We start from the raw sequence: 116,087 nt of genomic DNA, 5'->3' as shown, positions 1-116,087 counted from the left end.
GAAACCACAAGAGAAATCAGAAAATACAGTTGGGTGTCAGTACCCACAGGGGATTGGTTCCAGGACCCGGTAAGTAGGCCAAAATCCACACAGAGTCAAGTCTTGCAGTTGGCCCTGTAAAACCTGGGCATTAAAAAAGTTAGGCCGCTGTATCCTCAGGGTTTGCGCTCTGTGAAGACTGTATTTTCAATCTGCCTTTGGTTACAGATGCAGAATTAATGAAATCAGAGGACCTACTGTACTTATTGAAAACAATTCCTGTATAAGTGCACCCTTGCAGTTCAAACCCATGTTGTTCAAGGCTCAGCTGTACTCAGAAATGAATGAAAATGAAAACACAGCATAGCCAAACTTTGGGATGCAGTGAAAGCAGTGCTAACAGGGAAATTTATAGTGTGAAATGCTTACATGAAAAAAACCTAAAGAAAGCCAGGCGTCGCGGTTAATGCCTGTAATCCCAGCACTTTGGGAGGCTGAGGTGAGCCAATCACCTGAGGTCAGGAGTTCGAGACTAGCCTGAACAACAGGGAGAAACCCTGTCTCTGCTGAAAATACAAAATTAGCCGGTTGTGGTGGCAGGCGCCTGTAATCCCAGCGACTTGGGAGGCTGAAGCAAGAGAATTGCTTAAACCTGGGAGGCAGAGGTTGCAGTGAGCCGAGATCGCACCATTGCACTCCAGCCTGGGCAACAAGAGCGAGACTCCCTCTCAAAAGAAAACAAAACAAAAAACACCCAAAGGACCTCAAATTAGCAATCTAAATTTACAATTTAGGCACTAGAAAAGAACAAATTAAACCCTAGGAAGGAAAGAAAGAAAGATTAATTCAGAAATAAATAAAACAGAAAATACAAAAATGGAGAAAATCAACAAAACTGAAAGTTGGTTTTTTAAAAGATCAAATTGACAAACTTTATGGAGTGACTAAGAAAAAAAGAGAGAATACTCAAATTACGAAAATCAGAAATGGAAGTGGGGACATTACTATTGGATCCAGTCAAAATGAAAACGATTGGCAGGGTGAAGTGGCTCACACCTATAATCCCAGCACTTTGGGAGGCCGAGGCATGCAGATCACTTGAGGTTAGGAGTTCAAGACTAACCTGGCCAACATGGTGAAACCATCTCTACTAAAAATACAAAAAAAATTAGCCGGGTGTGGTGGTAGGCCCCTGTAATCCCAGCTACTCGGGAGGTTCAGGCAGGTGAATCACTTTAGCTCAGGAGTTCAAGACCAGCCTGGGAGATATGGTCAAACCCGGTCTTTACAAAAAAAAAAAAAAAAAGATAAAAAGGAAAGAAAAAAATAAATTAAAGAAAGAAAGAAAGAAAGAAGAAAATTCAGCCCATCTTGATGGCAAAAGCCTGTTGTCCCAGCTACTGAGGAGGCTGAGGTAGGAGGATCGCTTGAACCTGGGAGGTGGAGGTTGTAATGAGCCTAGATCACACCACTGCACTCTAGCCTAGGTGACAGATGAGATCCTGTCTCAAAGAAATAAATGAATAGGATTGTAAGAGAGTGCTAAGAACAATTGTACACCAACATATTGGATAACTTGGATGAAATGGATAAATTCCTAGGAACATGAACCCTACCAAGACTAAATCACAAAGAAAGTGAAAATCTGAATAGACTAGTAACTAGTAAGGAGACTGAATCAGTAACCCAATATCTCCTGCCAAAAAAAAAAAAAAAAAAAAAAAAAAAAAGCCTTGGACTTGACTTCTCTATCAAATATTTAGAGAACGAATAGTAATCCTTGTTAATCCTGCCAAAACCTTGAAGAGGAGGGAGTATTCCCTAACTCATTCTATGAGGCTACAATTGCCCTGATACCAAAGCAAGACAAAGATTTTACAAGAGAAAACTGTAGAATAATATCCCATATGAAGATCGATGCCTAAAACTCCTCACCATATCCTAAGACTGTGAGGTGAAATTCATCACAGAAAAGGAAAGCCAAGCAGAAGCCTAAAACTATACCCCTAGTCTGACCGGGCGCTGGTGACTCACGCCTGTAATCCTAGCACTTTGGGTATCCTAGCACTTTGGGAAAGTGGGTGGATCGCCTGAAGTTGGGAGTTCCAGACCAAGACCAAGCTAACCAACATGGAGAAGCCCCGTCTCTACTAAAAATACAAAATTAGCCAGGTGTGGTGGTGCATGCCTGTAATCCCAGCTACTCAGGAGGCTGAGGCAGGAGAATGGCGTGAACCCGGGAGGCGGAGCTTGCAGTGGGCCCAGATCTTGCCACTGCACTCCAGGTTGGGTGACAGAGTGAGACTCCGTCTGGAAGAAAAAGGAAAGAAAGAAAGAAACCAAGTAGGAAAGAAAGAAAGAAAGAAAGAAAGAAAGAAAGAAAGAAAGAAAGAAAGAAAGAAAGAAAGAAAGAAAGAAAGAAAGAAAGAGAGAAAGAAAGAGAGAAAGAAAGAAAGAGAGAAAGAGTGAGAGAGAAAGAGAGAGAGAGAGAAAGAAAGAGAGAGAAAGAAACAAGGGAAAGATAGTAAGGGAAGAAAAAGAAAAGAATGAAAGTAAGAAGGAAAGAAAGAAAGGAAGAAAGAGGCAAAGACCGAAGAAAGCATGAAACAAAGAAAGAAAGAAAGAAAGGAAGAGAAAGGAAGAAAGTGAGAAAGAAAGAAAAGCAAGAGAAAAGGAAAGAATGAAATAAAGAAAGAGAAAGAAAGAGACAGAGAGATAGGAGAAAGAAAGAAAGAAGGAAAGAAAAGAAAAGAGAAAGAAAGAAAACAAAGATAGCAAGGGAAGAAAAAGAAAAGAAGGAAAGAAAGAGAGAAAGAGCGAGAAAGAGAGAGAGAGAGAAAGAAGGAAAGAAAGAAAGAAAACAAAGAGAGAAAGAAAGAAGGAAGGAAAGAAAGAAAGAGTGATAGAGAGATAGAGAGGAAGGAAGAAAGGAAGGAAGGAAGGAAGAAAGAGAAAGAGAGAGAGACAAAGAAAGAAAGGAAAGATAGCAAGGGAAGAAACAGAAAAGAATGAAAGTAAGAAGGAAAGCAAAAGAGAGAGAAAGAGCGAGATAGAAAGAGGGAGAGATAGAAAGAAAGAAGGAAAGAAAGAAAGGAAAGAAAGAGAGAAAGAAGGAAAGAAAGAAGGAAAGAAGAGTGAGTGAGAGAAGGGAAGAAAGGAAGGTAGAAAAGAAAGAAAGAAAGAGAAGAAAGCAAGCCAAAAAGCCTACAGCACCCGGTATTCCCAGGCGGTCTCCCATCCAAGTACTAACCAGGCCCGACCCTGCTTAGCTTCACGAGATCAGACGAGATCGGGCGCGTTCAGGGTGGTATGGCCGTAGACGCCGGCAGAGGCGCCTGGCTGCCCCAAGAGCCCGGCCCAGCCATGCCCGCCGGCTTCCAGCCCGCACCGCCAGCCCGGGGTCGCCGGGCTCGGATCGGGACCCCCGAGCCGCTCGCCCGCGGCCTTCCCCCGGCTGCCGAGCTCCCGAGCTTCCACCACGTCGGGCCCGCTCGGAACAGGGAGTGCTCCGAGGCGTCTGGGCCCAGGGCCCACGATCCTGGGACCCCGGCGGGTCCTCCGCCCTGTCGTGGAGGTATTCTTTTGGATCCCTGGCCGCTGGGGAGCTCCTGCGAGGCCCCCTCTTGGCCCACCCCCCCAGAGGCGTCAGGGCTGGCCAAGGGCGAACAGCCGGCCCAGCCGCGCCTGGCCTTTTTCTCACAACGCCCCCACCACGGTCGCTTGTCCCGACCAAGACCCGGCCGGTGGGCAAGAGGGCGTGGGGGCTGGGGTGTTGGGGGATGGCCCTGCTTTGCCCCGGGCTGGCACTAGAGCCGGCAGCCTGATCCCCGGCGAGAGGGGCTGAGAGAAACCCAGAAACACCCCACCACCACCAGCAGCAAATCCACAGCCCCACACACAGACACACCCGGGCGCTCGCGCGCGGGAACCCACACACGCGCGCGCGCTCACACACAGACACACACGCACACACACACACACACACACACACACACACGCACACACACACACGTGCACACAGAAACGGCTTGAAGGAGAGCAAGGAAGAGATAGATGGAGAGATTGAAACCGAGGGAGGGAGAGAGACAGCGATCGAGAGAGACAGGGGAGGTGGAGAGGGAAAGAGACAGAGAGGCAGAGATAGAGAGAGGGACAGAGAGAGCGAGAAAGACAGACAGAGAGGGAGAGACAGAGGAAAGGCGACAGAAATAGCGCGAGGTGCAGGGGCAAACCCAGAAGAGAGAGGGGCAGGGAGCTAGAGAGCGAGAGCGATAGAGCCTTGGAGAGGGAGCGCCCTGCTCCCGTAGGCAGGGCCCTTTTGAGCAGGCCGGGATAGGGTGGAGGGGGCTTGGGCTGGGCCAGAACAGGGTGGCCAGGCCGTCCATGCGAGAGGAGCAACGGAGCGCTGAGACGGGTTTTGTCTTGGATTAATTGCTTGCTTTGGGGGTGGGTTTCGTAGGCTCCTTCCTGTGTTGGCACCTCCCTGTGCTCTTGGTGCGGTGCGGTGGGCCCCTTGATTTGCAGAGTGCGCCCGCCCTTTTGGCGGGAGCCGTGGCACCGGGCGTGCCCACGGGGCCCGAGGCCTGGGTCTCTGGCGTGTCCTCGGGACTGGAGTTTACACGAAGTTGGTGGCAATGGGAATCCGGGTGCACAGGGACTGTTTTCCTGGTTGCTGGCGAAGCAATGTCCTTCCCCCGGATAAAGCAGCCCCTGCGTTCTGGAGCGGAGGTCTCGGCTGGCGTCTGTGGCACCCGCTGGCCCTGCCCGCCCCTTCCCCCGGTTTGGAAGGTTGCGGCGGCGCCCGCCCGGTGAATGGATTGAATCGCCTGTGCGTTCCGGGAGCGGGAAGGCGCCGGGAACGGCAGGGAACCCGCGCCTGCGCCTTTGGGGTCCGGCCTCCTGCCCTCCAGGGCTGGAGCCGGGCTCCTGGCCGGGCGGCGGCGAGGCGGAAGCGGTGGGATGCTGCTGCCCGGTGGTGCTTTGGTGGCGGACCCCCAGGAGGAGGTCCCCGGCTGCGGCGGGGGTGTAGGCGGGCGACAAGGGGGGAGCAGAGTCCGGGGAGGTTGGGAAGCATGGCGATAGTAGGGGCAAGGGAGGGAGAGGGGAAGCCACAAAAGCCTACAGCAGGCCGGGCGCGGTGGATCACGCCTGTAGTCCCAGCACTTTGGGAGGCCGAGGCGGGTGGATCACGACGTCAGGAGATCCAGACCAGCCTGGCTAACACGGTGAAACCCCGTCTCCACTAAAACGACAAAACATGAGCCGGGCGTGGTGGCGGGCGCCTGTAGTCCCAGCTGTTTGGGAGGCTGAGGCAGGAGAATGGCGTGAACCCGGGAGGCGGAGCTTGCAGTGAGCCGAGATCTTGCCACTGCACTCCAGGCTGGGTGACAGCGAGACTCCGTCTGGAAGAAAAAGGAAAGACAGAAAGAAAGAAGGAAAGAAAGAAAGAAGGAAGGAAAGAAAGAAAGAAGGAAGGAAGGAAGGAAGGAAGGAAGGAAGGAAGGAAGGAAGGAAGGAAGGAAAGAAAGAAAGAAAGAAAGGAAGGAAAGAAAGAAAGGAGCAAAGAGAAGAAAGAAAGAAAGAAAGAAAGAGAAAGGAAGAAAAGAAAGTGAGAAAGAAAAGCAAGAAAGAAGGAAAGAACGAAATAAAGAAAGAGAAAGAGAGAGAAAGAAAGAGACAGAGAGATAGGAGAAAGAAAGAAGGAAAGCAAGAAAGAAGAAAGAACGAGAAGAAAGAAAAGGAAGATAGCAAGGGAAGAAAAGAAAAGAATGAAAGAAAGAAGGAAAGAAAGAAAGAGCAAGCAAGAGAGAGGGAGAGAGAAAGAAAGAAGGAAAGAAAGGAGGAAGGATAGAAAGAAAGATAGAGAGGTAGAAAGAAAGAAAGAAGGAAAGACAGCAGAACGAAAGAAAGAAAGAGAGAGAGACAAAGAAAGAAAGGAAAGATAGCAAGGGAAGAAACAGAAAAGAATGAAAGTAAGAAGGAAAGCAAAAGAGAGAGAAAGAGCGAGATAGAAAGAGGGAGAGATAGAAAGAAAGAAGGAAAGAAAGAAAGAAAGGAAAGAAAGAGAGAAAGAAGGAAAGAAAGAAAGAAAGAAAGAAAGAAGAGTGAGTGAGAGAAGGGAAGAAAGGAAGGTAGAAAAGAAAGAAAGAAAGAGAAGAAAGCAAGCCAAAAAGCCTACAGCACCCGGTATTCCCAGGCGGTCTCCCATCCAAGTACTAACCAGGCCCGACCCTGCTTAGCTTCCGAGATCAGACGAGATCGGGCGCGTTCAGGGTGGTATGGCCGTAGACGCCGGCAGAGGCGCCTGGCTGCCCCAAGAGCCCGGCCCAGCCATGCCCGCCGGCTTCCAGCCCGCACCGCCAGCCCGGGGTCGTCGTGCTCGGATCGGGATCCCGGAGCCTCTTCGCCTGCTGCCTCTCCCGGCTGCCGAGCTCCCGAGCTTCCACCACGTCGGGCCCGCTCGGAACAGGGAGTGCTCCGAGGCGTCAGGGCCCACAGCCCACGATCCTGGGACCCCGTCGGGTCCTCCGCCCTGTCGCGCAGGTATTCTTTGGGATCCCTGGCCGCTCAGGAATCCTGCGAGGGCCCCTCTTGCCCCCTCACCCAGAGTCGTCGAGGCTGGCGAAGGGCGAACAGCGTATTATCAAATGTCTTCTCTGACCACAACAAAATCGAGTTAAAAATCAATAACACAAGGAAAACTGATAAACTGACCTGTTTTCTTTTTGGAAAGTACAGAACACACTGCTATGGTCTGAATGTCCCCCAAAATTTATATGCTGAAATTTATTTGCCAATATGATAGTATTAAGAGGTGGGCACTGGCCTGGGGTGGTGGCTAACGCTGTCATCCCAGCACTTTGGAAGGGAAAGGCAGTCAGATTGTTCGAGCCCAGGAGTTCAAGACCAGCCAGGGCAAAATGGCAAAACTTGTCTCTAGAAAAAACACCAAATTCGGTGGGCGTGGTGGTGCAGGCCTGTAGTCCCAGCTACTCAGGAGGCTGAAGCAGGAGGACTGGTTGAGCCTGGGAGGTCAAGGCTGCAGTGAGCCATGATCAGGCTACAGGCTACTGCACTGCCGTAGGGGCAATAGAATGAGACCCTGTCTCAAACAAAAAAAAGAAAAAGAAAAAAAAAAAAAGGGTAAAAAGGTGGATTCTTTAGGAGGCGATTATCTCATGAGGGTAGAAGTCCTTATGGATGAAATTAGAGCCCTTAGAAAAGGACTTGAGTGGGTTCATTCCCTCCGTCTCCTCCGTGTGGGGACACAATGTTCTTCCCCTCTGAAAGATGAAGCAACGTTGTGTCATCTTGGAAGGAGAGACTGGGCCCTCCTTAGACACTGAATGGGCTGATGACTTGACCTTGGACACCCCAGCCTTGAGAACTGAGAGAAATAAATGTCTCTTTTTAATAAATTATCCAGTCTCAGGTATTTGAAGAGATTCAGATATTTGCTTAAACAACCAATGGGTTAAAGAAGAAACCACAAGAGAAATCAGAAAATACAGTTGGGTGTCAGTACCCACAGGGGATTGGTTCCAGGACCCCGTAAGTAGGCCAAAATCCACACAGAGTCAAGTCTTGCAGTTGGCCCTGTAAAACCTGGGCATTAAAAAAGTTAGGCCGCTGTATCCTCAGGGTTTGCGCTCTGTGAAGACTGTATTTTCAATCTGCCTTTGGTTACAGATGCAGAATTAATGAAATCAGAGGACCTACTGTACTTATTGAAAACAATTCCTGTATAAGTGCACCCTTGCAGTTCAAACCCATGTTGTTCAAGGCTCAGCTGTACTCAGAAATGAATGAAAATGAAAACACAGCATAGCCAAACTTTGGGATGCAGTGAAAGCAGTGCTAACAGGGAAATTTATAGTGTGAAATGCTTACATGAAAAAAACCTAAAGAAAGCCAGGCGTCGCGGTTAATGCCTGTAATCCCAGCACTTTGGGAGGCTGAGGTGAGCCAATCACCTGAGGTCAGGAGTTCGAGACTAGCCTGAACAACAGGGAGAAACCCTGTCTCTGCTGAAAATACAAAATTAGCCGGTTGTGGTGGCAGGCGCCTGTAATCCCAGCGACTTGGGAGGCTGAAGCAAGAGAATTGCTTAAACCTGGGAGGCAGAGGTTGCAGTGAGCCGAGATCGCACCATTGCACTCCAGCCTGGGCAACAAGAGCGAGACTCCCTCTCAAAAGAAAACAAAACAAAAAACACCCAAAGGACCTCAAATTAGCAATCTAAATTTACAATTTAGGCACTAGAAAAGAACAAATTAAACCCTAGGAAGGAAAGAAAGAAAGATTAATTCAGAAATAAATAAAACAGAAAATACAAAAATGGAGAAAATCAACAAAACTGAAAGTTGGTTTTTTAAAAGATCAAATTGACAAACTTTATGGAGTGACTAAGAAAAAAAGAGAGAATACTCAAATTACGAAAATCAGAAATGGAAGTGGGGACATTACTATTGGATCCAGTCAAAATGAAAACGATTGGCAGGGTGAAGTGGCTCACACCTATAATCCCAGCACTTTGGGAGGCCGAGGCATGCAGATCACTTGAGGTTAGGAGTTCAAGACTAACCTGGCCAACATGGTGAAACCATCTCTACTAAAAATACAAAAAAAATTAGCCGGGTGTGGTGGTAGGCCCCTGTAATCCCAGCTACTCGGGAGGTTCAGGCAGGTGAATCACTTTAGCTCAGGAGTTCAAGACCAGCCTGGGAGATATGGTCAAACCCGGTCTTTACAAAAAAAAAAAAAAAAAGATAAAAAGGAAAGAAAAAAATAAATTAAAGAAAGAAAGAAAGAAAGAAGAAAATTCAGCCCATCTTGATGGCAAAAGCCTGTTGTCCCAGCTACTGAGGAGGCTGAGGTAGGAGGATCGCTTGAACCTGGGAGGTGGAGGTTGTAATGAGCCTAGATCACACCACTGCACTCTAGCCTAGGTGACAGATGAGATCCTGTCTCAAAGAAATAAATGAATAGGATTGTAAGAGAGTGCTAAGAACAATTGTACACCAACATATTGGATAACTTGGATGAAATGGATAAATTCCTAGGAACATGAACCCTACCAAGACTAAATCACAAAGAAAGTGAAAATCTGAATAGACTAGTAACTAGTAAGGAGACTGAATCAGTAACCCAATATCTCCTGCCAAAAAAAAAAAAAAAAAAAAAGCCTTGGACTTGACTTCTCTATCAAATATTTAGAGAACGAATAGTAATCCTTGTTAATCCTGCCAAAACCTTGAAGAGGAGGGAGTATTCCCTAACTCATTCTATGAGGCTACAATTGCCCTGATACCAAAGCAAGACAAAGATTTTACAAGAGAAAACTGTAGAATAATATCCCATATGAAGATCGATGCCTAAAACTCCTCACCATATCCTAAGACTGTGAGGTGAAATTCATCACAGAAAAGGAAAGCCAAGCAGAAGCCTAAAACTATACCCCTAGTCTGACCGGGCGCTGGTGACTCACGCCTGTAATCCTAGCACTTTGGGTATCCTAGCACTTTGGGAAAGTGGGTGGATCGCCTGAAGTTGGGAGTTCCAGACCAAGACCAAGCTAACCAACATGGAGAAGCCCCGTCTCTACTAAAAATACAAAATTAGCCAGGTGTGGTGGTGCATGCCTGTAATCCCAGCTACTCAGGAGGCTGAGGCAGGAGAATGGCGTGAACCCGGGAGGCGGAGCTTGCAGTGGGCCCAGATCTTGCCACTGCACTCCAGGTTGGGTGACAGAGTGAGACTCCGTCTGGAAGAAAAAGGAAAGAAAGAAAGAAACCAAGTAGGAAAGAAAGAAAGAAAGAAAGAAAGAAAGAAAGAAAGAAAGAAAGAAAGAAAGAAAGAAAGAAAGAAAGAAAGAAAGAAAGAGAGAAAGAAAGAGAGAAAGAAAGAAAGAGAGAAAGAGTGAGAGAGAAAGAGAGAGAGAGAGAAAGAAAGAGAGAGAAAGAAACAAGGGAAAGATAGTAAGGGAAGAAAAAGAAAAGAATGAAAGTAAGAAGGAAAGAAAGAAAGGAAGAAAGAGGCAAAGACCGAAGAAAGCATGAAACAAAGAAAGAAAGAAAGAAAGAAAGAAAGGAAGAGAAAGGAAGAAAGTGAGAAAGAAAGAAAAGCAAGAGAAAAGGAAAGAATGAAATAAAGAAAGAGAAAGAAAGAGACAGAGAGATAGGAGAAAGAAAGAAAGAAGGAAAGAAAAGAAAAGAGAAAGAAAGAAAACAAAGATAGCAAGGGAAGAAAAAGAAAAGAAGGAAAGAAAGAGAGAAAGAGCGAGAAAGAGAGAGAGAGAGAAAGAAGGAAAGAAAGAAAGAAAACAAAGAGAGAAAGAAAGAAGGAAGGAAAGAAAGAAAGAGTGATAGAGAGATAGAGAGGAAGGAAGAAAGGAAGGAAGGAAGGAAGAAAGAGAAAGAGAGAGAGACAAAGAAAGAAAGGAAAGATAGCAAGGGAAGAAACAGAAAAGAATGAAAGTAAGAAGGAAAGCAAAAGAGAGAGAAAGAGCGAGATAGAAAGAGGGAGAGATAGAAAGAAAGAAGGAAAGAAAGAAAGGAAAGAAAGAGAGAAAGAAGGAAAGAAAGAAGGAAAGAAGAGTGAGTGAGAGAAGGGAAGAAAGGAAGGTAGAAAAGAAAGAAAGAAAGAGAAGAAAGCAAGCCAAAAAGCCTACAGCACCCGGTATTCCCAGGCGGTCTCCCATCCAAGTACTAACCAGGCCCGACCCTGCTTAGCTTCACGAGATCAGACGAGATCGGGCGCGTTCAGGGTGGTATGGCCGTAGACGCCGGCAGAGGCGCCTGGCTGCCCCAAGAGCCCGGCCCAGCCATGCCCGCCGGCTTCCAGCCCGCACCGCCAGCCCGGGGTCGCCGGGCTCGGATCGGGACCCCCGAGCCGCTCGCCCGCGGCCTTCCCCCGGCTGCCGAGCTCCCGAGCTTCCACCACGTCGGGCCCGCTCGGAACAGGGAGTGCTCCGAGGCGTCTGGGCCCAGGGCCCACGATCCTGGGACCCCGGCGGGTCCTCCGCCCTGTCGTGGAGGTATTCTTTTGGATCCCTGGCCGCTGGGGAGCTCCTGCGAGGCCCCCTCTTGGCCCACCCCCCCAGAGGCGTCAGGGCTGGCCAAGGGCGAACAGCCGGCCCAGCCGCGCCTGGCCTTTTTCTCACAACGCCCCCACCACGGTCGCTTGTCCCGACCAAGACCCGGCCGGTGGGCAAGAGGGCGTGGGGGCTGGGGTGTTGGGGGATGGCCCTGCTTTGCCCCGGGCTGGCACTAGAGCCGGCAGCCTGATCCCCGGCGAGAGGGGCTGAGAGAAACCCAGAAACACCCCACCACCACCAGCAGCAAATCCACAGCCCCACACACAGACACACCCGGGCGCTCGCGCGCGGGAACCCACACACGCGCGCGCGCTCACACACAGACACACACGCACACACACACACACACACACACACACACACGCACACACACACACGTGCACACAGAAACGGCTTGAAGGAGAGCAAGGAAGAGATAGATGGAGAGATTGAAACCGAGGGAGGGAGAGAGACAGCGATCGAGAGAGACAGGGGAGGTGGAGAGGGAAAGAGACAGAGAGGCAGAGATAGAGAGAGGGACAGAGAGAGCGAGAAAGACAGACAGAGAGGGAGAGACAGAGGAAAGGCGACAGAAATAGCGCGAGGTGCAGGGGCAAACCCAGAAGAGAGAGGGGCAGGGAGCTAGAGAGCGAGAGCGATAGAGCCTTGGAGAGGGAGCGCCCTGCTCCCGTAGGCAGGGCCCTTTTGAGCAGGCCGGGATAGGGTGGAGGGGGCTTGGGCTGGGCCAGAACAGGGTGGCCAGGCCGTCCATGCGAGAGGAGCAACGGAGCGCTGAGACGGGTTTTGTCTTGGATTAATTGCTTGCTTTGGGGGTGGGTTTCGTAGGCTCCTTCCTGTGTTGGCACCTCCCTGTGCTCTTGGTGCGGTGCGGTGGGCCCCTTGATTTGCAGAGTGCGCCCGCCCTTTTGGCGGGAGCCGTGGCACCGGGCGTGCCCACGGGGCCCGAGGCCTGGGTCTCTGGCGTGTCCTCGGGACTGGAGTTTACACGAAGTTGGTGGCAATGGGAATCCGGGTGCACAGGGACTGTTTTCCTGGTTGCTGGCGAAGCAATGTCCTTCCCCCGGATAAAGCAGCCCCTGCGTTCTGGAGCGGAGGTCTCGGCTGGCGTCTGTGGCACCCGCTGGCCCTGCCCGCCCCTTCCCCCGGTTTGGAAGGTTGCGGCGGCGCCCGCCCGGTGAATGGATTGAATCGCCTGTGCGTTCCGGGAGCGGGAAGGCGCCGGGAACGGCAGGGAACCCGCGCCTGCGCCTTTGGGGTCCGGCCTCCTGCCCTCCAGGGCTGGAGCCGGGCTCCTGGCCGGGCGGCGGCGAGGCGGAAGCGGTGGGATGCTGCTGCCCGGTGGTGCTTTGGTGGCGGACCCCCAGGAGGAGGTCCCCGGCTGCGGCGGGGGTGTAGGCGGGCGACAAGGGGGGAGCAGAGTCCGGGGAGGTTGGGAAGCATGGCGATAGTAGGGGCAAGGGAGGGAGAGGGGAAGCCACAAAAGCCTACAGCAGGCCGGGCGCGGTGGATCACGCCTGTAGTCCCAGCACTTTGGGAGGCCGAGGCGGGTGGATCACGACGTCAGGAGATCCAGACCAGCCTGGCTAACACGGTGAAACCCCGTCTCCACTAAAACGACAAAACATGAGCCGGGCGTGGTGGCGGGCGCCTGTAGTCCCAGCTGTTTGGGAGGCTGAGGCAGGAGAATGGCGTGAACCCGGGAGGCGGAGCTTGCAGTGAGCCGAGATCTTGCCACTGCACTCCAGGCTGGGTGACAGCGAGACTCCGTCTGGAAGAAAAAGGAAAGACAGAAAGAAAGAAGGAAAGAAAGAAAGAAGGAAGGAAAGAAAGAAAGAAGGAAGGAAGGAAGGAAGGAAGGAAGGAAGGAAGGAAGGAAGGAAGGAAAGAAAGAAAGAAAGAAAGGAAGGAAAGAAAGAAAGGAGCAAAGAGAAGAAAGAAAGAAAGAAAGAAAGAGAAAGGAAGAAAAGAAAGTGAGAAAGAAAAGCAAGAAAGAAGGAAAGAACGAAATAAAGAAAGAGAAAGAGAGAGAAAGAAAGAGACAGAGAGATAGGAGAAAGAAAGAAGGAAAGCAAGAAAGAAGAAAGAACGAGAAGAAAGAAAAGGAAGATAGCAAGGGAAGAAAAGAAAAGAATGAAAGAAAGAAGGAAAGAAAGAAAGAGCAAGCAAGAGAGAGGGAGAGAGAAAGAAAGAAGGAAAGAAAGGAGGAAGGATAGAAAGAAAGATAGAGAGGTAGAAAGAAAGAAAGAAGGAAAGACAGCAGAACGAAAGAAAGAAAGAGAGAGAGACAAAGAAAGAAAGGAAAGATAGCAAGGGAAGAAACAGAAAAGAATGAAAGTAAGAAGGAAAGCAAAAGAGAGAGAAAGAGCGAGATAGAAAGAGGGAGAGATAGAAAGAAAGAAGGAAAGAAAGAAAGAAAGGAAAGAAAGAGAGAAAGAAGGAAAGAAAGAAAGAAAGAAAGAAAGAAGAGTGAGTGAGAGAAGGGAAGAAAGGAAGGTAGAAAAGAAAGAAAGAAAGAGAAGAAAGCAAGCCAAAAAGCCTACAGCACCCGGTATTCCCAGGCGGTCTCCCATCCAAGTACTAACCAGGCCCGACCCTGCTTAGCTTCCGAGATCAGACGAGATCGGGCGCGTTCAGGGTGGTATGGCCGTAGACGCCGGCAGAGGCGCCTGGCTGCCCCAAGAGCCCGGCCCAGCCATGCCCGCCGGCTTCCAGCCCGCACCGCCAGCCCGGGGTCGTCGTGCTCGGATCGGGATCCCGGAGCCTCTTCGCCTGCTGCCTCTCCCGGCTGCCGAGCTCCCGAGCTTCCACCACGTCGGGCCCGCTCGGAACAGGGAGTGCTCCGAGGCGTCAGGGCCCACAGCCCACGATCCTGGGACCCCGTCGGGTCCTCCGCCCTGTCGCGCAGGTATTCTTTGGGATCCCTGGCCGCTCAGGAATCCTGCGAGGGCCCCTCTTGCCCCCTCACCCAGAGTCGTCGAGGCTGGCGAAGGGCGAACAGCGTATTATCAAATGTCTTCTCTGACCACAACAAAATCGAGTTAAAAATCAATAACACAAGGAAAACTGATAAACTGACCTGTTTTCTTTTTGGAAAGTACAGAACACACTGCTATGGTCTGAATGTCCCCCAAAATTTATATGCTGAAATTTATTTGCCAATATGATAGTATTAAGAGGTGGGCACTGGCCTGGGGTGGTGGCTAACGCTGTCATCCCAGCACTTTGGAAGGGAAAGGCAGTCAGATTGTTCGAGCCCAGGAGTTCAAGACCAGCCAGGGCAAAATGGCAAAACTTGTCTCTAGAAAAAACACCAAATTCGGTGGGCGTGGTGGTGCAGGCCTGTAGTCCCAGCTACTCAGGAGGCTGAAGCAGGAGGACTGGTTGAGCCTGGGAGGTCAAGGCTGCAGTGAGCCATGATCAGGCTACAGGCTACTGCACTGCCGTAGGGGCAATAGAATGAGACCCTGTCTCAAACAAAAAAAAGAAAAAGAAAAAAAAAAAAAGGGTAAAAAGGTGGATTCTTTAGGAGGCGATTATCTCATGAGGGTAGAAGTCCTTATGGATGAAATTAGAGCCCTTAGAAAAGGACTTGAGTGGGTTCATTCCCTCCGTCTCCTCCGTGTGGGGACACAATGTTCTTCCCCTCTGAAAGATGAAGCAACGTTGTGTCATCTTGGAAGGAGAGACTGGGCCCTCCTTAGACACTGAATGGGCTGATGACTTGACCTTGGACACCCCAGCCTTGAGAACTGAGAGAAATAAATGTCTCTTTTTAATAAATTATCCAGTCTCAGGTATTTGAAGAGATTCAGATATTTGCTTAAACAACCAATGGGTTAAAGAAGAAACCACAAGAGAAATCAGAAAATACAGTTGGGTGTCAGTACCCACAGGGGATTGGTTCCAGGACCCCGTAAGTAGGCCAAAATCCACACAGAGTCAAGTCTTGCAGTTGGCCCTGTAAAACCTGGGCATTAAAAAAGTTAGGCCGCTGTATCCTCAGGGTTTGCGCTCTGTGAAGACTGTATTTTCAATCTGCCTTTGGTTACAGATGCAGAATTAATGAAATCAGAGGACCTACTGTACTTATTGAAAACAATTCCTGTATAAGTGCACCCTTGCAGTTCAAACCCATGTTGTTCAAGGCTCAGCTGTACTCAGAAATGAATGAAAATGAAAACACAGCATAGCCAAACTTTGGGATGCAGTGAAAGCAGTGCTAACAGGGAAATTTATAGTGTGAAATGCTTACATGAAAAAAACCTAAAGAAAGCCAGGCGTCGCGGTTAATGCCTGTAATCCCAGCACTTTGGGAGGCTGAGGTGAGCCAATCACCTGAGGTCAGGAGTTCGAGACTAGCCTGAACAACAGGGAGAAACCCTGTCTCTGCTGAAAATACAAAATTAGCCGGTTGTGGTGGCAGGCGCCTGTAATCCCAGCGACTTGGGAGGCTGAAGCAAGAGAATTGCTTAAACCTGGGAGGCAGAGGTTGCAGTGAGCCGAGATCGCACCATTGCACTCCAGCCTGGGCAACAAGAGCGAGACTCCCTCTCAAAAGAAAACAAAACAAAAAACACCCAAAGGACCTCAAATTAGCAATCTAAATTTACAATTTAGGCACTAGAAAAGAACAAATTAAACCCTAGGAAGGAAAGAAAGAAAGATTAATTCAGAAATAAATAAAACAGAAAATACAAAAATGGAGAAAATCAACAAAACTGAAAGTTGGTTTTTTAAAAGATCAAATTGACAAACTTTATGGAGTGACTAAGAAAAAAAGAGAGAATACTCAAATTACGAAAATCAGAAATGGAAGTGGGGACATTACTATTGGATCCAGTCAAAATGAAAACGATTGGCAGGGTGAAGTGGCTCACACCTATAATCCCAGCACTTTGGGAGGCCGAGGCATGCAGATCACTTGAGGTTAGGAGTTCAAGACTAACCTGGCCAACATGGTGAAACCATCTCTACTAAAAATACAAAAAAAATTAGCCGGGTGTGGTGGTAGGCCCCTGTAATCCCAGCTACTCGGGAGGTTCAGGCAGGTGAATCACTTTAGCTCAGGAGTTCAAGACCAGCCTGGGAGATATGGTCAAACCCGGTCTTTACAAAAAAAAAAAAAAAAAGATAAAAAGGAAAGAAAAAAATAAATTAAAGAAAGAAAGAAAGAAAGAAGAAAATTCAGCCCATCTTGATGGCAAAAGCCTGTTGTCCCAGCTACTGAGGAGGCTGAGGTAGGAGGATCGCTTGAACCTGGGAGGTGGAGGTTGTAATGAGCCTAGATCACACCACTGCACTCTAGCCTAGGTGACAGATGAGATCCTGTCTCAAAGAAATAAATGAATAGGATTGTAAGAGAGTGCTAAGAACAATTGTACACCAACATATTGGATAACTTGGATGAAATGGATAAATTCCTAGGAACATGAACCCTACCAAGACTAAATCACAAAGAAAGTGAAAATCTGAATAGACTAGTAACTAGTAAGGAGACTGAATCAGTAACCCAATATCTCCTGCCAAAAAAAAAAAAAAAAAAAAAGCCTTGGACTTGACTTCTCTATCAAATATTTAGAGAACGAATAGTAATCCTTGTTAATCCTGCCAAAACCTTGAAGAGGAGGGAGTATTCCCTAACTCATTCTATGAGGCTACAATTGCCCTGATACCAAAGCAAGACAAAGATTTTACAAGAGAAAACTGTAGAATAATATCCCATATGAAGATCGATGCCTAAAACTCCTCACCATATCCTAAGACTGTGAGGTGAAATTCATCACAGAAAAGGAAAGCCAAGCAGAAGCCTAAAACTATACCCCTAGTCTGACCGGGCGCTGGTGACTCACGCCTGTAATCCTAGCACTTTGGGTATCCTAGCACTTTGGGAAAGTGGGTGGATCGCCTGAAGTTGGGAGTTCCAGACCAAGACCAAGCTAACCAACATGGAGAAGCCCCGTCTCTACTAAAAATACAAAATTAGCCAGGTGTGGTGGTGCATGCCTGTAATCCCAGCTACTCAGGAGGCTGAGGCAGGAGAATGGCGTGAACCCGGGAGGCGGAGCTTGCAGTGGGCCCAGATCTTGCCACTGCACTCCAGGTTGGGTGACAGAGTGAGACTCCGTCTGGAAGAAAAAGGAAAGAAAGAAAGAAACCAAGTAGGAAAGAAAGAAAGAAAGAAAGAAAGAAAGAAAGAAAGAAAGAAAGAAAGAAAGAAAGAAAGAAAGAAAGAGAGAAAGAAAGAGAGAAAGAAAGAAAGAGAGAAAGAGTGAGAGAGAAAGAGAGAGAGAGAGAAAGAAAGAGAGAGAAAGAAACAAGGGAAAGATAGTAAGGGAAGAAAAAGAAAAGAATGAAAGTAAGAAGGAAAGAAAGAAAGGAAGAAAGAGGCAAAGACCGAAGAAAGCATGAAACAAAGAAAGAAAGAAAGAAAGGAAGAGAAAGGAAGAAAGTGAGAAAGAAAGAAAAGCAAGAGAAAAGGAAAGAATGAAATAAAGAAAGAGAAAGAAAGAGACAGAGAGATAGGAGAAAGAAAGAAAGAAGGAAAGAAAAGAAAAGAGAAAGAAAGAAAACAAAGATAGCAAGGGAAGAAAAAGAAAAGAAGGAAAGAAAGAGAGAAAGAGCGAGAAAGAGAGAGAGAGAGAAAGAAGGAAAGAAAGAAAGAAAACAAAGAGAGAAAGAAAGAAGGAAGGAAAGAAAGAAAGAGTGATAGAGAGATAGAGAGGAAGGAAGAAAGGAAGGAAGGAAGGAAGAAAGAGAAAGAGAGAGAGACAAAGAAAGAAAGGAAAGATAGCAAGGGAAGAAACAGAAAAGAATGAAAGTAAGAAGGAAAGCAAAAGAGAGAGAAAGAGCGAGATAGAAAGAGGGAGAGATAGAAAGAAAGAAGGAAAGAAAGAAAGGAAAGAAAGAGAGAAAGAAGGAAAGAAAGAAGGAAAGAAGAGTGAGTGAGAGAAGGGAAGAAAGGAAGGTAGAAAAGAAAGAAAGAAAGAGAAGAAAGCAAGCCAAAAAGCCTACAGCACCCGGTATTCCCAGGCGGTCTCCCATCCAAGTACTAACCAGGCCCGACCCTGCTTAGCTTCACGAGATCAGACGAGATCGGGCGCGTTCAGGGTGGTATGGCCGTAGACGCCGGCAGAGGCGCCTGGCTGCCCCAAGAGCCCGGCCCAGCCATGCCCGCCGGCTTCCAGCCCGCACCGCCAGCCCGGGGTCGCCGGGCTCGGATCGGGACCCCCGAGCCGCTCGCCCGCGGCCTTCCCCCGGCTGCCGAGCTCCCGAGCTTCCACCACGTCGGGCCCGCTCGGAACAGGGAGTGCTCCGAGGCGTCTGGGCCCAGGGCCCACGATCCTGGGACCCCGGCGGGTCCTCCGCCCTGTCGTGGAGGTATTCTTTTGGATCCCTGGCCGCTGGGGAGCTCCTGCGAGGCCCCCTCTTGGCCCACCCCCCCAGAGGCGTCAGGGCTGGCCAAGGGCGAACAGCCGGCCCAGCCGCGCCTGGCCTTTTTCTCACAACGCCCCCACCACGGTCGCTTGTCCCGACCAAGACCCGGCCGGTGGGCAAGAGGGCGTGGGGGCTGGGGTGTTGGGGGATGGCCCTGCTTTGCCCCGGGCTGGCACTAGAGCCGGCAGCCTGATCCCCGGCGAGAGGGGCTGAGAGAAACCCAGAAACACCCCACCACCACCAGCAGCAAATCCACAGCCCCACACACAGACACACCCGGGCGCTCGCGCGCGGGAACCCACACACGCGCGCGCGCTCACACACAGACACACACGCACACACACACACACACACACACACACACACGCACACACACACACGTGCACACAGAAACGGCTTGAAGGAGAGCAAGGAAGAGATAGATGGAGAGATTGAAACCGAGGGAGGGAGAGAGACAGCGATCGAGAGAGACAGGGGAGGTGGAGAGGGAAAGAGACAGAGAGGCAGAGATAGAGAGAGGGACAGAGAGAGCGAGAAAGACAGACAGAGAGGGAGAGACAGAGGAAAGGCGACAGAAATAGCGCGAGGTGCAGGGGCAAACCCAGAAGAGAGAGGGGCAGGGAGCTAGAGAGCGAGAGCGATAGAGCCTTGGAGAGGGAGCGCCCTGCTCCCGTAGGCAGGGCCCTTTTGAGCAGGCCGGGATAGGGTGGAGGGGGCTTGGGCTGGGCCAGAACAGGGTGGCCAGGCCGTCCATGCGAGAGGAGCAACGGAGCGCTGAGACGGGTTTTGTCTTGGATTAATTGCTTGCTTTGGGGGTGGGTTTCGTAGGCTCCTTCCTGTGTTGGCACCTCCCTGTGCTCTTGGTGCGGTGCGGTGGGCCCCTTGATTTGCAGAGTGCGCCCGCCCTTTTGGCGGGAGCCGTGGCACCGGGCGTGCCCACGGGGCCCGAGGCCTGGGTCTCTGGCGTGTCCTCGGGACTGGAGTTTACACGAAGTTGGTGGCAATGGGAATCCGGGTGCACAGGGACTGTTTTCCTGGTTGCTGGCGAAGCAATGTCCTTCCCCCGGATAAAGCAGCCCCTGCGTTCTGGAGCGGAGGTCTCGGCTGGCGTCTGTGGCACCCGCTGGCCCTGCCCGCCCCTTCCCCCGGTTTGGAAGGTTGCGGCGGCGCCCGCCCGGTGAATGGATTGAATCGCCTGTGCGTTCCGGGAGCGGGAAGGCGCCGGGAACGGCAGGGAACCCGCGCCTGCGCCTTTGGGGTCCGGCCTCCTGCCCTCCAGGGCTGGAGCCGGGCTCCTGGCCGGGCGGCGGCGAGGCGGAAGCGGTGGGATGCTGCTGCCCGGTGGTGCTTTGGTGGCGGACCCCCAGGAGGAGGTCCCCGGCTGCGGCGGGGGTGTAGGCGGGCGACAAGGGGGGAGCAGAGTCCGGGGAGGTTGGGAAGCATGGCGATAGTAGGGGCAAGGGAGGGAGAGGGGAAGCCACAAAAGCCTACAGCAGGCCGGGCGCGGTGGATCACGCCTGTAGTCCCAGCACTTTGGGAGGCCGAGGCGGGTGGATCACGACGTCAGGAGATCCAGACCAGCCTGGCTAACACGGTGAAACCCCGTCTCCACTAAAACGACAAAACATGAGCCGGGCGTGGTGGCGGGCGCCTGTAGTCCCAGCTGTTTGGGAGGCTGAGGCAGGAGAATGGCGTGAACCCGGGAGGCGGAGCTTGCAGTGAGCCGAGATCTTGCCACTGCACTCCAGGCTGGGTGACAGCGAGACTCCGTCTGGAAGAAAAAGGAAAGACAGAAAGAAAGAAGGAAAGAAAGAAAGAAGGAAGGAAAGAAAGAAAGAAGGAAGGAAGGAAGGAAGGAAGGAAGGAAGGAAGGAAGGAAGGAAAGAAAGAAAGAAAGAAAGGAAGGAAAGAAAGAAAGGAGCAAAGAGAAGAAAGAAAGAAAGAAAGAAAGAAAGAGAAAGGAAGAAAAGAAAGTGAGAAAGAAAAGCAAGAAAGAAGGAAAGAACGAAATAAAGAAAGAGAAAGAGAGAGAAAGAAAGAGACAGAGAGATAGGAGAAAGAAAGAAGGAAAGCAAGAAAGAAGAAAGAACGAGAAGAAAGAAAAGGAAGATAGCAAGGGAAGAAAAGAAAAGAATGAAAGAAAGAAGGAAAGAAAGAAAGAGCAAGCAAGAGAGAGGGAGAGAGAAAGAAAGAAGGAAAGAAAGGAGGAAGGATAGAAAGAAAGATAGAGAGGTAGAAAGAAAGAAAGAAGGAAAGACAGCAGAACGAAAGAAAGAAAGAGAGAGAGACAAAGAAAGAAAGGAAAGATAGCAAGGGAAGAAACAGAAAAGAATGAAAGTAAGAAGGAAAGCAAAAGAGAGAGAAAGAGCGAGATAGAAAGAGGGAGAGATAGAAAGAAAGAAGGAAAGAAAGAAAGAAAGGAAAGAAAGAGAGAAAGAAGGAAAGAAAGAAAGAAAGAAAGAAGAGTGAGTGAGAGAAGGGAAGAAAGGAAGGTAGAAAAGAAAGAAAGAAAGAGAAGAAAGCAAGCCAAAAAGCCTACAGCACCCGGTATTCCCAGGCGGTCTCCCATCCAAGTACTAACCAGGCCCGACCCTGCTTAGCTTCCGAGATCAGACGAGATCGGGCGCGTTCAGGGTGGTATGGCCGTAGACGCCGGCAGAGGCGCCTGGCTGCCCCAAGAGCCCGGCCCAGCCATGCCCGCCGGCTTCCAGCCCGCACCGCCAGCCCGGGGTCGTCGTGCTCGGATCGGGATCCCGGAGCCTCTTCGCCTGCTGCCTCTCCCGGCTGCCGAGCTCCCGAGCTTCCACCACGTCGGGCCCGCTCGGAACAGGGAGTGCTCCGAGGCGTCAGGGCCCACAGCCCACGATCCTGGGACCCCGTCGGGTCCTCCGCCCTGTCGCGCAGGTATTCTTTGGGATCCCTGGCCGCTCAGGAATCCTGCGAGGGCCCCTCTTGCCCCCTCACCCAGAGTCGTCGAGGCTGGCGAAGGGCGAACAGCGTATTATCAAATGTCTTCTCTGACCACAACAAAATCGAGTTAAAAATCAATAACACAAGGAAAACTGATAAACTGACCTGTTTTCTTTTTGGAAAGTACAGAACACACTGCTATGGTCTGAATGTCCCCCAAAATTTATATGCTGAAATTTATTTGCCAATATGATAGTATTAAGAGGTGGGCACTGGCCTGGGGTGGTGGCTAACGCTGTCATCCCAGCACTTTGGAAGGGAAAGGCAGTCAGATTGTTCGAGCCCAGGAGTTCAAGACCAGCCAGGGCAAAATGGCAAAACTTGTCTCTAGAAAAAACACCAAATTCGGTGGGCGTGGTGGTGCAGGCCTGTAGTCCCAGCTACTCAGGAGGCTGAAGCAGGAGGACTGGTTGAGCCTGGGAGGTCAAGGCTGCAGTGAGCCATGATCAGGCTACAGGCTACTGCACTGCCGTAGGGGCAATAGAATGAGACCCTGTCTCAAACAAAAAAAAGAAAAAGAAAAAAAAAAAAAGGGTAAAAAGGTGGATTCTTTAGGAGGCGATTATCTCATGAGGGTAGAAGTCCTTATGGATGAAATTAGAGCCCTTAGAAAAGGACTTGAGTGGGTTCATTCCCTCCGTCTCCTCCGTGTGGGGACACAATGTTCTTCCCCTCTGAAAGATGAAGCAACGTTGTGTCATCTTGGAAGGAGAGACTGGGCCCTCCTTAGACACTGAATGGGCTGATGACTTGACCTTGGACACCCCAGCCTTGAGAACTGAGAGAAATAAATGTCTCTTTTTAATAAATTATCCAGTCTCAGGTATTTGAAGAGATTCAGATATTTGCTTAAACAACCAATGGGTTAAAGAAGAAACCACAAGAGAAATCAGAAAATACAGTTGGGTGTCAGTACCCACAGGGGATTGGTTCCAGGACCCCGTAAGTAGGCCAAAATCCACACAGAGTCAAGTCTTGCAGTTGGCCCTGTAAAACCTGGGCATTAAAAAAGTTAGGCCGCTGTATCCTCAGGGTTTGCGCTCTGTGAAGACTGTATTTTCAATCTGCCTTTGGTTACAGATGCAGAATTAATGAAATCAGAGGACCTACTGTACTTATTGAAAACAATTCCTGTATAAGTGCACCCTTGCAGTTCAAACCCATGTTGTTCAAGGCTCAGCTGTACTCAGAAATGAATGAAAATGAAAACACAGCATAGCCAAACTTTGGGATGCAGTGAAAGCAGTGCTAACAGGGAAATTTATAGTGTGAAATGCTTACATGAAAAAAACCTAAAGAAAGCCAGGCGTCGCGGTTAATGCCTGTAATCCCAGCACTTTGGGAGGCTGAGGTGAGCCAATCACCTGAGGTCAGGAGTTCGAGACTAGCCTGAACAACAGGGAGAAACCCTGTCTCTGCTGAAAATACAAAATTAGCCGGTTGTGGTGGCAGGCGCCTGTAATCCCAGCGACTTGGGAGGCTGAAGCAAGAGAATTGCTTAAACCTGGGAGGCAGAGGTTGCAGTGAGCCGAGATCGCACCATTGCACTCCAGCCTGGGCAACAAGAGCGAGACTCCCTCTCAAAAGAAAACAAAACAAAAAACACCCAAAGGACCTCAAATTAGCAATCTAAATTTACAATTTAGGCACTAGAAAAGAACAAATTAAACCCTAGGAAGGAAAGAAAGAAAGATTAATTCAGAAATAAATAAAACAGAAAATACAAAAATGGAGAAAATCAACAAAACTGAAAGTTGGTTTTTTAAAAGATCAAATTGACAAACTTTATGGAGTGACTAAGAAAAAAAGAGAGAATACTCAAATTACGAAAATCAGAAATGGAAGTGGGGACATTACTATTGGATCCAGTCAAAATGAAAACGATTGGCAGGGTGAAGTGGCTCACACCTATAATCCCAGCACTTTGGGAGGCCGAGGCATGCAGATCACTTGAGGTTAGGAGTTCAAGACTAACCTGGCCAACATGGTGAAACCATCTCTACTAAAAATACAAAAAAAATTAGCCGGGTGTGGTGGTAGGCCCCTGTAATCCCAGCTACTCGGGAGGTTCAGGCAGGTGAATCACTTTAGCTCAGGAGTTCAAGACCAGCCTGGGAGATATGGTCAAACCCGGTCTTTACAAAAAAAAAAAAAAAAAGATAAAAAGGAAAGAAAAAAATAAATTAAAGAAAGAAAGAAAGAAAGAAGAAAATTCAGCCCATCTTGATGGCAAAAGCCTGTTGTCCCAGCTACTGAGGAGGCTGAGGTAGGAGGATCGCTTGAACCTGGGAGGTGGAGGTTGTAATGAGCCTAGATCACACCACTGCACTCTAGCCTAGGTGACAGATGAGATCCTGTCTCAAAGAAATAAATGAATAGGATTGTAAGAGAGTGCTAAGAACAATTGTACACCAACATATTGGATAACTTGGATGAAATGGATAAATTCCTAGGAACATGAACCCTACCAAGACTAAATCACAAAGAAAGTGAAAATCTGAATAGACTAGTAACTAGTAAGGAGACTGAATCAGTAACCCAATATCTCCTGCCAAAAAAAAAAAAAAAAAAAAAAAAAAAAAGCCTTGGACTTGACTTCTCTATCAAATATTTAGAGAACGAATAGTAATCCTTGTTAATCCTGCCAAAACCTTGAAGAGGAGGGAGTATTCCCTAACTCATTCTATGAGGCTACAATTGCCCTGATACCAAAGCAAGACAAAGATTTTACAAGAGAAAACTGTAGAATAATATCCCATATGAAGATCGATGCCTAAAACTCCTCACCATATCCTAAGACTGTGAGGTGAAATTCATCACAGAAAAGGAAAGCCAAGCAGAAGCCTAAAACTATACCCCTAGTCTGACCGGGCGCTGGTGACTCACGCCTGTAATCCTAGCACTTTGGGTATCCTAGCACTTTGGGAAAGTGGGTGGATCGCCTGAAGTTGGGAGTTCCAGACCAAGACCAAGCTAACCAACATGGAGAAGCCCCGTCTCTACTAAAAATACAAAATTAGCCAGGTGTGGTGGTGCATGCCTGTAATCCCAGCTACTCAGGAGGCTGAGGCAGGAGAATGGCGTGAACCCGGGAGGCGGAGCTTGCAGTGGGCCCAGATCTTGCCACTGCACTCCAGGTTGGGTGACAGAGTGAGACTCCGTCTGGAAGAAAAAGGAAAGAAAGAAAGAAACCAAGTAGGAAAGAAAGAAAGAAAGAAAGAAAGAAAGAAAGAAAGAAAGAAAGAAAGAAAGAAAGAAAGAAAGAAAGAGAGAAAGAAAGAGAGAAAGAAAGAAAGAGAGAAAGAGTGAGAGAGAAAGAGAGAGAGAGAGAAAGAAAGAGAGAGAAAGAAACAAGGGAAAGATAGTAAGGGAAGAAAAAGAAAAGAATGAAAGTAAGAAGGAAAGAAAGAAAGGAAGAAAGAGGCAAAGACCGAAGAAAGCATGAAACAAAGAAAGAAAGAAAGAAAGAAAGGAAGAGAAAGGAAGAAAGTGAGAAAGAAAGAAAAGCAAGAGAAAAGGAAAGAATGAAATAAAGAAAGAGAAAGAAAGAGACAGAGAGATAGGAGAAAGAAAGAAAGAAGGAAAGAAAAGAAAAGAGAAAGAAAGAAAACAAAGATAGCAAGGGAAGAAAAAGAAAAGAAGGAAAGAAAGAGAGAAAGAGCGAGAAAGAGAGAGAGAGAGAAAGAAGGAAAGAAAGAAAGAAAACAAAGAGAGAAAGAAAGAAGGAAGGAAAGAAAGAAAGAGTGATAGAGAGATAGAGAGGAAGGAAGAAAGGAAGGAAGGAAGGAAGAAAGAGAAAGAGAGAGAGACAAAGAAAGAAAGGAAAGATAGCAAGGGAAGAAACAGAAAAGAATGAAAGTAAGAAGGAAAGCAAAAGAGAGAGAAAGAGCGAGATAGAAAGAGGGAGAGATAGAAAGAAAGAAGGAAAGAAAGAAAGGAAAGAAAGAGAGAAAGAAGGAAAGAAAGAAGGAAAGAAGAGTGAGTGAGAGAAGGGAAGAAAGGAAGGTAGAAAAGAAAGAAAGAAAGAGAAGAAAGCAAGCCAAAAAGCCTACAGCACCCGGTATTCCCAGGCGGTCTCCCATCCAAGTACTAACCAGGCCCGACCCTGCTTAGCTTCCGAGATCAGACGAGATCGGGCGCGTTCAGGGTGGTATGGCCGTAGACGCCGGCAGAGGCGCCTGGCTGCCCCAAGAGCCCGGCCCAGCCATGCCCGCCGGCTTCCAGCCCGCACCGCCAGCCCGGGGTCGCCGGGCTCGGATCGGGACCCCCGAGCCGCTCGCCCGCGGCCTTCCCCCGGCTGCCGAGCTCCCGAGCTTCCACCACGTCGGGCCCGCTCGGAACAGGGAGTGCTCCGAGGCGTCTGGGCCCAGGGCCCACGATCCTGGGACCCCGGCGGGTCCTCCGCCCTGTCGTGGAGGTATTCTTTTGGATCCCTGGCCGCTGGGGAGCTCCTGCGAGGCCCCCTCTTGGCCCACCCCCCCAGAGGCGTCAGGGCTGGCCAAGGGCGAACAGCCGGCCCAGCCGCGCCTGGCCTTTTTCTCACAACGCCCCCACCACGGTCGCTTGTCCCGACCAAGACCCGGCCGGTGGGCAAGAGGGCGTGGGGGCTGGGGTGTTGGGGGATGGCCCTGCTTTGCCCCGGGCTGGCACTAGAGCCGGCAGCCTGATCCCCGGCGAGAGGGGCTGAGAGAAACCCAGAAACACCCCACCACCACCAGCAGCAAATCCACAGCCCCACACACAGACACACCCGGGCGCTCGCGCGCGGGAACCCACACACGCGCGCGCGCTCACACACAGACACACACGCACACACACACACACACACACACACACACACGCACACACACACACGTGCACACAGAAACGGCTTGAAGGAGAGCAAGGAAGAGATAGATGGAGAGATTGAAACCGAGGGAGGGAGAGAGACAGCGATCGAGAGAGACAGGGGAGGTGGAGAGGGAAAGAGACAGAGAGGCAGAGATAGAGAGAGGGACAGAGAGAGCGAGAAAGACAGACAGAGAGGGAGAGACAGAGGAAAGGCGACAGAAATAGCGCGAGGTGCAGGGGCAAACCCAGAAGAGAGAGGGGCAGGGAGCTAGAGAGCGAGAGCGATAGAGCCTTGGAGAGGGAGCGCCCTGCTCCCGTAGGCAGGGCCCTTTTGAGCAGGCCGGGATAGGGTGGAGGGGGCTTGGGCTGGGCCAGAACAGGGTGGCCAGGCCGTCCATGCGAGAGGAGCAACGGAGCGCTGAGACGGGTTTTGTCTTGGATTAATTGCTTGCTTTGGGGGTGGGTTTCGTAGGCTCCTTCCTGTGTTGGCACCTCCCTGTGCTCTTGGTGCGGTGCGGTGGGCCCCTTGATTTGCAGAGTGCGCCCGCCCTTTTGGCGGGAGCCGTGGCACCGGGCGTGCCCACGGGGCCCGAGGCCTGGGTCTCTGGCGTGTCCTCGGGACTGGAGTTTACACGAAGTTGGTGGCAATGGGAATCCGGGTGCACAGGGACTGTTTTCCTGGTTGCTGGCGAAGCAATGTCCTTCCCCCGGATAAAGCAGCCCCTGCGTTCTGGAGCGGAGGTCTCGGCTGGCGTCTGTGGCACCCGCTGGCCCTGCCCGCCCCTTCCCCCGGTTTGGAAGGTTGCGGCGGCGCCCGCCCGGTGAATGGATTGAATCGCCTGTGCGTTCCGGGAGCGGGAAGGCGCCGGGAACGGCAGGGAACCCGCGCCTGCGCCTTTGGGGTCCGGCCTCCTGCCCTCCAGGGCTGGAGCCGGGCTCCTGGCCGGGCGGCGGCGAGGCGGAAGCGGTGGGATGCTGCTGCCCGGTGGTGCTTTGGTGGCGGACCCCCAGGAGGAGGTCCCCGGCTGCGGCGGGGGTGTAGGCGGGCGACAAGGGGGGAGCAGAGTCCGGGGAGGTTGGGAAGCATGGCGATAGTAGGGGCAAGGGAGGGAGAGGGGAAGCCACAAAAGCCTACAGCAGGCCGGGCGCGGTGGATCACGCCTGTAGTCCCAGCACTTTGGGAGGCCGAGGCGGGTGGATCACGACGTCAGGAGATCCAGACCAGCCTGGCTAACACGGTGAAACCCCGTCTCCACTAAAACGACAAAACATGAGCCGGGCGTGGTGGCGGGCGCCTGTAGTCCCAGCTGTTTGGGAGGCTGAGGCAGGAGAATGGCGTGAACCCGGGAGGCGGAGCTTGCAGTGAGCCGAGATCTTGCCACTGCACTCCAGGCTGGGTGACAGCGAGACTCCGTCTGGAAGAAAAAGGAAAGACAGAAAGAAAGAAGGAAAGAAAGAAAGAAGGAAGGAAAGAAAGAAAGAAGGAAGGAAGGAAGGAAGGAAGGAAGGAAGGAAGGAAGGAAGGAAAGAAAGAAAGAAAGGAAGGAAGGAAAGAAAGAAAGGAGCAAAGAGAAGAAAGAAAGAAAGAAAGAAAGAAAGAGAAAGGAAGAAAAGAAAGTGAGAAAGAAAAGCAAGAAAGAAGGAAAGAACGAAATAAAGAAAGAGAAAGAGAGAGAAAGAAAGAGACAGAGAGATAGGAGAAAGAAAGAAGGAAAGCAAGAAAGAAGAAAGAACGAGAAGAAAGAAAAGGAAGATAGCAAGGGAAGAAAAGAAAAGAATGAAAGAAAGAAGGAAAGAAAGAAAGAGCAAGCAAGAGAGAGGGAGAGAGAAAGAAAGAAGGAAAGAAAGGAGGAAGGATAGAAAGAAAGATAGAGAGGTAGAAAGAAAGAAAGAAGGAAAGACAGCAGAACGAAAGAAAGAAAGAGAGAGAGACAAAGAAAGAAAGGAAAGATAGCAAGGGAAGAAACAGAAAAGAATGAAAGTAAGAAGGAAAGCAAAAGAGAGAGAAAGAGCGAGATAGAAAGAGGGAGAGATAGAAAGAAAGAAGGAAAGAAAGAAAGAAAGGAAAGAAAGAGAGAAAGAAGGAAAGAAAGAAAGAAAGAAAGAAGAGTGAGTGAGAGAAGGGAAGAAAGGAAGGTAGAAAAGAAAGAAAGAAAGAGAAGAAAGCAAGCCAAAAAGCCTACAGCACCCGGTATTCCCAGGCGGTCTCCCATCCAAGTACTAACCAGGCCCGACCCTGCTTAGCTTCCGAGATCAGACGAGATCGGGCGCGTTCAGGGTGGTATGGCCGTAGACGCCGGCAGAGGCGCCTGGCTGCCCCAAGAGCCCGGCCCAGCCATGCCCGCCGGCTTCCAGCCCGCACCGCCAGCCCGGGGTCGTCGTGCTCGGATCGGGATCCCGGAGCCTCTTCGCCTGCTGCCTCTCCCGGCTGCCGAGCTCCCGAGCTTCCACCACGTCGGGCCCGCTCGGAACAGGGAGTGCTCCGAGGCGTCAGGGCCCACAGCCCACGATCCTGGGACCCCGTCGGGTCCTCCGCCCTGTCGCGCAGGTATTCTTTGGGATCCCTGGCCGCTCAGGAATCCTGCGAGGGCCCCTCTTGCCCCCTCACCCAGAGTCGTCGAGGCTGGCGAAGGGCGAACAGCGTATTATCAAATGTCTTCTCTGACCACAACAAAATCGAGTTAAAAATCAATAACACAAGGAAAACTGATAAACTGACCTGTTTTCTTTTTGGAAAGTACAGAACACACTGCTATGGTCTGAATGTCCCCCAAAATTTATATGCTGAAATTTATTTGCCAATATGATAGTATTAAGAGGTGGGCACTGGCCTGGGGTGGTGGCTAACGCTGTCATCCCAGCACTTTGGAAGGGAAAGGCAGTCAGATTGTTCGAGCCCAGGAGTTCAAGACCAGCCAGGGCAAAATGGCAAAACTTGTCTCTAGAAAAAACACCAAATTCGGTGGGCGTGGTGGTGCAGGCCTGTAGTCCCAGCTACTCAGGAGGCTGAAGCAGGAGGACTGGTTGAGCCTGGGAGGTCAAGGCTGCAGTGAGCCATGATCAGGCTACAGGCTACTGCACTGCCGTAGGGGCAATAGAATGAGACCCTGTCTCAAACAAAAAAAAGAAAAAGAAAAAGAAAAAAAGGGTAAAAAGGTGGATTCTTTAGGAGGCGATTATCTCATGAGGGTAGAAGTCCTTATGGATGAAATTAGAGCCCTTAGAAAAGGACTTGAGTGGGTTCATTCCCTCCGTCTCCTCCGTGTGGGGACACAATGTTCTTCCCCTCTGAAAGATGAAGCAACGTTGTGTCATCTTGGAAGGAGAGACTGGGCCCTCCTTAGACACTGAATGGGCTGATGACTTGACCTTGGACACCCCAGCCTTGAGAACTGAGAGAAATAAATGTCTCTTTTTAATAAATTATCCAGTCTCAGGTATTTGAAGAGATTCAGATATTTGCTTAAACAACCAATGGGTTAAAGAAGAAACCACAAGAGAAATCAGAAAATACAGTTGGGTGTCAGTATCCACAGGGGATTGGTTCCAGGACCCCGTAAGTAGGCCAAAATCCACACAGAGTCAAGTCTTGCAGTTGGCCCTGTAAAACCTGGGCATTAAAAAAGTTAGGCCGCTGTATCCTCAGGGTTTGCGCTCTGTGAAGACTGTATTTTCAATCTGCCTTTGGTTACAGATGCAGAATTAATGAAATCAGAGGACCTACTGTACTTATTGAAAACAATTCCTGTATAAGTGCACCCTTGCAGTTCAAACCCATGTTGTTCAAGGCTCAGCTGTACTCAGAAATGAATGAAAATGAAAACACAGCATAGCCAAACTTTGGGATGCAGTGAAAGCAGTGCTAACAGGGAAATTTATAGTGTGAAATGCTTACATGAAAAAAACCTAAAGAAAGCCAGGCGTCGCGGTTAATGCCTGTAATCCCAGCACTTTGGGAGGCTGAGGTGAGCCAATCACCTGAGGTCAGGAGTTCGAGACTAGCCTGAACAACAGGGAGAAACCCTGTCTCTGCTGAAAATACAAAATTAGCCGGTTGTGGTGGCAGGCGCCTGTAATCCCAGCGACTTGGGAGGCTGAAGCAAGAGAATTGCTTAAACCTGGGAGGCAGAGGTTGCAGTGAGCCGAGATCGCACCATTGCACTCCAGCCTGGGCAACAAGAGCGAGACTCCCTCTCAAAAGAAAACAAAACAAAAAACACCCAAAGGACCTCAAATTAGCAATCTAAATTTACAATTTAGGCACTAGAAAAGAACAAATTAAACCCTAGGAAGGAAAGAAAGAAAGATTAATTCAGAAATAAATAAAACAGAAAATACAAAAATGGAGAAAATCAACAAAACTGAAAGTTGGTTTTTTAAAAGATCAAATTGACAAACTTTATGGAGTGACTAAGAAAAAAAGAGAGAATACTCAAATTACGAAAATCAGAAATGGAAGTGGGGACATTACTATTGGATCCAGTCAAAATGAAAACGATTGGCAGGGTGAAGTGGCTCACACCTATAATCCCAGCACTTTGGGAGGCCGAGGCATGCAGATCACTTGAGGTTAGGAGTTCAAGACTAACCTGGCCAACATGGTGAAACCATCTCTACTAAAAATACAAAAAAAATTAGCCGGGTGTGGTGGTAGGCCCCTGTAATCCCAGCTACTCGGGAGGTTCAGGCAGGTGAATCACTTTAGCTCAGGAGTTCAAGACCAGCCTGGGAGATATGGTCAAACCCGGTCTTTACAAAAAAAAAAAAAAAAAGATAAAAAGGAAAGAAAAAAATAAATTAAAGAAAGAAAGAAAGAAAGAAGAAAATTCAGCCCATCTTGATGGCAAAAGCCTGTTGTCCCAGCTACTGAGGAGGCTGAGGTAGGAGGATCGCTTGAACCTGGGAGGTGGAGGTTGTAATGAGCCTAGATCACACCACTGCACTCTAGCCTAGGTGACAGATGAGATCCTGTCTCAAAGAAATAAATGAATAGGATTGTAAGAGAGTGCTAAGAACAATTGTACACCAACATATTGGATAACTTGGATGAAATGGATAAATTCCTAGGAACATGAACCCTACCAAGACTAAATCACAAAGAAAGTGAAAATCTGAATAGACTAGTAACTAGTAAGGAGACTGAATCAGTAACCCAATATCTCCTGCCAAAAAAAAAAAAAAAAAAAAAAAAAAAAAGCCTTGGACTTGACTTCTCTATCAAATATTTAGAGAACGAATAGTAATCCTTGTTAATCCTGCCAAAACCTTGAAGAGGAGGGAGTATTCCCTAACTCATTCTATGAGGCTACAATTGCCCTGATACCAAAGCAAGACAAAGATTTTACAAGAGAAAACTGTAGAATAATATCCCATATGAAGATCGATGCCTAAAACTCCTCACCATATCCTAAGACTGTGAGGTGAAATTCATCACAGAAAAGGAAAGCCAAGCAGAAGCCTAAAACTATACCCCTAGTCTGACCGGGCGCTGGTGACTCACGCCTGTAATCCTAGCACTTTGGGTATCCTAGCACTTTGGGAAAGTGGGTGGATCGCCTGAAGTTGGGAGTTCCAGACCAAGACCAAGCTAACCAACATGGAGAAGCCCCGTCTCTACTAAAAATACAAAATTAGCCAGGTGTGGTGGTGCATGCCTGTAATCCCAGCTACTCAGGAGGCTGAGGCAGGAGAATGGCGTGAACCCGGGAGGCGGAGCTTGCAGTGGGCCCAGATCTTGCCACTGCACTCCAGGTTGGGTGACAGAGTGAGACTCCGTCTGGAAGAAAAAGGAAAGAAAGAAAGAAACCAAGTAGGAAAGAAAGAAAGAAAGAAAGAAAGAAAGAAAGAAAGAAAGAAAGAAAGAAAGAAAGAAAGAAAGAAAGAAAGAAAGAAAGAAAGAAAGAGAGAAAGAAAGAGAGAAAGAAAGAAAGAGAGAAAGAGTGAGAGAGAAAGAGAGAGAGAGAGAAAGAAAGAGAGAGAAAGAAACAAGGGAAAGATAGTAAGGGAAGAAAAAGAAAAGAATGAAAGTAAGAAGGAAAGAAAGAAAGGAAGAAAGAGGCAAAGACCGAAGAAAGCATGAAACAAAGAAAGAAAGAAAGAAAGAAAGGAAGAGAAAGGAAGAAAGTGAGAAAGAAAGAAAAGCAAGAGAAAAGGAAAGAATGAAATAAAGAAAGAGAAAGAAAGAGACAGAGAGATAGGAGAAAGAAAGAAAGAAGGAAAGAAAAGAAAAGAGAAAGAAAGAAAACAAAGATAGCAAGGGAAGAAAAAGAAAAGAAGGAAAGAAAGAGAGAAAGAGCGAGAAAGAGAGAGAGAGAGAAAGAAGGAAAGAAAGAAAGAAAACAAAGAGAGAAAGAAAGAAGGAAGGAAAGAAAGAAAGAGTGATAGAGAGATAGAGAGGAAGGAAGAAAGGAAGGAAGGAAGGAAGAAAGAGAAAGAGAGAGAGACAAAGAAAGAAAGGAAAGATAGCAAGGGAAGAAACAGAAAAGAATGAAAGTAAGAAGGAAAGCAAAAGAGAGAGAAAGAGCGAGATAGAAAGAGGGAGAGATAGAAAGAAAGAAGGAAAGAAAGAAAGGAAAGAAAGAGAGAAAGAAGGAAAGAAAGAAGGAAAGAAGAGTGAGTGAGAGAAGGGAAGAAAGGAAGGTAGAAAAGAAAGAAAGAAAGAGAAGAAAGCAAGCCAAAAAGCCTACAGCACCCGGTATTCCCAGGCGGTCTCCCATCCAAGTACTAACCAGGCCCGACCCTGCTTAGCTTCCGAGATCAGACGAGATCGGGCGCGTTCAGGGTGGTATGGCCGTAGACGCCGGCAGAGGCGCCTGGCTGCCCCAAGAGCCCGGCCCAGCCATGCCCGCCGGCTTCCAGCCCGCACCGCCAGCCCGGGGTCGCCGGGCTCGGATCGGGACCCCCGAGCCGCTCGCCCGCGGCCTTCCCACGGCTGCCGAGCTCCCGAGCTTCCACCACGTCGGGCCCGCTCGGAACAGGGAGTGCTCCGAGGCGTCTGGGCCCAGGGCCCACGATCCTGGGACCCCGGCGGGTCCTCCGCCCTGTCGTGGAGGTATTCTTTTGGATCCCTGGCCGCTGGGGAGCTCCTGCGAGGCCCCCTCTTGGCCCACCCCCCCAGAGGCGTCAGGGCTGGCCAAGGGCGAACAGCCGGCCCAGCCGCGCCTGGCCTTTTTCTCACAACGCCCCCACCACGGTCGCTTGTCCCGACCAAGACCCGGCCGGTGGGCAAGAGGGCGTGGGGGCTGGGGTGTTGGGGGATGGCCCTGCTTTGCCCCGGGCTGGCACTAGAGCCGGCAGCCTGATCCCCGGCGAGAGGGGCTGAGAGAAACCCAGAAACACCCCACCACCACCAGCAGCAAATCCACAGCCCCACACACAGACACACCCGGGCGCTCGCGCGCGGGAACCCACACACGCGCGCGCGCTCACACACAGACACACACGCACACACACACACACACACACACACACACACGCACACACACACACGTGCACACAGAAACGGCTTGAAGGAGAGCAAGGAAGAGATAGATGGAGAGATTGAAACCGAGGGAGGGAGAGAGACAGCGATCGAGAGAGACAGGGGAGGTGGAGAGGGAAAGAGACAGAGAGGCAGAGATAGAGAGAGGGACAGAGAGAGCGAGAAAGACAGACAGAGAGGGAGAGACAGAGGAAAGGCGACAGAAATAGCGCGAGGTGCAGGGGCAAACCCAGAAGAGAGAGGGGCAGGGAGCTAGAGAGCGAGAGCGATAGAGCCTTGGAGAGGGAGCGCCCTGCTCCCGTAGGCAGGGCCCTTTTGAGCAGGCCGGGATAGGGTGGAGGGGGCTTGGGCTGGGCCAGAACAGGGTGGCCAGGCCGTCCATGCGAGAGGAGCAACGGAGCGCTGAGACGGGTTTTGTCTTGGATTAATTGCTTGCTTTGGGGGTGGGTTTCGTAGGCTCCTTCCTGTGTTGGCACCTCCCTGTGCTCTTGGTGCGGTGCGGTGGGCCCCTTGATTTGCAGAGTGCGCCCGCCCTTTTGGCGGGAGCCGTGGCACCGGGCGTGCCCACGGGGCCCGAGGCCTGGGTCTCTGGCGTGTCCTCGGGACTGGAGTTTACACGAAGTTGGTGGCAATGGGAATCCGGGTGCACAGGGACTGTTTTCCTGGTTGCTGGCGAAGCAATGTCCTTCCCCCGGATAAAGCAGCCCCTGCGTTCTGGAGCGGAGGTCTCGGCTGGCGTCTGTGGCACCCGCTGGCCCTGCCCGCCCCTTCCCCCGGTTTGGAAGGTTGCGGCGGCGCCCGCCCGGTGAATGGATTGAATCGCCTGTGCGTTCCGGGAGCGGGAAGGCGCCGGGAACGGCAGGGAACCCGCGCCTGCGCCTTTGGGGTCCGGCCTCCTGCCCTCCAGGGCTGGAGCCGGGCTCCTGGCCGGGCGGCGGCGAGGCGGAAGCGGTGGGATGCTGCTGCCCGGTGGTGCTTTGGTGGCGGACCCCCAGGAGGAGGTCCCCGGCTGCGGCGGGGGTGTAGGCGGGCGACAAGGGGGGAGCAGAGTCCGGGGAGGTTGGGAAGCATGGCGATAGTAGGGGCAAGGGAGGGAGAGGGGAAGCCACAAAAGCCTACAGCAGGCCGGGCGCGGTGGATCACGCCTGTAGTCCCAGCACTTTGGGAGGCCGAGGCGGGTGGATCACGACGTCAGGAGATCCAGACCAGCCTGGCTAACACGGTGAAACCCCGTCTCCACTAAAACGACAAAACATGAGCCGGGCGTGGTGGCGGGCGCCTGTAGTCCCAGCTGTTTGGGAGGCTGAGGCAGGAGAATGGCGTGAACCCGGGAGGCGGAGCTTGCAGTGAGCCGAGATCTTGCCACTGCACTCCAGGCTGGGTGACAGCGAGACTCCGTCTGGAAGAAAAAGGAAAGACAGAAAGAAAGAAGGAAAGAAAGAAAGAAGGAAGGAAAGAAAGAAAGAAGGAAGGAAGGAAGGAAGGAAGGAAGGAAGGAAGGAAGGAAGGAAGGAAGGAAGGAAGGAAAGAAAGAAAGAAAGAAAGGAAGGAAAGAAAGAAAGGAGCAAAGAGAAGAAAGAAAGAAAGAAAGAAAGAGAAAGGAAGAAAAGAAAGTGAGAAAGAAAAGCAAGAAAGAAGGAAAGAACGAAATAAAGAAAGAGAAAGAGAGAGAAAGAAAGAGACAGAGAGATAGGAGAAAGAAAGAAGGAAAGCAAGAAAGAAGAAAGAACGAGAAGAAAGAAAAGGAAGATAGCAAGGGAAGAAAAGAAAAGAATGAAAGAAAGAAGGAAAGAAAGAAAGAGCAAGCAAGAGAGAGGGAGAGAGAAAGAAAGAAGGAAAGAAAGGAGGAAGGATAGAAAGAAAGATAGAGAGGTAGAAAGAAAGAAAGAAGGAAAGACAGCAGAACGAAAGAAAGAAAGAGAGAGAGACAAAGAAAGAAAGGAAAGATAGCAAGGGAAGAAACAGAAAAGAATGAAAGTAAGAAGGAAAGCAAAAGAGAGAGAAAGAGCGAGATAGAAAGAGGGAGAGATAGAAAGAAAGAAGGAAAGAAAGAAAGAAAGGAAAGAAAGAGAGAAAGAAGGAAAGAAAGAAAGAAAGAAAGAAGAGTGAGTGAGAGAAGGGAAGAAAGGAAGGTAGAAAAGAAAGAAAGAAAGAGAAGAAAGCAAGCCAAAAAGCCTACAGCACCCGGTATTCCCAGGCGGTCTCCCATCCAAGTACTAACCAGGCCCGACCCTGCTTAGCTTCCGAGATCAGACGAGATCGGGCGCGTTCAGGGTGGTATGGCCGTAGACGCCGGCAGAGGCGCCTGGCTGCCCCAAGAGCCCGGCCCAGCCATGCCCGCCGGCTTCCAGCCCGCACCGCCAGCCCGGGGTCGTCGTGCTCGGATCGGGATCCCGGAGCCTCTTCGCCTGCTGCCTCTCCCGGCTGCCGAGCTCCCGAGCTTCCACCACGTCGGGCCCGCTCGGAACAGGGAGTGCTCCGAGGCGTCAGGGCCCACAGCCCACGATCCTGGGACCCCGTCGGGTCCTCCGCCCTGTCGCGCAGGTATTCTTTGGGATCCCTGGCCGCTCAGGAATCCTGCGAGGGCCCCTCTTGCCCCCTCACCCAGAGTCGTCGAGGCTGGCGAAGGGCGAACAGCGTATTATCAAATGTCTTCTCTGACCACAACAAAATCGAGTTAAAAATCAATAACACAAGGAAAACTGATAAACTGACCTGTTTTCTTTTTGGAAAGTACAGAACACACTGCTATGGTCTGAATGTCCCCCAAAATTTATATGCTGAAATTTATTTGCCAATATGATAGTATTAAGAGGTGGGCACTGGCCTGGGGTGGTGGCTAACGCTGTCATCCCAGCACTTTGGAAGGGAAAGGCAGTCAGATTGTTCGAGCCCAGGAGTTCAAGACCAGCCAGGGCAAAATGGCAAAACTTGTCTCTAGAAAAAACACCAAATTCGGTGGGCGTGGTGGTGCAGGCCTGTAGTCCCAGCTACTCAGGAGGCTGAAGCAGGAGGACTGGTTGAGCCTGGGAGGTCAAGGCTGCAGTGAGCCATGATCAGGCTACAGGCTACTGCACTGCCGTAGGGGCAATAGAATGAGACCCTGTCTCAAACAAAAAAAAGAAAAAGAAAAAGAAAAAAAGGGTAAAAAGGTGGATTCTTTAGGAGGCGATTATCTCATGAGGGTAGAAGTCCTTATGGATGAAATTAGAGCCCTTAGAAAAGGACTTGAGTGGGTTCATTCCCTCCGTCTCCTCCGTGTGGGGACACAATGTTCTTCCCCTCTGAAAGATGAAGCAACGTTGTGTCATCTTGGAAGGAGAGACTGGGCCCTCCTTAGACACTGAATGGGCTGATGACTTGACCTTGGACACCCCAGCCTTGAGAACTGAGAGAAATAAATGTCTCTTTTTAATAAATTATCCAGTCTCAGGTATTTGAAGAGATTCAGATATTTGCTTAAACAACCAATGGGTTAAAGAAGAAACCACAAGAGAAATCAGAAAATACAGTTGGGTGTCAGTATCCACAGGGGATTGGTTCCAGGACCCCGTAAGTAGGCCAAAATCCACACAGAGTCAAGTCTTGCAGTTGGCCCTGTAAAACCTGGGCATTAAAAAAGTTAGGCCGCTGTATCCTCAGGGTTTGCGCTCTGTGAAGACTGTATTTTCAATCTGCCTTTGGTTACAGATGCAGAATTAATGAAATCAGAGGACCTACTGTACTTATTGAAAACAATTCCTGTATAAGTGCACCCTTGCAGTTCAAACCCATGTTGTTCAAGGCTCAGCTGTACTCAGAAATGAATGAAAATGAAAACACAGCATAGCCAAACTTTGGGATGCAGTGAAAGCAGTGCTAACAGGGAAATTTATAGTGTGAAATGCTTACATGAAAAAAACCTAAAGAAAGCCAGGCGTCGCGGTTAATGCCTGTAATCCCAGCACTTTGGGAGGCTGAGGTGAGCCAATCACCTGAGGTCAGGAGTTCGAGACTAGCCTGAACAACAGGGAGAAACCCTGTCTCTGCTGAAAATACAAAATTAGCCGGTTGTGGTGGCAGGCGCCTGTAATCCCAGCGACTTGGGAGGCTGAAGCAAGAGAATTGCTTAAACCTGGGAGGCAGAGGTTGCAGTGAGCCGAGATCGCACCATTGCACTCCAGCCTGGGCAACAAGAGCGAGACTCCCTCTCAAAAGAAAACAAAACAAAAAACACCCAAAGGACCTCAAATTAGCAATCTAAATTTACAATTTAGGCACTAGAAAAGAACAAATTAAACCCTAGGAAGGAAAGAAAGAAAGATTAATTCAGAAATAAATAAAACAGAAAATACAAAAATGGAGAAAATCAACAAAACTGAAAGTTGGTTTTTTAAAAGATCAAATTGACAAACTTTATGGAGTGACTAAGAAAAAAAGAGAGAATACTCAAATTACGAAAATCAGAAATGGAAGTGGGGACATTACTATTGGATCCAGTCAAAATGAAAACGATTGGCAGGGTGAAGTGGCTCACACCTATAATCCCAGCACTTTGGGAGGCCGAGGCATGCAGATCACTTGAGGTTAGGAGTTCAAGACTAACCTGGCCAACATGGTGAAACCATCTCTACTAAAAATACAAAAAAAATTAGCCGGGTGTGGTGGTAGGCCCCTGTAATCCCAGCTACTCGGGAGGTTCAGGCAGGTGAATCACTTTAGCTCAGGAGTTCAAGACCAGCCTGGGAGATATGGTCAAACCCGGTCTTTACAAAAAAAAAAAAAAAAAGATAAAAAGGAAAGAAAAAAATAAATTAAAGAAAGAAAGAAAGAAAGAAGAAAATTCAGCCCATCTTGATGGCAAAAGCCTGTTGTCCCAGCTACTGAGGAGGCTGAGGTAGGAGGATCGCTTGAACCTGGGAGGTGGAGGTTGTAATGAGCCTAGATCACACCACTGCACTCTAGCCTAGGTGACAGATGAGATCCTGTCTCAAAGAAATAAATGAATAGGATTGTAAGAGAGTGCTAAGAACAATTGTACACCAACATATTGGATAACTTGGATGAAATGGATAAATTCCTAGGAACATGAACCCTACCAAGACTAAATCACAAAGAAAGTGAAAATCTGAATAGACTAGTAACTAGTAAGGAGACTGAATCAGTAACCCAATATCTCCTGCCAAAAAAAAAAAAAAAAAAAAAAAAAAAAAGCCTTGGACTTGACTTCTCTATCAAATATTTAGAGAACGAATAGTAATCCTTGTTAATCCTGCCAAAACCTTGAAGAGGAGGGAGTATTCCCTAACTCATTCTATGAGGCTACAATTGCCCTGATACCAAAGCAAGACAAAGATTTTACAAGAGAAAACTGTAGAATAATATCCCATATGAAGATCGATGCCTAAAACTCCTCACCATATCCTAAGACTGTGAGGTGAAATTCATCACAGAAAAGGAAAGCCAAGCAGAAGCCTAAAACTATACCCCTAGTCTGACCGGGCGCTGGTGACTCACGCCTGTAATCCTAGCACTTTGGGTATCCTAGCACTTTGGGAAAGTGGGTGGATCGCCTGAAGTTGGGAGTTCCAGACCAAGACCAAGCTAACCAACATGGAGAAGCCCCGTCTCTACTAAAAATACAAAATTAGCCAGGTGTGGTGGTGCATGCCTGTAATCCCAGCTACTCAGGAGGCTGAGGCAGGAGAATGGCGTGAACCCGGGAGGCGGAGCTTGCAGTGGGCCCAGATCTTGCCACTGCACTCCAGGTTGGGTGACAGAGTGAGACTCCGTCTGGAAGAAAAAGGAAAGAAAGAAAGAAACCAAGTAGGAAAGAAAGAAAGAAAGAAAGAAAGAAAGAAAGAAAGAAAGAAAGAAAGAAAGAAAGAAAGAAAGAAAGAAAGAAAGAAAGAAAGAAAGAGAGAAAGAAAGAGAGAAAGAAAGAAAGAGAGAAAGAGTGAGAGAGAAAGAGAGAGAGAGAGAAAGAAAGAGAGAGAAAGAAACAAGGGAAAGATAGTAAGGGAAGAAAAAGAAAAGAATGAAAGTAAGAAGGAAAGAAAGAAAGGAAGAAAGAGGCAAAGACCGAAGAAAGCATGAAACAAAGAAAGAAAGAAAGAAAGAAAGGAAGAGAAAGGAAGAAAGTGAGAAAGAAAGAAAAGCAAGAGAAAAGGAAAGAATGAAATAAAGAAAGAGAAAGAAAGAGACAGAGAGATAGGAGAAAGAAAGAAAGAAGGAAAGAAAAGAAAAGAGAAAGAAAGAAAACAAAGATAGCAAGGGAAGAAAAAGAAAAGAAGGAAAGAAAGAGAGAAAGAGCGAGAAAGAGAGAGAGAGAGAAAGAAGGAAAGAAAGAAAGAAAACAAAGAGAGAAAGAAAGAAGGAAGGAAAGAAAGAAAGAGTGATAGAGAGATAGAGAGGAAGGAAGAAAGGAAGGAAGGAAGGAAGAAAGAGAAAGAGAGAGAGACAAAGAAAGAAAGGAAAGATAGCAAGGGAAGAAACAGAAAAGAATGAAAGTAAGAAGGAAAGCAAAAGAGAGAGAAAGAGCGAGATAGAAAGAGGGAGAGATAGAAAGAAAGAAGGAAAGAAAGAAAGGAAAGAAAGAGAGAAAGAAGGAAAGAAAGAAGGAAAGAAGAGTGAGTGAGAGAAGGGAAGAAAGGAAGGTAGAAAAGAAAGAAAGAAAGAGAAGAAAGCAAGCCAAAAAGCCTACAGCACCCGGTATTCCCAGGCGGTCTCCCATCCAAGTACTAACCAGGCCCGACCCTGCTTAGCTTCCGAGATCAGACGAGATCGGGCGCGTTCAGGGTGGTATGGCCGTAGACGCCGGCAGAGGCGCCTGGCTGCCCCAAGAGCCCGGCCCAGCCATGCCCGCCGGCTTCCAGCCCGCACCGCCAGCCCGGGGTCGCCGGGCTCGGATCGGGACCCCCGAGCCGCTCGCCCGCGGCCTTCCCACGGCTGCCGAGCTCCCGAGCTTCCACCACGTCGGGCCCGCTCGGAACAGGGAGTGCTCCGAGGCGTCTGGGCCCAGGGCCCACGATCCTGGGACCCCGGCGGGTCCTCCGCCCTGTCGTGGAGGTATTCTTTTGGATCCCTGGCCGCTGGGGAGCTCCTGCGAGGCCCCCTCTTGGCCCACCCCCCCAGAGGCGTCAGGGCTGGCCAAGGGCGAACAGCCGGCCCAGCCGCGCCTGGCCTTTTTCTCACAACGCCCCCACCACGGTCGCTTGTCCCGACCAAGACCCGGCCGGTGGGCAAGAGGGCGTGGGGGCTGGGGTGTTGGGGGATGGCCCTGCTTTGCCCCGGGCTGGCACTAGAGCCGGCAGCCTGATCCCCGGCGAGAGGGGCTGAGAGAAACCCAGAAACACCCCACCACCACCAGCAGCAAATCCACAGCCCCACACACAGACACACCCGGGCGCTCGCGCGCGGGAACCCACACACGCGCGCGCGCTCACACACAGACACACACGCACACACACACACACACACACACACACACACGCACACACACACACGTGCACACAGAAACGGCTTGAAGGAGAGCAAGGAAGAGATAGATGGAGAGATTGAAACCGAGGGAGGGAGAGAGACAGCGATCGAGAGAGACAGGGGAGGTGGAGAGGGAAAGAGACAGAGAGGCAGAGATAGAGAGAGGGACAGAGAGAGCGAGAAAGACAGACAGAGAGGGAGAGACAGAGGAAAGGCGACAGAAATAGCGCGAGGTGCAGGGGCAAACCCAGAAGAGAGAGGGGCAGGGAGCTAGAGAGCGAGAGCGATAGAGCCTTGGAGAGGGAGCGCCCTGCTCCCGTAGGCAGGGCCCTTTTGAGCAGGCCGGGATAGGGTGGAGGGGGCTTGGGCTGGGCCAGAACAGGGTGGCCAGGCCGTCCATGCGAGAGGAGCAACGGAGCGCTGAGACGGGTTTTGTCTTGGATTAATTGCTTGCTTTGGGGGTGGGTTTCGTAGGCTCCTTCCTGTGTTGGCACCTCCCTGTGCTCTTGGTGCGGTGCGGTGGGCCCCTTGATTTGCAGAGTGCGCCCGCCCTTTTGGCGGGAGCCGTGGCACCGGGCGTGCCCACGGGGCCCGAGGCCTGGGTCTCTGGCGTGTCCTCGGGACTGGAGTTTACACGAAGTTGGTGGCAATGGGAATCCGGGTGCACAGGGACTGTTTTCCTGGTTGCTGGCGAAGCAATGTCCTTCCCCCGGATAAAGCAGCCCCTGCGTTCTGGAGCGGAGGTCTCGGCTGGCGTCTGTGGCACCCGCTGGCCCTGCCCGCCCCTTCCCCCGGTTTGGAAGGTTGCGGCGGCGCCCGCCCGGTGAATGGATTGAATCGCCTGTGCGTTCCGGGAGCGGGAAGGCGCCGGGAACGGCAGGGAACCCGCGCCTGCGCCTTTGGGGTCCGGCCTCCTGCCCTCCAGGGCTGGAGCCGGGCTCCTGGCCGGGCGGCGGCGAGGCGGAAGCGGTGGGATGCTGCTGCCCGGTGGTGCTTTGGTGGCGGACCCCCAGGAGGAGGTCCCCGGCTGCGGCGGGGGTGTAGGCGGGCGACAAGGGGGGAGCAGAGTCCGGGGAGGTTGGGAAGCATGGCGATAGTAGGGGCAAGGGAGGGAGAGGGGAAGCCACAAAAGCCTACAGCAGGCCGGGCGCGGTGGATCACGCCTGTAGTCCCAGCACTTTGGGAGGCCGAGGCGGGTGGATCACGACGTCAGGAGATCCAGACCAGCCTGGCTAACACGGTGAAACCCCGTCTCCACTAAAACGACAAAACATGAGCCGGGCGTGGTGGCGGGCGCCTGTAGTCCCAGCTGTTTGGGAGGCTGAGGCAGGAGAATGGCGTGAACCCGGGAGGCGGAGCTTGCAGTGAGCCGAGATCTTGCCACTGCACTCCAGGCTGGGTGACAGCGAGACTCCGTCTGGAAGAAAAAGGAAAGACAGAAAGAAAGAAGGAAAGAAAGAAAGAAGGAAGGAAAGAAAGAAAGAAGGAAGGAAGGAAGGAAGGAAGGAAGGAAGGAAGGAAGGAAGGAAGGAAGGAAGGAAGGAAGGAAAGAAAGAAAGAAAGAAAGGAAGGAAAGAAAGAAAGGAGCAAAGAGAAGAAAGAAAGAAAGAAAGAAAGAGAAAGGAAGAAAAGAAAGTGAGAAAGAAAAGCAAGAAAGAAGGAAAGAACGAAATAAAGAAAGAGAAAGAGAGAGAAAGAAAGAGACAGAGAGATAGGAGAAAGAAAGAAGGAAAGCAAGAAAGAAGAAAGAACGAGAAGAAAGAAAAGGAAGATAGCAAGGGAAGAAAAGAAAAGAATGAAAGAAAGAAGGAAAGAAAGAAAGAGCAAGCAAGAGAGAGGGAGAGAGAAAGAAAGAAGGAAAGAAAGGAGGAAGGATAGAAAGAAAGATAGAGAGGTAGAAAGAAAGAAAGAAGGAAAGACAGCAGAACGAAAGAAAGAAAGAGAGAGAGACAAAGAAAGAAAGGAAAGATAGCAAGGGAAGAAACAGAAAAGAATGAAAGTAAGAAGGAAAGCAAAAGAGAGAGAAAGAGCGAGATAGAAAGAGGGAGAGATAGAAAGAAAGAAGGAAAGAAAGAAAGGAAAGAAAGAGAGAAAGAAGGAAAGAGAAAGGAAAGAAGAGTGAGTGAGAGAAGGGAAGAAAGGAAGGTAGAAAAGAAAGAAAGAAAGAGAAGAAAGCAAGCCATAAAGCCTACAGCACCCGGTATTCCCAGGCGGTCTCCCATCCAAGTACTAACCAGGCCCGACCCTGCTTAGCTTCCGAGATCAGACGAGATCGGGCGCGTTCAGGGTGGTATGGCCGTAGACGCCGGCAGAGGCGCCTGGCTGCCCCAAGAGCCCGGCCCAGCCATGCCCGCCGGCTTCCAGCCCGCACCGCCAGCCCGGGGTCGTCGTGCTCGGATCGGGATCCCGGAGCCTCTTCGCCTGCTGCCTCTCCCGGCTGCCGAGCTCCCGAGCTTCCACCACGTCGGGCCCGCTCGGAACAGGGAGTGCTCCGAGGCGTCAGGGCCCACAGCCCACGATCCTGGGACCCCGTCGGGTCCTCCGCCCTGTCGCGCAGGTATTCTTTGGGATCCCTGGCCGCTCAGGAATCCTGCGAGGGCCCCTCTTGCCCCCTCACCCAGAGTCGTCGAGGCTGGCGAAGGGCGAACAGCGTATTATCAAATGTCTTCTCTGACCACAACAAAATCGAGTTAAAAATCAATAACACAAGGAAAACTGATAAACTGACCTGTTTTCTTTTTGGAAAGTACAGAACACACTGCTATGGTCTGAATGTCCCCCAAAATTTATATGCTGAAATTTATTTGCCAATATGATAGTATTAAGAGGTGGGCACTGGCCTGGGGTGGTGGCTAACGCTGTCATCCCAGCACTTTGGAAGGGAAAGGCAGTCAGATTGTTCGAGCCCAGGAGTTCAAGACCAGCCAGGGCAAAATGGCAAAACTTGTCTCTAGAAAAAACACCAAATTCGGTGGGCGTGGTGGTGCAGGCCTGTAGTCCCAGCTACTCAGGAGGCTGAAGCAGGAGGACTGGTTGAGCCTGGGAGGTCAAGGCTGCAGTGAGCCATGATCAGGCTACAGGCTACTGCACTGCCGTAGGGGCAATAGAATGAGACCCTGTCTCAAACAAAAAAAAGAAAAAGAAAAAAAAAAAAAGGGTAAAAAGGTGGATTCTTTAGGAGGCGATTATCTCATGAGGGTAGAAGTCCTTATGGATGAAATTAGAGCCCTTAGAAAAGGACTTGAGTGGGTTCATTCCCTCCGTCTCCTCCGTGTGGGGACACAATGTTCTTCCCCTCTGAAAGATGAAGCAACGTTGTGTCATCTTGGAAGGAGAGACTGGGCCCTCCTTAGACACTGAATGGGCTGATGACTTGACCTTGGACACCCCAGCCTTGAGAACTGAGAGAAATAAATGTCTCTTTTTAATAAATTATCCAGTCTCAGGTATTTGAAGAGATTCAGATATTTGCTTAAACAACCAATGGGTTAAAGAAGAAACCACAAGAGAAATCAGAAAATACAGTTGGGTGTCAGTATCCACAGGGGATTGGTTCCAGGACCCCGTAAGTAGGCCAAAATCCACACAGAGTCAAGTCTTGCAGTTGGCCCTGTAAAACCTGGGCATTAAAAAAGTTAGGCCGCTGTATCCTCAGGGTTTGCGCTCTGTGAAGACTGTATTTTCAGTCTGCCTTTGGTTACAGATGCAGAATTAATGAAATCAGAGGACCTACTGTACTTATTGAAAACAATTCCTGTATAAGTGCACCCTTGCAGTTCAAACCCATGTTGTTCAAGGCTCAGCTGTACTCAGAAATGAATGAAAATGAAAACACAGCATAGCCAAACTTTGGGATGCAGTGAAAGCAGTGCTAACAGGGAAATTTATAGTGTGAAATGCTTACATGAAAAAAACCTAAAGAAAGCCAGGCGTCGCAGTTAATGCCTGTAATCCCAGCACTTTGGGAGGCTGAGGTGAGCCAATCACCTGAGGTCAGGAGTTCGAGACTAGCCTGAACAACAGGGAGAAACCCTGTCTCTGCTGAAAATACAAAATTAGCCGGTTGTGGTGGCAGGCGCCTGTAATCCCAGCGACTTGGGAGGCTGAAGCAAGAGAATTGCTTAAACCTGGGAGGCAGAGGTTGCAGTGAGCCGAGATCGCACCATTGCACTCCAGCCTGGGCAACAAGAGCGAGACTCCCTCTCAAAAGAAAACAAAACAAAAAACACCCAAAGGACCTCAAATTAGCAATCTAAATTTACAATTTAGGCACTAGAAAAGAACAAATTAAACCCTAGGAAGGAAAGAAAGAAAGATTAATTCAGAAATAAATAAAACAGAAAATACAAAAATGGAGAAAATCAACAAAACTGAAAGTTGGTTTTTTAAAAGATCAAATTGACAAACTTTATGGAGTGACTAAGAAAAAAAGAGAGAATACTCAAATTACGAAAATCAGAAATGGAAGTGGGGACATTACTATTGGATCCAGTCAAAATGAAAACGATTGGCAGGGTGAAGTGGCTCACACCTATAATCCCAGCACTTTGGGAGGCCGAGGCATGCAGATCACTTGAGGTTAGGAGTTCAAGACTAACCTGGCCAACATGGTGAAACCATCTCTACTAAAAATACAAAAAAAATTAGCCGGGTGTGGTGGTAGGCCCCTGTAATCCCAGCTACTCGGGAGGTTCAGGCAGGTGAATCACTTTAGCTCAGGAGTTCAAGACCAGCCTGGGAGATATGGTCAAACCCGGTCTTTACAAAAAAAAAAAAAAAAAGATAAAAAGGAAAGAAAAAAATAAATTAAAGAAAGAAAGAAAGAAAGAAGAAAATTCAGCCCATCTTGATGGCAAAAGCCTGTTGTCCCAGCTACTGAGGAGGCTGAGGTAGGAGGATCGCTTGAACCTGGGAGGTGGAGGTTGTAATGAGCCTAGATCACACCACTGCACTCTAGCCTAGGTGACAGATGAGATCCTGTCTCAAAGAAATAAATGAATAGGATTGTAAGAGAGTGCTAAGAACAATTGTACACCAACATATTGGATAACTTGGATGAAATGGATAAATTCCTAGGAACATGAACCCTACCAAGACTAAATCACAAAGAAAGTGAAAATCTGAATAGACTAGTAACTAGTAAGGAGACTGAATCAGTAACCCAATATCTCCTGCCAAAAAAAAAAAAAAAAAAAAAAAAAAAGCCTTGGACTTGACTTCTCTATCAAATATTTAGAGAACGAATAGTAATCCTTGTTAATCCTGCCAAAACCTTGAAGAGGAGGGAGTATTCCCTAACTCATTCTATGAGGCTACAATTGCCCTGATACCAAAGCAAGACAAAGATTTTACAAGAGAAAACTGTAGAATAATATCCCATATGAAGATCGATGCCTAAAACTCCTCACCATATCCTAAGACTGTGAGGTGAAATTCATCACAGAAAAGGAAAGCCAAGCAGAAGCCTAAAACTATACCCCTAGTCTGACCGGGCGCTGGTGACTCACGCCTGTAATCCTAGCACTTTGGGTATCCTAGCACTTTGGGAAAGTGGGTGGATCGCCTGAAGTTGGGAGTTCCAGACCAAGACCAAGCTAACCAACATGGAGAAGCCCCGTCTCTACTAAAAATACAAAATTAGCCAGGTGTGGTGGTGCATGCCTGTAATCCCAGCTACTCAGGAGGCTGAGGCAGGAGAATGGCGTGAACCCGGGAGGCGGAGCTTGCAGTGGGCCCAGATCTTGCTACTGCACTCCAGGTTGGGTGACAGAGTGAGACTCCGTCTGGAAGAAAAAGGAAAGAAAGAAAGAAACCAAGTAGGAAAGAAAGAAAGAAAGAAAGAAAGAAAGAAAGAAAGAAAGAAAGAAAGAAAGAAAGAAAGAAAGAGAGAAAGAAGGAGAGAAAGAAAGAGAGAAAGAAAGAAAGAGAGAAAGAGTGAGAGAGAAAGAGAGAGAGAGAGAAAGAAAGAGAGAGAAAGAAACAAGGGAAAGATAGTAAGGGAAGAAAAAGAAAAGAATGAAAGTAAGAAGGAAAGAAAGAAAGGAAGAAAGAGGCAAAGACCGAAGAAAGCATGAAACAAAGAAAGAAAGAAAGAAAGAAAGAAAGGAAGAGAAAGGAAGAAAGTGAGAAAGAAAGAAAAGCAAGAGAAAAGGAAAGAATGAAATAAAGAAAGAGAAAGAAAGAGACAGAGAGATAGGAGAAAGAAAGAAAGAAGGAAAGAAAAGAAAAGAGAAAGAAAGAAAACAAAGATAGCAAGGGAAGAAAAAGAAAAGAAGGAAAGAAAGAGAGAAAGAGCGAGAAAGAGAGAGAGAGAGAAAGAAGGAAAGAAAGAAAGAAAACAAAGAGAGAAAGAAAGAAGGAAGGAAAGAAAGAAAGAGTGATAGAGAGATAGAGAGGAAGGAAGAAAGGAAGGAAGGAAGGAAGAAAGAGAAAGAGAGAGAGACAAAGAAAGAAAGGAAAGATAGCAAGGGAAGAAACAGAAAAGAATGAAAGTAAGAAGGAAAGCAAAAGAGAGAGAAAGAGCGAGATAGAAAGAGGGAGAGATAGAAAGAAAGAAGGAAAGAAAGAAAGGAAAGAAAGAGAGAAAGAAGGAAAGAAAGAAGGAAAGAAGAGTGAGTGAGAGAAGGGAAGAAAGGAAGGTAGAAAAGAAAGAAAGAAAGAGAAGAAAGCAAGCCAAAAAGCCTACAGCACCCGGTATTCCCAGGCGGTCTCCCATCCAAGTACTAACCAGGCCCGACCCTGCTTAGCTTCCGAGATCAGACGAGATCGGGCGCGTTCAGGGTGGTATGGCCGTAGACGCCGGCAGAGGCGCCTGGCTGCCCCAAGAGCCCGGCCCAGCCATGCCCGCCGGCTTCCAGCCCGCACCGCCAGCCCGGGGTCGCCGGGCTCGGATCGGGACCCCCGAGCCGCTCGCCCGCGGCCTTCCCCCGGCTGCCGAGCTCCCGAGCTTCCACCACGTCGGGCCCGCTCGGAACAGGGAGTGCTCCGAGGCGTCTGGGCCCAGGGCCCACGATCCTGGGACCCCGGCGGGTCCTCCGCCCTGTCGTGGAGGTATTCTTTTGGATCCCTGGCCGCTGGGGAGCTCCTGCGAGGCCCCCTCTTGGCCCACCCCCCCAGAGGCGTCAGGGCTGGCCAAGGGCGAACAGCCGGCCCAGCCGCGCCTGGCCTTTTTCTCACAACGCCCCCACCACGGTCGCTTGTCCCGACCAAGACCCGGCCGGTGGGCAAGAGGGCGTGGGGGCTGGGGTGTTGGGGGATGGCCCTGCTTTGCCCCGGGCTGGCACTAGAGCCGGCAGCCTGATCCCCGGCGAGAGGGGCTGAGAGAAACCCAGAAACACCCCACCACCACCAGCAGCAAATCCACAGCCCCACACACAGACACACCCGGGCGCTCGCGCGCGGGAACCCACACACGCGCGCGCGCTCACACACAGACACACACACACACACACACACACACACACACACGCACACACACACACGTGCACACAGAAACGGCTTGAAGGAGAGCAAGGAAGAGATAGATGGAGAGATTGAAACCGAGGGAGGGAGAGAGACAGCGATCGAGAGAGACAGGGGAGGTGGAGAGGGAAAGAGACAGAGAGGCAGAGATAGAGAGAGGGACAGAGAGAGCGAGAAAGACAGACAGAGAGGGAGAGACAGAGGAAAGGCGACAGAAATAGCGCGAGGTGCAGGGGCAAACCCAGAAGAGAGAGGGGCAGGGAGCTAGAGAGCGAGAGCGATAGAGCCTTGGAGAGGGAGCGCCCTGCTCCCGTAGGCAGGGCCCTTTTGAGCAGGCCGGGATAGGGTGGAGGGGGCTTGGGCTGGGCCAGAACAGGGTGGCCAGGCCGTCCATGCGAGAGGAGCAACGGAGCGCTGAGACGGGTTTTGTCTTGGATTAATTGCTTGCTTTGGGGGTGGGTTTCGTAGGCTCCTTCCTGTGTTGGCACCTCCCTGTGCTCTTGGTGCGGTGCGGTGGGCCCCTTGATTTGCAGAGTGCGCCCGCCCTTTTGGCGGGAGCCGTGGCACCGGGCGTGCCCACGGGGCCCGAGGCCTGGGTCTCTGGCGTGTCCTCGGGACTGGAGTTTACACGAAGTTGGTGGCAATGGGAATCCGGGTGCACAGGGACTGTTTTCCTGGTTGCTGGCGAAGCAATGTCCTTCCCCCGGATAAAGCAGCCCCTGCGTTCTGGAGCGGAGGTCTCGGCTGGCGTCTGTGGCACCCGCTGGCCCTGCCCGCCCCTTCCCCCGGTTTGGAAGGTTGCGGCGGCGCCCGCCCGGTGAATGGATTGAATCGCCTGTGCGTTCCGGGAGCGGGAAGGCGCCGGGAACGGCAGGGAACCCGCGCCTGCGCCTTTGGGGTCCGGCCTCCTGCCCTCCAGGGCTGGAGCCGGGCTCCTGGCCGGGCGGCGGCGAGGCGGAAGCGGTGGGATGCTGCTGCCCGGTGGTGCTTTGGTGGCGGACCCCCAGGAGGAGGTCCCCGGCTGCGGCGGGGGTGTAGGCGGGCGACAAGGGGGGAGCAGAGTCCGGGGAGGTTGGGAAGCATGGCGATAGTAGGGGCAAGGGAGGGAGAGGGGAAGCCACAAAAGCCTACAGCAGGCCGGGCGCGGTGGATCACGCCTGTAGTCCCAGCACTTTGGGAGGCCGAGGCGGGTGGATCACGACGTCAGGAGATCCAGACCAGCCTGGCTAACACGGTGAAACCCCGTCTCCACTAAAACGACAAAACATGAGCCGGGCGTGGTGGCGGGCGCCTGTAGTCCCAGCTGTTTGGGAGGCTGAGGCAGGAGAATGGCGTGAACCCGGGAGGCGGAGCTTGCAGTGAGCCGAGATCTTGCCACTGCACTCCAGGCTGGGTGACAGCGAGACTCCGTCTGGAAGAAAAAGGAAAGACAGAAAGAAAGAAGGAAAGAAAGAAAGAAGGAAGGAAAGAAAGAAAGAAGGAAGGAAGGAAGGAAGGAAGGAAGGAAAGAAAGAAAGAAAGAAAGAAAGAAAGAAAGAAAGAAAGAAAGAAAGAAAGGAAAGAAAGAAAGGAGCAAAGAGAAGAAAGAAAGAAAGAAAGAGAAAGGAAGAAAAGAAAGTGAGAAAGAAAAGCAAGAAAGAAGGAAAGAACGAAATAAAGAAAGAGAAAGAGAGAGAAAGAAAGAGACAGAGAGATAGGAGAAAGAAAGAAAGAAGGAAAGCAAGAAAGAAGAAAGAACGAGAAGAAAGAAAAGGAAGATAGCAAGGGAAGAAAAGAAAAGAATGAAAGAAAGAAGGAAAGAAAGAAAGAGCAAGCAAGAGAGAGGGAGAGAGAAAGAAAGAAGGAAAGAAAGGAGGAAGGATAGAAAGAAAGATAGAGAGGTAGAAAGAAAGAAAGAAGGAAAGACAGCAGAACGAAAGAAAGAAAGAGAGAGAGACAAAGAAAGAAAGGAAAGATAGCAAGGGAAGAAACAGAAAAGAATGAAAGTAAGAAGGAAAGCAAAAGAGAGAGAAAGAGCGAGATAGAAAGAGGGAGAGATAGAAAGAAAGAAGGAAAGAAAGAAAGGAAAGAAAGAGAGAAAGAAGGAAAGAAAGAAGGAAAGAAGAGTGAGTGAGAGAAGGGAAGAAAGGAAGGTAGAAAAGAAAGAAAGAAAGAGAAGAAAGCAAGCCAAAAAGCCTACAGCACCCGGTATTCCCAGGCGGTCTCCCATCCAAGTACTAACCAGGCCCGACCCTGCTTAGCTTCCGAGATCAGACGAGATCGGGCGCGTTCAGGGTGGTATGGCCGTAGACGCCGGCAGAGGCGCCTGGCTGCCCCAAGAGCCCGGCCCAGCCATGCCCGCCGGCTTCCAGCCCGCACCGCCAGCCCGGGGTCGCCGGGCTCGGATCGGGACCCCCGAGCCGCTCGCCCGCGGCCTTCCCCCGGCTGCCGAGCTCCCGAGCTTCCACCACGTCGGGCCCGCTCGGAACAGGGAGTGCTCCGAGGCGTCTGGGCCCAGGGCCCACGATCCTGGGACCCCGGCGGGTCCTCCGCCCTGTCGTGGAGGTATTCTTTTGGATCCCTGGCCGCTGGGGAGCTCCTGCGAGGCCCCCTCTTGGCCCACCCCCCCAGAGGCGTCAGGGCTGGCCAAGGGCGAACAGCCGGCCCAGCCGCGCCTGGCCTTTTTCTCACAACGCCCCCACCACGGTCGCTTGTCCCGACCAAGACCCGGCCGGTGGGCAAGAGGGCGTGGGGGCTGGGGTGTTGGGGGATGGCCCTGCTTTGCCCCGGGCTGGCACTAGAGCCGGCAGCCTGATCCCCGGCGAGAGGGGCTGAGAGAAACCCAGAAACACCCCACCACCACCAGCAGCAAATCCACAGCCCCACACACAGACACACCCGGGCGCTCGCGCGCGGGAACCCACACACGCGCGCGCGCTCACACACAGACACACACGCACACACACACACGTGCACACAGAAACGGCTTGAAGGAGAGCAAGGAAGAGATAGATGGAGAGATTGAAACCGAGGGAGGGAGAGAGACAGCGATCGAGAGAGACAGGGGAGGTGGAGAGGGAAAGAGACAGAGAGGCAGAGATAGAGAGAGGGACAGAGAGAGCGAGAAAGACAGACAGAGAGGGAGAGACAGAGGAAAGGCGACAGAAATAGCGCGAGGTGCAGGGGCAAACCCAGAAGAGAGAGGGGCAGGGAGCTAGAGAGCGAGAGCGATAGAGCCTTGGAGAGGGAGCGCCCTGCTCCCGTAGGCAGGGCCCTTTTGAGCAGGCCGGGATAGGGTGGAGGGGGCTTGGGCTGGGCCAGAACAGGGTGGCCAGGCCGTCCATGCGAGAGGAGCAACGGAGCGCTGAGACGGGTTTTGTCTTGGATTAATTGCTTGCTTTGGGGGTGGGTTTCGTAGGCTCCTTCCTGTGTTGGCACCTCCCTGTGCTCTTGGTGCGGTGCGGTGGGCCCCTTGATTTGCAGAGTGCGCCCGCCCTTTTGGCGGGAGCCGTGGCACCGGGCGTGCCCACGGGGCCCGAGGCCTGGGTCTCTGGCGTGTCCTCGGGACTGGAGTTTACACGAAGTTGGTGGCAATGGGAATCCGGGTGCACAGGGACTGTTTTCCTGGTTGCTGGCGAAGCAATGTCCTTCCCCCGGATAAAGCAGCCCCTGCGTTCTGGAGCGGAGGTCTCGGCTGGCGTCTGTGGCACCCGCTGGCCCTGCCCGCCCCTTCCCCCGGTTTGGAAGGTTGCGGCGGCGCCCGCCCGGTGAATGGATTGAATCGCCTGTGCGTTCCGGGAGCGGGAAGGCGCCGGGAACGGCAGGGAACCCGCGCCTGCGCCTTTGGGGTCCGGCCTCCTGCCCTCCAGGGCTGGAGCCGGGCTCCTGGCCGGGCGGCGGCGAGGCGGAAGCGGTGGGATGCTGCTGCCCGGTGGTGCTTTGGTGGCGGACCCCCAGGAGGAGGTCCCCGGCTGCGGCGGGGGTGTAGGCGGGCGACAAGGGGGGAGCAGAGTCCGGGGAGGTTGGGAAGCATGGCGATAGTAGGGGCAAGGGAGGGAGAGGGGAAGCCACAAAAGCCTACAGCAGGCCGGGCGCGGTGGATCACGCCTGTAGTCCCAGCACTTTGGGAGGCCGAGGCGGGTGGATCACGACGTCAGGAGATCCAGACCAGCCTGGCTAACACGGTGAAACCCCGTCTCCACTAAAACGACAAAACATGAGCCGGGCGTGGTGGCGGGCGCCTGTAGTCCCAGCTGTTTGGGAGGCTGAGGCAGGAGAATGGCGTGAACCCGGGAGGCGGAGCTTGCAGTGAGCCGAGATCTTGCCACTGCACTCCAGGCTGGGTGACAGCGAGACTCCGTCTGGAAGAAAAAGGAAAGACAGAAAGAAAGAAGGAAAGAAAGAAAGAAGGAAGGAAAGAAAGAAAGAAGGAAGGAAGGAAGGAAGGAAGGAAAGAAAGAAAGAAAGAAAGAAAGAAAGGAAGGAAAGAAAGAAAGGAGCAAAGAGAAGAAAGAAAGAAAGAAAGAGAAAGGAAGAAAAGAAAGTGAGAAAGAAAAGCAAGAAAGAAGGAAAGAACGAAATAAAGAAAGAGAAAGAGAGAGAAAGAAAGAGACAGAGAGATAGGAGAAAGAAAGAAGGAAAGCAAGAAAGAAGAAAGAACGAGAAGAAAGAAAAGGAAGATAGCAAGGGAAGAAAAGAAAAGAATGAAAGAAAGAAGGAAAGAAAGAAAGAGCAAGCAAGAGAGAGGGAGAGAGAAAGAAAGAAGGAAAGAAAGGAGGAAGGATAGAAAGAAAGATAGAGAGGTAGAAAGAAAGAAAGAAGGAAAGACAGCAGAACGAAAGAAAGAAAGAGAGAGAGACAAAGAAAGAAAGGAAAGATAGCAAGGGAAGAAACAGAAAAGAATGAAAGTAAGAAGGAAAGCAAAAGAGAGAGAAAGAGCGAGATAGAAAGAGGGAGAGATAGAAAGAAAGAAGGAAAGAAAGAAAGAAAGGAAAGAAAGAGAGAAAGAAGGAAAGAAAGAAAGAAAGAAAGAAGAGTGAGTGAGAGAAGGGAAGAAAGGAAGGTAGAAAAGAAAGAAAGAAAGAGAAGAAAGCAAGCCAAAAAGCCTACAGCACCCGGTATTCCCAGGCGGTCTCCCATCCAAGTACTAACCAGGCCCGACCCTGCTTAGCTTCCGAGATCAGACGAGATCGGGCGCGTTCAGGGTGGTATGGCCGTAGACGCCGGCAGAGGCGCCTGGCTGCCCCAAGAGCCCGGCCCAGCCATGCCCGCCGGCTTCCAGCCCGCACCGCCAGCCCGGGGTCGTCGTGCTCGGATCGGGATCCCGGAGCCTCTTCGCCTGCTGCCTCTCCCGGCTGCCGAGCTCCCGAGCTTCCACCACGTCGGGCCCGCTCGGAACAGGGAGTGCTCCGAGGCGTCAGGGCCCACAGCCCACGATCCTGGGACCCCGTCGGGTCCTCCGCCCTGTCGCGCAGGTATTCTTTGGGATCCCTGGCCGCTCAGGAATCCTGCGAGGGCCCCTCTTGCCCCCTCACCCAGAGTCGTCGAGGCTGGCGAAGGGCGAACAGCGTATTATCAAATGTCTTCTCTGACCACAACAAAATCGAGTTAAAAATCAATAACACAAGGAAAACTGATAAACTGACCTGTTTTCTTTTTGGAAAGTACAGAACACACTGCTATGGTCTGAATGTCCCCCAAAATTTATATGCTGAAATTTATTTGCCAATATGATAGTATTAAGAGGTGGGCACTGGCCTGGGGTGGTGGCTAACGCTGTCATCCCAGCACTTTGGAAGGGAAAGGCAGTCAGATTGTTCGAGCCCAGGAGTTCAAGACCAGCCAGGGCAAAATGGCAAAACTTGTCTCTAGAAAAAACACCAAATTCGGTGGGCGTGGTGGTGCAGGCCTGTAGTCCCAGCTACTCAGGAGGCTGAAGCAGGAGGACTGGTTGAGCCTGGGAGGTCAAGGCTGCAGTGAGCCATGATCAGGCTACAGGCTACTGCACTGCCGTAGGGGCAATAGAATGAGACCCTGTCTCAAACAAAAAAAAGAAAAAGAAAAAAAAAAAAAGGGTAAAAAGGTGGATTCTTTAGGAGGCGATTATCTCATGAGGGTAGAAGTCCTTATGGATGAAATTAGAGCCCTTAGAAAAGGACTTGAGTGGGTTCATTCCCTCCGTCTCCTCCGTGTGGGGACACAATGTTCTTCCCCTCTGAAAGATGAAGCAACGTTGTGTCATCTTGGAAGGAGAGACTGGGCCCTCCTTAGACACTGAATGGGCTGATGACTTGACCTTGGACACCCCAGCCTTGAGAACTGAGAGAAATAAATGTCTCTTTTTAATAAATTATCCAGTCTCAGGTATTTGAAGAGATTCAGATATTTGCTTAAACAACCAATGGGTTAAAGAAGAAACCACAAGAGAAATCAGAAAATACAGTTGGGTGTCAGTATCCACAGGGGATTGGTTCCAGGACCCCGTAAGTAGGCCAAAATCCACACAGAGTCAAGTCTTGCAGTTGGCCCTGTAAAACCTGGGCATTAAAAAAGTTAGGCCGCTGTATCCTCAGGGTTTGCGCTCTGTGAAGACTGTATTTTCAATCTGCCTTTGGTTACAGATGCAGAATTAATGAAATCAGAGGACCTACTGTACTTATTGAAAACAATTCCTGTATAAGTGCACCCTTGCAGTTCAAACCCATGTTGTTCAAGGCTCAGCTGTACTCAGAAATGAATGAAAATGAAAACACAGCATAGCCAAACTTTGGGATGCAGTGAAAGCAGTGCTAACAGGGAAATTTATAGTGTGAAATGCTTACATGAAAAAAACCTAAAGAAAGCCAGGCGTCGCGGTTAATGCCTGTAATCCCAGCACTTTGGGAGGCTGAGGTGAGCCAATCACCTGAGGTCAGGAGTTCGAGACTAGCCTGAACAACAGGGAGAAACCCTGTCTCTGCTGAAAATACAAAATTAGCCGGTTGTGGTGGCAGGCGCCTGTAATCCCAGCGACTTGGGAGGCTGAAGCAAGAGAATTGCTTAAACCTGGGAGGCAGAGGTTGCAGTGAGCCGAGATCGCACCATTGCACTCCAGCCTGGGCAACAAGAGCGAGACTCCCTCTCAAAAGAAAACAAAACAAAAAACACCCAAAGGACCTCAAATTAGCAATCTAAATTTACAATTTAGGCACTAGAAAAGAACAAATTAAACCCTAGGAAGGAAAGAAAGAAAGATTAATTCAGAAATAAATAAAACAGAAAATACAAAAATGGAGAAAATCAACAAAACTGAAAGTTGGTTTTCTAAAAGATCAAATTGACAAACTTTATGGAGTGACTAAGAAAAAAAGAGAGAATACTCAAATTACGAAAATCAGAAATGGAAGTGGGGACATTACTATTGGATCCAGTCAAAATGAAAACGATTGGCAGGGTGAAGTGGCTCACACCTATAATCCCAGCACTTTGGGAGGCCGAGGCATGCAGATCACTTGAGGTTAGGAGTTCAAGACTAACCTGGCCAACATGGTGAAACCATCTCTACTAAAAATACAAAAAAAATTAGCCGGGTGTGGTGGTAGGCCCCTGTAATCCCAGCTACTCGGGAGGTTCAGGCAGGTGAATCACTTTAGCTCAGGAGTTCAAGACCAGCCTGGGAGATATGGTCAAACCCGGTCTTTACAAAAAAAAAAAAAAAAGATAAAAAGGAAAGAAAAAAATAAATTAAAGAAAGAAAGAAAGAAAGAAGAAAATTCAGCCCATCTTGATGGCAAAAGCCTGTTGTCCCAGCTACTGAGGAGGCTGAGGTAGGAGGATCGCTTGAACCTGGGAGGTGGAGGTTGTAATGAGCCTAGATCACACCACTGCACTCTAGCCTAGGTGACAGATGAGATCCTGTCTCAAAGAAATAAATGAATAGGATTGTAAGAGAGTGCTAAGAACAATTGTACACCAACATATTGGATAACTTGGATGAAATGGATAAATTCCTAGGAACATGAACCCTACCAAGACTAAATCACAAAGAAAGTGAAAATCTGAATAGACTAGTAACTAGTAAGGAGACTGAATCAGTAACCCAATATCTCCTGCCAAAAAAAAAAAAAAAAAAAAGCCTTGGACTTGACTTCTCTATCAAATATTTAGAGAACGAATAGTAATCCTTGTTAATCCTGCCAAAACCTTGAAGAGGAGGGAGTATTCCCTAACTCATTCTATGAGGCTACAATTGCCCTGATACCAAAGCAAGACAAAGATTTTACAAGAGAAAACTGTAGAATAATATCCCATATGAAGATCGATGCCTAAAACTCCTCACCATATCCTAAGACTGTGAGGTGAAATTCATCACAGAAAAGGAAAGCCAAGCAGAAGCCTAAAACTATACCCCTAGTCTGACCGGGCGCTGGTGACTCACGCCTGTAATCCTAGCACTTTGGGTATCCTAGCACTTTGGGAAAGTGGGTGGATCGCCTGAAGTTGGGAGTTCCAGACCAAGACCAAGCTAACCAACATGGAGAAGCCCCGTCTCTACTAAAAATACAAAATTAGCCAGGTGTGGTGGTGCATGCCTGTAATCCCAGCTACTCAGGAGGCTGAGGCAGGAGAATGGCGTGAACCCGGGAGGCGGAGCTTGCAGTGGGCCCAGATCTTGCCACTGCACTCCAGGTTGGGTGACAGAGTGAGACTCCGTCTGGAAGAAAAAGGAAAGAAAGAAAGAAACCAAGTAGGAAAGAAAGAAAGAAAGAAAGAAAGAAAGAAAGAAAGAAAGAAAGAAAGAAAGAAAGAGAGAAAGAAAGAGAGAAAGAAAGAAAGAGAGAAAGAGTGAGAGAGAAAGAGAGAGAGAGAGAAAGAAAGAGAGAGAAAGAAACAAGGGAAAGATAGTAAGGGAAGAAAAAGAAAAGAATGAAAGTAAGAAGGAAAGAAAGAAAGGAAGAAAGAGGCAAAGACCGAAGAAAGCATGAAACAAAGAAAGAAAGAAAGAAAGAAAGGAAGAGAAAGGAAGAAAGTGAGAAAGAAAGAAAAGCAAGAGAAAAGGAAAGAATGAAATAAAGAAAGAGAAAGAAAGAGACAGAGAGATAGGAGAAAGAAAGAAAGAAGGAAAGAAAAGAAAAGAGAAAGAAAGAAAACAAAGATAGCAAGGGAAGAAAAAGAAAAGAAGGAAAGAAAGAGAGAAAGAGCGAGAAAGAGAGAGAGAGAGAAAGAAGGAAAGAAAGAAAGAAAACAAAGAGAGAAAGAAAGAAGGAAGGAAAGAAAGAAAGAGTGATAGAGAGATAGAGAGGAAGGAAGAAAGGAAGGAAGGAAGGAAGAAAGAGAAAGAGAGAGAGACAAAGAAAGAAAGGAAAGATAGCAAGGGAAGAAACAGAAAAGAATGAAAGTAAGAAGGAAAGCAAAAGAGAGAGAAAGAGCGAGATAGAAAGAGGGAGAGATAGAAAGAAAGAAGGAAAGAAAGAAAGGAAAGAAAGAGAGAAAGAAGGAAAGAAAGAAGGAAAGAAGAGTGAGTGAGAGAAGGGAAGAAAGGAAGGTAGAAAAGAAAGAAAGAAAGAGAAGAAAGCAAGCCAAAAAGCCTACAGCACCCGGTATTCCCAGGCGGTCTCCCATCCAAGTACTAACCAGGCCCGACCCTGCTTAGCTTCCGAGATCAGACGAGATCGGGCGCGTTCAGGGTGGTATGGCCGTAGACGCCGGCAGAGGCGCCTGGCTGCCCCAAGAGCCCGGCCCAGCCATGCCCGCCGGCTTCCAGCCCGCACCGCCAGCCCGGGGTCGCCGGGCTCGGATCGGGACCCCCGAGCCGCTCGCCCGCGGCCTTCCCCCGGCTGCCGAGCTCCCGAGCTTCCACCACGTCGGGCCCGCTCGGAACAGGGAGTGCTCCGAGGCGTCTGGGCCCAGGGCCCACGATCCTGGGACCCCGGCGGGTCCTCCGCCCTGTCGTGGAGGTATTCTTTTGGATCCCTGGCCGCTGGGGAGCTCCTGCGAGGCCCCCTCTTGGCCCACCCCCCCAGAGGCGTCAGGGCTGGCCAAGGGCGAACAGCCGGCCCAGCCGCGCCTGGCCTTTTTCTCACAAGGCCCCACCACGGTCGCTTGTCCCGACCAAGACCCGGCCGGTGGGCAAGAGGGCGTGGGGGCTGGGGTGTTGGGGGATGGCCCTGCTTTGCCCCGGGCTGGCACTAGAGCCGGCAGCCTGATCCCCGGCGAGAGGGGCTGAGAGAAACCCAGAAACACCCCACCACCACCAGCAGCAAATCCACAGCCCCACACACAGACACACCCGGGCGCTCGCGCGCGGGAACCCACACACGCGCGCGCGCTCACACACAGACACACACACACACACACACACACACACACACACACACACACACACACACGCACACACACACACGTGCACACAGAAACGGCTTGAAGGAGAGCAAGGAAGAGATAGATGGAGAGATTGAAACCGAGGGAGGGAGAGAGACAGCGATCGAGAGAGACAGGGGAGGTGGAGAGGGAAAGAGACAGAGAGGCAGAGATAGAGAGAGGGACAGAGAGAGCGAGAAAGACAGACAGAGAGGGAGAGACAGAGGAAAGGCGACAGAAATAGCGCGAGGTGCAGGGGCAAACCCAGAAGAGAGAGGGGCAGGGAGCTAGAGAGCGAGAGCGATAGAGCCTTGGAGAGGGAGCGCCCTGCTCCCGTAGGCAGGGCCCTTTTGAGCAGGCCGGGATAGGGTGGAGGGGGCTTGGGCTGGGCCAGAACAGGGTGGCCAGGCCGTCCATGCGAGAGGAGCAACGGAGCGCTGAGACGGGTTTTGTCTTGGATTAATTGCTTGCTTTGGGGGTGGGTTTCGTAGGCTCCTTCCTGTGTTGGCACCTCCCTGTGCTCTTGGTGCGGTGCGGTGGGCCCCTTGATTTGCAGAGTGCGCCCGCCCTTTTGGCGGGAGCCGTGGCACCGGGCGTGCCCACGGGGCCCGAGGCCTGGGTCTCTGGCGTGTCCTCGGGACTGGAGTTTACACGAAGTTGGTGGCAATGGGAATCCGGGTGCACAGGGACTGTTTTCCTGGTTGCTGGCGAAGCAATGTCCTTCCCCCGGATAAAGCAGCCCCTGCGTTCTGGAGCGGAGGTCTCGGCTGGCGTCTGTGGCACCCGCTGGCCCTGCCCGCCCCTTCCCCCGGTTTGGAAGGTTGCGGCGGCGCCCGCCCGGTGAATGGATTGAATCGCCTGTGCGTTCCGGGAGCGGGAAGGCGCCGGGAACGGCAGGGAACCCGCGCCTGCGCCTTTGGGGTCCGGCCTCCTGCCCTCCAGGGCTGGAGCCGGGCTCCTGGCCGGGCGGCGGCGAGGCGGAAGCGGTGGGATGCTGCTGCCCGGTGGTGCTTTGGTGGCGGACCCCCAGGAGGAGGTCCCCGGCTGCGGCGGGGGTGTAGGCGGGCGACAAGGGGGGAGCAGAGTCCGGGGAGGTTGGGAAGCATGGCGATAGTAGGGGCAAGGGAGGGAGAGGGGAAGCCACAAAAGCCTACAGCAGGCCGGGCGCGGTGGATCACGCCTGTAGTCCCAGCACTTTGGGAGGCCGAGGCGGGTGGATCACGACGTCAGGAGATCCAGACCAGCCTGGCTAACACGGTGAAACCCCGTCTCCACTAAAACGACAAAACATGAGCCGGGCGTGGTGGCGGGCGCCTGTAGTCCCAGCTGTTTGGGAGGCTGAGGCAGGAGAATGGCGTGAACCCGGGAGGCGGAGCTTGCAGTGAGCCGAGATCTTGCCACTGCACTCCAGGCTGGGTGACAGCGAGACTCCGTCTGGAAGAAAAAGGAAAGACAGAAAGAAAGAAGGAAAGAAAGAAAGAAGGAAGGAAAGAAAGAAAGAAGGAAGGAAGGAAGGAAGGAAGGAAGGAAGGAAAGAAAGAAAGAAAGAAAGAAAGAAAGAAAGGAAGGAAAGAAAGAAAGGAGCAAAGAGAAGAAAGAAAGAAAGAAAGAAAGAGAAAGGAAGAAAAGAAAGTGAGAAAGAAAAGCAAGAAAGAAGGAAAGAACGAAATAAAGAAAGAGAAAGAGAGAGAAAGAAAGAGACAGAGAGATAGGAGAAAGAAAGAAGGAAAGCAAGAAAGAAGAAAGAACGAGAAGAAAGAAAAGGAAGATAGCAAGGGAAGAAAAGAAAAGAATGAAAGAAAGAAGGAAAGAAAGAAAGAGCAAGCAAGAGAGAGGGAGAGAGAAAGAAAGAAGGAAAGAAAGGAGGAAGGATAGAAAGAAAGATAGAGAGGTAGAAAGAAAGAAAGAAGGAAAGACAGCAGAACGAAAGAAAGAAAGAGAGAGAGACAAAGAAAGAAAGGAAAGATAGCAAGGGAAGAAACAGAAAAGAATGAAAGTAAGAAGGAAAGCAAAAGAGAGAGAAAGAGCGAGATAGAAAGAGGGAGAGATAGAAAGAAAGAAGGAAAGAAAGAAAGAAAGGAAAGAAAGAGAGAAAGAAGGAAAGAAAGAAGGAAAGAAGAGTGAGTGAGAGAAGGGAAGAAAGGAAGGTAGAAAAGAAAGAAAGAAAGAGAAGAAAGCAAGCCAAAAAGCCTACAGCACCCGGTATTCCCAGGCGGTCTCCCATCCAAGTACTAACCAGGCCCGACCCTGCTTAGCTTCCGAGATCAGACGAGATCGGGCGCGTTCAGGGTGGTATGGCCGTAGACGCCGGCAGAGGCGCCTGGCTGCCCCAAGAGCCCGGCCCAGCCATGCCCGCCGGCTTCCAGCCCGCACCGCCAGCCCGGGGTCGTCGTGCTCGGATCGGGATCCCGGAGCCTCTTCGCCTGCTGCCTCTCCCGGCTGCCGAGCTCCCGAGCTTCCACCACGTCGGGCCCGCTCGGAACAGGGAGTGCTCCGAGGCGTCAGGGCCCACAGCCCACGATCCTGGGACCCCGTCGGGTCCTCCGCCCTGTCGCGCAGGTATTCTTTGGGATCCCTGGCCGCTCAGGAATCCTGCGAGGGCCCCTCTTGCCCCCTCACCCAGAGTCGTCGAGGCTGGCGAAGGGCGAACAGCGTATTATCAAATGTCTTCTCTGACCACAACAAAATCGAGTTAAAAATCAATAACACAAGGAAAACTGATAAACTGACCTGTTTTCTTTTTGGAAAGTACAGAACACACTGCTATGGTCTGAATGTCCCCCAAAATTTATATGCTGAAATTTATTTGCCAATATGATAGTATTAAGAGGTGGGCACTGGCCTGGGGTGGTGGCTAACGCTGTCATCCCAGCACTTTGGAAGGGAAAGGCAGTCAGATTGTTCGAGCCCAGGAGTTCAAGACCAGCCAGGGCAAAATGGCAAAACTTGTCTCTAGAAAAAACACCAAATTCGGTGGGCGTGGTGGTGCAGGCCTGTAGTCCCAGCTACTCAGGAGGCTGAAGCAGGAGGACTGGTTGAGCCTGGGAGGTCAAGGCTGCAGTGAGCCATGATCAGGCTACAGGCTACTGCACTGCCGTAGGGGCAATAGAATGAGACCCTGTCTCAAACAAAAAAAAGAAAAAGAAAAAAAAAAAAAGGGTAAAAAGGTGGATTCTTTAGGAGGCGATTATCTCATGAGGGTAGAAGTCCTTATGGATGAAATTAGAGCCCTTAGAAAAGGACTTGAGTGGGTTCATTCCCTCCGTCTCCTCCGTGTGGGGACACAATGTTCTTCCCCTCTGAAAGATGAAGCAACGTTGTGTCATCTTGGAAGGAGAGACTGGGCCCTCCTTAGACACTGAATGGGCTGATGACTTGACCTTGGACACCCCAGCCTTGAGAACTGAGAGAAATAAATGTCTCTTTTTAATAAATTATCCAGTCTCAGGTATTTGAAGAGATTCAGATATTTGCTTAAACAACCAATGGGTTAAAGAAGAAACCACAAGAGAAATCAGAAAATACAGTTGGGTGTCAGTATCCACAGGGGATTGGTTCCAGGACCCCGTAAGTAGGCCAAAATCCACACAGAGTCAAGTCTTGCAGTTGGCCCTGTAAAACCTGGGCATTAAAAAAGTTAGGCCGCTGTATCCTCAGGGTTTGCGCTCTGTGAAGACTGTATTTTCAATCTGCCTTTGGTTACAGATGCAGAATTAATGAAATCAGAGGACCTACTGTACTTATTGAAAACAATTCCTGTATAAGTGCACCCTTGCAGTTCAAACCCATGTTGTTCAAGGCTCAGCTGTACTCAGAAATGAATGAAAATGAAAACACAGCATAGCCAAACTTTGGGATGCAGTGAAAGCAGTGCTAACAGGGAAATTTATAGTGTGAAATGCTTACATGAAAAAAACCTAAAGAAAGCCAGGCGTCGCGGTTAATGCCTGTAATCCCAGCACTTTGGGAGGCTGAGGTGAGCCAATCACCTGAGGTCAGGAGTTCGAGACTAGCCTGAACAACAGGGAGAAACCCTGTCTCTGCTGAAAATACAAAATTAGCCGGTTGTGGTGGCAGGCGCCTGTAATCCCAGCGACTTGGGAGGCTGAAGCAAGAGAATTGCTTAAACCTGGGAGGCAGAGGTTGCAGTGAGCCGAGATCGCACCATTGCACTCCAGCCTGGGCAACAAGAGCGAGACTCCCTCTCAAAAGAAAACAAAACAAAAAACACCCAAAGGACCTCAAATTAGCAATCTAAATTTACAATTTAGGCACTAGAAAAGAACAAATTAAACCCTAGGAAGGAAAGAAAGAAAGATTAATTCAGAAATAAATAAAACAGAAAATACAAAAATGGAGAAAATCAACAAAACTGAAAGTTGGTTTTCTAAAAGATCAAATTGACAAACTTTATGGAGTGACTAAGAAAAAAAGAGAGAATACTCAAATTACGAAAATCAGAAATGGAAGTGGGGACATTACTATTGGATCCAGTCAAAATGAAAACGATTGGCAGGGTGAAGTGGCTCACACCTATAATCCCAGCACTTTGGGAGGCCGAGGCATGCAGATCACTTGAGGTTAGGAGTTCAAGACTAACCTGGCCAACATGGTGAAACCATCTCTACTAAAAATACAAAAAAAATTAGCCGGGTGTGGTGGTAGGCCCCTGTAATCCCAGCTACTCGGGAGGTTCAGGCAGGTGAATCACTTTAGCTCAGGAGTTCAAGACCAGCCTGGGAGATATGGTCAAACCCGGTCTTTACAAAAAAAAAAAAAAAAGATAAAAAGGAAAGAAAAAAATAAATTAAAGAAAGAAAGAAAGAAAGAAGAAAATTCAGCCCATCTTGATGGCAAAAGCCTGTTGTCCCAGCTACTGAGGAGGCTGAGGTAGGAGGATCGCTTGAACCTGGGAGGTGGAGGTTGTAATGAGCCTAGATCACACCACTGCACTCTAGCCTAGGTGACAGATGAGATCCTGTCTCAAAGAAATAAATGAATAGGATTGTAAGAGAGTGCTAAGAACAATTGTACACCAACATATTGGATAACTTGGATGAAATGGATAAATTCCTAGGAACATGAACCCTACCAAGACTAAATCACAAAGAAAGTGAAAATCTGAATAGACTAGTAACTAGTAAGGAGACTGAATCAGTAACCCAATATCTCCTGCCAAAAAAAAAAAAAAAAAAAAGCCTTGGACTTGACTTCTCTATCAAATATTTAGAGAACGAATAGTAATCCTTGTTAATCCTGCCAAAACCTTGAAGAGGAGGGAGTATTCCCTAACTCATTCTATGAGGCTACAATTGCCCTGATACCAAAGCAAGACAAAGATTTTACAAGAGAAAACTGTAGAATAATATCCCATATGAAGATCGATGCCTAAAACTCCTCACCATATCCTAAGACTGTGAGGTGAAATTCATCACAGAAAAGGAAAGCCAAGCAGAAGCCTAAAACTATACCCCTAGTCTGACCGGGCGCTGGTGACTCACGCCTGTAATCCTAGCACTTTGGGTATCCTAGCACTTTGGGAAAGTGGGTGGATCGCCTGAAGTTGGGAGTTCCAGACCAAGACCAAGCTAACCAACATGGAGAAGCCCCGTCTCTACTAAAAATACAAAATTAGCCAGGTGTGGTGGTGCATGCCTGTAATCCCAGCTACTCAGGAGGCTGAGGCAGGAGAATGGCGTGAACCCGGGAGGCGGAGCTTGCAGTGGGCCCAGATCTTGCCACTGCACTCCAGGTTGGGTGACAGAGTGAGACTCCGTCTGGAAGAAAAAGGAAAGAAAGAAAGAAACCAAGTAGGAAAGAAAGAAAGAAAGAAAGAAAGAAAGAAAGAAAGAAAGAAAGAAAGAAAGAAAGAGAGAAAGAAAGAGAGAAAGAAAGAAAGAGAGAAAGAGTGAGAGAGAAAGAGAGAGAGAGAGAAAGAAAGAGAGAGAAAGAAACAAGGGAAAGATAGTAAGGGAAGAAAAAGAAAAGAATGAAAGTAAGAAGGAAAGAAAGAAAGGAAGAAAGAGGCAAAGACCGAAGAAAGCATGAAACAAAGAAAGAAAGAAAGAAAGAAAGGAAGAGAAAGGAAGAAAGTGAGAAAGAAAGAAAAGCAAGAGAAAAGGAAAGAATGAAATAAAGAAAGAGAAAGAAAGAGACAGAGAGATAGGAGAAAGAAAGAAAGAAGGAAAGAAAAGAAAAGAGAAAGAAAGAAAACAAAGATAGCAAGGGAAGAAAAAGAAAAGAAGGAAAGAAAGAGAGAAAGAGCGAGAAAGAGAGAGAGAGAGAAAGAAGGAAAGAAAGAAAGAAAACAAAGAGAGAAAGAAAGAAGGAAGGAAAGAAAGAAAGAGTGATAGAGAGATAGAGAGGAAGGAAGAAAGGAAGGAAGGAAGGAAGAAAGAGAAAGAGAGAGAGACAAAGAAAGAAAGGAAAGATAGCAAGGGAAGAAACAGAAAAGAATGAAAGTAAGAAGGAAAGCAAAAGAGAGAGAAAGAGCGAGATAGAAAGAGGGAGAGATAGAAAGAAAGAAGGAAAGAAAGAAAGGAAAGAAAGAGAGAAAGAAGGAAAGAAAGAAGGAAAGAAGAGTGAGTGAGAGAAGGGAAGAAAGGAAGGTAGAAAAGAAAGAAAGAAAGAGAAGAAAGCAAGCCAAAAAGCCTACAGCACCCGGTATTCCCAGGCGGTCTCCCATCCAAGTACTAACCAGGCCCGACCCTGCTTAGCTTCCGAGATCAGACGAGATCGGGCGCGTTCAGGGTGGTATGGCCGTAGACGCCGGCAGAGGCGCCTGGCTGCCCCAAGAGCCCGGCCCAGCCATGCCCGCCGGCTTCCAGCCCGCACCGCCAGCCCGGGGTCGCCGGGCTCGGATCGGGACCCCCGAGCCGCTCGCCCGCGGCCTTCCCCCGGCTGCCGAGCTCCCGAGCTTCCACCACGTCGGGCCCGCTCGGAACAGGGAGTGCTCCGAGGCGTCTGGGCCCAGGGCCCACGATCCTGGGACCCCGGCGGGTCCTCCGCCCTGTCGTGGAGGTATTCTTTTGGATCCCTGGCCGCTGGGGAGCTCCTGCGAGGCCCCCTCTTGGCCCACCCCCCCAGAGGCGTCAGGGCTGGCCAAGGGCGAACAGCCGGCCCAGCCGCGCCTGGCCTTTTTCTCACAAGGCCCCACCACGGTCGCTTGTCCCGACCAAGACCCGGCCGGTGGGCAAGAGGGCGTGGGGGCTGGGGTGTTGGGGGATGGCCCTGCTTTGCCCCGGGCTGGCACTAGAGCCGGCAGCCTGATCCCCGGCGAGAGGGGCTGAGAGAAACCCAGAAACACCCCACCACCACCAGCAGCAAATCCACAGCCCCACACACAGACACACCCGGGCGCTCGCGCGCGGGAACCCACACACGCGCGCGCGCTCACACACAGACACACACACACACACACACACACACACACACACACACACACACACACACGCACACACACACACGTGCACACAGAAACGGCTTGAAGGAGAGCAAGGAAGAGATAGATGGAGAGATTGAAACCGAGGGAGGGAGAGAGACAGCGATCGAGAGAGACAGGGGAGGTGGAGAGGGAAAGAGACAGAGAGGCAGAGATAGAGAGAGGGACAGAGAGAGCGAGAAAGACAGACAGAGAGGGAGAGACAGAGGAAAGGCGACAGAAATAGCGCGAGGTGCAGGGGCAAACCCAGAAGAGAGAGGGGCAGGGAGCTAGAGAGCGAGAGCGATAGAGCCTTGGAGAGGGAGCGCCCTGCTCCCGTAGGCAGGGCCCTTTTGAGCAGGCCGGGATAGGGTGGAGGGGGCTTGGGCTGGGCCAGAACAGGGTGGCCAGGCCGTCCATGCGAGAGGAGCAACGGAGCGCTGAGACGGGTTTTGTCTTGGATTAATTGCTTGCTTTGGGGGTGGGTTTCGTAGGCTCCTTCCTGTGTTGGCACCTCCCTGTGCTCTTGGTGCGGTGCGGTGGGCCCCTTGATTTGCAGAGTGCGCCCGCCCTTTTGGCGGGAGCCGTGGCACCGGGCGTGCCCACGGGGCCCGAGGCCTGGGTCTCTGGCGTGTCCTCGGGACTGGAGTTTACACGAAGTTGGTGGCAATGGGAATCCGGGTGCACAGGGACTGTTTTCCTGGTTGCTGGCGAAGCAATGTCCTTCCCCCGGATAAAGCAGCCCCTGCGTTCTGGAGCGGAGGTCTCGGCTGGCGTCTGTGGCACCCGCTGGCCCTGCCCGCCCCTTCCCCCGGTTTGGAAGGTTGCGGCGGCGCCCGCCCGGTGAATGGATTGAATCGCCTGTGCGTTCCGGGAGCGGGAAGGCGCCGGGAACGGCAGGGAACCCGCGCCTGCGCCTTTGGGGTCCGGCCTCCTGCCCTCCAGGGCTGGAGCCGGGCTCCTGGCCGGGCGGCGGCGAGGCGGAAGCGGTGGGATGCTGCTGCCCGGTGGTGCTTTGGTGGCGGACCCCCAGGAGGAGGTCCCCGGCTGCGGCGGGGGTGTAGGCGGGCGACAAGGGGGGAGCAGAGTCCGGGGAGGTTGGGAAGCATGGCGATAGTAGGGGCAAGGGAGGGAGAGGGGAAGCCACAAAAGCCTACAGCAGGCCGGGCGCGGTGGATCACGCCTGTAGTCCCAGCACTTTGGGAGGCCGAGGCGGGTGGATCACGACGTCAGGAGATCCAGACCAGCCTGGCTAACACGGTGAAACCCCGTCTCCACTAAAACGACAAAACATGAGCCGGGCGTGGTGGCGGGCGCCTGTAGTCCCAGCTGTTTGGGAGGCTGAGGCAGGAGAATGGCGTGAACCCGGGAGGCGGAGCTTGCAGTGAGCCGAGATCTTGCCACTGCACTCCAGGCTGGGTGACAGCGAGACTCCGTCTGGAAGAAAAAGGAAAGACAGAAAGAAAGAAGGAAAGAAAGAAAGAAGGAAGGAAAGAAAGAAAGAAGGAAGGAAGGAAGGAAGGAAGGAAGGAAGGAAAGAAAGAAAGAAAGAAAGAAAGAAAGAAAGGAAGGAAAGAAAGAAAGGAGCAAAGAGAAGAAAGAAAGAAAGAAAGAAAGAGAAAGGAAGAAAAGAAAGTGAGAAAGAAAAGCAAGAAAGAAGGAAAGAACGAAATAAAGAAAGAGAAAGAGAGAGAAAGAAAGAGACAGAGAGATAGGAGAAAGAAAGAAGGAAAGCAAGAAAGAAGAAAGAACGAGAAGAAAGAAAAGGAAGATAGCAAGGGAAGAAAAGAAAAGAATGAAAGAAAGAAGGAAAGAAAGAAAGAGCAAGCAAGAGAGAGGGAGAGAGAAAGAAAGAAGGAAAGAAAGGAGGAAGGATAGAAAGAAAGATAGAGAGGTAGAAAGAAAGAAAGAAGGAAAGACAGCAGAACGAAAGAAAGAAAGAGAGAGAGACAAAGAAAGAAAGGAAAGATAGCAAGGGAAGAAACAGAAAAGAATGAAAGTAAGAAGGAAAGCAAAAGAGAGAGAAAGAGCGAGATAGAAAGAGGGAGAGATAGAAAGAAAGAAGGAAAGAAAGAAAGGAAAGAAAGAGAGAAAGAAGGAAAGAGAAAGGAAAGAAGAGTGAGTGAGAGAAGGGAAGAAAGGAAGGTAGAAAAGAAAGAAAGAAAGAGAAGAAAGCAAGCCATAAAGCCTACAGCACCCGGTATTCCCAGGCGGTCTCCCATCCAAGTACTAACCAGGCCCGACCCTGCTTAGCTTCCGAGATCAGACGAGATCGGGCGCGTTCAGGGTGGTATGGCCGTAGACGCCGGCAGAGGCGCCTGGCTGCCCCAAGAGCCCGGCCCAGCCATGCCCGCCGGCTTCCAGCCCGCACCGCCAGCCCGGGGTCGTCGTGCTCGGATCGGGATCCCGGAGCCTCTTCGCCTGCTGCCTCTCCCGGCTGCCGAGCTCCCGAGCTTCCACCACGTCGGGCCCGCTCGGAACAGGGAGTGCTCCGAGGCGTCAGGGCCCACAGCCCACGATCCTGGGACCCCGTCGGGTCCTCCGCCCTGTCGCGCAGGTATTCTTTGGGATCCCTGGCCGCTCAGGAATCCTGCGAGGGCCCCTCTTGCCCCCTCACCCAGAGTCGTCGAGGCTGGCGAAGGGCGAACAGCGTATTATCAAATGTCTTCTCTGACCACAACAAAATCGAGTTAAAAATCAATAACACAAGGAAAACTGATAAACTGACCTGTTTTCTTTTTGGAAAGTACAGAACACACTGCTATGGTCTGAATGTCCCCCAAAATTTATATGCTGAAATTTATTTGCCAATATGATAGTATTAAGAGGTGGGCACTGGCCTGGGGTGGTGGCTAACGCTGTCATCCCAGCACTTTGGAAGGGAAAGGCAGTCAGATTGTTCGAGCCCAGGAGTTCAAGACCAGCCAGGGCAAAATGGCAAAACTTGTCTCTAGAAAAAACACCAAATTCGGTGGGCGTGGTGGTGCAGGCCTGTAGTCCCAGCTACTCAGGAGGCTGAAGCAGGAGGACTGGTTGAGCCTGGGAGGTCAAGGCTGCAGTGAGCCATGATCAGGCTACAGGCTACTGCACTGCCGTAGGGGCAATAGAATGAGACCCTGTCTCAAACAAAAAAAAGAAAAAGAAAAAAAAAAAAAGGGTAAAAAGGTGGATTCTTTAGGAGGCGATTATCTCATGAGGGTAGAAGTCCTTATGGATGAAATTAGAGCCCTTAGAAAAGGACTTGAGTGGGTTCATTCCCTCCGTCTCCTCCGTGTGGGGACACAATGTTCTTCCCCTCTGAAAGATGAAGCAACGTTGTGTCATCTTGGAAGGAGAGACTGGGCCCTCCTTAGACACTGAATGGGCTGATGACTTGACCTTGGACACCCCAGCCTTGAGAACTGAGAGAAATAAATGTCTCTTTTTAATAAATTATCCAGTCTCAGGTATTTGAAGAGATTCAGATATTTGCTTAAACAACCAATGGGTTAAAGAAGAAACCACAAGAGAAATCAGAAAATACAGTTGGGTGTCAGTATCCACAGGGGATTGGTTCCAGGACCCCGTAAGTAGGCCAAAATCCACACAGAGTCAAGTCTTGCAGTTGGCCCTGTAAAACCTGGGCATTAAAAAAGTTAGGCCGCTGTATCCTCAGGGTTTGCGCTCTGTGAAGACTGTATTTTCAATCTGCCTTTGGTTACAGATGCAGAATTAATGAAATCAGAGGACCTACTGTACTTATTGAAAACAATTCCTGTATAAGTGCACCCTTGCAGTTCAAACCCATGTTGTTCAAGGCTCAGCTGTACTCAGAAATGAATGAAAATGAAAACACAGCATAGCCAAACTTTGGGATGCAGTGAAAGCAGTGCTAACAGGGAAATTTATAGTGTGAAATGCTTACATGAAAAAAACCTAAAGAAAGCCAGGCGTCGCGGTTAATGCCTGTAATCCCAGCACTTTGGGAGGCTGAGGTGAGCCAATCACCTGAGGTCAGGAGTTCGAGACTAGCCTGAACAACAGGGAGAAACCCTGTCTCTGCTGAAAATACAAAATTAGCCGGTTGTGGTGGCAGGCGCCTGTAATCCCAGCGACTTGGGAGGCTGAAGCAAGAGAATTGCTTAAACCTGGGAGGCAGAGGTTGCAGTGAGCCGAGATCGCACCATTGCACTCCAGCCTGGGCAACAAGAGCGAGACTCCCTCTCAAAAGAAAACAAAACAAAAAACACCCAAAGGACCTCAAATTAGCAATCTAAATTTACAATTTAGGCACTAGAAAAGAACAAATTAAACCCTAGGAAGGAAAGAAAGAAAGATTAATTCAGAAATAAATAAAACAGAAAATACAAAAATGGAGAAAATCAACAAAACTGAAAGTTGGTTTTTTAAAAGATCAAATTGACAAACTTTATGGAGTGACTAAGAAAAAAAGAGAGAATACTCAAATTACGAAAATCAGAAATGGAAGTGGGGACATTACTATTGGATCCAGTCAAAATGAAAACGATTGGCAGGGTGAAGTGGCTCACACCTATAATCCCAGCACTTTGGGAGGCCGAGGCATGCAGATCACTTGAGGTTAGGAGTTCAAGACTAACCTGGCCAACATGGTGAAACCATCTCTACTAAAAATACAAAAAAAATTAGCCGGGTGTGGTGGTAGGCCCCTGTAATCCCAGCTACTCGGGAGGTTCAGGCAGGTGAATCACTTTAGCTCAGGAGTTCAAGACCAGCCTGGGAGATATGGTCAAACCCGGTCTTTACAAAAAAAAAAAAAAAAGATAAAAAGGAAAGAAAAAAATAAATTAAAGAAAGAAAGAAAGAAAGAAGAAAATTCAGCCCATCTTGATGGCAAAAGCCTGTTGTCCCAGCTACTGAGGAGGCTGAGGTAGGAGGATCGCTTGAACCTGGGAGGTGGAGGTTGTAATGAGCCTAGATCACACCACTGCACTCTAGCCTAGGTGACAGATGAGATCCTGTCTCAAAGAAATAAATGAATAGGATTGTAAGAGAGTGCTAAGAACAATTGTACACCAACATATTGGATAACTTGGATGAAATGGATAAATTCCTAGGAACATGAACCCTACCAAGACTAAATCACAAAGAAAGTGAAAATCTGAATAGACTAGTAACTAGTAAGGAGACTGAATCAGTAACCCAATATCTCCTGCCAAAAAAAAAAAAAAAAAAAAGCCTTGGACTTGACTTCTCTATCAAATATTTAGAGAACGAATAGTAATCCTTGTTAATCCTGCCAAAACCTTGAAGAGGAGGGAGTATTCCCTAACTCATTCTATGAGGCTACAATTGCCCTGATACCAAAGCAAGACAAAGATTTTACAAGAGAAAACTGTAGAATAATATCCCATATGAAGATCGATGCCTAAAACTCCTCACCATATCCTAAGACTGTGAGGTGAAATTCATCACAGAAAAGGAAAGCCAAGCAGAAGCCTAAAACTATACCCCTAGTCTGACCGGGCGCTGGTGACTCACGCCTGTAATCCTAGCACTTTGGGTATCCTAGCACTTTGGGAAAGTGGGTGGATCGCCTGAAGTTGGGAGTTCCAGACCAAGACCAAGCTAACCAACATGGAGAAGCCCCGTCTCTACTAAAAATACAAAATTAGCCAGGTGTGGTGGTGCATGCCTGTAATCCCAGCTACTCAGGAGGCTGAGGCAGGAGAATGGCGTGAACCCGGGAGGCGGAGCTTGCAGTGGGCCCAGATCTTGCCACTGCACTCCAGGTTGGGTGACAGAGTGAGACTCCGTCTGGAAGAAAAAGGAAAGAAAGAAAGAAACCAAGTAGGAAAGAAAGAAAGAAAGAAAGAAAGAAAGAAAGAAAGAAAGAAAGAAAGAAAGAAAGAAAGAAAGAAAGAAAGAGAGAAAGAAAGAGAGAAAGAAAGAAAGAGAGAAAGAGTGAGAGAGAAAGAGAGAGAGAGAGAAAGAAAGAGAGAGAAAGAAACAAGGGAAAGATAGTAAGGGAAGAAAAAGAAAAGAATGAAAGTAAGAAGGAAAGAAAGAAAGGAAGAAAGAGGCAAAGACCGAAGAAAGCATGAAACAAAGAAAGAAAGAAAGGAAGAGAAAGGAAGAAAGTGAGAAAGAAAGAAAAGCAAGAGAAAAGGAAAGAATGAAATAAAGAAAGAGAAAGAAAGAGACAGAGAGATAGGAGAAAGAAAGAAAGAAGGAAAGAAAAGAAAAGAGAAAGAAAGAAAACAAAGATAGCAAGGGAAGAAAAAGAAAAGAAGGAAAGAAAGAGAGAAAGAGCGAGAAAGAGAGAGAGAGAGAAAGAAGGAAAGAAAGAAAGAAAACAAAGAGAGAAAGAAAGAAGGAAGGAAAGAAAGAAAGAGTGATAGAGAGATAGAGAGGAAGGAAGAAAGGAAGGAAGGAAGGAAGAAAGAGAAAGAGAGAGAGACAAAGAAAGAAAGGAAAGATAGCAAGGGAAGAAACAGAAAAGAATGAAAGTAAGAAGGAAAGCAAAAGAGAGAGAAAGAGCGAGATAGAAAGAGGGAGAGATAGAAAGAAAGAAGGAAAGAAAGAAAGGAAAGAAAGAGAGAAAGAAGGAAAGAAAGAAGGAAAGAAGAGTGAGTGAGAGAAGGGAAGAAAGGAAGGTAGAAAAGAAAGAAAGAAAGAGAAGAAAGCAAGCCAAAAAGCCTACAGCACCCGGTATTCCCAGGCGGTCTCCCATCCAAGTACTAACCAGGCCCGACCCTGCTCAGCTTCCGAGATCAGACGAGATCGGGCGCGTTCAGGGTGGTATGGCCGTAGACGCCGGCAGAGGCGCCTGGCTGCCCCAAGAGCCCGGCCCAGCCATGCCCGCCGGCTTCCAGCCCGCACCGCCAGCCCGGGGTCGCCGGGCTCGGATCGGGACCCCCGAGCCGCTCGCCCGCGGCCTTCCCCCGGCTGCCGAGCTCCCGAGCTTCCACCACGTCGGGCCCGCTCGGAACAGGGAGTGCTCCGAGGCGTCTGGGCCCAGGGCCCACGATCCTGGGACCCCGGCGGGTCCTCCGCCCTGTCGTGGAGGTATTCTTTTGGATCCCTGGCCGCTGGGGAGCTCCTGCGAGGCCCCCTCTTGGCCCACCCCCCCAGAGGCGTCAGGGCTGGCCAAGGGCGAACAGCCGGCCCAGCCGCGCCTGGCCTTTTTCTCACAACGCCCCCACCACGGTCGCTTGTCCCGACCAAGACCCGGCCGGTGGGCAAGAGGGCGTGGGGGCTGGGGTGTTGGGGGATGGCCCTGCTTTGCCCCGGGCTGGCACTAGAGCCGGCAGCCTGATCCCCGGCGAGAGGGGCTGAGAGAAACCCAGAAACACCCCACCACCACCAGCAGCAAATCCACAGCCCCACACACAGACACACCCGGGCGCTCGCGCGCGGGAACCCACACACGCGCGCGCGCTCACACACAGACACACACGCACACACACACACACACACACACACACACACGCACACACACACACGTGCACACAGAAACGGCTTGAAGGAGAGCAAGGAAGAGATAGATGGAGAGATTGAAACCGAGGGAGGGAGAGAGACAGCGATCGAGAGAGACAGGGGAGGTGGAGAGGGAAAGAGACAGAGAGGCAGAGATAGAGAGAGGGACAGAGAGAGCGAGAAAGACAGACAGAGAGGGAGAGACAGAGGAAAGGCGACAGAAATAGCGCGAGGTGCAGGGGCAAACCCAGAAGAGAGAGGGGCAGGGAGCTAGAGAGCGAGAGCGATAGAGCCTTGGAGAGGGAGCGCCCTGCTCCCGTAGGCAGGGCCCTTTTGAGCAGGCCGGGATAGGGTGGAGGGGGCTTGGGCTGGGCCAGAACAGGGTGGCCAGGCCGTCCATGCGAGAGGAGCAACGGAGCGCTGAGACGGGTTTTGTCTTGGATTAATTGCTTGCTTTGGGGGTGGGTTTCGTAGGCTCCTTCCTGTGTTGGCACCTCCCTGTGCTCTTGGTGCGGTGCGGTGGGCCCCTTGATTTGCAGAGTGCGCCCGCCCTTTTGGCGGGAGCCGTGGCACCGGGCGTGCCCACGGGGCCCGAGGCCTGGGTCTCTGGCGTGTCCTCGGGACTGGAGTTTACACGAAGTTGGTGGCAATGGGAATCCGGGTGCACAGGGACTGTTTTCCTGGTTGCTGGCGAAGCAATGTCCTTCCCCCGGATAAAGCAGCCCCTGCGTTCTGGAGCGGAGGTCTCGGCTGGCGTCTGTGGCACCCGCTGGCCCTGCCCGCCCCTTCCCCCGGTTTGGAAGGTTGCGGCGGCGCCCGCCCGGTGAATGGATTGAATCGCCTGTGCGTTCCGGGAGCGGGAAGGCGCCGGGAACGGCAGGGAACCCGCGCCTGCGCCTTTGGGGTCCGGCCTCCTGCCCTCCAGGGCTGGAGCCGGGCTCCTGGCCGGGCGGCGGCGAGGCGGAAGCGGTGGGATGCTGCTGCCCGGTGGTGCTTTGGTGGCGGACCCCCAGGAGGAGGTCCCCGGCTGCGGCGGGGGTGTAGGCGGGCGACAAGGGGGGAGCAGAGTCCGGGGAGGTTGGGAAGCATGGCGATAGTAGGGGCAAGGGAGGGAGAGGGGAAGCCACAAAAGCCTACAGCAGGCCGGGCGCGGTGGATCACGCCTGTAGTCCCAGCACTTTGGGAGGCCGAGGCGGGTGGATCACGACGTCAGGAGATCCAGACCAGCCTGGCTAACACGGTGAAACCCCGTCTCCACTAAAACGACAAAACATGAGCCGGGCGTGGTGGCGGGCGCCTGTAGTCCCAGCTGTTTGGGAGGCTGAGGCAGGAGAATGGCGTGAACCCGGGAGGCGGAGCTTGCAGTGAGCCGAGATCTTGCCACTGCACTCCAGGCTGGGTGACAGCGAGACTCCGTCTGGAAGAAAAAGGAAAGACAGAAAGAAAGAAGGAAAGAAAGAAAGAAGGAAGGAAAGAAAGAAAGAAGGAAGGAAGGAAGGAAGGAAGGAAGGAAAGAAAGAAAGAAAGAAAGAAAGAAAGGAAGGAAAGAAAGAAAGGAGCAAAGAGAAGAAAGAAAGAAAGAAAGAAAGAGAAAGGAAGAAAAGAAAGTGAGAAAGAAAAGCAAGAAAGAAGGAAAGAACGAAATAAAGAAAGAGAAAGAGAGAGAAAGAAAGAGACAGAGAGATAGGAGAAAGAAAGAAGGAAAGCAAGAAAGAAGAAAGAACGAGAAGAAAGAAAAGGAAGATAGCAAGGGAAGAAAAGAAAAGAATGAAAGAAAGAAGGAAAGAAAGAAAGAGCAAGCAAGAGAGAGGGAGAGAGAAAGAAAGAAGGAAAGAAAGGAGGAAGGATAGAAAGAAAGATAGAGAGGTAGAAAGAAAGAAAGAAGGAAAGACAGCAGAACGAAAGAAAGAAAGAGAGAGAGACAAAGAAAGAAAGGAAAGATAGCAAGGGAAGAAACAGAAAAGAATGAAAGTAAGAAGGAAAGCAAAAGAGAGAGAAAGAGCGAGATAGAAAGAGGGAGAGATAGAAAGAAAGAAGGAAAGAAAGAAAGAAAGGAAAGAAAGAGAGAAAGAAGGAAAGAAAGAAAGAAAGAAAGAAGAGTGAGTGAGAGAAGGGAAGAAAGGAAGGTAGAAAAGAAAGAAAGAAAGAGAAGAAAGCAAGCCAAAAAGCCTACAGCACCCGGTATTCCCAGGCGGTCTCCCATCCAAGTACTAACCAGGCCCGACCCTGCTTAGCTTCACGAGATCAGACGAGATCGGGCGCGTTCAGGGTGGTATGGCCGTAGACGCCGGCAGAGGCGCCTGGCTGCCCCAAGAGCCCGGCCCAGCCATGCCCGCCGGCTTCCAGCCCGCACCGCCAGCCCGGGGTCGTCGTGCTCGGATCGGGATCCCGGAGCCTCTTCGCCTGCTGCCTCTCCCGGCTGCCGAGCTCCCGAGCTTCCACCACGTCGGGCCCGCTCGGAACAGGGAGTGCTCCGAGGCGTCAGGGCCCACAGCCCACGATCCTGGGACCCCGTCGGGTCCTCCGCCCTGTCGCGCAGGTATTCTTTGGGATCCCTGGCCGCTCAGGAATCCTGCGAGGGCCCCTCTTGCCCCCTCACCCAGAGTCGTCGAGGCTGGCGAAGGGCGAACAGCGTATTATCAAATGTCTTCTCTGACCACAACAAAATCGAGTTAAAAATCAATAACACAAGGAAAACTGATAAACTGACCTGTTTTCTTTTTGGAAAGTACAGAACACACTGCTATGGTCTGAATGTCCCCCAAAATTTATATGCTGAAATTTATTTGCCAATATGATAGTATTAAGAGGTGGGCACTGGCCTGGGGTGGTGGCTAACGCTGTCATCCCAGCACTTTGGAAGGGAAAGGCAGTCAGATTGTTCGAGCCCAGGAGTTCAAGACCAGCCAGGGCAAAATGGCAAAACTTGTCTCTAGAAAAAACACCAAATTCGGTGGGCGTGGTGGTGCAGGCCTGTAGTCCCAGCTACTCAGGAGGCTGAAGCAGGAGGACTGGTTGAGCCTGGGAGGTCAAGGCTGCAGTGAGCCATGATCAGGCTACAGGCTACTGCACTGCCGTAGGGGCAATAGAATGAGACCCTGTCTCAAACAAAAAAAAGAAAAAGAAAAAAAAAAAAAGGGTAAAAAGGTGGATTCTTTAGGAGGCGATTATCTCATGAGGGTAGAAGTCCTTATGGATGAAATTAGAGCCCTTAGAAAAGGACTTGAGTGGGTTCATTCCCTCCGTCTCCTCCGTGTGGGGACACAATGTTCTTCCCCTCTGAAAGATGAAGCAACGTTGTGTCATCTTGGAAGGAGAGACTGGGCCCTCCTTAGACACTGAATGGGCTGATGACTTGACCTTGGACACCCCAGCCTTGAGAACTGAGAGAAATAAATGTCTCTTTTTAATAAATTATCCAGTCTCAGGTATTTGAAGAGATTCAGATATTTGCTTAAACAACCAATGGGTTAAAGAAGAAACCACAAGAGAAATCAGAAAATACAGTTGGGTGTCAGTATCCACAGGGGATTGGTTCCAGGACCCCGTAAGTAGGCCAAAATCCACACAGAGTCAAGTCTTGCAGTTGGCCCTGTAAAACCTGGGCATTAAAAAAGTTAGGCCGCTGTATCCTCAGGGTTTGCGCTCTGTGAAGACTGTATTTTCAATCTGCCTTTGGTTACAGATGCAGAATTAATGAAATCAGAGGACCTACTGTACTTATTGAAAACAATTCCTGTATAAGTGCACCCTTGCAGTTCAAACCCATGTTGTTCAAGGCTCAGCTGTACTCAGAAATGAATGAAAATGAAAACACAGCATAGCCAAACTTTGGGATGCAGTGAAAGCAGTGCTAACAGGGAAATTTATAGTGTGAAATGCTTACATGAAAAAAACCTAAAGAAAGCCAGGCGTCGCGGTTAATGCCTGTAATCCCAGCACTTTGGGAGGCTGAGGTGAGCCAATCACCTGAGGTCAGGAGTTCGAGACTAGCCTGAACAACAGGGAGAAACCCTGTCTCTGCTGAAAATACAAAATTAGCCGGTTGTGGTGGCAGGCGCCTGTAATCCCAGCGACTTGGGAGGCTGAAGCAAGAGAATTGCTTAAACCTGGGAGGCAGAGGTTGCAGTGAGCCGAGATCGCACCATTGCACTCCAGCCTGGGCAACAAGAGCGAGACTCCCTCTCAAAAGAAAACAAAACAAAAAACACCCAAAGGACCTCAAATTAGCAATCTAAATTTACAATTTAGGCACTAGAAAAGAACAAATTAAACCCTAGGAAGGAAAGAAAGAAAGATTAATTCAGAAATAAATAAAACAGAAAATACAAAAATGGAGAAAATCAACAAAACTGAAAGTTGGTTTTTTAAAAGATCAAATTGACAAACTTTATGGAGTGACTAAGAAAAAAAGAGAGAATACTCAAATTACGAAAATCAGAAATGGAAGTGGGGACATTACTATTGGATCCAGTCAAAATGAAAACGATTGGCAGGGTGAAGTGGCTCACACCTATAATCCCAGCACTTTGGGAGGCCGAGGCATGCAGATCACTTGAGGTTAGGAGTTCAAGACTAACCTGGCCAACATGGTGAAACCATCTCTACTAAAAATACAAAAAAAATTAGCCGGGTGTGGTGGTAGGCCCCTGTAATCCCAGCTACTCGGGAGGTTCAGGCAGGTGAATCACTTTAGCTCAGGAGTTCAAGACCAGCCTGGGAGATATGGTCAAACCCGGTCTTTACAAAAAAAAAAAAAAAAGATAAAAAGGAAAGAAAAAAATAAATTAAAGAAAGAAAGAAAGAAAGAAGAAAATTCAGCCCATCTTGATGGCAAAAGCCTGTTGTCCCAGCTACTGAGGAGGCTGAGGTAGGAGGATCGCTTGAACCTGGGAGGTGGAGGTTGTAATGAGCCTAGATCACACCACTGCACTCTAGCCTAGGTGACAGATGAGATCCTGTCTCAAAGAAATAAATGAATAGGATTGTAAGAGAGTGCTAAGAACAATTGTACACCAACATATTGGATAACTTGGATGAAATGGATAAATTCCTAGGAACATGAACCCTACCAAGACTAAATCACAAAGAAAGTGAAAATCTGAATAGACTAGTAACTAGTAAGGAGACTGAATCAGTAACCCAATATCTCCTGCCAAAAAAAAAAAAAAAAAAAAGCCTTGGACTTGACTTCTCTATCAAATATTTAGAGAACGAATAGTAATCCTTGTTAATCCTGCCAAAACCTTGAAGAGGAGGGAGTATTCCCTAACTCATTCTATGAGGCTACAATTGCCCTGATACCAAAGCAAGACAAAGATTTTACAAGAGAAAACTGTAGAATAATATCCCATATGAAGATCGATGCCTAAAACTCCTCACCATATCCTAAGACTGTGAGGTGAAATTCATCACAGAAAAGGAAAGCCAAGCAGAAGCCTAAAACTATACCCCTAGTCTGACCGGGCGCTGGTGACTCACGCCTGTAATCCTAGCACTTTGGGTATCCTAGCACTTTGGGAAAGTGGGTGGATCGCCTGAAGTTGGGAGTTCCAGACCAAGACCAAGCTAACCAACATGGAGAAGCCCCGTCTCTACTAAAAATACAAAATTAGCCAGGTGTGGTGGTGCATGCCTGTAATCCCAGCTACTCAGGAGGCTGAGGCAGGAGAATGGCGTGAACCCGGGAGGCGGAGCTTGCAGTGGGCCCAGATCTTGCCACTGCACTCCAGGTTGGGTGACAGAGTGAGACTCCGTCTGGAAGAAAAAGGAAAGAAAGAAAGAAACCAAGTAGGAAAGAAAGAAAGAAAGAAAGAAAGAAAGAAAGAAAGAAAGAAAGAAAGAAAGAAAGAAAGAAAGAAAGAAAGAGAGAAAGAAAGAGAGAAAGAAAGAAAGAGAGAAAGAGTGAGAGAGAAAGAGAGAGAGAGAGAAAGAAAGAGAGAGAAAGAAACAAGGGAAAGATAGTAAGGGAAGAAAAAGAAAAGAATGAAAGTAAGAAGGAAAGAAAGAAAGGAAGAAAGAGGCAAAGACCGAAGAAAGCATGAAACAAAGAAAGAAAGAAAGAAAGAAAGGAAGAGAAAGGAAGAAAGTGAGAAAGAAAGAAAAGCAAGAGAAAAGGAAAGAATGAAATAAAGAAAGAGAAAGAAAGAGACAGAGAGATAGGAGAAAGAAAGAAAGAAGGAAAGAAAAGAAAAGAGAAAGAAAGAAAACAAAGATAGCAAGGGAAGAAAAAGAAAAGAAGGAAAGAAAGAGAGAAAGAGCGAGAAAGAGAGAGAGAGAGAAAGAAGGAAAGAAAGAAAGAAAACAAAGAGAGAAAGAAAGAAGGAAGGAAAGAAAGAAAGAGTGATAGAGAGATAGAGAGGAAGGAAGAAAGGAAGGAAGGAAGGAAGAAAGAGAAAGAGAGAGAGACAAAGAAAGAAAGGAAAGATAGCAAGGGAAGAAACAGAAAAGAATGAAAGTAAGAAGGAAAGCAAAAGAGAGAGAAAGAGCGAGATAGAAAGAGGGAGAGATAGAAAGAAAGAAGGAAAGAAAGAAAGGAAAGAAAGAGAGAAAGAAGGAAAGAAAGAAGGAAAGAAGAGTGAGTGAGAGAAGGGAAGAAAGGAAGGTAGAAAAGAAAGAAAGAAAGAGAAGAAAGCAAGCCAAAAAGCCTACAGCACCCGGTATTCCCAGGCGGTCTCCCATCCAAGTACTAACCAGGCCCGACCCTGCTTAGCTTCCGAGATCAGACGAGATCGGGCGCGTTCAGGGTGGTATGGCCGTAGACGCCGGCAGAGGCGCCTGGCTGCCCCAAGAGCCCGGCCCAGCCATGCCCGCCGGCTTCCAGCCCGCACCGCCAGCCCGGGGTCGCCGGGCTCGGATCGGGACCCCCGAGCCGCTCGCCCGCGGCCTTCCCCCGGCTGCCGAGCTCCCGAGCTTCCACCACGTCGGGCCCGCTCGGAACAGGGAGTGCTCCGAGGCGTCTGGGCCCAGGGCCCACGATCCTGGGACCCCGGCGGGTCCTCCGCCCTGTCGTGGAGGTATTCTTTTGGATCCCTGGCCGCTGGGGAGCTCCTGCGAGGCCCCCTCTTGGCCCACCCCCCCAGAGGCGTCAGGGCTGGCCAAGGGCGAACAGCCGGCCCAGCCGCGCCTGGCCTTTTTCTCACAAGGCCCCACCACGGTCGCTTGTCCCGACCAAGACCCGGCCGGTGGGCAAGAGGGCGTGGGGGCTGGGGTGTTGGGGGATGGCCCTGCTTTGCCCCGGGCTGGCACTAGAGCCGGCAGCCTGATCCCCGGCGAGAGGGGCTGAGAGAAACCCAGAAACACCCCACCACCACCAGCAGCAAATCCACAGCCCCACACACAGACACACCCGGGCGCTCGCGCGCGGGAACCCACACACGCGCGCGCGCTCACACACAGACACACACACACACACACACACACACACACACACACACACACACACGCACACACACACACGTGCACACAGAAACGGCTTGAAGGAGAGCAAGGAAGAGATAGATGGAGAGATTGAAACCGAGGGAGGGAGAGAGACAGCGATCGAGAGAGACAGGGGAGGTGGAGAGGGAAAGAGACAGAGAGGCAGAGATAGAGAGAGGGACAGAGAGAGCGAGAAAGACAGACAGAGAGGGAGAGACAGAGGAAAGGCGACAGAAATAGCGCGAGGTGCAGGGGCAAACCCAGAAGAGAGAGGGGCAGGGAGCTAGAGAGCGAGAGCGATAGAGCCTTGGAGAGGGAGCGCCCTGCTCCCGTAGGCAGGGCCCTTTTGAGCAGGCCGGGATAGGGTGGAGGGGGCTTGGGCTGGGCCAGAACAGGGTGGCCAGGCCGTCCATGCGAGAGGAGCAACGGAGCGCTGAGACGGGTTTTGTCTTGGATTAATTGCTTGCTTTGGGGGTGGGTTTCGTAGGCTCCTTCCTGTGTTGGCACCTCCCTGTGCTCTTGGTGCGGTGCGGTGGGCCCCTTGATTTGCAGAGTGCGCCCGCCCTTTTGGCGGGAGCCGTGGCACCGGGCGTGCCCACGGGGCCCGAGGCCTGGGTCTCTGGCGTGTCCTCGGGACTGGAGTTTACACGAAGTTGGTGGCAATGGGAATCCGGGTGCACAGGGACTGTTTTCCTGGTTGCTGGCGAAGCAATGTCCTTCCCCCGGATAAAGCAGCCCCTGCGTTCTGGAGCGGAGGTCTCGGCTGGCGTCTGTGGCACCCGCTGGCCCTGCCCGCCCCTTCCCCCGGTTTGGAAGGTTGCGGCGGCGCCCGCCCGGTGAATGGATTGAATCGCCTGTGCGTTCCGGGAGCGGGAAGGCGCCGGGAACTGCAGGGAACCCGCGCCTGCGCCTTTGGGGTCCGGCCTCCTGCCCTCCAGGGCTGGAGCCGGGCTCCTGGCCGGGCGGCGGCGAGGCGGAAGCGGTGGGATGCTGCTGCCCGGTGGTGCTTTGGTGGCGGACCCCCAGGAGGAGGTCCCCGGCTGCGGCGGGGGTGTAGGCGGGCGACAAGGGGGGAGCAGAGTCCGGGGAGGTTGGGAAGCATGGCGATAGTAGGGGCAAGGGAGGGAGAGGGGAAGCCACAAAAGCCTACAGCAGGCCGGGCGCGGTGGATCACGCCTGTAGTCCCAGCACTTTGGGAGGCCGAGGCGGGTGGATCACGACGTCAGGAGATCCAGACCAGCCTGGCTAACACGGTGAAACCCCGTCTCCACTAAAACGACAAAACATGAGCCGGGCGTGGTGGCGGGCGCCTGTAGTCCCAGCTGTTTGGGAGGCTGAGGCAGGAGAATGGCGTGAACCCGGGAGGCGGAGCTTGCAGTGAGCCGAGATCTTGCCACTGCACTCCAGGCTGGGTGACAGCGAGACTCCGTCTGGAAGAAAAAGGAAAGACAGAAAGAAAGAAGGAAAGAAAGAAAGAAGGAAGGAAAGAAAGAAAGAAGGAAGGAAGGAAGGAAGGAAGGAAGGAAGGAAAGAAAGAAAGAAAGAAAGAAAGAAAGAAAGGAAGGAAAGAAAGAAAGGAGCAAAGAGAAGAAAGAAAGAAAGAAAGAAAGAGAAAGGAAGAAAAGAAAGTGAGAAAGAAAAGCAAGAAAGAAGGAAAGAACGAAATAAAGAAAGAGAAAGAGAGAGAAAGAAAGAGACAGAGAGATAGGAGAAAGAAAGAAGGAAAGCAAGAAAGAAGAAAGAACGAGAAGAAAGAAAAGGAAGATAGCAAGGGAAGAAAAGAAAAGAATGAAAGAAAGAAGGAAAGAAAGAAAGAGCAAGCAAGAGAGAGGGAGAGAGAAAGAAAGAAGGAAAGAAAGGAGGAAGGATAGAAAGAAAGATAGAGAGGTAGAAAGAAAGAAAGAAGGAAAGACAGCAGAACGAAAGAAAGAAAGAGAGAGAGACAAAGAAAGAAAGGAAAGATAGCAAGGGAAGAAACAGAAAAGAATGAAAGTAAGAAGGAAAGCAAAAGAGAGAGAAAGAGCGAGATAGAAAGAGGGAGAGATAGAAAGAAAGAAGGAAAGAAAGAAAGGAAAGAAAGAGAGAAAGAAGGAAAGAGAAAGGAAAGAAGAGTGAGTGAGAGAAGGGAAGAAAGGAAGGTAGAAAAGAAAGAAAGAAAGAGAAGAAAGCAAGCCATAAAGCCTACAGCACCCGGTATTCCCAGGCGGTCTCCCATCCAAGTACTAACCAGGCCCGACCCTGCTTAGCTTCCGAGATCAGACGAGATCGGGCGCGTTCAGGGTGGTATGGCCGTAGACGCCGGCAGAGGCGCCTGGCTGCCCCAAGAGCCCGGCCCAGCCATGCCCGCCGGCTTCCAGCCCGCACCGCCAGCCCGGGGTCGTCGTGCTCGGATCGGGATCCCGGAGCCTCTTCGCCTGCTGCCTCTCCCGGCTGCCGAGCTCCCGAGCTTCCACCACGTCGGGCCCGCTCGGAACAGGGAGTGCTCCGAGGCGTCAGGGCCCACAGCCCACGATCCTGGGACCCCGTCGGGTCCTCCGCCCTGTCGCGCAGGTATTCTTTGGGATCCCTGGCCGCTCAGGAATCCTGCGAGGGCCCCTCTTGCCCCCTCACCCAGAGTCGTCGAGGCTGGCGAAGGGCGAACAGCGTATTATCAAATGTCTTCTCTGACCACAACAAAATCGAGTTAAAAATCAATAACACAAGGAAAACTGATAAACTGACCTGTTTTCTTTTTGGAAAGTACAGAACACACTGCTATGGTCTGAATGTCCCCCAAAATTTATATGCTGAAATTTATTTGCCAATATGATAGTATTAAGAGGTGGGCACTGGCCTGGGGTGGTGGCTAACGCTGTCATCCCAGCACTTTGGAAGGGAAAGGCAGTCAGATTGTTCGAGCCCAGGAGTTCAAGACCAGCCAGGGCAAAATGGCAAAACTTGTCTCTAGAAAAAACACCAAATTCGGTGGGCGTGGTGGTGCAGGCCTGTAGTCCCAGCTACTCAGGAGGCTGAAGCAGGAGGACTGGTTGAGCCTGGGAGGTCAAGGCTGCAGTGAGCCATGATCAGGCTACAGGCTACTGCACTGCCGTAGGGGCAATAGAATGAGACCCTGTCTCAAACAAAAAAAAGAAAAAGAAAAAAAAAAAAAGGGTAAAAAGGTGGATTCTTTAGGAGGCGATTATCTCATGAGGGTAGAAGTCCTTATGGATGAAATTAGAGCCCTTAGAAAAGGACTTGAGTGGGTTCATTCCCTCCGTCTCCTCCGTGTGGGGACACAATGTTCTTCCCCTCTGAAAGATGAAGCAACGTTGTGTCATCTTGGAAGGAGAGACTGGGCCCTCCTTAGACACTGAATGGGCTGATGACTTGACCTTGGACACCCCAGCCTTGAGAACTGAGAGAAATAAATGTCTCTTTTTAATAAATTATCCAGTCTCAGGTATTTGAAGAGATTCAGATATTTGCTTAAACAACCAATGGGTTAAAGAAGAAACCACAAGAGAAATCAGAAAATACAGTTGGGTGTCAGTATCCACAGGGGATTGGTTCCAGGACCCCGTAAGTAGGCCAAAATCCACACAGAGTCAAGTCTTGCAGTTGGCCCTGTAAAACCTGGGCATTAAAAAAGTTAGGCCGCTGTATCCTCAGGGTTTGCGCTCTGTGAAGACTGTATTTTCAATCTGCCTTTGGTTACAGATGCAGAATTAATGAAATCAGAGGACCTACTGTACTTATTGAAAACAATTCCTGTATAAGTGCACCCTTGCAGTTCAAACCCATGTTGTTCAAGGCTCAGCTGTACTCAGAAATGAATGAAAATGAAAACACAGCATAGCCAAACTTTGGGATGCAGTGAAAGCAGTGCTAACAGGGAAATTTATAGTGTGAAATGCTTACATGAAAAAAACCTAAAGAAAGCCAGGCGTCGCGGTTAATGCCTGTAATCCCAGCACTTTGGGAGGCTGAGGTGAGCCAATCACCTGAGGTCAGGAGTTCGAGACTAGCCTGAACAACAGGGAGAAACCCTGTCTCTGCTGAAAATACAAAATTAGCCGGTTGTGGTGGCAGGCGCCTGTAATCCCAGCGACTTGGGAGGCTGAAGCAAGAGAATTGCTTAAACCTGGGAGGCAGAGGTTGCAGTGAGCCGAGATCGCACCATTGCACTCCAGCCTGGGCAACAAGAGCGAGACTCCCTCTCAAAAGAAAACAAAACAAAAAACACCCAAAGGACCTCAAATTAGCAATCTAAATTTACAATTTAGGCACTAGAAAAGAACAAATTAAACCCTAGGAAGGAAAGAAAGAAAGATTAATTCAGAAATAAATAAAACAGAAAATACAAAAATGGAGAAAATCAACAAAACTGAAAGTTGGTTTTTTAAAAGATCAAATTGACAAACTTTATGGAGTGACTAAGAAAAAAAGAGAGAATACTCAAATTACGAAAATCAGAAATGGAAGTGGGGACATTACTATTGGATCCAGTCAAAATGAAAACGATTGGCAGGGTGAAGTGGCTCACACCTATAATCCCAGCACTTTGGGAGGCCGAGGCATGCAGATCACTTGAGGTTAGGAGTTCAAGACTAACCTGGCCAACATGGTGAAACCATCTCTACTAAAAATACAAAAAAAATTAGCCGGGTGTGGTGGTAGGCCCCTGTAATCCCAGCTACTCGGGAGGTTCAGGCAGGTGAATCACTTTAGCTCAGGAGTTCAAGACCAGCCTGGGAGATATGGTCAAACCCGGTCTTTACAAAAAAAAAAAAAAAAGATAAAAAGGAAAGAAAAAAATAAATTAAAGAAAGAAAGAAAGAAAGAAGAAAATTCAGCCCATCTTGATGGCAAAAGCCTGTTGTCCCAGCTACTGAGGAGGCTGAGGTAGGAGGATCGCTTGAACCTGGGAGGTGGAGGTTGTAATGAGCCTAGATCACACCACTGCACTCTAGCCTAGGTGACAGATGAGATCCTGTCTCAAAGAAATAAATGAATAGGATTGTAAGAGAGTGCTAAGAACAATTGTACACCAACATATTGGATAACTTGGATGAAATGGATAAATTCCTAGGAACATGAACCCTACCAAGACTAAATCACAAAGAAAGTGAAAATCTGAATAGACTAGTAACTAGTAAGGAGACTGAATCAGTAACCCAATATCTCCTGCCAAAAAAAAAAAAAAAAAAAAGCCTTGGACTTGACTTCTCTATCAAATATTTAGAGAACGAATAGTAATCCTTGTTAATCCTGCCAAAACCTTGAAGAGGAGGGAGTATTCCCTAACTCATTCTATGAGGCTACAATTGCCCTGATACCAAAGCAAGACAAAGATTTTACAAGAGAAAACTGTAGAATAATATCCCATATGAAGATCGATGCCTAAAACTCCTCACCATATCCTAAGACTGTGAGGTGAAATTCATCACAGAAAAGGAAAGCCAAGCAGAAGCCTAAAACTATACCCCTAGTCTGACCGGGCGCTGGTGACTCACGCCTGTAATCCTAGCACTTTGGGTATCCTAGCACTTTGGGAAAGTGGGTGGATCGCCTGAAGTTGGGAGTTCCAGACCAAGACCAAGCTAACCAACATGGAGAAGCCCCGTCTCTACTAAAAATACAAAATTAGCCAGGTGTGGTGGTGCATGCCTGTAATCCCAGCTACTCAGGAGGCTGAGGCAGGAGAATGGCGTGAACCCGGGAGGCGGAGCTTGCAGTGGGCCCAGATCTTGCCACTGCACTCCAGGTTGGGTGACAGAGTGAGACTCCGTCTGGAAGAAAAAGGAAAGAAAGAAAGAAACCAAGTAGGAAAGAAAGAAAGAAAGAAAGAAAGAAAGAAAGAAAGAAAGAAAGAAAGAAAGAAAGAAAGAAAGAAAGAAAGAAAGAGAGAAAGAAAGAGAGAAAGAAAGAAAGAGAGAAAGAGTGAGAGAGAAAGAGAGAGAGAGAGAAAGAAAGAGAGAGAAAGAAACAAGGGAAAGATAGTAAGGGAAGAAAAAGAAAAGAATGAAAGTAAGAAGGAAAGAAAGAAAGGAAGAAAGAGGCAAAGACCGAAGAAAGCATGAAACAAAGAAAGAAAGAAAGGAAGAGAAAGGAAGAAAGTGAGAAAGAAAGAAAAGCAAGAGAAAAGGAAAGAATGAAATAAAGAAAGAGAAAGAAAGAGACAGAGAGATAGGAGAAAGAAAGAAAGAAGGAAAGAAAAGAAAAGAGAAAGAAAGAAAACAAAGATAGCAAGGGAAGAAAAAGAAAAGAAGGAAAGAAAGAGAGAAAGAGCGAGAAAGAGAGAGAGAGAGAAAGAAGGAAAGAAAGAAAGAAAACAAAGAGAGAAAGAAAGAAGGAAGGAAAGAAAGAAAGAGTGATAGAGAGATAGAGAGGAAGGAAGAAAGGAAGGAAGGAAGGAAGAAAGAGAAAGAGAGAGAGACAAAGAAAGAAAGGAAAGATAGCAAGGGAAGAAACAGAAAAGAATGAAAGTAAGAAGGAAAGCAAAAGAGAGAGAAAGAGCGAGATAGAAAGAGGGAGAGATAGAAAGAAAGAAGGAAAGAAAGAAAGGAAAGAAAGAGAGAAAGAAGGAAAGAAAGAAGGAAAGAAGAGTGAGTGAGAGAAGGGAAGAAAGGAAGGTAGAAAAGAAAGAAAGAAAGAGAAGAAAGCAAGCCAAAAAGCCTACAGCACCCGGTATTCCCAGGCGGTCTCCCATCCAAGTACTAACCAGGCCCGACCCTGCTTAGCTTCCGAGATCAGACGAGATCGGGCGCGTTCAGGGTGGTATGGCCGTAGACGCCGGCAGAGGCGCCTGGCTGCCCCAAGAGCCCGGCCCAGCCATGCCCGCCGGCTTCCAGCCCGCACCGCCAGCCCGGGGTCGCCGGGCTCGGATCGGGACCCCCGAGCCGCTCGCCCGCGGCCTTCCCCCGGCTGCCGAGCTCCCGAGCTTCCACCACGTCGGGCCCGCTCGGAACAGGGAGTGCTCCGAGGCGTCTGGGCCCAGGGCCCACGATCCTGGGACCCCGGCGGGTCCTCCGCCCTGTCGTGGAGGTATTCTTTTGGATCCCTGGCCGCTGGGGAGCTCCTGCGAGGCCCCCTCTTGGCCCACCCCCCCAGAGGCGTCAGGGCTGGCCAAGGGCGAACAGCCGGCCCAGCCGCGCCTGGCCTTTTTCTCACAAGGCCCCACCACGGTCGCTTGTCCCGACCAAGACCCGGCCGGTGGGCAAGAGGGCGTGGGGGCTGGGGTGTTGGGGGATGGCCCTGCTTTGCCCCGGGCTGGCACTAGAGCCGGCAGCCTGATCCCCGGCGAGAGGGGCTGAGAGAAACCCAGAAACACCCCACCACCACCAGCAGCAAATCCACAGCCCCACACACAGACACACCCGGGCGCTCGCGCGCGGGAACCCACACACGCGCGCGCGCTCACACACAGACACACACACACACACACACACACACACACACACACACACACGCACACACACACACGTGCACACAGAAACGGCTTGAAGGAGAGCAAGGAAGAGATAGATGGAGAGATTGAAACCGAGGGAGGGAGAGAGACAGCGATCGAGAGAGACAGGGGAGGTGGAGAGGGAAAGAGACAGAGAGGCAGAGATAGAGAGAGGGACAGAGAGAGCGAGAAAGACAGACAGAGAGGGAGAGACAGAGGAAAGGCGACAGAAATAGCGCGAGGTGCAGGGGCAAACCCAGAAGAGAGAGGGGCAGGGAGCTAGAGAGCGAGAGCGATAGAGCCTTGGAGAGGGAGCGCCCTGCTCCCGTAGGCAGGGCCCTTTTGAGCAGGCCGGGATAGGGTGGAGGGGGCTTGGGCTGGGCCAGAACAGGGTGGCCAGGCCGTCCATGCGAGAGGAGCAACGGAGCGCTGAGACGGGTTTTGTCTTGGATTAATTGCTTGCTTTGGGGGTGGGTTTCGTAGGCTCCTTCCTGTGTTGGCACCTCCCTGTGCTCTTGGTGCGGTGCGGTGGGCCCCTTGATTTGCAGAGTGCGCCCGCCCTTTTGGCGGGAGCCGTGGCACCGGGCGTGCCCACGGGGCCCGAGGCCTGGGTCTCTGGCGTGTCCTCGGGACTGGAGTTTACACGAAGTTGGTGGCAATGGGAATCCGGGTGCACAGGGACTGTTTTCCTGGTTGCTGGCGAAGCAATGTCCTTCCCCCGGATAAAGCAGCCCCTGCGTTCTGGAGCGGAGGTCTCGGCTGGCGTCTGTGGCACCCGCTGGCCCTGCCCGCCCCTTCCCCCGGTTTGGAAGGTTGCGGCGGCGCCCGCCCGGTGAATGGATTGAATCGCCTGTGCGTTCCGGGAGCGGGAAGGCGCCGGGAACGGCAGGGAACCCGCGCCTGCGCCTTTGGGGTCCGGCCTCCTGCCCTCCAGGGCTGGAGCCGGGCTCCTGGCCGGGCGGCGGCGAGGCGGAAGCGGTGGGATGCTGCTGCCCGGTGGTGCTTTGGTGGCGGACCCCCAGGAGGAGGTCCCCGGCTGCGGCGGGGGTGTAGGCGGGCGACAAGGGGGGAGCAGAGTCCGGGGAGGTTGGGAAGCATGGCGATAGTAGGGGCAAGGGAGGGAGAGGGGAAGCCACAAAAGCCTACAGCAGGCCGGGCGCGGTGGATCACGCCTGTAGTCCCAGCACTTTGGGAGGCCGAGGCGGGTGGATCACGACGTCAGGAGATCCAGACCAGCCTGGCTAACACGGTGAAACCCCGTCTCCACTAAAACGACAAAACATGAGCCGGGCGTGGTGGCGGGCGCCTGTAGTCCCAGCTGTTTGGGAGGCTGAGGCAGGAGAATGGCGTGAACCCGGGAGGCGGAGCTTGCAGTGAGCCGAGATCTTGCCACTGCACTCCAGGCTGGGTGACAGCGAGACTCCGTCTGGAAGAAAAAGGAAAGACAGAAAGAAAGAAGGAAAGAAAGAAAGAAGGAAGGAAAGAAAGAAAGAAGGAAGGAAGGAAGGAAGGAAGGAAGGAAGGAAAGAAAGAAAGAAAGAAAGAAAGAAAGAAAGGAAGGAAAGAAAGAAAGGAGCAAAGAGAAGAAAGAAAGAAAGAAAGAAAGAGAAAGGAAGAAAAGAAAGTGAGAAAGAAAAGCAAGAAAGAAGGAAAGAACGAAATAAAGAAAGAGAAAGAGAGAGAAAGAAAGAGACAGAGAGATAGGAGAAAGAAAGAAGGAAAGCAAGAAAGAAGAAAGAACGAGAAGAAAGAAAAGGAAGATAGCAAGGGAAGAAAAGAAAAGAATGAAAGAAAGAAGGAAAGAAAGAAAGAGCAAGCAAGAGAGAGGGAGAGAGAAAGAAAGAAGGAAAGAAAGGAGGAAGGATAGAAAGAAAGATAGAGAGGTAGAAAGAAAGAAAGAAGGAAAGACAGCAGAACGAAAGAAAGAAAGAGAGAGAGACAAAGAAAGAAAGGAAAGATAGCAAGGGAAGAAACAGAAAAGAATGAAAGTAAGAAGGAAAGCAAAAGAGAGAGAAAGAGCGAGATAGAAAGAGGGAGAGATAGAAAGAAAGAAGGAAAGAAAGAAAGGAAAGAAAGAGAGAAAGAAGGAAAGAGAAAGGAAAGAAGAGTGAGTGAGAGAAGGGAAGAAAGGAAGGTAGAAAAGAAAGAAAGAAAGAGAAGAAAGCAAGCCATAAAGCCTACAGCACCCGGTATTCCCAGGCGGTCTCCCATCCAAGTACTAACCAGGCCCGACCCTGCTTAGCTTCCGAGATCAGACGAGATCGGGCGCGTTCAGGGTGGTATGGCCGTAGACGCCGGCAGAGGCGCCTGGCTGCCCCAAGAGCCCGGCCCAGCCATGCCCGCCGGCTTCCAGCCCGCACCGCCAGCCCGGGGTCGTCGTGCTCGGATCGGGATCCCGGAGCCTCTTCGCCTGCTGCCTCTCCCGGCTGCCGAGCTCCCGAGCTTCCACCACGTCGGGCCCGCTCGGAACAGGGAGTGCTCCGAGGCGTCAGGGCCCACAGCCCACGATCCTGGGACCCCGTCGGGTCCTCCGCCCTGTCGCGCAGGTATTCTTTGGGATCCCTGGCCGCTCAGGAATCCTGCGAGGGCCCCTCTTGCCCCCTCACCCAGAGTCGTCGAGGCTGGCGAAGGGCGAACAGCGTATTATCAAATGTCTTCTCTGACCACAACAAAATCGAGTTAAACATCAATAACACAAGGAAAACTGATAAACTGACCTGTTTTCTTTTTGGAAAGTACAGAACACACTGCTATGGTCTGAATGTCCCCCAAAATTTATATGCTGAAATTTATTTGCCAATATGATAGTATTAAGAGGTGGGCACTGGCCTGGGGTGGTGGCTAACGCTGTCATCCCAGCACTTTGGAAGGGAAAGGCAGTCAGATTGTTCGAGCCCAGGAGTTCAAGACCAGCCAGGGCAAAATGGCAAAACTTGTCTCTAGAAAAAACACCAAATTCGGTGGGCGTGGTGGTGCAGGCCTGTAGTCCCAGCTACTCAGGAGGCTGAAGCAGGAGGACTGGTTGAGCCTGGGAGGTCAAGGCTGCAGTGAGCCATGATCAGGCTACAGGCTACTGCACTGCCGTAGGGGCAATAGAATGAGACCCTGTCTCAAACAAAAAAAAGAAAAAGAAAAAAAAAAAAAGGGTAAAAAGGTGGATTCTTTAGGAGGCGATTATCTCATGAGGGTAGAAGTCCTTATGGATGAAATTAGAGCCCTTAGAAAAGGACTTGAGTGGGTTCATTCCCTCCGTCTCCTCCGTGTGGGGACACAATGTTCTTCCCCTCTGAAAGATGAAGCAACGTTGTGTCATCTTGGAAGGAGAGACTGGGCCCTCCTTAGACACTGAATGGGCTGATGACTTGACCTTGGACACCCCAGCCTTGAGAACTGAGAGAAATAAATGTCTCTTTTTAATAAATTATCCAGTCTCAGGTATTTGAAGAGATTCAGATATTTGCTTAAACAACCAATGGGTTAAAGAAGAAACCACAAGAGAAATCAGAAAATACAGTTGGGTGTCAGTATCCACAGGGGATTGGTTCCAGGACCCCGTAAGTAGGCCAAAATCCACACAGAGTCAAGTCTTGCAGTTGGCCCTGTAAAACCTGGGCATTAAAAAAGTTAGGCCGCTGTATCCTCAGGGTTTGCGCTCTGTGAAGACTGTATTTTCAATCTGCCTTTGGTTACAGATGCAGAATTAATGAAATCAGAGGACCTACTGTACTTATTGAAAACAATTCCTGTATAAGTGCACCCTTGCAGTTCAAACCCATGTTGTTCAAGGCTCAGCTGTACTCAGAAATGAATGAAAATGAAAACACAGCATAGCCAAACTTTGGGATGCAGTGAAAGCAGTGCTAACAGGGAAATTTATAGTGTGAAATGCTTACATGAAAAAAACCTAAAGAAAGCCAGGCGTCGCGGTTAATGCCTGTAATCCCAGCACTTTGGGAGGCTGAGGTGAGCCAATCACCTGAGGTCAGGAGTTCGAGACTAGCCTGAACAACAGGGAGAAACCCTGTCTCTGCTGAAAATACAAAATTAGCCGGTTGTGGTGGCAGGCGCCTGTAATCCCAGCGACTTGGGAGGCTGAAGCAAGAGAATTGCTTAAACCTGGGAGGCAGAGGTTGCAGTGAGCCGAGATCGCACCATTGCACTCCAGCCTGGGCAACAAGAGCGAGACTCCCTCTCAAAAGAAAACAAAACAAAAAACACCCAAAGGACCTCAAATTAGCAATCTAAATTTACAATTTAGGCACTAGAAAAGAACAAATTAAACCCTAGGAAGGAAAGAAAGAAAGATTAATTCAGAAATAAATAAAACAGAAAATACAAAAATGGAGAAAATCAACAAAACTGAAAGTTGGTTTTTTAAAAGATCAAATTGACAAACTTTATGGAGTGACTAAGAAAAAAAGAGAGAATACTCAAATTACGAAAATCAGAAATGGAAGTGGGGACATTACTATTGGATCCAGTCAAAATGAAAACGATTGGCAGGGTGAAGTGGCTCACACCTATAATCCCAGCACTTTGGGAGGCCGAGGCATGCAGATCACTTGAGGTTAGGAGTTCAAGACTAACCTGGCCAACATGGTGAAACCATCTCTACTAAAAATACAAAAAAAATTAGCCGGGTGTGGTGGTAGGCCCCTGTAATCCCAGCTACTCGGGAGGTTCAGGCAGGTGAATCACTTTAGCTCAGGAGTTCAAGACCAGCCTGGGAGATATGGTCAAACCCGGTCTTTACAAAAAAAAAAAAAAAAAGATAAAAAGGAAAGAAAAAAATAAATTAAAGAAAGAAAGAAAGAAAGAAGAAAATTCAGCCCATCTTGATGGCAAAAGCCTGTTGTCCCAGCTACTGAGGAGGCTGAGGTAGGAGGATCGCTTGAACCTGGGAGGTGGAGGTTGTAATGAGCCTAGATCACACCACTGCACTCTAGCCTAGGTGACAGATGAGATCCTGTCTCAAAGAAATAAATGAATAGGATTGTAAGAGAGTGCTAAGAACAATTGTACACCAACATATTGGATAACTTGGATGAAATGGATAAATTCCTAGGAACATGAACCCTACCAAGACTAAATCACAAAGAAAGTGAAAATCTGAATAGACTAGTAACTAGTAAGGAGACTGAATCAGTAACCCAATATCTCCTGCCAAAAAAAAAAAAAAAAAAAAAAAAAAAAGCCTTGGACTTGACTTCTCTATCAAATATTTAGAGAACGAATAGTAATCCTTGTTAATCCTGCCAAAACCTTGAAGAGGAGGGAGTATTCCCTAACTCATTCTATGAGGCTACAATTGCCCTGATACCAAAGCAAGACAAAGATTTTACAAGAGAAAACTGTAGAATAATATCCCATATGAAGATCGATGCCTAAAACTCCTCACCATATCCTAAGACTGTGAGGTGAAATTCATCACAGAAAAGGAAAGCCAAGCAGAAGCCTAAAACTATACCCCTAGTCTGACCGGGCGCTGGTGACTCACGCCTGTAATCCTAGCACTTTGGGTATCCTAGCACTTTGGGAAAGTGGGTGGATCGCCTGAAGTTGGGAGTTCCAGACCAAGACCAAGCTAACCAACATGGAGAAGCCCCGTCTCTACTAAAAATACAAAATTAGCCAGGTGTGGTGGTGCATGCCTGTAATCCCAGCTACTCAGGAGGCTGAGGCAGGAGAATGGCGTGAACCCGGGAGGCGGAGCTTGCAGTGGGCCCAGATCTTGCCACTGCACTCCAGGTTGGGTGACAGAGTGAGACTCCGTCTGGAAGAAAAAGGAAAGAAAGAAAGAAACCAAGTAGGAAAGAAAGAAAGAAAGAAAGAAAGAAAGAAAGAAAGAAAGAAAGAAAGAAAGAAAGAAAGAAAGAAAGAAAGAGAGAAAGAAAGAGAGAAAGAAAGAAAGAGAGAAAGAGTGAGAGAGAAAGAGAGAGAGAGAGAAAGAAAGAGAGAGAAAGAAACAAGGGAAAGATAGTAAGGGAAGAAAAAGAAAAGAATGAAAGTAAGAAGGAAAGAAAGAAAGGAAGAAAGAGGCAAAGACCGAAGAAAGCATGAAACAAAGAAAGAAAGAAAGAAAGAAAGGAAGAGAAAGGAAGAAAGTGAGAAAGAAAGAAAAGCAAGAGAAAAGGAAAGAATGAAATAAAGAAAGAGAAAGAAAGAGACAGAGAGATAGGAGAAAGAAAGAAAGAAGGAAAGAAAAGAAAAGAGAAAGAAAGAAAACAAAGATAGCAAGGGAAGAAAAAGAAAAGAAGGAAAGAAAGAGAGAAAGAGCGAGAAAGAGAGAGAGAGAGAAAGAAGGAAAGAAAGAAAGAAAACAAAGAGAGAAAGAAAGAAGGAAGGAAAGAAAGAAAGAGTGATAGAGAGATAGAGAGGAAGGAAGAAAGGAAGGAAGGAAGGAAGAAAGAGAAAGAGAGAGAGACAAAGAAAGAAAGGAAAGATAGCAAGGGAAGAAACAGAAAAGAATGAAAGTAAGAAGGAAAGCAAAAGAGAGAGAAAGAGCGAGATAGAAAGAGGGAGAGATAGAAAGAAAGAAGGAAAGAAAGAAAGGAAAGAAAGAGAGAAAGAAGGAAAGAAAGAAGGAAAGAAGAGTGAGTGAGAGAAGGGAAGAAAGGAAGGTAGAAAAGAAAGAAAGAAAGAGAAGAAAGCAAGCCAAAAAGCCTACAGCACCCGGTATTCCCAGGCGGTCTCCCATCCAAGTACTAACCAGGCCCGACCCTGCTTAGCTTCCGAGATCAGACGAGATCGGGCGCGTTCAGGGTGGTATGGCCGTAGACGCCGGCAGAGGCGCCTGGCTGCCCCAAGAGCCCGGCCCAGCCATGCCCGCCGGCTTCCAGCCCGCACCGCCAGCCCGGGGTCGCCGGGCTCGGATCGGGACCCCCGAGCCGCTCGCCCGCGGCCTTCCCCCGGCTGCCGAGCTCCCGAGCTTCCACCACGTCGGGCCCGCTCGGAACAGGGAGTGCTCCGAGGCGTCTGGGCCCAGGGCCCACGATCCTGGGACCCCGGCGGGTCCTCCGCCCTGTCGTGGAGGTATTCTTTTGGATCCCTGGCCGCTGGGGAGCTCCTGCGAGGCCCCCGCTTGGCCCACCCCCCCAGAGGCGTCAGGGCTGGCCAAGGGCGAACAGCCGGCCCAGCCGCGCCTGGCCTTTTTCTCACAACGCCCCCACCACGGTCGCTTGTCCCGACCAAGACCCGGCCGGTGGGCAAGAGGGCGTGGGGGCTGGGGTGTTGGGGGATGGCCCTGCTTTGCCCCGGGCTGGCACTAGAGCCGGCAGCCTGATCCCCGGCGAGAGGGGCTGAGAGAAACCCAGAAACACCCCACCACCACCAGCAGCAAATCCACAGCCCCACACACAGACACACCCGGGCGCTCGCGCGCGGGAACCCACACACGCGCGCGCGCTCACACACAGACACACACACACACACACACACACACACACACACACACGCACACACACACACGTGCACACAGAAACGGCTTGAAGGAGAGCAAGGAAGAGATAGATGGAGAGATTGAAACCGAGGGAGGGAGAGAGACAGCGATCGAGAGAGACAGGGGAGGTGGAGAGGGAAAGAGACAGAGAGGCAGAGATAGAGAGAGGGACAGAGAGAGCGAGAAAGACAGACAGAGAGGGAGAGACAGAGGAAAGGCGACAGAAATAGCGCGAGGTGCAGGGGCAAACCCAGAAGAGAGAGGGGCAGGGAGCTAGAGAGCGAGAGCGATAGAGCCTTGGAGAGGGAGCGCCCTGCTCCCGTAGGCAGGGCCCTTTTGAGCAGGCCGGGATAGGGTGGAGGGGGCTTGGGCTGGGCCAGAACAGGGTGGCCAGGCCGTCCATGCGAGAGGAGCAACGGAGCGCTGAGACGGGTTTTGTCTTGGATTAATTGCTTGCTTTGGGGGTGGGTTTCGTAGGCTCCTTCCTGTGTTGGCACCTCCCTGTGCTCTTGGTGCGGTGCGGTGGGCCCCTTGATTTGCAGAGTGCGCCCGCCCTTTTGGCGGGAGCCGTGGCACCGGGCGTGCCCACGGGGCCCGAGGCCTGGGTCTCTGGCGTGTCCTCGGGACTGGAGTTTACACGAAGTTGGTGGCAATGGGAATCCGGGTGCACAGGGACTGTTTTCCTGGTTGCTGGCGAAGCAATGTCCTTCCCCCGGATAAAGCAGCCCCTGCGTTCTGGAGCGGAGGTCTCGGCTGGCGTCTGTGGCACCCGCTGGCCCTGCCCGCCCCTTCCCCCGGTTTGGAAGGTTGCGGCGGCGCCCGCCCGGTGAATGGATTGAATCGCCTGTGCGTTCCGGGAGCGGGAAGGCGCCGGGAACGGCAGGGAACCCGCGCCTGCGCCTTTGGGGTCCGGCCTCCTGCCCTCCAGGGCTGGAGCCGGGCTCCTGGCCGGGCGGCGGCGAGGCGGAAGAGGTGGGATGCTGCTGCCCGGTGGTGCTTTGGTGGCGGACCCCCAGGAGGAGGTCCCCGGCTGCGGCGGGGGTGTAGGCGGGCGACAAGGGGGGAGCAGAGTCCGGGGAGGTTGGGAAGCATGGCGATAGTAGGGGCAAGGGAGGGAGAGGGGAAGCCACAAAAGCCTACAGCAGGCCGGGCGCGGTGGATCACGCCTGTAGTCCCAGCACTTTGGGAGGCCGAGGCGGGTGGATCACGACGTCAGGAGATCCAGACCAGCCTGGCTAACACGGTGAAACCCCGTCTCCACTAAAACGACAAAACATGAGCCGGGCGTGGTGGCGGGCGCCTGTAGTCCCAGCTGTTTGGGAGGCTGAGGCAGGAGAATGGCGTGAACCCGGGAGGCGGAGCTTGCAGTGAGCCGAGATCTTGCCACTGCACTCCAGGCTGGGTGACAGCGAGACTCCGTCTGGAAGAAAAAGGAAAGACAGAAAGAAAGAAGGAAAGAAAGAAAGAAGGAAGGAAAGAAAGAAAGAAGGAAGGAAGGAAGGAAGGAAGGAAGGAAGGAAGGAAGGAAGGAAGGAAGGAAAGAAAGAAAGAAAGAAAGAAAGGAAGGAAAGAAAGAAAGGAGCAAAGAGAAGAAAGAAAGAAAGAAAGAAAGAGAAAGGAAGAAAAGAAAGTGAGAAAGAAAAGCAAGAAAGAAGGAAAGAACGAAATAAAGAAAGAGAAAGAGAGAGAAAGAAAGAGACAGAGAGATAGGAGAAAGAAAGAAGGAAAGCAAGAAAGAAGAAAGAACGAGAAGAAAGAAAAGGAAGATAGCAAGGGAAGAAAAGAAAAGAATGAAAGAAAGAAGGAAAGAAAGAAAGAGCAAGCAAGAGAGAGGGAGAGAGAAAGAAAGAAGGAAAGAAAGGAGGAAGGATAGAAAGAAAGATAGAGAGGTAGAAAGAAAGAAAGAAGGAGAGACAGCAGAACGAAAGAAAGAAAGAGAGAGAGACAAAGAAAGAAAGGAAAGATAGCAAGGGAAGAAACAGAAAAGAATGAAAGTAAGAAGGAAAGCAAAAGAGAGAGAAAGAGCGAGATAGAAAGAGGGAGAGATAGAAAGAAAGAAGGAAAGAAAGAAAGAAAGGAAAGAAAGAGAGAAAGAAGGAAAGAAAGAAAGAAAGAAAGAAGAGTGAGTGAGAGAAGGGAAGAAAGGAAGGTAGAAAAGAAAGAAAGAAAGAGAAGAAAGCAAGCCAAAAAGCCTACAGCACCCGGTATTCCCAGGCGGTCTCCCATCCAAGTACTAACCAGGCCCGACCCTGCTTAGCTTCCGAGATCAGACGAGATCGGGCGCGTTCAGGGTGGTATGGCCGTAGACGCCGGCAGAGGCGCCTGGCTGCCCCAAGAGCCCGGCCCAGCCATGCCCGCCGGCTTCCAGCCCGCACCGCCAGCCCGGGGTCGTCGTGCTCGGATCGGGATCCCGGAGCCTCTTCGCCTGCTGCCTCTCCCGGCTGCCGAGCTCCCGAGCTTCCACCACGTCGGGCCCGCTCGGAACAGGGAGTGCTCCGAGGCGTCAGGGCCCACAGCCCACGATCCTGGGACCCCGTCGGGTCCTCCGCCCTGTCGCGCAGGTATTCTTTGGGATCCCTGGCCGCTCAGGAATCCTGCGAGGGCCCCTCTTGCCCCCTCACCCAGAGTCGTCGAGGCTGGCGAAGGGCGAACAGCGTATTATCAAATGTCTTCTCTGACCACAACAAAATCGAGTTAAAAATCAATAACACAAGGAAAACTGATAAACTGACCTGTTTTCTTTTTGGAAAGTACAGAACACACTGCTATGGTCTGAATGTCCCCCAAAATTTATATGCTGAAATTTATTTGCCAATATGATAGTATTAAGAGGTGGGCACTGGCCTGGGGTGGTGGCTAACGCTGTCATCCCAGCACTTTGGAAGGGAAAGGCAGTCAGATTGTTCGAGCCCAGGAGTTCAAGACCAGCCAGGGCAAAATGGCAAAACTTGTCTCTAGAAAAAACACCAAATTCGGTGGGCGTGGTGGTGCAGGCCTGTAGTCCCAGCTACTCAGGAGGCTGAAGCAGGAGGACTGGTTGAGCCTGGGAGGTCAAGGCTGCAGTGAGCCATGATCAGGCTACAGGCTACTGCACTGCCGTAGGGGCAATAGAATGAGACCCTGTCTCAAACAAAAAAAAGAAAAAGAAAAAAAAAAAAAGGGTAAAAAGGTGGATTCTTTAGGAGGCGATTATCTCATGAGGGTAGAAGTCCTTATGGATGAAATTAGAGCCCTTAGAAAAGGACTTGAGTGGGTTCATTCCCTCCGTCTCCTCCGTGTGGGGACACAATGTTCTTCCCCTCTGAAAGATGAAGCAACGTTGTGTCATCTTGGAAGGAGAGACTGGGCCCTCCTTAGACACTGAATGGGCTGATGACTTGACCTTGGACACCCCAGCCTTGAGAACTGAGAGAAATAAATGTCTCTTTTTAATAAATTATCCAGTCTCAGGTATTTGAAGAGATTCAGATATTTGCTTAAACAACCAATGGGTTAAAGAAGAAACCACAAGAGAAATCAGAAAATACAGTTGGGTGTCAGTATCCACAGGGGATTGGTTCCAGGACCCCGTAAGTAGGCCAAAATCCACACAGAGTCAAGTCTTGCAGTTGGCCCTGTAAAACCTGGGCATTAAAAAAGTTAGGCCGCTGTATCCTCAGGGTTTGCGCTCTGTGAAGACTGTATTTTCAATCTGCCTTTGGTTACAGATGCAGAATTAATGAAATCAGAGGACCTACTGTACTTATTGAAAACAATTCCTGTATAAGTGCACCCTTGCAGTTCAAACCCATGTTGTTCAAGGCTCAGCTGTACTCAGAAATGAATGAAAATGAAAACACAGCATAGCCAAACTTTGGGATGCAGTGAAAGCAGTGCTAACAGGGAAATTTATAGTGTGAAATGCTTACATGAAAAAAACCTAAAGAAAGCCAGGCGTCGCGGTTAATGCCTGTAATCCCAGCACTTTGGGAGGCTGAGGTGAGCCAATCACCTGAGGTCAGGAGTTCGAGACTAGCCTGAACAACAGGGAGAAACCCTGTCTCTGCTGAAAATACAAAATTAGCCGGTTGTGGTGGCAGGCGCCTGTAATCCCAGCGACTTGGGAGGCTGAAGCAAGAGAATTGCTTAAACCTGGGAGGCAGAGGTTGCAGTGAGCCGAGATCGCACCATTGCACTCCAGCCTGGGCAACAAGAGCGAGACTCCCTCTCAAAAGAAAACAAAACAAAAAACACCCAAAGGACCTCAAATTAGCAATCTAAATTTACAATTTAGGCACTAGAAAAGAACAAATTAAACCCTAGGAAGGAAAGAAAGAAAGATTAATTCAGAAATAAATAAAACAGAAAATACAAAAATGGAGAAAATCAACAAAACTGAAAGTTGGTTTTTTAAAAGATCAAATTGACAAACTTTATGGAGTGACTAAGAAAAAAAGAGAGAATACTCAAATTACGAAAATCAGAAATGGAAGTGGGGACATTACTATTGGATCCAGTCAAAATGAAAACGATTGGCAGGGTGAAGTGGCTCACACCTATAATCCCAGCACTTTGGGAGGCCGAGGCATGCAGATCACTTGAGGTTAGGAGTTCAAGACTAACCTGGCCAACATGGTGAAACCATCTCTACTAAAAATACAAAAAAAATTAGCCGGGTGTGGTGGTAGGCCCCTGTAATCCCAGCTACTCGGGAGGTTCAGGCAGGTGAATCACTTCAGCTCAGGAGTTCAAGACCAGCCTGGGAGATATGGTCAAACCCGGTCTTTACAAAAAAAAAGATAAAAAGGAAAGAAAAAAATAAATAAATTAAAGAAAGAAAGAAAGAAGAAAATTCAGCCCATCTTGATGGCAAAAGCCTGTTGTCCCAGCTACTGAGGAGGCTGAGGTAGGAGGATCGCTTGAACCTGGGAGGTGGAGGTTGTAATGAGCCTAGATCACATCACTGCACTCTAGCCTAGGTGACAGATGAGATCCTGTCTCAAAGAAATAAATGAATAGGATTGTAAGAGAGTGCTAAGAACAATTGTACACCAACATATTGGATAACTTGGATGAAATGGACAAATTCCTAGGAACATGAACCCTACCAAGACTAAATCACAAAGAAAGTGAAAATCTGAATAGACGAGTAACTAGTAAGGGGACTGAATCAGTAACCCAATATCTCCTGCCAAAAAAAGAAAAAAAAAAAAAAAAAAAGACACCTTGGAGTTGACTTCTCTATCAAATATTTAGAGAACTAATAGTAATCCTTGTTAATCCTGCCAAAACCTTGAAGATGAGGGAGTATTCCCTAACTCATTCTATGAGGCTACAATTGCCCTGATACCAAAGCAAGACAAAGATTTTACAAGAGAAAACTGTAGAATAATATCCCATATGAAGATCGATGCCTAAAACTCCTCACCATATCCTAAGACTGTGAGGTGAAATTCATCACAGAAAAGGAAAGCCAAGCAGAAGCCTAAAACTGTACCCCTAGTCTGACCGGGCGCTGGTGACTCACGCCTGTAATCCTAGCACTTTGGGAATTCTAGCACTTTGGGAAAGTGGTTGGATCACCTGAGGTTTGGAGTTCGAGACCAAGCTAACCAACATGGAGAAACCCCGTCTCTACTAAAAATACAAAATTAGTCAGGTGTGATGGTGTATGCCTGTAATCCCAGCTATTCAGGAGGCTGAGGCAGGAGAATCGCTTGAACCCCGTAGGCGGAGGTTGTTGTAAGCTCGTATCGTGCCACTGCACTCCAGACTGGGTAACAAGAGCAAAACTCTGTCTTAAAAAAAAAAAAAAAAAAAAAAAAGTCTCCTGAAGCTGATAAGCAACTTTAGGAAAGCCTCAGGATAAAAAATCAATGTGCAAAAATCACAGGGATTCTTATACACCAATAACAGACAGAGAGCCAAATCATCAGTGAAGTCCCATTCACAATTGCTACAAAGAGAACAAAATACCTAGGAATCCAACTTACAAGGGATGTGAAGGACCTCTTCAAGGAGAACTTCAAAGCAGTGCTCAACAAAATAAAGGAGGACACAAACAAATGGAAGAAAATTCCATGCTCATGGATAGGAAGAATCAATATCATGAAATATGATATTGATGAATTTCATGATAAATCAATATCCTGAAAATGGCCATACATGGCCATGAAAATGGCCAATGAAAAGGTAATTTATAGATTCAATGCTATCCCCATCAAGCTACCAATGACTTAACAGAATTGGAAAAAACTACTTTTAAGTTCATGGAACCAAAAAAGAGCCCTCATTGCCAAGACAATCCTAAGCAAAAAGAACAAAGCTGGAGGCATCACACTACCTGACTTCAAACTACAGTACTTCAAGATACAAGGCTACAGTAACCAAAACAGCATGGTACTGGTACAAAAACAGAGATAGAGACCGATGGAACATAACAGAGGCCTCAGAAATAACACCACACATCTACAACCATCTGCTCTTTGACAACCTGATGAAAACTATAAATGGGAAAAAAATTCCCTATTTAATAAATTGTGCTGGGAAAACTGGCTAGCCATATGTAGAAAGCTGAAGCTGGATCCCTTTCTCACACCTTATACAAAAGCTAATTCAAGGTGGATTCAAGACTTAAATGTTAGACCTAAAAGCATAAAAACCCTAGAAGAAAACCTAGGCAATACTATTCAGGACATAGGCATGGGCAAGGATTTCATGACTAACACACCAAAAGCAATGGCAGCAAGAGCCAAAACAGACAAATGGGATCTAATTAAACTAAGGAGCTTCTGCACAGCAAAAGAAACTACCATCAGAGTGAACAGGTAATCTACATAATGGGAGAAATTTTTTGCAATCTAGCCATCTGAGAAAGGACTAATATCCAGAATCTACAAAGAACTTAAACAAATTTACAAGAAAAAAACCAAACAATCCCATCAAACAGTGGACAAAGTATATGAACAGACACTTCACGAAAGAAGACATTTATGCAGCCAACAGACACATGAAAAAATGCTCATCATCACTGGTCATCAGAGAAATGAAAATCAAAACCACAATGAGATACCATCTCACACCAGTTAGAATGGCGATCATTAAAAACTCAGGAAACAACAGATGCTGGAGAGGATGTGGAGAAATGGGAATGGTTTTACACTGTTGGTGGGAGTGTAAACTAGCTTAACCATTGTGGAAGACAGTGTGGTGATTCCTCAAGGATCTAAAACTAGAAATACCATTTGACCCAGTGATCTCATTACTGGGTGTATACCCAAAGAATTATAAATCATGCTACTATAAAGACAAATGCATACGTATGTTTATTGTGGCACTATTCACAATAGCAAAGACTTGGAACCAACCCAAATGTCCATCAGTGATAGACTGGATTAAGAAAATGTGGCACATATACACCATGGAATACTATGCGGCCATAAAAAAGACGAGTTCATGTCCTTTGCAGGGATATGGATGAAGCTGGAAACCATCATTCTGAGCAAACTATCACAAGGACAGACAAACCAACACCGCATGTTCTCACTCATAGGTGGGTACTGAACAATAAGAACACTTGGCCACAGGATGGGGAACATCACACACTGGGTCCTGTTGTAGGGTTGGGGGCTGGGAGAGGGATAGCATTAGGATAAATACCTAATGTAAATGACGAGTTAATGGGTGCAGCAAACCAACATGGCATATATATATATCTATGTAACAAACCTGCATATTGTGCACACGTATCCTAGAACTTAAAGTATATATATATGTGTGTGTGTGTGTGTGTGTGTGTGTATAAATAACTGTATCCCTAGTCAAGAGAGAGAATAAGACAAAATACTGCATCAAGGGGAATAGCAGAGATGAGTGACACCCTCAAGGGTCTAAAGAATGCAGCAGTAGTGTCCCCATGATATTTCTGTTTAAATCACCATTCTGTCCCCTTGGGATCTGGCTGCTCTTGGTGGATGACTCTAGACCAGAGGTCCACAACTACAGATTCTGTGCCCAAATTGTTCAGCAGCCTGTTTTTGTATATGGTTTTAACTTTTGTTAACAATTGAGAAAAATAAAAAGAATGATATTTTGTAGTATTTGAAAATTATGTGAAATTCAGATTTCAACATTTATGAATAAAGTTTTATGAGAGCGCAGTTGCACTCATTCATTTATGTATTTTATGGCTGCTTTTGTGGTCCAAAGATCAGAGTTGAAGAGTCTGGACAGAGACCTTGTGTGGTGTTCTCATTACTTCCCCTTGCTTTGGGCACATCACAAACCACAGTGAGGCAACTAGCACACCGCAGTGTTTCAAGTGCTCTACTTTTTGCTCTGCTATGACATTTCATTTATTTATTTTATCACACTATAGCTGTGCCAAGAGAATACAATATGTGTGCAAATTACCAGATTAGGCACTTATCACAATATTCTCAACTTATAGGAAAGCAATAATAAGGAAAATCTGAAAATTTAAGCATATTCTTACTATTGAGTTTAAGAAGAAAAAGAAAAGTTTAAAAAAAATTAAGCAGCAATATCTCAACATAGCTGATTTTATTTTTATTTGTATTTGTTTTTCTTTTCTTTCTTTTCTTTTTTCTTTTTTTTTCCTTTCTTTTTTCTTTTTTTAGACGGAATCTCACTCTGTCCCCCAGGCTGGGGTGCAGTGGCATGATCTCAACTCCCTGCAACCTCCGCCTCCCGGGATCAAGCGATTCTCCTGCCTCAGCCTCCCATGTAGCTGAGATTACACGCGCGCGACACCACACCTGGCTAATTTATGTATTTTTAGTAGAGATGGGGCTTCACCATGTTGGCCACGCTGGTCCCGAACTCCTGACCTCAAGTGATCCGCCTGCCTTGGCCTGTCAAAGTGCTGGGATTACAGGCGTCACTACGCCCAGCCAACATAGCTGGATTTCCCTGTCCCCTCCCCTCCCCTCCCCTCCCCTCCCCTCTCCTCCCCTCTCCTCCCCTCTCCTCCCCTCTCCTCCCCTCTCCTCCCGTCTCCTCCTCTCTCTTCCCCTCTCCTCTCCTCCTCTTTGTCTTCTCTTCCTTATCTTCTGTCGCCCAGGCTGGAGAGCAATGGCACTATCACGGCTCACTGCAGCCTTGACCTCTCGGGCTTGCGTGATCTCCCACTTTAGCCTACCGAGTAGCTGGGACTACAGATGTACGCCACCACGCTCGGCTAATTTTTGTAGTTTTTGTACAGACGAGGTTTCTCCATATTTCCCAGGCTGGTCTCGAACTCCTGGGCTCAAGCGATCTGCCCGCCTCGGCCTCCCAAAGTGCTGGGATGACAGGTGTGAGCCACTGAACTCGGCCTGGATTTCTTCATAAAGATAAAATTGGAAATAAAATTGCAACCCAAGTAAGTTTCCAAGTGGCCCATTTGTTCCTCAAATGAGGAAAGCCATTTGCGGATGGCGAATCAACAAATCATATTTGTACTCATTTTCTCAGAAACGTATTCTGAGAAAATAATCTTTTTGAAGAATGTTAGCCTTTTTGCTGGGTGGGATGGGACTTTGGGAACGAACCCAACAGTTTATTAAAACAAACAAAGCAGGAAACCTAATTGTCCGGCAGAGGGCAGCATTACCCCACAGAGCCAAAACCTTTGCCAGGTGGAACCCGTGTTGGTTGCCAAGATTGATTGATTTTGAGACAGAGGTTTGTTCTTGTTGCCCAGGCTGGAGTGCAATGCCGCAATCTCAGCTCACTGCAACCTCCACCTCCCATGTTCAAGCAGTTCTCCTGCTTCAGCTTCCCGAATAGCTGGGTTTACAGGCACCTGTCACCACACCCGGTTAATTTTTTTTGGATTTTGGTAGAGATGGGGTTTCACCATGTTGGCCATGCTGGTCTCGAACTCCTGACCTCGGGTGATCCACCCGCCTCAGCCTCCCAAAGGGCTAAGATTACAGGTGTGAGCCACAGTGCCCAGCTTGCCAAGATTTATTAACTAACATTTGTGGTGCCAGGCTGTTATGGTGATTTCTTCCTATTAGCTTATTTAATCTTCATGAAAACCCTTCAAGATAGGTACTATTTTACTTTCGTTTTACAAATAAGAAAACTGAAACTCAGAATGGCTAAGTGACTTTTACCTGGTTCACATATCAATTAAGGTCAAGCCTTTGGCTCCAGTACCTGTGTTTTTATTGAAGTAAATGATTATAAAGTGCCTGCTATGCACCAGGCATGGTCTAAGCACTTCACATATTTTAATTACTTTAATCTTTATGATAACCCCAAGATTTCGGTACTATTATTACCATCTCCACTGTACCGATAAAGAAACGAAGAGAAAGAGGTGGAGATGATCCTACCTTCCCAAGGGAACGCCCACTGTTAGGCTTGAGTCCACAGGAGAGGCTCCAGCTGCTCTATATGGCAGCACTAGGGTGAAGGCAATGAGGCTCCTATGCTCTGGTTCTGGCTGAGTCACACATGTCAGGGGTGGGTTGCCAGCTCCCTCAATAAACCCTTACCTAGTCTTCTGAGTGACTCAAGTCAGGTATCTTGGGTAGAGTGGGGTGGGGAACAGCAATATATCTTTGAGTAGAGTGGGATGGGGAACACTAATGTAAGTCCCAGAGTCCCAGGATTGAGAACCTGCAGTTCTGATGTCAGAGATCTGAAGCTGGATGTCCTAGCTCCAGAAGAAAGAGCAAATTTGCCCTTCCCCAGTCTTTTTGTTCTATTGAGACCTTCAAGGAATTGGAAGAATAATGCCTATCAACGTTGGTGAGGACAGATCATTTTGACTCAGTCTAGTGGTTCAAATAGTAATACCTTCTACCCTGGGAGTAAGCAGTCCTTCCAGGGTCAGCAAGGCCCCAAGATGTCAAAGGATCAAAAAAACAGAATAAAAAGGTCATAATTAGCACAGGATGGACAAAAGCCTTCTTCACCCCAACATTTAGAAGCATTCTTTTTTTTTTTTTTTTGACAGAATCTTACTCTCACCAAGGCTGGAGTGTAGTGGTGCGATCTCGGCTCACTGCAACCTCTGCCTCCTGGGTTCAAGTGATCCTCCTCCCACCTCAGCTTCCCAAGTAGCTAGGATTACAGGCATGAGCCACCATGCCTGGCTAATTTTTTTGTATTTTTAGTAGAAACAGTGTTTCGCCATGTTGGCCAGTCTGGTCTTGAACTCCTGACTTCAAGTGATCCATCCACGTTGGCCTTTCCAAGTGCTAGGATTACAGGTGTGAGCCACCGTGTCTGGCCTAAGAGCATTCTTTGTTAAAATTTTATTTTATTTTTTCCTAATTGACAAATAGTTGTTGTACATAGTCATGAGGTACCTAGTGATGTTTTGATACAAATAATATCTGGTGATGAGATCATGGTAATTAGTGTATTCATCATTTCAAACGTTTATCATTTCTTTGTATTGGGAACATTCAATATCCTCCTTCTCACTGTTTGAAACTATGTAGTATATTATTGTTAACTATAGTCATCCTACAGTGGTATAGAACGCTAGAAGTAATTCCTCTTACCTATCTGTTTTTCTGTATCCTTTAACAAACCTCTCCATATCCCTCCCTTCTTATCCTTCCCAGCCTCCAGGGTAGGAGTATTCTTGCTCAGGGTGGTGTGGCAGCCCCTGTTTGAAAGCCAGCAGGGAATGTGCACCCCTGTGACTGAAGACTTGGAAGTCCCCATTCCACAAGACTCAGGCTACTTGGGTACTAAGTAGGACTAAAATCAGAGAAAAAGTAGGCTGGAGCAAAATTTATTGTTCTTTTGGATAAATATCCAGCATTTCCAGTAAAACGTTACAGCAATTCCCTCATGGAATGTAATGAGACTAGAAATGCCCTCCCAGAGATTTCCCCACCTGGTTTTGTGGAATGTAACTCAGGTGGCTGACCCTGGGTCTGAGATTTGCATAGTGACTTTTAGCTCAGAACGTTCCTTTCTGGTGCCTCATCTAGCAAGGCAATTTAGCCTCACCTGTCTGTTATTATCATTATTTTTTAACTATCAAAAGCTATCTAACTGAAGGAAATCTGAGCTGGCTTTGCTGGAAATAGTTTCCTTGTAGTCAGGATGAAATAAACTGATACGAGCTTGCTGTCAGTTCACCTGAGAGATACGTTTTAGCACTTTCTAAATAGGTTCATTTAACCAACATGGAAGTGCTGCTTCTATTCTGGACACTGTTCCAGATGCTGGGATTCAGAGACTGACCCCATCCTTGGAGCAAGTGGTTAAATAACAGTAGACATAACAATAAATCAATAATCACGAAACATGTGACAGACGTTTAAAGAACTGTGGAAGCCCAAAGGAAGGGATCAGTAACTGCCTGATGGAGTCCAGGAAGAGCTCAAGGAACTAACATGTTGACAGAGTTTCGAAAGGCAAATAGACAGGGGGAGGCAGATGCTGCAGGGGAAAAGGTGCAGAGGCACTGAATGTTAAACACACTTGCATCCATGCCACAAGCAGTCGGGGATGTAGGACGCTGGGAACTTCACAGTTGTTTGGTCTGTGGGAGCCCCTCTCTCTCCTTGTTCTCCTAGTTTCTGACTCCAGGCCTCTCTCTGGCCTGTACCTGCATTTATCCCTCCATGTTGGACTTGATTCTGGGAAATTGACCCATGTTTTCAATGACTACATTTGATGTTACCTTTGATCAATACTATTTTTAAATAAAGCAATAAAGTGATAAATACAGCCATATCTCTGGTTAAGAACTTATGAAAAGTTACTGGAGTAGAACTAGAGTGATACTTGACTCACCAAGATTTTTTTATTGTATTATTTTAAAATGACACATTAAAAACCCTAATTGTGATATTGTCATATAATAACAAATAAAGGTTTGGTCTTTGGCCCAGGTTCTTGTCACAGAGCTTCCAAAACTGGTGGAATTTCCTGAGTGACAGTCTTTTGTTATTTATAGTAAGCCTCTTCAACTGTGTATGAGTTTATGCTGATGAGATAACTCCTGGTGGTTGCCAAGATAGCTTTAGGATGGGACCTGGTTGCGAGAGTGATTAGAGGGTTACTCACCAATGGCCAATGATTTAATCTATCATGCCGATGTAGTGGAAGCTCCATAAGACCCCAAAGCAATGGGGTTGAACAGCTTCCAGGTTAGTGGACGCATCCACTTGCTGGGAGGATGCCACACCCCAGCTCCACTGGGACAGAAACATCTGTGCTTGAGCATCTTCCGGACCTTGCTGTATATACCTTTGCACGTGGCTGTTCTTGTGTATCCTTTGTAATGGACTGGTAAATGTAAGTAAAATGCTGAGTTCTGTGAGCTCTTCTAGCAAATATCCAACCTAAAAAATCGGTTGTAGAAACCCCCAACTTATAGCCAGTTCATGAGAAGGATGGATGGCCCCAAATTGCAATTGGCATGTGAAGTGGGGGCGGTCTTGTGGGACTGAGCCTTTAACCTGTGAGTTCCAAACTAACTCTGGGTAGATAGTGCCAGAGTTCAATTGTAGAACACTTAGCTGGTGTTGCAGAAATGATCGTTGAGGGCAAACCTCCACACACATTTGGCATCAGAAGTGTTCTGTGGGCAGAAACAGATCGTAGTAGCAATAACACAGTGCTAAGATGCCACTGGTTGTGAGACACATCCTGATTTCACAAGCACTCAATTATAAAAAGAGCTTTGTCTTAGAATCGATAACATACACCATCTCAACAGCTGTGTCTGGCTTCTCACCCAGCCCTGCTACCACCTGCAGGCCTCTAGGTTGCTCATTTCTCATCTAACTTTGACCTCCCTGTTGTCCTTCCAGGCCTACCCGGAAGCCTTGAGCCAGCAGACTAGCTGCCTGTTCTGGCGTAATGTCACTTTTCTCCTCTTCTGACTTTCTGTCCTATCACAGACATGAGAAGGTTGGGGAACTCCAGGAACCCGGGCCAGCTGCAGAATCAGGCAAGTCAGGGACAGATGGTGGCCTGAATGAAAAGGAGCAGGATGGGACTTGATGGTGTCTGAAGATCCCCCCATGTAGGAAGTGGGTGTCCCTGGAAGGCACTAAGCAGGGCAATGCCATGCTTGTGTGGAACTAGACAGCAGGGATTGGACAGGCAACAGGTGTTTTCTCTAGACTTGTAAAAAACAGGAGTTAGGTAGTACACTGGACTTGAACTTCTACAAGGAACACCACAAGAACCCAGTCCCCCAACCCCTGGCTCTTCCTGCTAGCAGGGTCCTAGGGCTGCTGAAACATTTGCAGTGTGGCTCTTACTGGTGGTTTCATCACAGCAGTTGGACAAGCAGCTTCCTCCCTCCACTTGTCATCACTTCTCAGCTTCCTCCAGGCCTCAGGCATTGCCTGGGTGATACTGAGCCTGAGCCAGCAACACAGTGTTGGTGGTTCATGTTTCTTGCATTAAAGCCTCTGTGCTTTTTTGGATGGAATGTTTAACTTGGAAAATAAAAGCTCCCACCTCCTAATTTTTTCTTCTGAGAGCCAGCACAGCTAAACCTAAGAATGTTCTTTCTGCAGGCTGTAACTGAAGGACTGAGGTAATCCATGAGCTTTTATTAAGCCGTGTCTCTGGTTAAGAACTTATGAAAGGCCGGGCGTGGTGGCTCAAGCCTGTAATCCCAGTACTTTGGGAGGCCGAGGCGGGTGGATCACGAAGTCAGGAGATCGAGACCATCCTGGCTAACATGGTGAAACCCCGTCTCTACTAAAAATACAAAAAACTAGCCGGGCGTGGTGGCGGGCGCCTGTAGTCCCAGCTACTCGGAGGCTGAGGCAGGAGAATGGCATAAACCCAGGAGGTGGAGCTTGCAGTGAGCCGAGATCGCGCCACTGCACTCCAGCCTGGGTGACACAGCAAGACTCCGTCTCAAAAAAAAAAAAAAAAAAAAAAAAAAAAAGAACTTATGAAATGTTATTGGAATAGAACTAAAAGACCTTAATTTGCTTGAGTAAAATTTTAACTTAGATGAAATCTCCTAATTCTTAGACTTATGGTGTGTCATGTCTACCTTACGGGTACTTTTTCTGAACCTGATAATAATGGCATGACCGTTCAGTATGGAGAAGAGTATAATTTCCTAAAAATTAATGGCATTTTAGCTACTTCATTGTAAAGTGCATTTCTGCCCAGAATTCTCTGAAAGTCATAGTGATGCTTAAAGGATGCAGTTTGCTCTTTGGTGCACTTCAAACTGAAAATCATAAGGGTGCTGAGAGAGTGATTAAAGAATGACTACCAGAATATAAACACGAAGTTCAGGTAACTAGTTGCTTTTGAAAACTTCCAGGCTCATACACAGTAGCCAGTCAAGTGGGTTAAACATCAAGCCATTACGGTGGGCCTGGCCTTGCTCTTGGCAATAGGATAAACAAAGTTGCTGCTACTGAGAATCTCATGCAGAATAGTAAGTAGATAAGTTAATGGTAGTACTGTTAAGGGCAGTAAAGACGATGAAATAGAATCTTGTGGGGCTGATTTAGATGGGGCTGGGGGTCAGGAAAGACCTCTCTGAAGAAGTGAGAACAGATTCATTTATTTTAACTCAAATGTCAGTTAAAATCTGAGAACAAATCCTTGTCAAAAACGTGGCCTAGCCAAGGTAATCATTAACGCCACCCCCTTTCTTCAGCAGAGCTAGATTAGGGACCTCTCCATAAGCTGGGCAGTTGCCCAGAGCACTAATAATTAAGGAGAACAAAAACATCAACTGGAGGAATTCAGCAAAATGTAAATCAGTCCTTCCAACAAATGATGAGAACGTCCCAATGGAAAAGAGAAAACTGAAGAGTGAACACCATCTCTTACCTCCCAAGGTCTCTCCTTCAGGATGGGTCAAGTGTTAGGAAAAGCCAACCTAAAAAGGATAAAAAGAGTAGCCACTTAACAGACCAGTTTAACATTCTTCTGGAACATTCTATGATGACTTACTTGGATGAGATCCTCTTACTTTCTCATTCCCAGCATAGATGTTGATATTGTTCAGCTCTAAGTCCCCACTCAAATCTCAGCTGTGATTCTCAGTGTTGGAGTAGAGGCCTGGTGGGAGCTGACTGGATCATGAGGGCGGACTTCTCCCTTGCCGTTCTCGTGATAGTGAGTGAGTTCTCACAAGCTCTGGTGGTTTAAAAAGTGTGTGGCACTGCCCCCTTCACTTTCTTCCTCTTGCTCTACCGTGGGAAGAAATGCTTGCTTCCCTTTCACCTTCTGCCATGATTGTAAGTTTCCTGAGGCCTCCCTAGCCATGCCTCCTGTACAGCCTACAGAACTGTCAGTTGATTAAACCTCTTTTCTTCATAAATTACCCAGTCTCAAGTTGTTGTTGTTGTTGTTGTTTTCAGATGTAGTCTCACTCCTGTTGTGCAGGATGGAGTGCAGTGGTGTGATCTCGGCTCACTGCAACCTCCACCTCCCGGGTTCAAGTGATTCTCCTTCCTCAGCCTCCCAAGTAGCTGGGATTACAGGCATGCATCACCATGCCCAGCTAATTTTTGTATTTTTAGTAGAGACAGGTTTTCGCCATATTGGCAAGGTTGGTCTCAAACTCCTGACCTCAGGTGATGCAACCGCCTTGACCTCCCAAAGTTCTAGGATTACAAGTTTGAGCCACCACACCTAGCCTCAAGTAATTCTTTATATCAATGTGAAAAGAGACTAATACAGATGTCTTACAGTCTATTTTTTAAGAAATAAGTGGTAATTTTTATTATTTTTAAATATGGAAAATGTGAACTTAAAAATATGACAATTGCCTGGGGGCGGTGGGTCAAGCCTGTAATCCAAGCACTTTGGGAGGCCGAGGCAAGTGGATTACTTTAGGTCAGGAGTTTGAGATCAGCCTGGCCAATGTAGTGAAACCCCGTTTCTACTAAAAGTACAAAAATTAGCCAGGCATGGTGGTGGGTGCCTGAAATCCCAGCTACTTGGGAGGCTGAGGCAGGAGAATCACTTGAACCCAGGAGGCGGAGGTTGCAGTGAGCTGAGGGCCACTGCACTCCAGTCTGGGTGACAGAGCAAGACTCCGTCTCAAAAAAAAAGAGAAGTAAGTGAAAAGTATTGATGGAAATATTTTCAACTTTAACACTGTGATTTCTAACCAGTGGACACTAAGTGTTCATCAGATCCATATTTGCATCAGGTGTAGTCTTAGTGACTCTATATGAATTTATTGCCATTTTTCAAAATAATATAGATCTTGTGATCATACATTTACCTAGTTATATAACTGAATTCTGTCCTTATACATTCTTTTGAATAAATGTATATACCAAAGAGAAAACTGTCATGTAGGAGTCAACCATGTTTACATAAGTGTGCACACTGGTGCATATACACACAAATTAAAAGAGGTCCTGAAGCTTAAGTGAATGGAAATTGTTGTGCTTACACATATGCCAAACATTCTTCTAGAAAGCAGAGCAAAAAGTCTAGGGACTTCATTTTGATATAATTGCATATTCATGTGTGTGTGTGTGTGTGTGTGTGTGTGTATGTGTATGTATGTTTTTGAGATGGAGTTTTGCTCTTGTTGCCCAGGCTGGAGTACAGTGGTGCAACCTCAGCTCACTGCAACCTCTGCCTCCTGAGTTCAAGCAATTCTCCCACCTCAGCCTCTGGAGTAGCTGGGATTACAGATGCCCGCCACCAGACATGGCTGATTTTTTGTATTTTTAGTAGAACCATGGTTTCACCATGTTGGCCATGCCGGTCTCGAACTTCAGACCTCAGATGGTCCACCTGCTTCGGCCTCCCAAAGTGCTGGGATTACAGGCATGAGCCACTGTGCTCAGCCGCATTTTCATATTTTAAAAGAAAATCTTAATAGCACAAATTTAAACCTTTGTAATTTAAATTTGAAGTTAGAATTTAGGTGGGTCAGCTTGATCTTTCTAGCTAAGTCAAAAGCTACTGATAAAAATGTGAGAATGAGACATATTCCCTCAAAGATGATGATACACATGCCCAAGGTTAATACTGCAGCAGTGGGGAGGGAAGAAATTAGTTTAAACTACCTGGATACACTATTTTCATAAATCACCTTTGCCATCACCTCAGGAAGTTTGAGTTTTTGCCTGGGAATATGGCCCAAACTTGCATTGCCATAACATCCAAGTCTTTTTCAGTGGTTTTGTCTTACTATGTTACTACAGTTTCCCACTGCCTAGTATTACCAGGCAAGAGAGTACTGAGACAAAGTCAATGAATTGGCTGGGTTTCAGGCAGATTACTTCTTACTCCCTGCGGGTAGCGGCAGCCCAATTTCCACCTGTAATTGGGATGAGTTGCCACAGCTTATTCTCTACTTTTTGTCTAGTGGCACAAATAACCCTAAATGGCTAGGGTAGTCTCAACTTCCAATTTTATGTTTACTTGATTAAAAAAATTCATATTGAAATATACATGCCCCAAATGCAAACATTTTAAGCATAGAACCTGGCAAATTGGCAAACATACGCACTTGTACTCATCACTCAGATTAAGAAATGGAACTTTCTTAGTATCCCAGAAGCCCCATCTGATCACTTTTCCTAATTTTTTCTCCACAGGACACCACTAATCTAACTCCTTAAACTACACATTAATTTTGCTTTTTCTTGACCTTTGTAAAATGGAATCACAGCATGCATTCTTTGTGATGGTTTTCTTTAGCTCAACATTATTTTGGTGAGACTCATTCATGTTTTTGCAGTTGTAAGTTGGTTTATTTTCGTAACTGCTTGAATATACCCCAATTAATTTATCCATCCTCTATGAGGGACATTAGGGGTGTGATACCATTTGAATTGGTTCCCTGCTCAAATCTCATGTCAAATTGTAATCCCTAGTATTGGAGGAGGGGCCTGGTGGGAAATAATTGGCTCATGGGGACAGATTTCCTCCCTGCTGTTCTTGTGATCATGAGAGAGTTTTCAAGAGAGCTGGTTGTTTAAAAGTGTGTAGCACCTTCCCCTTCGCTCTCTTCCTCCTGCTCTGGAGGAAGAGGCATGTAAGACATGCCTCCTTCCTCTTCACCTTCCGCCATAATGTAAGTTTCCTGAGGCCTCCCCAGCCGTGCTTCCTGTATAGCATGCATAATTGTGAGCCAATTAGACTTATTTTCTTTATAAATTACCCAGTCTCAAGTAGTTCTTTATAGCAGTGCAAGAACAGACTAATACAGGGTGTTTACAGCTTTAGGTTATGCCAAATAGCATATGTCTTTTGGAACACATGCGAATACATTTCTATTGTGCGTATCCAGTGCTGCAATTGCTGGGTCATAGGCAATGTGTACGCTCTACTTCAGTAGATACTTACAAAGAATTTGTCAAAAGTGATTGTACCAATTTATGCTTCCCATCATGATAGTTTTAGTTTTTCCACATTCTTGCCAACACTGGCTTTTTCATTTTAGTTACTCTGGTGGAACTATAGTGGAAGTGTTGTGGTTTTCACTTGCATTAATTTGATAACAATTGATATTGAGCTCCTTTTCATGCATTCATTGGCCATTTGAATATCCTCTTTTGTGAAGTTATATATCTTGGCCATTTTTCTATTACTTTGTCTTTTCTTATTATGTCTTCCTTTGTCAAATATGTACTGCAAACACATTCTTTTGTCATTTAGTTCTCTTAATGCAATCATTTGAAGTTCCTGATTTTAATTTAATCTAATATACACATCTTTTCCTTAGTGTTTAGTACTTTTTTTTTTTTGAGACAGAGTTTTGCTATTGTAGCCTAGGCTGGAGTACAGTGGTGCAATTTCAGCTCACTGCAACCTCCACTTCCCAGGTTCAAGCAATTCTCCAGCCTCAGCCTCCGGAGTAGCTGGGATTACAGGTGACCGCCACCACGCCCAGCTAATTTTTGTTTATTAGTAGAAATGGGGTTTCACCATGTTGGCCAGGCTGGTCTCAAACTCCCGACCTCCAGTGATCCGCTTGGCTCGGCCTCCCAAAGTGCTGGGATT

General features: G+C 49.1%; 27 non-coding genes across 27 annotated transcripts; all 27 read right to left on the bottom strand.

Moving 5' to 3' along the window:
• Window positions 1–3,180: 3,180 nt before the first annotated feature.
• LOC114675635 (5S ribosomal RNA) lies at window positions 3,181–3,300 on the bottom strand. The gene has a single exon (XR_003726542.2). It is a non-coding gene; the product is annotated as a 5S ribosomal RNA (ribosomal RNA).
• Window positions 3,301–6,150: 2,850 nt separating this feature from the next.
• On the bottom strand, window positions 6,151–6,269 carry LOC114675629 (5S ribosomal RNA). The gene has a single exon (XR_003726537.1). It is a non-coding gene; the product is annotated as a 5S ribosomal RNA (ribosomal RNA).
• A 4,372-nt stretch (window positions 6,270–10,641) lies between these two features.
• LOC114674636 (5S ribosomal RNA) lies at window positions 10,642–10,761 on the bottom strand. Its single transcript, XR_003726631.2, has one exon. It is a non-coding gene; the product is annotated as a 5S ribosomal RNA (ribosomal RNA).
• A 2,846-nt stretch (window positions 10,762–13,607) lies between these two features.
• LOC114675456 (5S ribosomal RNA) lies at window positions 13,608–13,726 on the bottom strand. The gene has a single exon (XR_003726462.1). It is a non-coding gene; the product is annotated as a 5S ribosomal RNA (ribosomal RNA).
• Window positions 13,727–18,078: 4,352 nt separating this feature from the next.
• Window positions 18,079–18,198, bottom strand: LOC114675641 (5S ribosomal RNA). Its single transcript, XR_003726546.2, has one exon. It is a non-coding gene; the product is annotated as a 5S ribosomal RNA (ribosomal RNA).
• Window positions 18,199–21,040: 2,842 nt separating this feature from the next.
• On the bottom strand, window positions 21,041–21,159 carry LOC114675860 (5S ribosomal RNA). The gene has a single exon (XR_003726703.1). It is a non-coding gene; the product is annotated as a 5S ribosomal RNA (ribosomal RNA).
• Window positions 21,160–25,523: 4,364 nt separating this feature from the next.
• On the bottom strand, window positions 25,524–25,642 carry LOC114675918 (5S ribosomal RNA). Its single transcript, XR_003726780.1, has one exon. It is a non-coding gene; the product is annotated as a 5S ribosomal RNA (ribosomal RNA).
• A 2,842-nt stretch (window positions 25,643–28,484) lies between these two features.
• LOC144338901 (5S ribosomal RNA) lies at window positions 28,485–28,603 on the bottom strand. Its single transcript, XR_013413298.1, has one exon. It is a non-coding gene; the product is annotated as a 5S ribosomal RNA (ribosomal RNA).
• A 4,384-nt stretch (window positions 28,604–32,987) lies between these two features.
• LOC114675915 (5S ribosomal RNA) lies at window positions 32,988–33,106 on the bottom strand. Its single transcript, XR_003726778.1, has one exon. It is a non-coding gene; the product is annotated as a 5S ribosomal RNA (ribosomal RNA).
• Window positions 33,107–35,960: 2,854 nt separating this feature from the next.
• Window positions 35,961–36,079, bottom strand: LOC114675914 (5S ribosomal RNA). The gene has a single exon (XR_003726777.1). It is a non-coding gene; the product is annotated as a 5S ribosomal RNA (ribosomal RNA).
• Window positions 36,080–40,463: 4,384 nt separating this feature from the next.
• Window positions 40,464–40,582, bottom strand: LOC144338888 (5S ribosomal RNA). The gene has a single exon (XR_013413294.1). It is a non-coding gene; the product is annotated as a 5S ribosomal RNA (ribosomal RNA).
• A 2,849-nt stretch (window positions 40,583–43,431) lies between these two features.
• Window positions 43,432–43,550, bottom strand: LOC114675924 (5S ribosomal RNA). The gene has a single exon (XR_003726784.1). It is a non-coding gene; the product is annotated as a 5S ribosomal RNA (ribosomal RNA).
• Window positions 43,551–47,924: 4,374 nt separating this feature from the next.
• On the bottom strand, window positions 47,925–48,043 carry LOC114675633 (5S ribosomal RNA). The gene has a single exon (XR_003726541.2). It is a non-coding gene; the product is annotated as a 5S ribosomal RNA (ribosomal RNA).
• Window positions 48,044–50,879: 2,836 nt separating this feature from the next.
• On the bottom strand, window positions 50,880–50,998 carry LOC144338855 (5S ribosomal RNA). Its single transcript, XR_013413243.1, has one exon. It is a non-coding gene; the product is annotated as a 5S ribosomal RNA (ribosomal RNA).
• A 2,790-nt stretch (window positions 50,999–53,788) lies between these two features.
• LOC114675630 (5S ribosomal RNA) lies at window positions 53,789–53,907 on the bottom strand. The gene has a single exon (XR_003726538.1). It is a non-coding gene; the product is annotated as a 5S ribosomal RNA (ribosomal RNA).
• Window positions 53,908–58,249: 4,342 nt separating this feature from the next.
• LOC114675739 (5S ribosomal RNA) lies at window positions 58,250–58,368 on the bottom strand. The gene has a single exon (XR_003726549.1). It is a non-coding gene; the product is annotated as a 5S ribosomal RNA (ribosomal RNA).
• A 2,843-nt stretch (window positions 58,369–61,211) lies between these two features.
• LOC114675636 (5S ribosomal RNA) lies at window positions 61,212–61,330 on the bottom strand. The gene has a single exon (XR_003726543.2). It is a non-coding gene; the product is annotated as a 5S ribosomal RNA (ribosomal RNA).
• A 4,342-nt stretch (window positions 61,331–65,672) lies between these two features.
• Window positions 65,673–65,791, bottom strand: LOC114675913 (5S ribosomal RNA). Its single transcript, XR_013413214.1, has one exon. It is a non-coding gene; the product is annotated as a 5S ribosomal RNA (ribosomal RNA).
• A 2,838-nt stretch (window positions 65,792–68,629) lies between these two features.
• LOC114675920 (5S ribosomal RNA) lies at window positions 68,630–68,748 on the bottom strand. The gene has a single exon (XR_013413185.1). It is a non-coding gene; the product is annotated as a 5S ribosomal RNA (ribosomal RNA).
• A 4,350-nt stretch (window positions 68,749–73,098) lies between these two features.
• On the bottom strand, window positions 73,099–73,217 carry LOC144338926 (5S ribosomal RNA). The gene has a single exon (XR_013413318.1). It is a non-coding gene; the product is annotated as a 5S ribosomal RNA (ribosomal RNA).
• Window positions 73,218–76,047: 2,830 nt separating this feature from the next.
• On the bottom strand, window positions 76,048–76,167 carry LOC114675856 (5S ribosomal RNA). Its single transcript, XR_003726699.2, has one exon. It is a non-coding gene; the product is annotated as a 5S ribosomal RNA (ribosomal RNA).
• Window positions 76,168–80,525: 4,358 nt separating this feature from the next.
• Window positions 80,526–80,644, bottom strand: LOC114675925 (5S ribosomal RNA). Its single transcript, XR_003726785.1, has one exon. It is a non-coding gene; the product is annotated as a 5S ribosomal RNA (ribosomal RNA).
• Window positions 80,645–83,478: 2,834 nt separating this feature from the next.
• LOC114675853 (5S ribosomal RNA) lies at window positions 83,479–83,597 on the bottom strand. Its single transcript, XR_003726697.1, has one exon. It is a non-coding gene; the product is annotated as a 5S ribosomal RNA (ribosomal RNA).
• Window positions 83,598–87,951: 4,354 nt separating this feature from the next.
• Window positions 87,952–88,070, bottom strand: LOC114675857 (5S ribosomal RNA). Its single transcript, XR_003726700.1, has one exon. It is a non-coding gene; the product is annotated as a 5S ribosomal RNA (ribosomal RNA).
• Window positions 88,071–90,900: 2,830 nt separating this feature from the next.
• LOC144338906 (5S ribosomal RNA) lies at window positions 90,901–91,019 on the bottom strand. Its single transcript, XR_013413302.1, has one exon. It is a non-coding gene; the product is annotated as a 5S ribosomal RNA (ribosomal RNA).
• Window positions 91,020–95,386: 4,367 nt separating this feature from the next.
• On the bottom strand, window positions 95,387–95,505 carry LOC114674676 (5S ribosomal RNA). Its single transcript, XR_003725801.1, has one exon. It is a non-coding gene; the product is annotated as a 5S ribosomal RNA (ribosomal RNA).
• Window positions 95,506–98,353: 2,848 nt separating this feature from the next.
• LOC114674609 (5S ribosomal RNA) lies at window positions 98,354–98,472 on the bottom strand. Its single transcript, XR_003725738.1, has one exon. It is a non-coding gene; the product is annotated as a 5S ribosomal RNA (ribosomal RNA).
• Between the last annotated feature and the right edge of the window lie 17,615 nt (window positions 98,473–116,087).

This window comes from Macaca mulatta, chromosome 1 (genome assembly GCF_049350105.2).
Source record: "Macaca mulatta isolate MMU2019108-1 chromosome 1, T2T-MMU8v2.0, whole genome shotgun sequence".
In the NCBI taxonomy this organism is placed as follows: Eukaryota; Metazoa; Chordata; class Mammalia; order Primates; family Cercopithecidae; genus Macaca; species Macaca mulatta.
The sequence above is the reverse complement of the archived record's forward strand: the minus strand, read 5'-3'. Positions and strand labels throughout refer to the sequence as shown.